The sequence below is a fragment of the Equus caballus genome, chromosome 11 (genome assembly GCF_041296265.1).
Source record: "Equus caballus isolate H_3958 breed thoroughbred chromosome 11, TB-T2T, whole genome shotgun sequence".
NCBI lineage: Eukaryota > Metazoa > Chordata > Mammalia > Perissodactyla > Equidae > Equus > Equus caballus.
Genome location: NC_091694.1, coordinates 57,439,053 through 57,580,169, shown reverse-complemented (window position 1 = coordinate 57,580,169; position 141,117 = coordinate 57,439,053). Strand labels below are relative to the sequence as shown.

Below are 141,117 nucleotides of genomic sequence, written 5' to 3'. Positions count from 1 at the left end.
CTGGCTCTTTATATTTCTTAATGATTCCAATTCTTCAAGACCTAAAACCAGTTCCCTTGGGTCCCTGGAAGCTGTAGAGACTTTTAGGATGCTTTTCTGCTAATGTATTACAACTTTGATGTTCTCTGAAGACTTCCATTGGGGCAAATTTATGTCTTGAGTTCAGGGACTCTGTCTCTATTATCTTGATACATTAGAGTGAAAGAGGATCCTTGTTCTTGAGGGCACTGAGCACTTTCACATCTGTAATGTCATTGTTCGCCCATAATAACCTCTCACATTCGTCTGGCTCTGCGGTTTTCAGAGCTCTTTGACATTCAGTCTTGTATTTTGTCTTCCTAAAACACCTCTAATGTAGACCAGGTCCCTGTGATTAACTCTTGTGACCCGTTTCCTTAGCTATGAAATGCAGGAAGTGGCTTGTCGAAGGTCACGTGACTGGTGGGTGGCTGCCCTCCCATCATCCTTAAAATAAGAAGGGCCAGTGACACTGGTTTTCCTTTTTTTTTTTTGAGGAAGATTAGCCCTGAGCTAACATCCGTTACCAAGCCTCCTCTTTTTGCTGAGGAAGACTGGCCCTGAGCTAACATCCATACACATCTTCCTCTACTTTATATGTGGGACACCTGCCACAGCATGGCTTGATAAACGGTGTGTAGGTCCACACCTGGGAGCGGAACTGATGAACCCTGGGCCACTGAAGTGGAGCAAGCAAACTTAAGCGATATGCCACCAGGTTGGCCCCCTGGTTTGCCATTTTTTAAGAAAATATGTTAATAAGTTCTGGCATGTAGTTAGCACTCAGTAAATGTTAGTTTTTGCTAACTTGTTGTCATCATTCAATATGGGGAATCTCAGAGGGATTAAGTGGCTTTCCAGTGATGTCAGGTCATCACAGAGCTGGAACTCTGATGGGGATGATTGGGCCCTTAGCCCCAACCTCGTCCCCTGAGCCACAGGGAGCAGACACATCTGATGCTTGAGGAGGGCTTTGTGAATTACAGCTGTCTTTGCTCCCTCTATCCTCGCCTTCATCTTCCTCCAGCCTCGCTCTCCACTACTTCCTCCCCTGGAATTCTATGCTGGAATCTCCAACAAGGAACAGAAAAATATTTACTGGACATGTACTGCAGGCAAAACACGGTTCTAGACACCGCAATGCAGATACAAACTGCACACCGCATTTCATTCATTTTAAGTAGCGCTTTTTTCCTTTTAAATTTCAGCATCTGTGAAATCACAGCATATCTTACAACCTGGAGTCTATTGACAGGTTCTTTTCTTTCGTGGAGGTACACAAAATAATGATACTTTTTTTTACATGGCATTGGTTTACATCTCAGGTTTGTGGAAATCCACTAACCTAAGGAGTTTACAGTGTTTCCTCAGGGTTGGGGAGAGACAGAGAGAGAGACAGAGAGAGAAAGAGGGCAAGAGCTAACGACCATAAGGATGCAACACCATGAGTGCTAATAGACTGCAGGGTGAGCAAAGGAAGGAGTATTTGGTTCTCACTGGGAGCACCAGAGCGCTTTCTCTGAGGAGGCAGAATTCCTCAACCTCTGAGGATGAGTGGAATTTTAATAGGCAGAGAAAGGGTGGAAGGGCACCTCACCCTCGGGGAACAGTATAAGTAAGTCTTGCAAAGGTGCAGCCGATTCAGAAGTGAACCACCTGGAGGGAGGAAGGGACTGCCTGCAGGGGGAGATGCTGTTCAGCACGGCTGGCTGCTAACGTCCTCAAATATTTCCCAACTAGTTGTAACCAGCAGCTGCCCCAAGTCACCCAAGTGCATCCCTGACGTTGGACTGCCTCTCCATCCACTGGGATCCCGATGACCTCCCCTTTCTAGCAACTAAAGGGGTAATGCTGGCTCAGCCCTGAGCGTCCACGTCCCTTCTGATGGCTGGTCAGCGCCAGGTCCTCCTCATGGTTCAAGGTTGTGAAACCACCCAGGCTGGAAGGAGATCTGCTCTGGGGGCTGATGAAGCAGGAAAAACCACCTGGAGCCACATCAGAGAATGACGGACAGGAGCTGCGGGCCAGGACTGAGGTCACCCAACCTTTAACATTGTGCAGCTCCGGGGCCAGCCCGGTGGCGCAGCGGTTAAGTGCACACGTTCCACTTCGGTGGCCCGGGGTTCGCCGGTTTGGATCCTGGGTGCGGACATGGTACCACTTGGCACACCACGCTGTGGTAGGCGTCCCACATATAAAAAAAAAAGTAGAGGAGGATGGGCACGGATGTTAGCTCAGGGCCAGGCTTCCTCAGTGAAAAGAGGAGGATTGGCAGCAGTTAGCACAGGGCTAATCTTCCTCAAAAAAAACAAAAACACTGTGCAGCTCCGTGTTTGAGCATGCACCCCAATAGCTGTGTGTTTTTTAATAAATGTAAACAGTTATTACTGCACTGTTATGCCAAATCTAAAACACACAAAAATGGAAGTTAAAAAGTGAGATAAAAACAAGTAGAAATTGAAGTCAAAGCATCTTCTGACCACACTGCAGTGACTCATCTCAGCCCACCGCCCCCCCCCCCCCCCCCCGCCCCCGGTGAGCGCACCCACTTGCCAGGGTGCTGTCTAGACGGTGGAGATGCTGGGGCTGGGCAGTGAATCCACCCTTCACATTGAAAAGACGCAGGAGGAACTCAAGGGAGGAAATGGCTATAAAAGACATGACCAAGAAGCAGGTCCAGAAATACCCCCAGTATTTTAAAATCTTACAACAAGGTCTTGTCCTGTAGCATTTGTAAGCTATCAGTGGGCTTATTCTTGGGTCATTTTCCTGGTCCCAAAGCAACAGTGTACGTACAATGTAGGTATAGGACTTACCAAGGGGCAGGAGCTTTGGGTGTGGTGAGAAGCAAGACGGAAGCCACAGGGAGGTGACCAGGGCTTTTGAGCTCCATGCAAAGAACAGCCAGAAGTTGGGAGCCCAATCTCCTGAGGAACGGGAGTGGAGCTCGTGGCCAGGCTGGAGCAGGGCATGTGGGCAACTGCAGGGCCTGAGCAGGACGCAGGGGCTCTTACACGGGGTCTGAGTGGACATCAGTGATGTCTCCATTCCTTCCAGAGGCTCTGTGAAGGGGACAAAGACCACAGCTGCCCAGAATGTCTGGCAACATCCTCTCTTCCCTACCTCCAAATGAGGGGCAAGTGGAGGCCGCTCTAGGAGGTGGAGAAGAGTCAGAGTGTACCAGGGTCAGCTTGAGGACACGGAGCCAGGCCCCTCATAACCCCCAACTCACACACGCCTTGGACCCAGCAGAGGAGCTGCACAACGGAGGGATGTAGTCAGCCCATGGGACAAGTGCAGGTAGCCTCTGGGTTGATCAGAATGGTCAGACTACAGATATTTACTAAGGCCCTGAGCCTGTCCATTTCAGAAAATAGTTCTCCTTCCCAGCTAGTAAGGAACAATGAGCATTTACAATATGGCAGTCACTGTGCTAACATCACCTAGTCACTCATTTACTCCTTACGCTGACTCCTGACTCGAAGGGAACGGTTCTTTTTTTATCCCCACCTGAGAGACAAAGAAGTGGAGGGACAAAGAGGGGACATGACTAGCCCGGGTCACACAGGGAAGCAGTAGCCATGGGACCCAGGGAGCCTTGATGGAGAACCTGGGCTCCTAACCTCTACGCTGCACTGCCTGAGATTGGTGGGAACACTGGCATGTACCCTATAGCCTCAAGCCCCATAACAAACTCCCCCCACCCCTCCCCAGAGGTTCATCAACACTCATGCACCTTGGACCACAGATTTCCAGGCATCTTGGAAAGACACATAGTCCAGATAAAGAAACTGACGAAGGTTTGGGGGGTTTTTTTTGCTTCATTGGACATAGCTCTAAATAGTAAAGGGAAAAAAGGTCTGAGACTATGCTCCACATCTGTCTTTATTACCACTGCTCTTCAGTGCTGAGCACCGTGAAGAGATTTTCACATCTGGAGTATATGGGGTAACTGTCCCGGTTCAGACTGATTCAGCTTGAACCAAAGAAGCCTCACTTATGGGCTGTTGAACCTACATTGTGCATCTGCTCTAACCGTTAAAGTAAACAGTACACTCTCTTAAGACAAGAATGCAGACTCCCCCTCCTACACCCTATTGGTAATGCCAGTATTAGTCCATTTCTGACAATCAGGGTCATGTTGACCTGCTAATTTGCAACTAAACACTTCTTTGAAACTTTGAAAAATGTACCCTGAGTGTGTTTAATGTATGTTCTTTGTTCTAAAAAGATATAAGATTGTACTGAAAACCTGACTTCTCCAGAACACTTTCTTCCTTTCTGGAAAAGGCCCTCCTGGGTTATAATCCTCACTCTGGCTCAAGTAAAACTCACCTTATTTCTCTTATCTATAGAACGGTTATTGGTTATTTTGCGACGACAGAACATAGGTGCATTGAACGTGTAATCTGTATATAACAGGCGGTCCAGCCTGTGCGTGACGAGGATCAAGGAGACAGCAGTCTCTCTCGCACTCTCTCGCAGCGATCAAAAGCCATTCTGGGCTCTAGTCCCTCAGGAAATCACTGCAGGCGGGATGGGGGAGGGAGATACATTCTTAACGCACAACAGTTCACCTTAAAAATCTCGTTTCTCACCCAAACGTTCTCAGGATCTCGCACATTACTGCGGCAGATCTCCAGATTGCTTTCCATCTCGCCTGCTCTCAATACCCCCGCATCAACCCCCTCAAAGCTCAACCCGCACAGCACTTCTCTTCAAGCAGCCCCTCTCTGCATATTCCCACTCCAGCGATTCTTGGCCTTGTCCCCAAACAAAGACCCTAAACCGCCTCTCCAGTCCTGCCTCTTGGCCTTTTCCACCTGCGTTCTCTGTTTCGCTGCAACACAGGGATAAGCGGCAAAGATAAGTCTCTCTCACAGGAAGACAAGGAAGAAAGGGTGCGGAAACTCACACGTTAACAAGTTTTGTCCCTGTCGAAAATGTATGAACAAAAAGCCCTTTATGGGACGCTTCACAGTACACAAGTCGGTCCCTCATTCCTGGGCTGGCCAGGGAGGGAGTGCCAGGGCCTGGTGAGGTTTCGGGATCCTGGGTCAGGTTTGATGGGGACAGGACCGAATTCAGAGGAAAGGTACTCACAGCTGGGGCTGCACACTCTGCTCTCAGGAGACTGCACTCCTTATCTTTTTCCCTGAGAAATTATCTTCTAAGATTTTGTGCTACTTGCCCAGCCCCAGGCTGAGCCTGGCTCCCTGGCTCTGGGCTTCATTCTTGTGTGTCTTGAACCCTTCCCACCCCTTCTCATCCATCCCCCTTCCCATGAACTTTGAATCCACTCCTTGCACAACTCTGCCATAATTCACCATCTTGAAAATTTCCTTCTGCTTGACTAAAACGTCAAGGGCTGCAGGCCAGCCTTGAAAATCCGCTGCTCTTTCCTCACAGCAACACGACCCTTGATTTCCACTCGCTTCATTTACTCTAAATCTCCCTCCTCCACCTATTAGATTTCACCAAGCTGCAGACTTACTAGTTAATTTGCACGGAGTCTTCTCTTGGCTTATTTTGTTTAACACAAGATTGGATGCAGAAATCTCCACCCTTCAAAGGATTCAACGTTAGAGACAACCCAGCTGGGCTCCAGACTGGAATTAAAAAAAAAGTTTAAATAGGACATAAGGAAGCATCAAAATGAGGCAGAGAGTTGTCCAGACGCTCCATAAATCTTTAGGCCCCTTCGTTGTTCATGTCTAAGGACTGAAGCGTTCTAATTTATGTTATCTTTTGCCTCAAAGACTTTGCATCAGATAAACTGAATTCTTCCACCCAGGACTCGAGAAGTGAGCTTGTTACCGGAAACCTCCAGCCCCGCCCTAAAATCGGCCTCCTTTTCGCTGAGCTTCACGCTGCTGCCAACAGATGGCGCCAGCCTGCCTGTTTTCTCTCTGCGGCCTTTTCGCCAGGAGTGGGGAGGGGAGGAGTGGGGAGGAGTGGTGATAGGGAGGGGGGAGGGGAGAGTGGGGAGGGGGGTGGGGGCAAAGGCCCTACGCAGAAGAGCTGCTGAGCCCGGGCCAGGATTTCTTCTGGCATCTGGAATGCATTAACAACAGCCCACAAATCTGAATCTCATCTCCTTAGAAGAGAGTGCAGGAGGGAGAGAGGGAGGGAGAGAGAGAGACAGAAATATCAGGGAGGAGGGCAGAGAAGACACAGAACGGGCTGTGTCAGTACCTGGAAGAATGTGCCTCTGCCCCTCGCTCGGGGAGGGAGCCCCCATCATGTCTGCTCTGAGGGGACAGGGCACACGGCCTGGAGGAAGGAAGCGGTGAGCTAGAGGGTTCCAAAGAAAGGATGGCATGACAGGATCCCCAGAGCTCTGGGCCTGCCAGTCCCTCTTTTACTGGCATCGCTGCCCCTCCTAGGTGGGGACAAAGAGGGAAGGGGTGGAGGCCTGCCACATTCCTCCTCTGCATGTGACTTTGTCAATTCACAGAATGACAAATCCTTGCTTCTGTGAGTGACTAATGGATAAGGCTAAAGGGGTCCAATTCCAGAAAATATCTGTGTTTTTCATCACCCACCCCCACCCACCCCCCAATCTGATTTAATCTTTCTTTTTTTTCTGGGCCTTCATGATGAAAACAGTTGACTGATTTCATTACTTAGTGCCTAACGGGCTGCATGAACAACTGGCAAATGGGGTGTAGACACTGCTCTGGGTGGGGAAGGAGGTCAGAGGGGGAAGCACATGGAGGGAGACCGGGGTTCAGGCTGTGCCTCAGTGGTGACGGCTCTTGGGTTTGGAAAGGAGCTTGGCCAGCCTGGTATAGCTTGGCCCACTGAGGGGTTACATGTGTTCTCAGGTGGGTGGCACCCCTGAATCTGATCATTTTATGCCTTTCCACCTAAACCACATTGTTCCCGTCTCAAGTCCACTGCAGCTGGCTCCCCACTGTGGACAACTTCATCATTCTCTTACTGCTCCCGAAGCCTGTGTTTTGGTGGGATTGTGTGGAAGAAAGGGTTCAGAGCTGTAAGGCAGGCTAAGCTGACTTTTGGTAAGGCCCTCTTTTTCGCTCTACCTTCCCCAGGGGACTCCCTGAAGAAGGGTTATCAGTAACAAGTCCTGAGGCTTTTGATTGGAGGCCTACTGCAGTGGTCCTACAAATGTGGGATTTCCCTCTTTCCCCAGTGACACACTGGATGAAATAGAAACTATTGTTAACAAGTCGCTAAAGTCAGCTCAAGATTGGGGAGGTCGGCATTGTGGATATGGAATGAAATAATCTCCAAGTGGTCAGAATGAACTCCAAGAGGAATAGAGGACAGAAGAAAAAGGAGCTAGTGATCATAGTGAGTCCCAAGTTGACATAAGTCAATGGATGGGACAGTGATAGAGAGAGACACTGGGAAAACCTGACAGAAATGTTCCAGCTGCATCCTCTACCTTCCCACTGTTATTAGAAGATGCCCAAGTCCTGGTCTAAGAAATTTAAGGGAAATATGTACTGTAGACTAAACAAGTTGTAAGCTCCTTAAGGGCAGAAAGTGTCTTCTACATTTTTCATATCTCCCACAAGGCTTAAAAATTAATAATTGCATATATCCATGAGTTTACAAGATAGTTTCACGCATGACAGTTTTTCAGCAAATTCTCATTGAAACAATGAGTGAATAAATTATAGAATGAAAAATGATTTTGCAAGTTCGAAGAAGTCAAATAATTAACAGTTCACCACAGTAATAGTCGACATTGTAGAGTCTGGATTGACAGACCTTCCACGGCTGTGTCCCCTCACTTCCCCTCTTTCTTTTCTTTCCCCTTAGCACACCTCCCCTTGGCTCACCTTTCTCTCTCTCTGATGAGGCAGAAGGAGGTGTAAGGAGCTGAGGCTTGGAGTCGCGTGATTCCAAGGCTTGAGTCCCAGCTCAGCCGCAGACGGGCTGTGATCTGACCAAGTCGCTTATATTCTTTGTACTGCGGTTTCGTTGTCCATACGATGGGGATGGAGAGAGGGCTTTCCCGGGACTGCTGTAGGGTTCAGCGGGATTACGTGGGTGATAGAGCCTTGCAGAGTGTTCTAGGGTGGACCAATGGTGTCCCATAATGCACTGCGGGACTTAACACTTTCTCCCCTTTTGGATCGTATCTGATACAAAGTGGTTAAAACAAATGGTAACCTGCTGGGTGGATAGGTGGGACAACAAAAAAACCAAAATAGAGGCCGAAAAGGCATATACTCCTTCTTTCCTGAAGCTGGGGCCATAGTCCAGGTTGGATCCCTGAACAAGATGGGGGCTCTGACCAACAGAGCTGTTCCTCAGAAGGAGAGTGAACAGCCACCAGTGCAGGAGGCTCTGTGATGGGGCTAGTGTGGCCTCTGTGACATTCTCAGGCACCCTGGCATTGGCAGAGACAGGCCTGTCTTCTGTGAAGGCAGACCCCAGAGGTGCCTGAGTCTCTCAGTGTAAATTATGACCGGTGTGTCCTCAGAGGAAGACCCGTCCATCTGCTTTGAAAGAGGACCCACCAGTTTTGAGGCGAAGACACAGAGCTACTCAGGAATTTCCTTGGGGGTTCAAGTCATCACGTTTCTAAGCTCGTTTTACTGTAGGGAAACTGAGGCACAGAGCCGAGAAGTGATTTGCCCGTCAGTCAGTTATGGCAGAAGGGACACTCAAACACATGGTCTGACACAGTCTGTGTTTTGTAGCCTTGAACAGGCCCTGATCGTGTTACAGGGGGAGCCGGAGCCAAGGTCATTCAGCCCACTGGCTTAGAGTCCAAAGCAAGGCCAGTGGTGACGGTGCCCTGGAGCCACCAACCCAGGGCTTCTATATCTAGGAAACGCAGGTGCTTTCTGGGTGGTGACCAGGACAGGGTGGACTCCTTAGAAGGCAGCCTGAAGAGCCAGCGCACTGGAAGAGCCAGAGTTCACTTCTTGCTGTTGGCCGGTCTGGAGGATCTGGCACACGGCAGGAGCTGCCACACCTCACACTCTGGGTGACACTTGGACCCTGTTGCCAAAGCAGGGAAAAGGATGAGCTTGCCCTGGGGATGCAATTGGTGTGAGCTCTGGGGGCAGCTGGGGTTTGGGCAACCCATGACCATCCCGTGGGGCCATCTTATCCTCAGCTGTCATCTGGAGCTTAATCAAGGAGAGGCACCAGCATGAAAGGGGCTCCCAGACGCAGTGGGCACCCCCTGGGTGCCCTGAATCTTCAACTCAGCACTTGCTTTCTGAATGAGCTCCAACAGCCCAACTTTGCTGGCCTGCCCTCCCTTTCTTCATCCTCTGTTTCCTTGGTGTCCACCCTCTGGCCGCAGCCCTGTCCCTGGCTGCCTCTACTCGCACTGCACCATCCACCTCATGCCAGCTCAGCCTGCTCCTCTCCTGCCCTCTCTCTGCCTTGTGGGGAAAGCCTGCAAAAACCTGGGAGTTAATCTCCAACTTTCCCTCTGGCTGGCAGTACAGCCTCTCCAGCCAGTGTTTAAGGTCAAGTCCCATCCCTGCGGCTGTATGATTTGGGGCAGGTTACTTAATCTCTCCCAGCTTTGGTTTCCTCATATGAAAAAAGGGGATAATAATAGCATCAACCTCTTTGGGTTGTTTGTTGAATTAAGTGAATTAACGCATGTAAATTGGTTAGTTAGTGCTGGACGCAGGGTAAGTGCTCAGTAATATTAGCTATTATTAACATCTTGCTGTGTCATCCGAAATCTGGCTCTGCTCGAGGAGTCTTGTTCTGTGGGAGAGAGAAGGAAGGTGATGGGGTTAGTCCGCCCCTAGTCCTTCAGACCAATTGTTTCCAAAGTGAGGAAGCATGTACCCTTCCAGGTGCTCATTACTCTTTGGGGATAAGGAAGGAGTGAGGAGGCTTTGAACTTTTGTGTGAATCTGTTATGTGTTCACAATACCACATTGCCTTTTCCTCCCAGGCACAAGCTAGTCTACGTTTCCCAGCCTCCCTTGCAGTTGGCTGGGACCACATGACTGCATTTGGACTAAGTGAATCAGGGCAGCCATGATGCCATGATGCTGCCCCTTCCAGGTCTGGTTCTCTGCCCCCCCCCCCTTACCCCCAACCCCCTCCCCCACTGTGCAATCCTCCAGGCTCTCTCTCTTTCTCCATCCACTGGTTGAATGAAGAGGACCCCAGCGCCCTGGAGAAAGGAAGAGCCATGAGGTGGAAGGATCCTGGATCCTCAAATGAATGCAAGGAGCGGAACCCCCGTAACTAGCCAACGCTGGACTCTGACATGAGCGAGAAATAAACTTTATTGTATCAGGCCACAGAAATTTGGAGGATATTTATAGTGATTAGCCTATACTGACTAAGTCAAGTTCTATTGAAGTTTATTTTTTAAAAAAATATCATCTTTTAAGATTTTCTATCTTTTAGTGTACAGGTTTCAATACATATAATATATTGATATAGTAGTACATGTCTATAATTTAATGCTCAGACTTTTCAATGGTAGGCGATCAAAACACTTGGAAACCACTGCTCCAGACTATTGGGACCAACTCTGTTTCTCATTCGGGACCAGTGCCCACCAGACCGGAGCCCCTTGTCCCCTTCCCACTTTCCAGGTCACACTGTTATGTTTTACTTCCTTGCTGTATCCTGCTGTCATACCAGGGGAGGTCAGTATTGGGAAAAAAAAAAGCTCAAAAATTTTTTTGGTTTTGTTTTAAAAAGTGGTGGTAATGGATGAAAGCAGTCTGCACTAGGAATTAGAGGACCAGAGTTTTATTCCCAATTTTATTCTCAATACCTAGCTTGATAACAAAGATCAGGGCATGTCGTCCCTGGGTCTCTGAGCCCTCATCTGCAGAATGAGGTTGCCACACTGGATAATGTTGGAAGCACTTCTCAGCTCTACCATTTGATGAGCTTTGTAGGCCGTTGTTTTATGTGAGTGTGTGCTTAATTTGGAGTAAGCTTTAAAGGATGGCTTTGAAAACGATTGGGATTGTATGCTTATGCCCCATCCCACTCGCGGAGAGAGAAGAACTTGCTTTGGCCATGGCTGCCACTTGACAGGATTAACCTGCTGCTTTCTGGGGATTTGCATCTGTATGGAAATTCCAAGGTATGACTTTGAAATTGCTTGTTTTCTTCTGTTGGAGGAATCCCCAGGCTCCTGGAACTCTGAGTTCTCCTAACCATCCTCTCTTCCCAGTTCCTGACCTTCACATTGCTTTCTGTAAAGGAAATTCTAAAGTTTCTGAAGACCCCAACGCCCAAATAATCTGTTCCAGGGAAATGTTCTAAGTGCCAGATGTTTTTTGCTCAATGTTCTCCTAGTGTGTCTGGACTGAGCACTGGTAGCTCAGACATCGAGCTTGTGACTGTGTGGAAGTTGGGGGGAAAGCCACTCAGGAACAGCTGTCCCCACGCTTGGGTTTTTAATCATCTGACATTGATGCCTCAAGGGCAGGTATTCTGCCTCTTAAACCTTGCCCCCTCTGTAGGATAGAAATCTGCGTGCGTCTTTGACCTTCTACATTCCCACTGAGTTCGGGAGTGCAGGGGGCTCACGTTTTCAGACTTTGTACTCGGCTTTGCAAGAAAGGGAACTCTGTTTATTACAATCATCAAATTAGTATAATTAACACCATAGATTCTCCATTCTGAGGTTCAATTCCACCTGAGAGTTGTGAAACACAACCTTGCCAAATCGGAGTCCTCTTAGTCACATCAGGAATTTTCTGTGTCTTTTGTTTAAATTCAAGGCTAGGGTTCTCCCACTTCCCTTGTCTTTCCAGGAAGGTGTGTGAGTCCAGGCACCCATTATCTACCAGGGGCAGAGGGCAGTGGGGAGAAGCATCAGTCCTGGGATGTTGCAGTCCACACTGGTACCCAGTGATGCATCCTTATTCCTATCGGGTTTCAAGTCACGCAGTCCCTCCGGCACGTGCTTCGGCATCCTGGCCCTCGGATCTCGGGTCCGCTGGCTCTCAGTCTCCTGCCTCCTTCCCTCAAACCGTGTGGCTACTCCCCTGATCCCAGGGGTGTGCAGGACTCTCTGAGGAAGTCAGCCACCTGGGCACCCCATGCAGGAGTCTCTACTTGACTCTCCAGGTGGCCACTTTCCCATAGGGGAATGGATATATTCTCACCTAAGAGAGGATTAGAAACTCTTTGGTATGGAGGAGAGAAAGATGAAGAAGGAAAGAGTAAAGTTTCCTTAGAAGGCCCTCTACCCCTCCCACAAGGTTAACTACAAAGCGTGGGGTGGGGGTGGGGGGATAAGAAGCCCCAGAATGGGTTTGGAAACCCAACAGCGGAGGGCACGCCCTGGGCTTGCCCTCTGGGGCCCTTGGAGGCAGCAAGCCCACTTCTGATCTCTGTTTGCTCCAAGTGGGAGTGTAGCTTTTGCCTTGGAAATTCATTCTCAACATATCAGTGAGCTACACCCCCCTTGTAAGCTACTTGAAATCCTGAAAATGGTCTTTCTTGACATAATTCTCATCAAGAAAAAAAATGAAGATGAAGTACTCCTTCCAAAACCTCAAGAAAGTACTTTTCCCCCTGAGTGTCTGTATTCTCCAGGGCGGAAAAAGAGAATCTTGAACTCGGGCTCATTTCCTCACAAGACAAGCTTAAAAGATGAACTTTCAGTGACCACAATTTGACCATCTTCACAGTTTTCATGATTTACTTCCACACTGAGTCATTATGGGAGGGAATCTGTTGGCCTAGACAACTATTCAGGCAGGGTGTATGTAGGGCGGCTGCTGCAATATCTGATTCTTTGTCATGTGGAGGCTGGGGTGCTTTACGAATATCGTGAATCAGAAAATAATCAGTTTCTTAACAACGATGTCTCTTCTTTTATAGCATGGATTTTCAAGGAAAAAACAGAACAGAAAGTCTTCAAGCTCTCCAGCCCCTTTCCCCTCCCCTGCACTCTTCTCCTCGCCTCTCTCCTCTCTATCTACCTACGTAGCTGATTCATATTCTGCACATTAGTGGTTTCTCAACCTCAGCACTATTGACATTTTGGGCCATATAACTCCTTGTTGTGGGGGGCTGTCCTTTGCACTGTAGGGTTTAGCAGCCTCCCTGGCTTCTACGTGGACATCAGGAATACTCCCCCCTCCCCCCCCACTATAATAACCAAAAATATTTCCAGATATTGCCAAATGTCCCCAGGTCAGGGGGAGGTGGCAAAAAATTGACCTCAGTTGAGAACCATTGGTTTAGACAAATTACAAATGAAAATATCTGTTGTCACATTCAGTGGTAACTGCTCTTTCAGACTGCTATTATGGTGCCCAATCGTATCATCTGATAGAGAAATTCATTGATAACTTAGAATGAAAGCACGTGGCTCTATTCTAGGCCCAACATTTGTCATTATCTTTAAGTCTTTATTTTTTCCCCAGCATCTTAGAAATAATGTGAACTGTCTTTGCTACTCAAGAGGAACCCAAAATGATGCCTCTACATTTTGGTCTCTTCTTTACCTTTAGGGACAAAATTAATTTTTTTTCTCGGAAAACGATTTTGCACTTGTTCTGCAAAAAGTGAACTGATTTACCAGAAAGCGATTTAATAAAGTTTCTTAACTGACAACCCACTGGCGATTGGAATGGATCATTATTTCAATGAAATTCAATGATAAGGTATAAATCACTCTAATTCGTACTCGCATATTTCTTTTTTTTTGTAGGAGATCAGTGACTTTGCAGATTTACTAGTCACGGTTCTTCCGGGTTCTCAGTCTATATTCCCACTGGGCTCACGCTGACAGTTCGGGGTTATCGTGTTATTCTAAGACATGGTCTGTGTTTCTCTTGTGTTACTCTGAGCACACCCTGTGTCACGGCTTCCGTCACTCCTTCATTCCACAGTGAACTGCTCCTTGGTCACTGGGTGCTTTGGGGCTCTGCCGTGAGACGACAGTAACAACAACAACAAAACAACCTCCATATCATGAGAAACAACCTGCCGAGAATGAGACGACGTTGGCTGAGATAAACCACAGCTCACCAAATGAGAGTTCGCCAAGATGCGCGACCTACTGCAGTCTGGGTAACTTGTCCCCAGACGTTAGGTTTAACAATTTAGGTTGTAACGACTACTGGGAGCATACTCTTACTTAATTTTATCTTTCAAATGTGTGAAATGTAGTGAATGGTTGTTTTCATGACATCTTCCCAGGATAACACCATTATCATTACCTTCTTCAGGTTCCTGTCAGGTGGCCTCCAGGAGGACTGTTGGTTTTCAAGGCCCATTTTAAGAAAGGCTGACCTGGTGTCAATCGTGTTAATTCAGATGACAATGACAGAGCCGAGGAAGACAGTGCTTTCTTCTTGTTACTTCAGATGCTTATGGCTCCTTCTCCAGATGAGACGGCAAGCTCCCTGCGGGCAGGGGCGGGTTTTCTGATTCCTGTGAATCTCCCCACTGCCCCCAGCACACCGCTCTGACGGGAATTGCACAAATCTCTTTGCATAAAAGGGTGAGGCTGCATATTGCTGCCTTTCCGGTCTGGATGCCTGTGCGCCGGGAGAATCACTTTCACCAGAGGGTGAAGCCCAGAGTTGAAATGCAGACAGACAGGTCCACAATGCCCAAGCCCTGGGGGTTTCAGCCTCACAAATCCATTCTTTTGACAAAGACTAGTGCTCTTAGGGCACAGGACAGCTCAGCAGGGGAAGCCGGCCCCCAGCATTGTCTCTGGCAGCCACCCAGGGGTAGGCTCTGGACCCCGTGCCTGCTCTCTGGTGCCCTGGAGGGCACAGGCTGTCCTCCCCAGTCAGCAGCTGTCCCTCTTCCAGCCTATTAGCTTCTAAGCCAGAACCAGGCTTGGTGGGGGTGGTCTGCTCCCTCCTGTGAAAAGTCTACAAGAACACACTTGTTTCCGTCCCCTCAGCCCCTGTGCTGTCTGATCACACAACCATGCCCGTTTCCCTTTGGGAGTTTGGGGGTCCGTTTGTGGGAGGCTACAGCATGGCTGTTCCTTTGAATGACCCCCACAGTGACCCCTATGGAGGGGATAGGATTGTGATCCATGGTTTTCCATCTTTGCCACAGGTAGGTCTAGGGGAAACGGGAATGTGAGAAATTGAGGTTAGCTTCATTTAAGGACCATTTTAGATGACCTCCATTTTGAAAAATCTTAAGAAGGGTATAGAGTTTTGATGAGGAGGATGGCTTAGCGGTTAGTCCTGGGGGAAGGACTTGTTGATGGGAGAACTGGGTGGCATTATTCTTATTCTATAATTACTATTATTGCTATTATTATTATGCTAGCATTTACTGCACACTTAAAATTGCCAGACACACTACGTATAGTCCCATTTATTTCTCACAATCCTACTGTCATTGCCACTTGACAGTTGAGGAAACAGACTCGAGAGGTTGAATGGCTTGCCGAAAGTCACGAGCTATTAAGCTAACATGCCAGGCACTGCTCCTGGCTGTGGGAACGAACTTTGGTAAGGTGCTGAGGTCACCGTCCTCCTACTTGGAAAATCAGCAGTGGATTAACTGCCTTCCATGACTTGTTTTGCTCTAAGACACATTCCCTTATGTCATAATCTCTGAAAGTCCCCTCACTTAGGCCACATCCTAAGAAATGTGTGAAGTGGAATCTTCTATCTGTGCTGCTTCCCTTCCCCAGCCTTCCCTAGGGCTTACTCCATCCCCTGAAGAGACTCAGTGCCTCTGTGTAATTTACTGTTACTTCTGCTCCCATCAGAAACCCTCTGGCATCTGTCACTTACTCTAAGGAGTCATGAGTGGTAACAGCTTAAAGTATTTCTTTTCCATCTAATGATGGATTGGCAGGCATCAGCTAGCAGATAGCAAATCCTTTGTAGGAGGTATAGAGGTCCTAGTATCATTCTAGTTCTAATGTCTGTTTTCCCAAATTGTTCCATCCGACTCCTCACCCCCATTAGATATATGAGGAAATTAGGCTCAGAGAGGGGCCTTGACCATGAGCGTCAGTATTTGTAGACTTGAACCAGAACTCAGGTCTCTGGATCCTCCATTGGGAAATCACATGAAGGGATGAGTAACCCGAAGCCTCTCCCACCCTGGAATGTTCAGATTCCTGGCACAGGGTGATACAAGGGGCTTGGAACATTCCAGAGGAAACAAATTCAAGATGAGCAGAGAGACAAAGACCTCTTAACACTAGGCTCCCGGTGCATGGGTGAAGGTGGCCGGAAATGTCCCAGGGGTGGTGGCTGCCCAGGTCAAAGGACACCAACAGGAAATACTGACTCCCAGGGTCCTCAAGCTGAGAGGAAGTGCTGGCTTTGCCTCCAGGCTGCACTGCTGTGAGGTCTCCCTGCTCAGAGAGAGTCGGCCCAAGGTGACTCAGACTTCCTGAGAAGCCTCTTATCTCAGCCAACACAGCATCTGTGCCTTCCCTTGCCTGCGATGTCACCTATTCATGGCCACTCCCTCCCACAGCCAGATCAATGGCCCCTCACTGCTCTGCAGGGAGGGTCATAGAATGGCCCCATGACGAAGGCTTGGTGACTGTCTCTCCAGGGTTTCTGTTTGTTTCCACTTCCCTGTCCTCCCCCCTCTGCTCAGAGGCTCCTGAAAGTCCAGGAAGAATTGACTCATGCTCCCTACAAACTTCTTGCCTGTCGGAGGAACAGAGCCATTGCTATAGTGACCATTTTTTCCATACTAAATCAGGACAAGAGGCCTGGATGCAGAGAGGGTACTGATGAGACCTGCGGACCACGTGTCTTAAATTGACCTGTGAGTGGGTTCTCTGGTTCCTGTTTGCCCACAGGGAGGCGGTGTAGGGTAGGTGTAAGTCACACTCAACTCTCTCTGATGTGAGTCACCAATGTTCTACTCAGATGGGAAATGACTGCACACCTCCTCAAAGACCTTCCGGGAAGGGGCTGGCAAAGGGGACGAAAATCTCATCTGATTTTTCTTGTTGATGGTGGTGGAGACCACGGAGCATTACAAACAAGGTGGTACTGTGTGGCCATTAGACTGTTTTAAAAGAAAGTTCTCTGTAAATATATACCCTGAGGGCTCTTCCTTTTAAGTTGATCTTTAGTCTTAGAGCTGTTAAGGATCTCTGAGACCCTTTCATTTTAGAATCGTGGGACTAGAGTCTCAGAAGAGTTAAGTGATTGGCCCAAACCCTTACAATATTAGCGGCGTTGTTCAGACTCAAGTGTAAGCTTCCCAGCTCCCAGTCCAGCGCTTTCTCCAGCAGGTCAACCCTCCTCCCACAGAGCAGGAGCTTTTATTCTCTAAACAGATCCTTTGCCGACTAATAAGTTGGTAGAAGAAGTGAGGCTCAATATGTGATGATCATAGCCAGGCCAGGTTAATTCCAGAACCCAGATCATCTGATTTAAAAACAACCCTTTTATACAAATGGCCGACAGGTACATGAAAAAGTGCTCAGCGTCACTAATCATCAGGGAAATGCAAGTCAAAACCACAGTGAGATATCACCTCACACCTGTTAGAATGGCTGTTATCAAAAAAACAAGAGATAAATGATGGCAAGGATATGGAGAAAAAGGAACTTTTGTGCATTGTTTGTGGGAATGTAAATTGGTGCAGTCCTTATGGAAAACAGTATGAAATTTCCTCAAAAGATTAAAAATAGAACTACCATATGATCCAGCAATTTCACTTCCAGGTATTTATCTGAAAGAAACAAAAACACTAACTTGAAAAGATATCTACACCCCCACGTTCACTGCAGCATTATTTACAATAGCCAACATGTGGAAACAACCCAAGTGTCCATTGACGAATGAATGGATAAAGAAAATGTGGTATATGTATACAATGGAATATTATTTAGCCATAAAAAAGAATGAAACCCTGCCATTTGTAACAACGTGGATGGACATTTTGGGCATTATGCTAAGTGAAATAAGTCAGACAGAGAAAGACAAATACTGTATGACCTCACTTACATGTGGAATCTAGAAAAACTGAACTCATAGATACAGAGAACAGATTGACTGTTGCCAGAGGCAGGGGGTGGGGCTGGGGAGACGTGTGAAGGAGGTCAAAATGTACAAACTTCCAGTTATAAGATAGATGAGTCCTGGGGATGTAATGTACAGTATGGTGACTATAGTTAACAATACTCATATTCTACATTTGACAGTTGCTAAGAGAGTAGATCTTAAAATTTCTCATCACAAGGAAAAAATTTGTAACTATGTGTTGTGACAGATGCTGACTAGACTAAGTGTGGTGATCATTTCACAATACATACAAATGTGGAATCATTGTTGTACCTGAAACTACCTCAATTTTTTTTTTTAATGGATAGTTGGTCTTCCTTAGAGTTCTTTTTCTTTTTTTTAAAGATTTTATTTTTTCCTTTTTCTCCCCAAAGCCCCGTGGTACATACTTGCATATTCTTCATTGTGGGTCCTTCTAGTTGTGGCATGTGGGACGCTGCCTCAGCGTGGTCTGATGAGCAGTGCCATGTCCGCGCCCAGGATTCGAACCAACGAAACACTGGGCCGCCTTCAGCAGAGCGCACGAACGTAACCACTCGGCCACGGGGCCAGCCCCTACATCAATGTTTTATGTCAATTAAATCTCAATAAAACTGGGGGGAAAACCAGCTTTTTAAAGAAATTCCAGAGATAAAGAAAGAGAACAACTAAGAAAGATGTTTGAGACACTCATCCCTAAGTTGCCGGTGAGCCTGAGAAGGGAGAGTTGAAAGGGCACGCACGTGGAATGCCTCTCCAGCCTGCTTCCTAGCTGCTCGCCGCCACTGCCCCTGGCAGGCACCTGGCTCTGGAGAGTCAGTCCCAGGAGCAGGAGCACTCCCCAAGCCCAGCCCCGCAGGGCCCTTGGGAAACCTGGGGAGGGGGCACCACTGTGCCCTCGAGGGGCTCGTGGTCTGGTGTTAGAGACAGATATTTACACAACTGACACAACTCAAGTAATGACTGGGACACTGAGCTTTGATCATTTAAGTAAAGCTCTGTAGAAACACAGGGGAGAGAGACGCTAATTTGGAGCAGGAGGTAGGGGAGACCTCCGGACGGGCGTTGTTGGACTGGGCTCTGAAGTAAGTGCAGCGTCTGCAGGTGGGGAAGGGGGAGGAGTCCAGCAGAGAGAGTCTGAGATGCTTGTGGACTGACAGGGGTCCTGCAGCACTAGGGCGGTGTTCCTAAGGCTTCCTCCATGGAACTCTAATCCTGGGAGATGAGCCACCGGATTTGACCAGGTTCCTGGGTCAAACATGTGAGGGCGCGTTGCCTGCTATGCGGCCTTCTTGGAGTTCCACCATGCACAAAAGTATGTTGAAAGCTCTTAGCAAAACAAAACAAAAGGAAATAACACACAACTTATTTAACTGTTTATAAGTAAAGCAAACCCCTTCTTTTTGTTTCAGAAAATTTTTACTTTCATCTTGGGGGACCAGAGCCATACAGGGCTCACTCCGGCCCAGGACAGGGAGGGGATAGGGAGCTTGCATTCCAGAAAAGCCAGGGTCTGCAAAAGAGTTGCGGATTTTATCCTGTGAGCAGTGGAGAGCAGTGGCGGGATTTTTCTTTTTTTCTTATGCAACATTTTTTCCCGACGGTATAAATAATGCACATTCATTGGAGAAAACTTGCAGGAAACAGAAAAACACCTCAGAAAAGAAATCTGAAAGTACACATAGGTGAAGCATGGAGATAAGTATTTTTTTCAGGGAACATATATTTATTTGTTGACTGCCTTCTGGGTGCCAAGCTCTCGTCTAGGTCCTGCAGATTCAGCAGTGAATGAAGCTAATGACAATTTCCACCCTCATGGGGTTGACCCTCCAGGCGGGACCCAGGCAGTGAGCAAAATGGGTCAGTATACAGTGGGCTAGATGGGGAAGAGGTCATGAAGCAAGAAGATGGGAAGGGGAGTGCCCTGCCCCCGTAGGCATGTGTGGGTGCCAGGGAAGAACTCGCAGGCAAGGTGACAAGGTGACGTTTGGATGAAGACTTGAGGGACGCACGGTAGTGAAATATGCAAATAAATGGACGAAGAGGAACAGCACGCACAAGTGACTGAGTCTGGAGTGTCATATTTGAGGAACAGCAAGAAGGCTGGGGCGGGAGGAGAGAGAAGGAGGTAAGAAGAGTAGAGATCAGAGATTAGATACATAGTGTCAGCTGCATCGGGGGCCTTGAATGACAAGGCTTCTGTCTGCATGTGATGGGCAGTCAGAGCAGGGTTTTTAAACAGCTGTGTGGAGATACAATGTACGTACCATACAATTAACCTGTTGAAACTGTATCATCAAATGGTTTTAGTATATTCAGAGATATGCAACTGTCCCAGTGTGTAATTTTGGAGAGCCCTTCCCTGTTAGCAATCACTCTCCATTCCTTGCTCCTCCCCACCCTTGGCAACCATCGATCTACTTTCCGTCTCTCTAGATTTAACTATTCTGGCCACATCATGCAAGTGGAGCATATGATACGGGATCTTTTGTGACTGGTTTTCTTTCATTTAGCATAATGTTTTCAAGGTTCATCCGTGTTGTAGCGTGTAGCCACACTTCAGTTCCTTTTTTTCCAGTCAATTCAGATTAATAACAACATTTGTACTTGTATAATTCTTTACATTTTATAATTATTTTTCTCATGATCACACTCAGAACAGGTTTTTTGGGTTAAATATTATTATCTCCATTTTATAGGTCACGAAAGTGAAGCTCAGAGTATTCAAAGGAAACTAGAAAATGGAAGAGTCTAAATTTAAGTTTTCTGATTCCTGATCTTGTTGTATTGCTCCACATACATCGTGGCCATGAGAAGAGTCTGGAAATACCTCTAATTTGATCCAGCGATTAAATGAACTCAGAATCCAAAGGCCCAATGGAAATCTATTAGTGCGTGTAATTAGTCAAGCAGCCAAGTTGCTTTCTTCTCCCTTGGGGGCTCCTCATTCTGTCCGGTTGTTTCAAATTCTGCTGATATGTCATCGTGTGCCATTTTCATATGGTGCTTTTGTTTCCTTCTCAATTATTTTGTTAGATGATTGAAACTAACAGACAAAATTAGGCATAACCAAGAGGTTGTGCTGTGAGTTTTTACCTTAAAGATTATCCCTCTCCTGTTAATGAAAAAAATCAGTTTGAAATATGTTCTTGCTGAAATGCAAAGTTGATTTAGTATGCACATGAGTTTCCATGGAGCATCATGATACTTTGGAGAGGAAAAAACCATGTAAGACCATTGTCCATTAATTTAAATACCTCACCACTCCTGCAGTGTTGTTTACTTCTTTTCCTACCACCACTTGTAGTCAGAAGGAGTGAGCTGACCTAAGCCTGCAACATCACAGTGCATTTTAGCATCAGCAAGAACCTGGCATTACGTCCTTGTAAGACACAACGTGCTGTGTTTGGGAGGAGTCAGGAAAAAGAACTGAGTTATTGCTGATCATGTTTTTTATTTAATCACATGTTAAAAGAGAACCTTGATTGCTGCCTATGAGCTTTACATCCTGGTAGAGAAGAACTGGGCAGAAGCTGGAAGTGTAACATGAAAGTCTACCAAACCTATTTGGGCTTATTTCAATGCACTTACTTGTTATTCATACTTCATTACAAAATAAACAATTCAGGACAAGCGCCAGGCAGATGAACACGTGATACTCCATCGTATGGATATGCTACATTTTCTTTTTCCATTTGTCCGTTGATGGACATCTTGGTTGTTTTCCATGGCAGTGTTTGAGCAGAGGAGTGGCGGGACCTGACTTTGATGGGACCACTCAGGCCGCAGTGGGGAGAACGGGCTGAAGGTGGGCAAGCGTGGAACCAGGGACGCTGTTGAAATGCAGTTGCTGGGTTTGGGGCCAGGGTGGGAGCAGTGGAGGTGGTAAGGAGTGATGTGTTAACCCCAGGGCTCAGTCTGTGGTTCTCTTCTCCATCTACAGTCGCTTCCTGGGGGATCTGGCTCAGTGTCATGGTGTATCTTCTAGGTACGAAGACGCCCAACTGCGTATCTCCGGACTCCCTCTAGCCCTTACTTGACATCTCTATTCATTCATTCTCTACAAGGCATCTCAAACTCGACATCTGCCAAACTGGACTCCCTCCACGCGCACTCCAAATCTGCTCTCCCTGCTTCCTTTCATATTTCGGTGGACTGCAGGTCCATCCTTCCAGTTCCTCAGCTCTAAAACCTTGAAAGTCATCTTTGATTTCTCTCTTTCGCTCACGTACCATATCCAGTCTGTCAGGAAAATCTATCAATTCCCTCTTCAGTGTCTATCTACAATGAAGCCACTATCATCTTTTGCCTGAATTACTGCAATTGTTAACTGGCCTCCTTCCTCCCATCATTCTCAACAGACTGGAGGGATCCTTTTAAAATGCAAGCCACATCACATCACTCCTCCACTTGAAACGCAGCAACAGTTCCCCATTTCACTCAAGTCCACACATTGGCCTACAGTACATTATGGGATCTGGCCTCCTGTCACTTAAGACTTCATCTGTTGCTTCTTTCCCCCTTGCTCTCTCTGCTCCAGCTGCCAGGCCTCCTTGCTGTTCCTTGAACTTTCCAGGCACTTCCCCACCTCAGGGCCTTTGCACTGGCTGTTCTCTCTCCCTGGAATGCTATTCCCCTGATAGCCACATGGCTATTGCCTCCCCTCCTTCAAATCTTTGTTTAAATGTTACTCATCAATGAAGCATGCTGTGGCCTTCTATTTAACATCATAAACAGATACTTGTCTTACCTTTCTTCACGATTTCTTCTCTCCCAGAGTTTGATAATCCCTTTAGTGTCCAATATAATTCACTTGTTATGTTTGTATTTTATTTTCTATTTCCTCTTTCAAGGATATAGGCTCTAGGGCGGCCATGATCTTCGTCTGTTTTGTTCACAGAAACTAGTACAGTGCCTGGTACTGTACATACTAGTCACTCATGAATTTTATTTTTTTATTTTGAATAAATCAATGAATTTATCATGTGGATATTTTTATAAATGCCACACAACATATTAGACATTTAATTTATTTACTCAACAAATATTGATTAAACACATGTTCAACCCAAGGCACTGGATGAAACACCGAGGTGTGACTTGCTCTTCACTGCCTCACTGCCTCTGAGAAGGGCATTTGGCTGGGATGTTTGACGCTATCAGAATCAAAAGGCTTGGCTTCAAAGGCCACTCATCAGAATTTCAGGAATTAACTCTTCAGTGGGGTAAAGACCAAGCTCCTCACCCAAACCCACAGGACCCTGATGGACTGGCTGTGTCCTGTTCTCTCTTCGTTCCAGTCACACTCCCTTCCTTGGGTTCCTGGAACTCACCACGCTCTCTCCTGTCCCAGGATTTCGCCTGCCTGCTTGGCATTTCCCCCTCGATGCCACAAAGGCTCTTCAAGGCAAACAAGTTCAAAGTCAAACTCACCAACTTCTGCTTTGCAAGAGTGTCTATTAAGAGAATGAAAAGACAAATTGCAGACTGGGTGAAAATATTTGCAAAAGATGATCTGATAAAGGATTCGCATTCAAAATATGCAAAAATCTTTAAAAACGGAACAATAAGAAAACAAACAAGCCAATTAAAAAGTGGGCAAAAGATCTGAACAGACGCTTCACCAAAGATGACCTACAGGTGGCAAATATGCAAACTGAAAGATGCTCAACATCATTTATCATCAGGGAATTGGGAGTTAAACAATGAGATACCGCTATACGCCTGTTAGAATGGCTAAAATCGAAAACACGAGCAATACCAAATGCTGGTGAGGACGTGGAGCAACAGGAACTCTCATTCATTGCTGGTGGGGATGAAAAATGGTGCAGCCACTTAGGAAGACAGTTGGGCAATTTCTCAGAAAACTAAACATACTCTTACCATGTGATCTGGGAATTGTGCTCCTTGGTATTTACCCAAATGAGCTTGAAACTTGTCACACAAAATCCTACATATTAACGTTCATAGCTGCTTTATTCATAGTTGGCAAAATTTGGAAGCAGCCAATGTAGGTGAATGGATAAACAAACTGTGATACATCCAGACAATGGAATATAATTCAGTGCTAAAAAGAAATGAGCTATCAAGTCATAAAAAGTCTGGGGGGGACTTTAAATCCATATTGTTAAGTGAAAGGAGCCAATCCAAAAAGGCTACCTACTGTATGATTCCAATTATATGACATTCCAGAAAAGGCAAAACTATGGAGACAGTAAAAAGGTCAGTGTCACCAGGAGGTGGAAGAAGCGAGGGATAGATGAATGGATGAAACACAGGGGACTTTTAGGACAGTGAAACTATTCTGTGTGGTCCTGAGATGGTGGCTACATGGCGGGAAGGGGAGTGTATGGCAACTCTCTGTACTTTCGTCTCAATTTTTCTGTGAAACTAAAACTACTGTAAAAAATAAAGTCTATTAATTAAAACAACAACAACAACAACAAAACTCACCAAATAATTTCTCCTTAAAACTTGCTCCTCCTCCAGCGAGCCCTATCTCAATCAATGGTTCCATCAAACATCCAATCACACAAGCCAGAAACCTAGGAGTTGACCTTGATACCTTCTCACACTCAATTCTGCATCTAATTAATCAGCAAGGTCTGCTGCTTTGACGTCCTAAACAATTCCAAATTCATTTTCTCCTCTTCATCTCCTCTACCGCCATCCTGGTCCGTGAACGGTCACATGGACTGCTACCATGGCCGCCTCAATGGTCTGCCTGCTTCCATCTTGACCCTCCCATTCTTTTCCACGTTGCGTCTACCACGGCTTCAAAACACAAATCTGAGTGTACCACTTCCTGCTTAGAACCTTGATGCCTTCCTGTTACTTTTAGGATGAAGACAAAGCTTCTTCGTGTGACTTGTCTTCAGTGTCTGTCCCTGCCAACTTTTCCAGGCTCATTTCCCATTGCATCCCCCTTGTGTATTTCAGGCATGCTGAGGGTTGCTCTTTTTCACTACTAGCCTTTGTACATTCTGTTCCTTCCCCTGGAACAATTTGTTCTCCTTTCTCTTCTCTGGATACTTTCTACTCAATCCTTTAAATTTCAGTTGAATTATCACTTCTTCAGAGAAGTCTTCTCTGACCTTCTCAATTAGATCAAATCTCCACATTTATGCTCCAGGCAACTTGAAATTGTATGTTTCTTTGTGATTGATTGATGTCAGCCTGTAAGCTCCACAAACTGTAAGCTAGGGTCAGCCAGAAGCTCCATCAGAGTAGAACTGAGTCTGTTTTTGCTGATCGTTCTTTCTCAAGCTTGGACACAGTGCTCCAGAAGTGTTTGTTGATGAGTGAATAAGTCAATGAATAAAACATCCCTGATGTTTTTGAATGGGCTGAATATCCACTTAAGCCGTCGCCAGTGGTCATCATCTTTGTCCTTGGATTAAAGCAAACAAAGAGACCGTGTCCTTCTCTTGGGGAGCAGGAACCTGTTTGGATGACTGAGAATTTCAGAGGGAGCTGCGTGTGTTGAGGCTGTTATTGTAAAACTCTGCTTTTTCCGAAAGCTCACCGACTCAGCCGCGAGCGCTCACTCCATCCGTGATCTCACTCAGGGAGGGGGCATTTTGGATTTAAGCACATTTGGCTGTTGAAGAATCCTGATTGCAAAATAGGGTGACTTCATGCTCTTCTTTTTTCCTCTTAGAATAAGCACAGTTCTTTTCACACTGAGGCAGCCTGGCGACGAGTTTCCTGAAGGAACAGAAAAACAGTATTTAAGGGACATTCGGTTTCAGCTCCATGAAAGGATAATTGTAATAGGGGTTTTACATGTCCATTTCCAGCGTGTCTGTCACAGAATGTCACATCACCAGGGATTAAGTTCTCCAGTATGGATTAAGTCATTTATCACCTTCCTGGGGTTCAGAGATCCACCTGCCTCTGTCTCTACTGAAGTCCCAGCCTACATAGCCCTTGGGAACCCCATAATCTTCTGTCTCCATGGGCTTTTAGAGGTAGCTGGAATTCAGTTGGCAGATCCACTTGTTCTCATTTCCATTCATTTATTCATTCAACAAACATTCAGAGCCCACAGGATAGCAGGCACTGAATTTGCCGCAGTGATTTTCCCGGCCTTCAATGACTTCCTCTTCCTCCTTCCAGAGTATAGGCTCCAAGAGGGCAGGATCTTCGTCCCTTTTGCTCACTGACTTATCTCACGCACCTAGAATATGCCTTGCACTCAATAAGTGCTTGTTGACTGAATGGATGCATGATCTCTTATGTTAAAATGTATTCTAGCTACCTTCCTATGTTTCGCCTGCCTAGCATTCGGCATGGATTTCCCTCCTTTTTAGGATTAGAACTCCAGTTTTCCACGGGGAAAAATCCTTCTCCCACTCTCAGACCTGGGGTGTGGTGGAGGCTGACCCTACCCCTAGGGCTCAAGTCGCTTAGACTTGATTCCAGCTCTCCTGCTGGAATTCCTGGGAGGAGAAGCTCTCCCCTGAGAGGACTTGAAACGGGAGGGTTGTCAGTCTGTTGCTTCTGGGGGCCACCGTGCAGTGACGGCTTGCCTGGGAGTGCAGCCCAGACTGAGGAAAGCAGAGCTTAGGGAAATCGATAAAAAATCGAGTGCTGATGACACCGCTTTTTCTGCTTCAGCTAGTGTCTATCTGTATTAGTTTCCTAGTGCTGTCGTAACAAAGTACCGTAAAGTGGGTGGTTTACAAATCCGGTCATTTTGGATTAGGGCCGACCCTAATGACCTAATTTTAACTTGACTACCTCTGTAAAGACCCTATTTGCAAATAAGGTCACATACACAGGTAGTAGGGGTTAGGAACTTCAACATCTTTTTTGAGGACACAATTCAGCCTATAGCACATCTCTCACAGCTGAGAGCCTTACACACTTAGTGTTTCAGTTCCATAGGACAAATCCCACATTTTATAGGAATCCATCAAATAAAGAGCAGAAATTTCCATTTGTTTCCATACAATTTTTTTTTGTAAGTCTGAGATTTTTATCTAAAATTCAGTCTCAAAAATCGTTTCTTGTTTCTGATATAGTCACAATTTAGTTTTTAACTTCACTAGAAGCAGTCAGCTTCTCACACCTACCCTTCCCACCCCCGTTCCACTTGTCAGATGGAATCATCAGGCATGTTTCCGTACAATTTTTGAATGTAATTGGGAGGAAGGAGGCCAGAAAGAAAACAAACAACAAACTGGATGACGGGAACAAGTCAGCACTATATATTTCCTGCGATATATTATATATAAATACACACGCACATACATACAAACACAAGCACATATGAGTATATATATGAATTCTACGTAATTCTATCAATCAATCTACACCCTTATGGTACAGAATGTTTCACAGTTCCTGTGCTTTCTTCCTCATATGTTAATCCTAGGATAAACCATATCTAACTTAACTACTATTGGGCCCCCTAAAAGGAATTCTCCTTATTTACTTAGGTGCTGTTAAAACCTTGCCTCAGGCTGCTGGTCACTGGGCAGCTTGAGATCTAAGAGAGGAGCAGAAGCTGGAGTTGGGGGCTGTCCCAGCACGGGGCGCTGATGTCACAGGTTGGCATCTCCTTTGTGACAGATGCACCGGGGGCAGAATGATGAAGGATGTCTGCACTTCTCTCTTTGGCTGGTTTTCTTAGCAAGTCCACAAAAGTATAGCAAGCATCTCTCCGTGTCAGGCACAGTTCTGGGTGCTGAGGATGGGACAGTGAACAAGAGAAAGCCTTGGATGTTAAGGAGCCTACGTTATAGCGGGGTTAGTGGAGTCTCTGTCTCATTCTGGGGAAGGCAGTCCAAAACCACGAAGAGCCCCCAGCACACGTTTCAGCGAGAATGCAAGGTCTTGCTTTCGTGTTACTCTTGGGGTGATGGCGCTGTGCTCTGAGCTCGGTGTGGGTGATGATGACCAGTCTTCCTCCTCAGGCTTCTAGAGTGTGGGTGCCAGTCCTGCCATGGCCTGCTTCGCCTCCAGTTTGTGCACCTCCTGATCGGGAGAAGTCATGGTGTCTTCCTGGCTTCTGCTTTGCCTCTAGTCGCACTGCTCTTCCTCCCACAGAAGTGGGCTCTGGGCTGGCCTTGGCTCCCTTCAGGCCAGTCCTGCGTGCTCTCCACCCAGCCGTGGATGAGGATGGCATCCTGCCCACGCCCAGGTAGCGTTTCCCGGTTTGGTTTCCTGCTGTCATTTCCGTTTGCTTGTGTTTGTCCCCACGCCACTCCCTCACCAGGCCTCCTCCGGAGTTTATGTCACCTCGACCTCTTCCCAAAGGACGCAAAGGCCAGTAATGAGTCTGAATGTGAGCTGTAACGTTTGGTGGTTGTTCTGAAAATCTTGATGGTTTAATCTATTTCCAGTGCTTTCTGGTGCCTCAAACTAGCATGTACCCTGAGAGTCTCTGTTCTTTTATATGCAGCAGCTTTTAGCTCCATTGTAAAAGAAAAAAATCTCCATCATTAAATGTAGCGCAAACATTTTGGAAATGTAACGAATGCTTCAAACGTACAGTGTTTAACGTTTTTCTTGAAAAGTCTTTTGAGCTCTCAGGCTGGGCAAAGGTTGACTCCCCTGAAGGGAGCTGGGCCAAGGAAAATAGACATGACCTCTGTTCTGTCCCAGGAAATGAGAGCTCAGAGTAGCTTCTTCCCCAGGGGTGATCAGGTTTGTGGATGGCCCTGGGAATCTCAAAGGCTCTCTCTGGGGTGGTGGTGAGGGAAGGAGGGGAGAGACTGTGGCTGCGCGGGACACCTGGGTTTGGATCTCTGTCTGGCTGCTTCACAGCTGTCGTGTTTGAGGTCAGTCCCACTGGACTCAGTTTTCTCATCTAGGGACGTTGAAAAAAATACTCATTTCATGGGATTATTTAGAGGAGGACTTTGTGGGTTTTGAGTGGGACAAGCAGGGGGCTTCAGAACCAGTGCCCCGAGCAGCTATTCTGCTGGGAGTGCTGCCTCACCCTGTTCCCAGGTGGGCTTCCTGTGGCAGCAGCTTGATCTGTAGATACCCCAAAAGGTTTATCCACTGTTGAAGGAAAACCAAATTGGAATCGATTCAAACGATCAGTGCTATGTAGGGAGTTGGGTAAACCGATCAGAGTTTAGGGACTCAGAAGTCTGGCTCTGTCACTCTCTAGTTGTGTGTCTGAGCAAGTTACTTAGCCTTTCTGGGCATCAGGTTCTTCATCTGTATAATGGGAGAAATATGAATACATATAAAGCTGGTGTTTTTACCGAGTTTGTACTTGTAAAATGTTTAGAGCAGTGCCTGGCACGTAGTAAACTTTCAATAAATGTTAGCTGTTATTATAAAGCCCCCGTTGGAAAATAGCTAATAACCTTAAGAGTGGTTTTCAGCTGGGGACAGTGGGAAGGAGAGCATATTGGAATCATGATATTTATGTTGTTTTTTAATTTGAAATTTCAAATAACATTAAAGGAAGGAATTATATATGTAGTTTTTATATTTTCATTTTTCAAAAGAAGGATTAGGTTAAAAAATGTTGCCTGCTACACGGTAAAGTTGGGCTTGCCCATTACCCTGTTTGTGATTTAGCTGTTGCTTCATATAATGGTGAGCATATTCTGTGTCAAATATGTTTTGAATGTAAATGGAACTATTTTCTATACCAAGCCTGGCTCATACACTGATAAAGGAGAAGCAGATAGCAAAACTCTTACATTTGCAGGCCCTTGGACAGTTTATCAACATTTCCAAATCCATTCTTTAATTTGATACTCAAAGCATCCTCGCAAAGTGAATAGGGCAAGGTGTTATTATGATCTTTCTTTTATAACGAAACAATTGCTCTCTTAGAGGAGGAAAGGGACCTTCCTAAGGCTTCCAGATTAGTAAAAACAGAGCCTAAAGCCTTCCTACTGTGCCACAAGGTGCTTGGCAGTGGAATACTTACTCCCTGGGGCTTTTAGGTCTTCAGTAGCCAAGGGAGAAATACGCTGGGAAGGGTTGCTGCTGTGCGGGTCAGTAGGCAGAGACATGCCTTATGGGATAAGTATGGGCATACAGCATCCTGTAATCCAGGGCCCGAAAGGAAATGGAAAAGTGTCAAGTTTGTTTTCCTATACACAAACCACCATCTGCTGGTATTTGTCCATCTTAAAGGAATTCTGCAATAAAGTAACAATCGATCAGCAGCTATTTCCTGGACACTTTCTGTATAGGACTTTGATGTATGCATAGGGTTTGTTGAAGGTCAAGAGTGCCACAGGCTACTTCAGGGTTCCTGAAATTATAAAAAGCAGGAATGAGAAAACAATTTTCTAAACTCATTGCGACATTTTTGATGCTTACGTGGAAAAAGTAATGCTTCTATGATCCACGTTATATATCATCATGGAATTGCAAATTAAACCGACAGTGAGATACCACTACAAACCTTTTAGAATGGCTAAAATCTGGAACACTGATGACACTGGAACACACCAAATGCTGGCGAGGATGTGGAGCAACAGGACTTTCATACATTGTTGGTGAGAATGCAAAATGGTAAAGCCGTGTTGGAAGACAGTTTGGTGGTTTCTTACAAAAGAGAATATACTCTGTGATCCAGCAATTGTGCTCCTTGGTATTTGCCCAAATGAACTGAAACTTACGTCCACACCAAAACTGGCACACGGATGTTTGTTAGGAGCTTTATTCATAATTGCCAAAACTTGGAAGCAACCAAGATGTCCTTCAGCAGACGAATGCGTAAATAGACTGTGATACATCTGGGCGATGGAATATCATTCAGCACTAAAAAGAAATGAGTATCAAGCCATGAAAAGACAGGGAGAAACTGTAAATGCATATCACTCAGTGAAAGAAGCTGATTTGAAAAGGCCACATACTGGATGATTCCAACTATATGATACTACGGAAAAGGCAAAACTATGGAGACAATAAAAAGATTAATGGTCACCAGGGGATTGGGGGAGGGAGATGAATAGGCAGGGCACAGAGGACTTTTAGGGCAGTGAAAATACTCTATGATATTATAATGATTAATATACGGCATTATACATTTGTCCCAAACCATAGAATATGTAACACCAAGAGTGAACCCTAATGTAAACTGTGGACTTTGGGTGATTATAATGTGTCAACATAGATTCGTTGGTAAAAATGGTACCACTCTGGTGAGTGATATTGATAATGAGGGATGCTATGTATGTGTGCGGGCAGGGAGTAAATGGGAAATCTCTGTACCGTATATATAAAGTATATCTATACCATATATAAAATAAAGTCTAAAAAAAGGTAATGCTTTTCAATATACTAAAAGTGTGATGCAATATAATTGCACTATTTTAAATTAATTATAGGTTTTCTAAAAAATAATAACTCACTAATGCACGGCAGGAGGTGTGCCAGGCACCTTGCCAGCCCTTCGTGCCTTGGATGTAGTGGTAACTAAAACACGGTTGCTACCCTTAGGAAGCCGTTCGCCTGCTGTAAACAAGCGCGGGAAGAATCCACGCTCTTACTGTGAGGTGAGTGTGAATGCTGTGTTAGGGGACCTTCAAAGGAGGAGTGATTAGCTTTGCCTGATGGGAGCAGAGAAGGCCTCACAGAGGTGAAGCTAGCCTTGAAGGATGGGTAGAGTTTTTCAAAACAGAGAAGGAGAAGAGGGCAATCCGGGTGGGGGAAACAGCGGGAACGTGCCTGATGTAGCTGGGAATGGCTAGCATTCTGGAGCGTCACACTGACCCTACTGATTGGCCCAGAGGGAAATCCTCAAAAGGTTTTGTTTAGTTCCTACGGGGCAGGATTTTGCTTTCATGTCTCGAACTCCCTATGAGGCATTTGAGTCCCTCTTCCTGCTTGTTCTGGGGGCTGTTGAAGGGTAGATGCCTATAGTTGATGGGTCAGTAAGGGTCCACAGCTGAGGTAGGCTTGACACAGCGTCCCTTCCTCTCTGCGTTCCAGGACTCTTGATTCAGAGAATGTGCTCTTTCTCCCATCTCTCCTCTCAGTCACTCCACCAGCACCCTATGTAGCTCCAGAGTTTCTTCTGGGAGCATAAACTCATGTGAATAGATGCCAGTAAAAGATGGAATTAGGTATGTAGAGCTCTTGCAAAATAAATTACGTAAAGTTTCCTAAAGATAAAAGAAATTCCTATGGGTTTGCTCGTTATTCTGGATCACTATATTGCAGCCTTCTTCCCTGAGTTGAAAGTTGAGGGTTGACTGGGTAAAATTCATCTTGAGCTCCAACATGATGACACTGTTCAAAGCTGGGAGTTTCAAGACACATCTAAGAGAAGTAACAGACAACCCAAATGATTTGGGACGTCAGAGCTGGGAAGAAAGTGCTGAGGGAGCTAGTGGAGGAAGTACATGTGTGTATCTATGGCTGAATGTCCAATCCTCTGTGTTTGCTGTTTGCCATCTTCTTAATAACTTAGTAACTCTCAAGATTTGTTAATAGATCTTCCACTCTTTCAGGTTGCTGGTCTTGGAAGGGAGAACATGAGGGAAAAAATAAACAAGAAACATGTCTAAATCTATCTATCATCTGTCTACCTAGATACAGGTCTACTTAGCCAGCTATCTAACTTATCATTATTTGTGATTAACTATCTTTCATCTATTCTCTTTCCCATCTAATCTTTGACATATATTTGGAAAGATAATTCAGTAGATATTTTTCTTGTTTTAGACAGCTTCATTGAGTTATAGTTCACAATCCATATAATTCACCAATTTAAATTATACAATTCGGTGGTTTTCAGTATATTAACAGAGTCGTGAAACCATCGCCACAGTCAATTTTTAGGACATTTTCATTGCCCCAACAAGAAACTCCTGGCCTTTAGCTGTCACCTCCTCAACCCTCCCAGCCACGGCACCCCCGCCCACCCCGGTCCTAACCAATCACCACTCTACTTTCTGTCTCTATGGATTTGTCTATTCTTGACATTTCACGTAAACGGAATATTATAATATGGAGTTTTTCTGACTGGCTTCTTTCCTTTAGCCTAATGTTTTCAAGGTTTATCCACATAGGAGCCATTTTTCTTGAGAAGAACTTGTGGGTCAGGGGAGACATCATGGAAATGAGCCCCTGTAATTGCCTCTGTGGAAGAAGGGAAGCAACCTTTTCGTGTTATGGTTGCCCAATAAAGTATTGTTGAAGTAATTTGCTTTATTTACACCAAAGTCCTGGGCACTGAATCTCTCAGTGGGCTTAGGACACAAGTCCTGTCTTCCAAAATAAAGTGCTGGTCAAGCAGGCAGATTCTGGAGCCAAACTGCCTGGGCTCAGATCCCACCTCTGCCCATCCCACCTCATTGCTTGCTGTATGACCTTGAGCAGATTATTCAACCTCTCTCAGACTCAATTTCCTCATCTGAAAAATGGGGATTAAAAAATTGTCCCTGGTTTCTAGGGTGGCTATGAGGACCAAGTGAGATAATGGATGTAAAGCTCTTGGCATATTGCCTGGCCCCTGAGAAACCCTCAATAAAGGCTGGTAGTGATTGCCATTAGTTTTTCAAAGAGCTGTGGTCTGATGGGCACATGAATGATGGTAGTGCAGTATAAGAGCATCAGAAGACGCAAGATCGAGGCCACGGGCACAACGAAGGCAACGATTGGTTCTCTGTGGGGTGGGTCGTGGGGAGGGGAGAGGTGGGGAGGCTTTTCTGCAGGATTGCAGCCTGGAGCCCAAATTCAGACCTGGTCTACACAGATGTATTTTGGGGCTGCTGTTATGTTTCTAAGACTTTCAAATTCAGCACCTATAGGCAGTCACCCCACCACGCCTTAGTGAGTGAAGCTCATTTGTTTAGGAGATTTACGTTCCCAGCCCGTTCCTCAAGAGCCTTGAGTTCTGTGCCCCACTGTGGAAGATGGCCTTTGACGCGTAACTTAGAGCTTGGTTCTGCACGAGCCAGAGAGGCAGCACAGCGGGCAGGGCGAGCATGGTGGGGAGTTCTTATCTGCCTGATTTGATCAGATGTCCATCTTTGACTTAGTCAACTGGAGGTGCCGGCCTTGCAGGCTCCACTAGGAAGGAGCGATGTGTGCTGATGTTTCACACCCTGAAAGGCAACTTGGGGACCGAGGGAGAGTTGATGGACTTCTGACCCAAAGCATTGATTTCTCCCTGATTTTCTTTTCAGTTTTCATAGGAAATCTGTGTGTGCAGGCCAAAAAGATACGTCTGAGTCCTTAGCCAGTGATTTGGGGATGGCGGAGGGAAAGAGGAGCGCATGTAGGAGAGGCAGGAGCTGGGGGTCTGGACAAGCCCCCTCATGGGTTTCGAGTGGGTTCTCACGTTGAATTGATGCAGAGGGCTGCCTGGGTTTCCCCTTCTTAGTGGCGCACATTCTGGAGTTTGCACATCTGATTCTTCTACTTATGAATTGTGTGCCGATGGGCAATTCATTTAACATCTCTGTGCCTCAGTTTGTTCATTTCTAAAATGGGGATTAAAAGAGTAGACCCTACCTGTTAGGTCCGTGTAGAGATTGTGAACATGGAGTCAGCGTGTGGAGAGTTGAGAACAGTACCCTGCACAGGGCGCCTGCACGGGCGACACCTAGAGCCAGCTTTTGAACCCCAGGGGCCTTAAGTCACTCTGTACTGAACAAAGGGAAGGGGCGTGCTCAGCCCCTGCCTTTTGTGGGTCACAAGGAGTGCCAGTGACGAGGCCAGTGAGTGCACTCAGAGTCCTTGGGAGCCCATGAGGCATCTCGGGCTGGTCAGCACCAGGGAGGCACAGAGGCTCGTGTTGCACACTTGCTCAGTCTGTCCCTCTCACAGCCCATAGGAGCCAGTGGGTGAGTCTAGATTCACATCATGCTGACTCGTGGGGAATTCGCTGCCCACAGAGGAGGCAAAAATGCACCTCCCTAAAGTGAACAAAGGCCAGGCAAGCCTGTGGGAGGAAAATAACTCGGTCTATAGATTTCCTTTGCCAGGCTGGGAGTCTTGCCATGAACAACATAGACACAGACGTGACTAGCATCGTGGCCTCTGAAGCACGGCTGTGTGCTGGCAGGTGGTGGGGCTGATGTCACTCACGAATGGTTCTTTAACTGGTTGGTCCAGGGGTCTGGCTCCGTGCTGAGCCCTGGCCCCTGTCACCTGTAGCATCAGGCCTATAAGCAGCTCAAAGAGCCACTTCGAGCTGTGGAAGGCTGTAAGGGTTGCATCTTTGGTTCTCGTGAAATGTGGGTAGGTCACCTGCCATCTCCTACACTGCACGCTTATTGCTGCCCCTGGCCTTTGCACACAAAGATGACTACAGTCTTCCCTAGACTTGCCAGGAGAGAGGACAAAAACTTCTCAGACCTCATCTCCTCCCTTGCCCATGCATGCCTACAGCATCCCCAAACAGCCAGGCCACGCAAGCTCCGTCCCTTATTTGGAGTGTCCTTCATGATGCGTGAGAAGAGGTTCGAGGCACAGCCCTGCTGAAGTTATAGAGTGAGATAGGATCAGAAGGGAGTCGGGGCCTGGACTTGAAGAGGACCTGGGGCCTGGAGAGAAGGGAGGCTGGAGAGGACAGAGGATGACTTAGAGAAGGACAGCGACAAGGAAGGGTCTGAACAAGGCTGTTGCTTGTGGGCGGTAAGGAGAGGTAGGCTCATGTTGGGGAAAGTCTGATGTGCATTTTCCTTCCACTAAGTGATAACACTGCCACAGAGAGACAGACCTCCTGCCTTCCAGGCCTGGGATTTTTCCAGTGTGTGCCTCCCTCTCAAGATTCCAGAGAACCCTGGAGACGAGGAGATAACTGGAAATTGCTGGCAATTTTGAGGAAGATGACGCGCTTGCTTTGGTTGCAGAGAGGCCAGAGGACTTCAGATTCCTGGCCGGACAGGGATTGGAGTAGTGGGGGGGGGGGGGGGGGGGGCGGGCCGAGAAAAACGGATACTGAAAGAGACTTTTCAGACGAGTTATTAGTAGGGCGTGATGACTCTGTAATATACGAGTCCAGCCTGGCTCCAGATGCTGTCCCAAGCTGACACCGGCAATTAAACCGCCAGACTGCCCAGTCTGCTGTGTGCCGAGTCCTTCTTGAATCTTGGAGATTTTTCAGAGTTGGGGTTGCATGTTAGGTTGGAAGCTGCATGTGCTCCCTGTTGCAAATGTGGACAGGTCATTGGAGTGGAGGGGAGGGGGCTGATTCCGAACAGCTTCGTAGTGACAGCAGTTCTCTCTCCAGTCCATCCGCAGAGCATCTTGTTTTAGAAGAACGCTGAAAGGAGCTTGTTAGAAAGGCACATTCTTAGGGCCCACTCCTGATCGACTGAACCAGCACTCTGGGGTGGGACCCAGCCAACTGGGTCTTAACAGACTTTCTAGGTGATTCTGGTAGTAAGGAAGTCGATCGCTGGTCTCATCCATCTCTGTTCCTGCCCAGGTGTGGGGCAGAAAAAGAGTTTGCTCAAGAGAAAGTAACTCAAGTGTCTCACCTGCTCCTCTGGGATCAGAGATGCCGAATGAGATTACGCACGTGTAGTGCCAGCACAGAGTAGCGTTCACTATGGGGGCCGGAAGGGTAGTTCCAACGTCAGGGTTTGAGGACCGCACCCTTGCAGCAGATGCGCTTGCTGAGGAGGACGAGAACAAGGGCAGAAGAGTCATGGGCGGGGAGCATGGCAGCTGCTGATGTCACAATGCCCCCATTTACCCCTGACTTCAGGCTCCTGGGCCACTTGAGGGTGGCAGAGGGGATGGCTGGCAGCAGCAAAGAGAGGACGAAGGGGGAAGTAGAGTCGAGGACACGGGGGGCACTTGCAGACAAAGAATAAGCACCGGGCAGGAGAAGCACCAAGACATCGAGGGAAGCATGGGGAATCGCGGGGACCTCTCAGGTAACAGGGCGGGATCCCGTCTCCCACTCCGGAACACCAGGTGTCCCGATGGGGAGAGTCCAGGGTGAGAGTAAAAACGCAGGGACCCCACACGGGAGGGCACACCCTTTGTTGGAGCCGGTGGCCTGTTCGGGACTCCCAGAGTCTCCGGCATTCTTCTCCTTCGGTGGTTCCCAGCTCTGGTCGCACACCCCTTGCGGCCTCTGTAAAACATGCTGATGTCCACCCCTGCCGCCCAGGGCTGATGAACTCCGTCTACACAGGGTTTGGGTGTGGGCATGTTTTTAAAAATGGTCATGTGATTCTACTGTGCAGTCAGGGTGACAGCTCGACTTAACAGGAAAACTAAACAAACGCACACAAAATATACGCACGTGTCCTTCTGGCGGTGTGGGGCGGAGCCTGGTGGAAACCTTAAGCTAGGATTGGTAAATGCCTTTACTATTAAGAACCCTTAGGGAAGAAGATTATGAAGAGTCACATGGACAATAGATTTTTTTAAAAAGGAGTAATGAGTATTCAGGTTGCTTATTTAAAAATAATTAAGAACAAGGAATAAAAGGTGTCAGTAAATAAAAACAACAATTAGTAAACTTTATGGGCAACGAAGGAGCTGTGGTGTAGACGGGGGAAGGGGGAGAGGAAACTGTCTACAGATGAGGAGGCGCTCCCCTTCTTGCTGCTGCTTGGCGGAGGCTGGGCCCAGCACCCAGGCAGCCACCCCAGGTGGTGTTTCTGGTGGCCTGAGACCCCGGAGGCCACACTCTCCACGCTGGCGGCTCTGGTTTTGCACTTGCTCGAGCTGCATCGAGTTGGTATGAGAGGAGCAGAAGGGCAAGGAAGGGTGAGAACACGGGCAGCCAGAGGTCCCGGTTCTGATGCAGACTCTGCCACTTGCCTGGGAGAGGTCACTGACTGGCCTGGGGTCAGAGAGCTGCTTCCTGCACAGTTGACCTTCTGGGGCCCGAGGTCACAGACTTCCTCCTGGACTCCTGGCAAGCACTTGTCTCCCTCCTTCTCAGCTGACATTATTTCATGGATGTCTTCCGAGTGCTTATGGCTGGGGCTTGTGCAAGGTACAAAGACGGCTTCCCCCCCAGTCATGGAACGTTCAGGCCCCATGCAACCTGGATCCACCTCTAGGCAAATCGATTCTAGCATCCTCGCTTTGCCCTCCTGGTGCTGCCACCATCAGGGGTCTTCAGGCTGAACAATGGTTGGCCCTGGGGTTCCTCCTCATCTCTAATCAAATTGAGAGCCCTTTGGCTGCCATATTGGAATGGGTTAGTTAGTGTGTGTGTGTGTGATTGTATGTTGGTGTCTGTATGTTGGTGTCTGTGTGTGTATGTATTTGTGCATTTCTCTGTTTGTGTCTATCTGCATGGCTGTATGTCTCTGTGTATGTCTCTGTATTTATCTGTGTGCGCGCATGTGCTTGTGTATGTGTTTGTGTCTGTGTGTGTGTCTCCGCGTGTGCATCTGTGTGTGTGTGTGCCTGCCCACCTGCACATCTAGAGCCCCCGCTGGCTGTGCCTTCTGCTCCTTCCTGCCCAGAGGCAGTCGTAGTTTTGAGGATGGACTCCAGGCTGCAGGGCCTTGGGGAGCGAGGAAAAGAGCCACAGCTGGTACAGGCCGCTCCCTCGGGGAATTTTGGCAAAGAAAAGGAGAAAAATAGAAATGAGGGAAGCTTCGGGTCAAGGGAGGAATTTTTTAGAGGAAGGGAGACTTGGGAATGTTTAAAAGCAGAAAGGGAGGGGGCGATGGAGACGGAACATTATGAAAATGCTGGTGAGGAGGCAGAGCGAGGCTGAAGGGGAGAGGCATGAGGAGGGTGGGACCAAGAGCAGAAAATGCATGTCCGCACAACCGCTCTCCGTCCCAGGACTTGTTGCCAAGCTGTGAAGTTGCTAATACTCCCAGCATGCGGTGTGTCACTGTCAGAAATGAGATCCCACCAGCAAAGCAGCAGACTGAAGAGGCAGCACACATTCAAGTGAGGCGGATAATGTTGTTCCTGCACGTGTGCCCTGCGTGTCCTCATTTGACTCCTGCCAGGGGCCAAGCCTCGGCCAGGAGCTGGGCTCTGCCTTTGATGAGCTCAGGATCTTTTAGGACATAGATGAATCAGCCTCTCACACCTGAAGGCTTGCCTGGCCCGTGGGTCTTCACTTCTGCCCATGATCGCTCCAGCCCCAAACTCATGCCCATCGTCATCACTATTTCCATCCCCATGCCCACCCCCATCGCCATCCCATTCCTCATCCCATGCCCACCCCCATCCCATCCACGTGCTCATCCAGTGCCCACTTTGCCAGAGAAAAGTGAGACCAAGAGAGGTCAGTAACTAACCCAAAGTTACGTGGGTGGCAGATGCCACAATCAGGACTCGGACCCAGTACCATCTGACACTAAGGCTCAAGCTCTGAACTCCCATGCCATGCTCCCACACGGTATTGGGTTCCTGGGCCTCGGACCTCTGGCTCCGTTGCAGGATTGACTCTAATGTTGCTTTGCCTGCTCCTGACTTGGTGCTCGCTGTTCAAATCTCAGCCAGCCTGTGCGTCTCAGCTCAGACTTCTCTACCAGCTGCTGGCCCCTGGCTGGCCCCTTGCCATGTTTGTTCCCCAGACCTCATGGGACTTGCCCAGTCCTGGTTCTTCTCAGGCCAGCACATCTCTGATGACAGGGCAGACCGGCCGGAAGATAGGCACAGACGAGGGTGCTAAGGAGGAGGCATTTGAGGTTGGAACGGGCCCACCTCACGTCTGCAGCCTCTGGTAAGCGGCATGGTGGGGGGGCCGTGGCAGAGAAGATGGGAGGAGAACCCCCGGCTCGCAGAGGGTGGAGTGGCGTGGAATGTGCCAAAAAGCAACGAGAAAGGAAGAAAAGCTTTGCCAAGTTGCAGTGAGTGCCTAGCTGAAACCAGACACCAGGAATGTGTAGCAGATCAGGCCTGCTGCCTGGGAAACACTTGGCCTACTTTGATTTTCAATTTTCATTGTTTATTTCTAAAATAAATGTTTATTTTACCTTTGAAATTCTTAACGTTTTTGGGAACATGGGTAAGAACGACTTTGTTCTGGTTTAGACACGTACTTTTGGCCGTAGGGAGACAGGGCCAGTTTGGTAGCGACAGCCTGAGAGTCCTGCTGATGGCCGTCTGCTTCGACAGGTGTGGGCGCCCGTGGTGCATCTCCAGGTGCTGCGTTCGTCGCCAGCCTGGCCTGGTGACCCCTTATCTCCCTGACACTCGGAGGCTCTGACCCTGCTCACCTCCGGGCCTCTTGTTTTTCCACCACATATGATCCTTTGTCCTCACCCCTCAATCAGGTCTCCTCACTGATGCTGAAGAGAGTCTCTCTCACAGCCCCGTACACCCTCATGCCCCACTCACACCCACCCTCGCACATCCATGTACACACACACACCCACACTCACACACATCCATGTACACACACACCCCTACACCTGCACTCACCCACACACATCCATGTACACACCCCCCCACACACATCCATAAACACACACACACCCACACTTACACACACATCCATGTACACACACACCCACACTCACACACATCCATCTACACACACACACACACCCCTACACCCGCACTCACCCACACACATCCATGTACAGACACACACACCCACACTCACACACACACATCCATGTACACACATACACACATACACCCGCACTCATACTCATCCATGTATACACATACATACCTACACCCACACTCACACCCACCCACACACACCCATGTACACACACACACCTACACCCCCCCCACACATCCATGTACACACACACACACACACATCCATGTACACACATACACACCTATACCCACACTCACACACATCCATGTACACACATACACACCTATACCCACACACACACCCACACACATCCATGTATACACATACACACCTACACCTGCGCTCACACACACATATCCATGTACACACACACACACCTACACCCACACACATCCATGTACACACACACACACCTACACCCGCACTCACCCACACACATCCATGTACACAATACACATCTATACCCACACACACACCGCCCACACATATCCATGTGTACACATACACACCTACACCCACACACATCCATATACACACATATACACCTATACCCACATCCATGTACACACATACACACCTACACCTGCACTCACACACACACACACACACATCCACCCATACAAAGACACACACCCCCGTACACACACACTGATAACACCCGCGTGCTCTCTAACAGCGGGTGGGTTATGAGTGACACTCAGCAACTCTTCCACGCGACCTTCCACTTTCCTCCTTTTAGCAACTTCTGCTTCGTGCTCGTCCACTCCTCTCACTCCTTTCCCCAGCCGTGCCCATCCTTATATCCACAAAACTTTTTAAAAATTTTGAAATCCATAAGTGCACAAAGACATCCAGTTTGCCTCTGTGATTTATCAGGAGTTGACACTTGGTGACAACTGCCTGGGTCAGGGGGTAGGAGCTCCCCTCTTTCCTCCCATCACTTACCTCTTCTCTAATGCTCAGAGGTAACTGCTTCCTGAAGTTGTGGTAATTATGTCCTTGCCTCACACCAAGGAGCTGTGTTCCTAAGCACTATATTTTGCCTGGTTTTTAAATTTTTTAATTATTTTAAAATTTAAAAATTTTTAATTTTTATTTATTTATTTTTTTGAGGAAGATTAGCCCTGAGCTAACATCTGCTGCCAATCCTCCTCTTTTTGCTGAGGAAGACTGGCCCTGAGCTAACATCCATGCCCATCTTCCTCTACTTTATATGTGGGACGCCTACCACAGCATGGCTTGACAAGTGGTGTGTAGGTTCACGCCCAGGATCTGAACTGGTGAACCCCGGGCTGCTGAAGCGGAACGTGCATACTTAACTGCTGCCCCACCAGTCTGGTCATATTTTGACTGTTTTTTGAACTTTATGTAAATAGACTCACACTACATTTACTCATTTGTGCCTGGCTTCTTTCACTCGATACTTTGTTTGTGAAATTCATTCATGTGGTTGCACATAGGTAGAGCATATTTATTTTCATTGCTATATAGTGTTTCGTTGAATGAACCTATCACTGTGTATTTATCCACTTTACTCTAGATGGATATTTGGGTTATTTCCAGCTTTTGGCTATTATAAGTAATGCAGTTACAAGCATTCTTTTTTGTTTTTTTTTGCAGAAGATTAGCCCTGAGCTAACCTCTGCCGCCAATCTCTTTTTGCTGAGGAAGACTGGCCCTGAGCTAACCTCCGTGCCCATCTTCCTCCACTTTATATGTGGGACTTTGATAAGTGATAGGTCTGTGCCCAGGATCAGAACACCGGGATGTGGAAGTGGAGCACAGGGACTTAACTGCTTCGCCAGTTACAAGCATTCTTGACTGTGCGTTTTCACGTTACATGGTTCTGAACCTGGGTGTGGAGTTGGTGGGTCACTGGGTGGTGTACGCTTGTCTTTAGCAGATGATGTCAAACCGTTTCAGTTTACACTCCCACTGGCAGCGTGAGGGGTGTTCTCATTGCTCTGCATCTTCTCTCCACTGGGCGTTATCAGTATAAAAAATTTCAACCATTCTTACTCATTCTTATTCTTATTCTCGTCGCGGTTTTAATGTGATTTTCCTGGAGCTTGAGTACCTTTCCACTTGTTTTTTTTGTCACTTGGATATTGTCTTTTGTGACGTGCCTGAAGTCTCTTGACCAATTTCCTATTTTCCTGTCTTTTTTTATTGATTGTAGATTTTAAAAAAAAATTTAAAATATATTCTGTATGCAAGCCCTTTTTGGTTACACGGAGTACAAAAATCTTCTCCCAATCCGAGGCTTGCCTTTCATTCACTTCATGGTATCTTTCTGTGAACAGAAATTCTTTAAGAACTCTTGTCTTACCCTGAGGGCATAAAGTTATTTCCTATGTCATCTTCTAGAAGCTTTATTGTTTTACTTCGAACATTTAGAACTATGACCCACCTGGAATTGATTTTTTGGGTATTGTGAGAGGGTAGGAGTTAAGGGTAGTTATTTTTCCATGTGGATATTCAAGTAATCTGGCAGCATTTATAGAAAATACTGTCCTTCACTCACTGCTCTGCAGAGCCATGGAGACCTGTGGGGTCTGTGCTCACTCCAGGTGGTTGGTATCAGAATGGAATGGATTGTAGTACACCCAGCTGGTGTCGGAGAGTTCAAGAATTGGTTCAGGTAGAAAACCCATACATTTGGTGTCAGAAAAAAAGACATCACAGAGATGGAGATGTCAAGGGCAACAGAAACATCAAGAAACTCAAGGACCAAAAGGAGCCTGTTAAAGTTGACACTAGGGAACACATTGGAGAGTGATTCCATAAAATGACAGGGTAAAAGCCAGAATCTGGAGAGCTGTGGAGTTAATGGGAAAGACGAGGACTATGAATGTAATAGCAAACCATAAATGGAGGCCCGGGGGTGCCAGCACTGCCTCCAGATGTGATGTGCTTCGTTTCATTTAGTCCTCACTGTAAACCTGTGAGAGAGTGTCACCATTCTGTAGAGGGAGAAATGACGCTTAGAAAAATCTAGCAACTTTCTCAAAGTCCTACATTTAGTAAATGGTTAAAATTTAAAAGCAAGGCAGTCTGATTCTAAAACCAGTGTTCTTAACTAGTATACTATGATTGTATATGTAGAAACCCAAAAGAATCTACAAATAAACTATTAGAATTACTGAGTTTAGCAAGTCTGTTAGATACACGAACAATCATGTACATTCTAAATATCAGCCATAAACATAAAATAAAATGTCTAATATGATACAGTCTACATTGCTTAAAAAACATCAAAGCTAAGAATGAATCTAACAAAAGATATGCAAGTCCTCTCTGCAGAAAATCGTATGACATTATTGAAAAAACGTGTTTAAAAATCTAAATAAATGGTGAGATGTACCATGTTCATTGTAAAAATATCAATTATCCTAAATTAAGCCATAGATTCAATGTAATCTGAACCAAAATCTCAGTGTCATAAGACTGCTCTCACTTCAGACACCATTTTCAAGTCCCAGGAGACACCTGTACCTCGACTAACTGGCTGTAAATTCAGAGGTTCCCATGACCCCTCCCTCAGGTGCAGTAATTTGCTAGAATGACTCACAACTCAGGAAAATGCTTTCTTGTGTTTACTAGTTCATTATAAAGGATACAATTCATGAACAGCCAAATGGAAGAGATGCAGGTGGCACAGAGCTTCCACGCCCTTTCCAGGCGCGCCACCTTCCCAGCACATTGACATGTTCACAAACCCGGAAGCTCCTTGAACCCCAGAATTCAGAGATTTTTATGATGCTTTCATTATAAAGCCATGATTGATGAGATCACTGGCCGTGTACTCCGTATCTAGGCCCTCTCCCCTCTGTGGAGGTTGGGAGTGGGGCTGGAAGTTCTAACCCTCTAATTACCTGGTTGATCTTCCTGGCCACTAGCCCCCATCCTGAAGCTATCTAGGGCTCCCCGAGGAGTCACCTTGTTAGTGTAAAAAAGGCAATAAGTTCCAAAAGTTTTCAGGGCTCTGTTCCAGAAATGGGCAAAGACCAAATATTTATTTTTTATTATACCACAGTCTCTTGGCAGAAGTTTTCTCTTGGTTTCCTGAGACTGCTCCCCCACTTCTCCTTCCTTCTCTCTCGTGCTTTCCACCCAGTCTTCTCTCAGGCTCCTCTTCACCTCCCATGCCTTAAATGTGGATTTTTTTTCAAGTTTCAGTTCTCATCCCTCTTCTCAACTCATCCTATGAAAATGAGAGATATGACAATCTTGGCCTCATCTTTTATCAAATCTATACATCTATAACCATGGCCATGTTGGATTCCGGGTTCATATGGACAGCTGCTCACTGGGAATAACTACCTGCTTTTTCTCTAATGGCCCAAATAAAACTAAGCACCCTTTTCCCAAACCTGCTCTTCTTCTCTGTTGCTTATCTCCACCCCAAAGTCAGAGGTCTGAGTGTTATCCTGGGCCTCTCTCTCTCCTTCATCCCCGTAGTTAGTTGTGATCATGTTCTATCCTCTTCTGTTCATTCTCACTGCCATTAACTTGTTTCAGTTTCTCATAATTTTTTCCCCAGTTGCTAACAACTTCTTTACTTATCTCCTTCCTCCAGCCTTGCTGGCCTCCAGTCCATTATTATAGCAAGGCCATAGGGATATATTAAGATATCCCCAGATGTTGTAGCAAATAACCCTCTGCATTTCAGAGACTTAACACATTAGAAGTTTATTTCTCATTCCCGTAAAATTCAATTGGGTGTTTTGTGGTCAACTGCCATGAAGTGATTGAGGGATCCAGGTTCCTTCCATCTTGTGGCTCTGCAATCTCCTGGGACCTTGGGTTCCTTTGCTTCTACCCTATGAGTGGGGGAAAAAAGAGAATGAAGGTCATGTTGGAGCTTTCACGGGCCAGGTCTACAGGTGGCCAGAACTCAGACAGAAGGCTCTACCTAGATACAAGGTGGTGGTGGGGGTGGGGGGAGGGTAATGTTGGGAAATAGAGTTTATGGCTGGGCAATTGGTTCCCCATAACAAGTTGATACTAAGAACAGGAAGTACAAATCTTTGGAGGATAGCCATAGGTCTCTGCTGCAGGGATCTTTCTGAAAGGCAAAACTGATAGTGCTGAACACCTGCTTAACATCATTCAACAGTTGCCATAGTGCCAGCAGGATGGAACTCTTCAGCACGAACGTTCCAGGCAGAGGAAGCAGGGAGCACAAAGCCCCACAGTGGGACCCTTCATGGTTTGACTTCAGTCTTAGTTTACAATCCCCCTTCTCCCTACATCTCTCCCCCTCCACCTATGTGCACCCCCTGTGCTGGCCGTCATTGCTGAAGTCCTCTGAATGCGTCATGCTCACTTTGCACTTATTTGGCCTGGCTTCCCACTGCTCGTCTTTTCAGAGACTTGCATCTGGACCTTGCTTCAGTCTCACCTTCAGCTAATCTTGGTTTTATACTTTATGTTTCAGCAATATTGGAATATATTTTACTTTTTAAAATCATATCATGCTTCTATCTGCTTTGCCCCAAGTTTTTCCTATTTTTCTTCTGTTCTTTGACCCAGTAATGCCTACTCATTATCCAGAACTAAATTCAGGTGCCCTTTCTTCCTAGAAGTCCCCTCTGCTTCCTTCTTCTCCTAGTGAGCTGGGTGGGTGACCCCCTCTCATATCATCAGCCTGTATTTCTATCAGAGCAAGTGGCAGACAGCATTGTGCTGAGCTATACTCATAGTGGTCTGGGGCAAGGAAATGGTCCAGTCTAATGATTCTCAAAGTGTGGTCCCCAGACCAGCAGCACCAGCTTCTGGGAATTTGTTAGAAATGCGGATTCTCAGGCCCCGCCCCAGACCTAGGGCGTCAGATACTCTGGGGTTGGGATGCACTAATCTGTGTTTTAATAAGCTCTCTAGGTGATTCTGGCACAAGGAAGTAGATCACTGGTCTCACCCACCTCTGTAACGGGCAGGCCTGGCCCAGAGTAACTGTTCATCGAAATGAAATGAATCCAATTCTGGCCCAGGATATCGTCTTGACTTTCCCAGGCTGAGTGAGAAATTACTCCTCATGTCCTCATGACACCTCGTGTCTCCTTTTGTCATAACCCCGTGACACTATAGTGGAGCTGCAGATGGTGGCACCTTCAAGCAGAGGGATTCTGCTGTGTTCGCCTTTCTGGGCCTGTGCCCGGGACAGAGCGGGTGCTCAGTAAGCATCTGTGCAGCTTTGGGTCCTGAATACATGTGGGAAAAGACAGACAAGTTCCTTCCTCCGATGGAACTTAAATTCAAAGAGGGCAGGCAGAAAATAAATTGTAAACAAACAAATTTAAGATAATTTCAGATAGTGATAAGTGCTATAGTGAAAATAAGGTGCTGGGATAAAGATGGACTGAGTGGCTAGTTTGGAGTAGGAAGTTAGGGAAAGCCTTTTGAGAAGGTGACATTGAGCTAAGATCTAAATGACCAGAAGCCAGCTCTGTGAAAATCTGTGGGGAAGATCATTCCAGGTAGAGGGGGAGAAAAGCTAGAGTGGTGAGTGTGGGGACAGAGAGGAGGGCCATGTGATTGGAGAGGGGAGAGAGAGGTCGGAGAGGTAGACAAAGCAGCCACGTTAGGAGTTAGGATTGTATTTCCAGGGCTATGTGGAAACCCTTGGGGAGGGATATTTAGGTTGGGGAGCAATGTGACTATTGGTACATGTTTTGGAAAGACCACTCTGGCTGCTGTGTGTATAAAACAAATTGTGTGGAGGCAAGATTGGAAGTGAGAAGGACAGTTCCGAGGCCATGAGATCATCCTGGTGGCTACAGAGGCAGCACTGGGAGCGTGGTGTTTAATCACGTGGTTCCTAGTGCCAGCTATGCACATCCGAATCCTGACTCTACAACAGATGCATGACTTTGAGTAAATCAGTGAATTTCTCTGTGCCTCAATTTTACCCTCTGTCAGAGGGGGTAACAGTAGCACTTAACTCATAGGTTTGTTGGGAAAGCTCAATGAGTTGATACATGGAAGACACTGGCACCCAGGCTATTAGTTATTATTATTATTAATAATAGTATTATTAGTAGTAGCAGCAGTAATAGTAGTTGTCATCATTATAGAATGAAGAGAAAATGATGGGTTCAACATATTTCTACAGGCTAAGTTGAGATGACTTGATGATAAATTGGATCTTAAGGATGAAGGAAAGAGAAAAAAAGACGCTTAGTTTTTTGGCAAACGGTTTGTTAGTGGTGCTGTTTAATAAAAGGGGGAAGACCAGTGAAGAAGCAGGTTTTGGGGTGCGTGTGTGTGTTTTAGGAGCTCAGTGTTGAACAGTGGGGTTCTGAAGCACCAGTAAAACATCTGAGATGTCCAGTAGGGGGTTGGATATATGAGCCTGGAATTCAAGGGAGAGCCCATGGCTGGAGACACACATGTGAGAGTCGTGGCACGGTGCGGGCTCACCCTGTGAGAGTGTGTGGATGGGGAGAAAAGGGCGCCCAGGACCGAACCCCAAGCTCTCTCACTTTCAAGGTAGAGCAGAGGAGCAGGATCTGGCAAGGAGCCTGGAACGGCAGCCGGTGAGACGATGAAACCAGGAGAAAGGAGAGTGCTGGGGCCAAGAGAAGAGGGTATTTTGAGAGTGGCCAGCTGATTCCATTGCTGCCCACAGGTCAGACAAGATAGGTAACTAAACGCCAAGTAGGTAACTGAATTTGGCAACATGGAAGTTAGTTTCTTAATGGATGAATGAAATTTTATTTCATTGGTCGGTAATTTTATCCAGAAATCAATTCAGTTAGAAAGTCTGGTTGTATACTCTCCTTGATGCCCGCCAAGAATTAGGTGAGGGGGGAGCCTGAGAGAGAACGGGGCCAAGAGCCTTCTCAGCGGGGCCTTCAAGCGGAGCTGCAAGCCACTCAGTTGGGGTGGTTGCTGCTGGTTCAAAGAAATTCCACCTGTTACTGAGTGAAGAAATGGTTCCTGCCTCTTCTTCAAAATAAAGTTTTAGAAACCATGAGTAAAGGGTGACCAAACTGAGGTGGAAAAAGTGTTTCTGCAACTGGAATCGAAGTTTTCCAATGACGCCACAGCTTGGCACAGCTGTTTTGAATCTAGGAGCATATTAACACTCACGCCATTTCTGCGACTTCCCTGAAGCAAACCATTAACCTTTCAGCTTCTCTCTGTTATCCAGTAAGGTGGGGACAGATTAGGTTGGTGGTTCGCAGGCTTCCTTGGCATAAGAAACACCTGGAGGCTTGCTGAGCTATGGGCCCCTGGGCCCCTCCCAGAGCTTCTGATGCAGTGGGCCCGGGGTTGGGAGGGGATCGCCCTTCTCACAGGCTCCCAGATCCTGCTGCTGCTGCTGCTGGTTCCAGGACCACCTGGACAAGCTCTGGTCTGGATTACACCGATGCTCCCTGAAAGCAGGGCCGGTGTCCTCCTGGCGTGCCTGGCTCAGCAGGAGACACCCAATAAATTCCCATAGAAATGACTGGGTTAAGTAAGCCTTGTGTGGAGCCCTCTGGGCTGAGGAATGGGGTGAGTGCTGTGGTGAGGGTCAGGGAGAAACAGGCCGTCACCTGATTTTGTTGCTGCCCCTACACTCCCCGGGAGCCCCACCGCAGGACTCTCCCACCTCGCAGCAGGCAGCCATCTTTGGACTCTGCATTCTTCTCCTTGAACCCTGCCTAACTTGTAGGTTTTCTTTGACGTTTTGACTGTCAGAAACATTTTCATAATTCCGTTCGGGACTGCAAGTTCGTGGGTGGAATTTAGGCAGAATTTTAGGCAGAGGAACACAGTGACACAAATGATTTAACATGTAACGTCTTCCCGGGATGCATTATGTTGCCCCTGGGTAAAGCCAGTCCTTCCTCTCCACTCCCCAGGGCCAGAGGAAACAGGGCGGGGACCTGGCTCATGGCTTTTGAGAGATGGAATTAGTTAAGTCTCGTCAGAGGGAAATGAAGGCTGGCGGCCACATCCCATCTGGTTCGAGGCCCTGCCCCCTCGCCCGGCGCACAGAGCCTTCTTTCTTCCTCGAGGAAGAGTGACTCTTTCACAGCCTGCCACGGGCAAAGGAAGTGGCAAGTCCCAGGGCATCCTGAGCCCCTTCAGTCTCTCTAGGGCACCTCACCTCCTTCGGCCTTTCCCAAGTGCAGGGGGAGCGCGGGGCCTGTGCGTGCAGAGCCGAGGCTGGGCAGCGCAGAGCAGAGATGGCTGGGTGCTCACCGCCCAGCCTGCATCATGTCTTAGCCGAAAAGGGCTCCGGAGCCCCTCCGGCCCTCCCCGGCTGCAGCCGCGTGCAGGGACCCGGAGCAAAGGCTTTTCTGAAAAGCTGCTGATCTCAACCCCGCCAGCTCCACATTCCTGGATGATGAGGGAGGGATTCCAGTGTTTACTTTGAACAATGTTTTCCTGTGTCTGAACCGACTGGGTGTTAAATTCTTCCAGATTTCTGGCTCCATGTTGCAACTCCAACGGGACAGAAACAGGTTTACGGCAGTTGGCAGGGGAGCGAAAGCGAGGTCCCGCCGGGCACCTTCTGCAGCTAGAATTTCCACCGGGTGGATGGAAAGGCTGTCGGCACGGGCTCCAGGGGCTCGGCGCCAGGAGGGGTTTGCTGTGGTCTCAACTCTGAGCTTTGAACTGTGCCTTTCGCATTTCCCACCCTAGAGGGCAAAAGTCAGTTTTTCTGTTTGGAAAGGCAGCAAGGAGTGAGATCAAGCGCGGTGCTGAAGGCCAGGCCTTGTGGTGCTTTTCCTGTTGGTATAAACCCAGAAGTTGGGCTCATAAGGAATTCATTTGGTGCAATATTGGGAAACTTGAGTGCATTCCGCTTGCTGGGGCCTGCTGTGTGAGGAGGTTTCGCAGAGATTCGAGGAGGTCAGAGCTGGATGGGAGACGAGGGAGTGGCAGACCTGAATCCTTATTTTTACGCAGGAAGAAATTGACGCACAGAGAGTTCTAGCAGCAAGAGGGCTAGAGTGCTGGGCTGGAAAGACCTGTCCCCAAAACAGCTGGTTAGCTCTCACAGAACTGTACCATTGGGGGTGTGGTAACCTGAAACAATTGCCATTGTTTATTGCTGAGGAAGATGACCACACAACCACATGGGGCCATGGAAGTCGTTCTTCTCTTTATTAAATATTGATGAGTCAGTGGCTTTGAAGATGGAGAGAACTTCAGGAAACCAATAGGATCAATTAATAGGATCAATAGGATCAAGATAAAGGTGCTCTGTCATCCACTGTGCACAATAAACAGTATCTTCATTCTTGTATCCTGGGATGGTAAGCAAGTCAGGGGAACTCCCATGGGACAGACGCTGACTTGCTCTCTTTGGAGTCTTTGGTGAAGCTCCAGCCTCTGGGCAGGTGCCTGGCAGCTTCTTGAATTGGAACAGCCCAAATCTGAGTAGGGCATGGGGCGGATGGTAACCTTGCAACCATTTTAGACCCTCTGCACTCGGACCCTGGAAACCTACTCCTGAACTCCTTTTACGGGGTGTGTGTGTATTCGTGTATGCACAAGCAGGAAAGAAAGATTAGTGGCAATCCCGCTGACTTCAGGACCTAGGTGGAGCCCACACAGTATTTATGAAGCGGCGTTGGATAAAATAGTCCCATGATAGAACTTGACATTTTGATCTGGCTGCTTTCACAAAGCCATTTTGATGCCAGGACATTTTTACTCGGTCTTAAAAAAAAAAAAAAGAAACCACTAAAATTTCAAATTTCTGTACCTCTCAAGTAATGTGCGAGGCAAGCACCCTCGCACCATCTCTGAGCCCACTTCACTCCTTGCCCCATCCCTCACTCCAATCCTAACCCCTCTGGACACGTCAGTATGTCTGCTGTGTCAAAATGGCCCTGTTCAAATAGGCTGTTGGAGGATGGCTTCATTTCTGTGACATATTATAGCCGTAAATTCTTTACTTAAATATATTCTCTTCTTCTAGTAGAGATTGTGCTGTCCCCTAGAGAAGGGGGTGTAATGGGAGGAGGAATTATGTAGTGAAATTGCTCCCACTGCTGGCAGAGTAGGAAGCTCTCCTCTATTCATTCTCATGGGTGGAACTGTTTCCTTGGAACGTCTGGTGAGTGTCTGGTATCAGATCTCTTGCTGTGTAACAAATTACCCCAAAACTTAGTTGCTTGAAACAAACACATGTTGTCTCACAGGTCCTGTGGGTCATGAATCTGAGGGTGACTTAATCGTGTGTCTCTCTCTTGAGGTCTCTCCATGAGGGTGTATTCACGGTCTGGGCTGGGGCTGTGGTCCCATCTGGAGGCTCAGCTGTGGGAGGATCCACTTCCAAGCTCACTCACAAGGTTATTGGCAAGGGTAACTTCCTCACAGGCTGTTGAACTAGGGGCCTCAGTTCCTTGCTGGCTGTTTGCTGGAGACCTCCCTTAGTTCCTTACCACATGACTTCTCCATGGGGTAGCTCATAATATGGCAGCTGGCTTCCCTCAGAGTGAATGAGAGAGCAAGAGAGAGAGACCAAGTGCTCAAGATGGGAGCCAAAGCTCACTTAATTTCAGAAGTGACATCCCATCACTTTTACCATATTCTATTTGTTAGAAATGAGTTGCTAGATGCGGCTCATACTCAAGGGAAGGGGTTCATGAGGATGTGAACACCAGGAGGTGGGATCATTGGGCCCATCCTGGAGGCTGCCTGCCACAGGCCTTATGTCCCATTGGCAGTTCTGATAGGCCAGTGGCTGTGAGGGCAGATGGAATGAGTTCCACGCTCACTCTTACTCCTCTCGCGGAGGTGGAGACCTCCATTGGCAGAGCATTCTGAAGACTTCTCAGGGACAAATAATTCTGAGTTTCTAAACTAACTGGACTTAACCTCCACTCTCTCACCCATCCCTCCCCCACTCCAAGGAAAGCAGAGGAGCCTAAGACAGCCTTTATGTGAGCCACCCCTTCTCTGTGGTCTCTGTCACTCTCTAAATAAAGTTCCATGACACAGCTGCTCTCTCTAGAGCTCATCTAGTCCTCACCTTGGGTGCCAAAGTTATTCAGCAATTTTTTTTTTTTTTTACCAAAATGAGCCCCCATTTCATTCAGAGAAGGAAATTTATACCATTAATTCAGGATTCTTGGTCTTCAACAAAAGCCAACTGTTATAAAGATCTTTATGGATCATGAAATATTTTACCTGAATCCATTGGATCATCATTACATCCCATGAGGCAGGATGAGTCTCATCCTGGATATGAGGGAAGTGAGGTTCAGAAAGATTAAGTGACTTACTCAAGATTGGACATGAACAAGTGAAGTTGGATTTCGAAATCAGGTCTCCTGACTCCAAAATCTGTGCTCCACCCTGAGTCCCCTTTAATGTTGCTTGCATACCTAAGTCTCCAAATTATTCCCAGTAGGAATCTGGCGAGACTTCTTGGCCCGATTTTACTCATTAAGTCATTCTAGACCAGGGCTGCAGTGACCTGGGAAGAGAAATAGGATTCAGCTGGGATGGGGGGTGTCAAAGCTGGAGGTTGCGCAGTAGACATAACTGGTGACCTTGGAGAGTTACAGGGTGTGTGTTTGTGTGCTTGTGTATATGCATGTGTGCACATGCTCATGTGTGTAACTATGTGGTTCATAGACTCTTTCTTATCCTGGTGAGTATGTGGTCCCACTCAGGGCTATGTGTGCATATGTGCATGTGAACACATATGTGGCTACGAGTGGACACGGATGCCTCAGACCTGCCCAGGATCAGAGATACTATCCAGGGGGTGCTCTTTTGGTAGCAGATGGTACAAGTAGTATAAGCAGGGTTGTTGGGACCTGAAAGGTGGGCGGATGGGATGGAATGGGTGAGATGTAGAGATAGCCGTGTGGCAGCATTTGTGTTGGAAGGTCCCCTGAGCCCCTCTTCTGATCTCCTACTGCTCCAGTCTCTCCCCTGCTGTTCAACTTATTGACTCATTTGTGGTGAGATTCATTTTGTGACTAATTTCTCCAGCCTGAAAATTGGACCACGTTGTTTTGGCATTGTGAAAGATGTCACAGTCCTGCATATTAAGGCGGATGATAACAGTCCAACCAACAGGCTCATGTTCCGAGGCCCTGTGCTCAATGCTTTATGTGAATTGTCTCATGACAAAAATCCTCATGACAATCCAAGGCTAGTTCCTGCCATAGTCCCTATTTACAGATGGGAGTGCGAGACTGAGGAAGCTTAAGTATCTCGTTTCTGGTTACACAGCCAAGAAGCAGCTGGCCTGTCCTGAACTCCTGCTCTTAATTCTGTGCTATACTTTACTCCAAACAATTGTGTAAGGTGCAGCTTTACCACGTTAGGAACTTTGGTTAATTCTCTCATCTTTTGCCCTCTTGAGATATTAAAATGCATAACAATGATATCACAGCCGCAAGCAGGAACGGCAAGGAGAGCGCTGGTCCTCTCTCAGCGCCGCAGGAGGGGCGTCCTCAAGGCCAGGCTTCGCTGGGAGAGGACATCCACACAACACACTCCACGAGGGGCCCGTTCCCAGATTTTAAGAGTGTTTGACGTGTCCTTCCACTGTGCCAAGGAAACACATTAAAGCCCTTGTTGTTTAGTTGGATTTCTGACCCAACAAAAACTCCTTTTGTCAGAACTTCAAGATTTCCTGGTGTGTTACTCACACATATTTTCTATGTGGATAGCGGTTACGTTTCATTGCATACTGCTTGTGTATATTTGTGCCTGGAAGGATTCATTTGAAACTAGTAACTAAATATTTCTCTCCAATTTCAAAAGACCTCTGGGGAATTGATAATTGCTATTTTCATAGGCAACAGATTGCTATATATTGGACTGTCCATTTCCCCCAAACCATCTGCATTAGTTATATTATATTATATATTTGCCAGTCTACCTTCTTCATTCTGTGTTTCTCAGCAACCTAGTGAGATGAGCTGCGTCAAGGACTTGCGAGAGCTTGTAGACAGGAGGAGTGAGGACAAGAGAAGATCAGAACGTGGTAAGTCAGTCTGGTCTTTGGGGATGATAATTAGTTCTCAGAGTGGACAAGATGTGGGCCAAGAGTTGACTGGAATTTAACGATCTTACTTCTGAGCCTTAAGAAAAACAATTTAGGGACAGAGAGAGAGGCATATGCTAGATGAGGCACAGAGGAAGGCGTGAGTAAGCCCACCAGAGGGCTGCCTGGCCTCAAAGAAGTGTCATGGGAGCAGTGCTGGAAGGAGAGGTAAAGGGACTAGGGAGTGGGCCATGGGGCTGAATTTATAATCATTCTGTGTGAGGAAAACATATGTTTGTAAAAAGGCAACTCTATCCACTAACAACAGATGGAAGATACCCCGGGCGCTGTGTCTAGTGCTGGTGGGATCTGGCCGTGTGTGGTAGGAGTGGAAGGGACAGAGCGCATGTTGGACCAGGTGGCAAGGGAAATGGAGGTTCGGAGGAAAATTGGAGTAGGACTTGAGTTGGAATTTGGTACATTTAAGCCCCATGGACTTTTCCTGTTAGACGTGGTTTCACTTGGCCTTCAATGAAGCCTGAATCCTAGACAGTTGTGGCTCCAATCGCTGGCATTGTTGCTCTTTTCTGGGCACTTTCACATGCAGTGTCTCATTCGGTCTTCAGAGTAATCCTACCAGGGAGGTATATCATTCCTATTTTATGGATGGGGAAACTTAGGGCTCAGAGAGAGAGAGGGGAAGTGATTTGCCCACTTAAAAGCAGGAAGTGACATCTAACCCAGGCCCTTCTGTGAGCCATATTTGTTTGTCATATTTATCAGTCCCACATTTGCCATTTGACCTTCTCTGGTAGTGGCTATTGTCAAGTCAACTAGTGCATGGTTTCCTTTGTGTTCCGTACAAGTATGTAGCTTTCTGATGTTTGGATTTCCAATAGTCCTTAGAGATTCTAGGGGAAAATTCCAGGGGAAGTTGCAGTAACATCCATTTATCTAGTGATTCTGACCAAAGTGCCTGGGACGGAGCAGTGAATGTGATGGATGAGATCCCTGCTCTCATGGAACTGACCTCCTAGTGGGTTAAGGGAAAATAAACAAATGAGTAAATCATAAGAAATGTCAGTCAGGGATAGTGCCAGGCAGAGAATTGAAATAGGAGATGTGACTGGTGACTTGGGCTATGTTAGGTAGTCCCCTAACTCACTGAAGAATTTATGTTTAGGCTGAATCCTGACTTATTAGAAGCAATAATCCATGTGAAAATCAGGGAAAGTGCATCCCAGGCAGAGGGAGAAGCTGGGGAAGGACCTAATGTGGGAACAAGCTTGGTGTGTTTGAAGGAGAGAAGGCAGGCCAATGTGGCTGGTGTAGTGAATGATGGGGAGAGTGGCACTAAGGCTGGAAGGGTAGGCAGGGGCTAGATTGAGGAGAGCTTTGTAGGTCAAGGGGAGGAATTTGCATTGTATCCTCAATGGAGTGGGAACCATGGGAGTGTTGGCAATGGTATGGTTTAATCTGATTTATGTTTAAAAATGATCACTCTAGGTCCTCTGTAGAGAAGGAATTGTAAGGGAACAAGAGTGGAAGCAGGGAGATGAGTTAGCAGGTATTCAGGAGTCCAGCGAATAGGTGTTGATGTCTTGGGTGAAGATGGAGACGTAGCAAAGTTCAATAGTGGCAGAGGGTGGTGGGGAGAGGATAATGGATTGGGTATTCTAAGTGAAGAAGTAAGAGGAATCAAAGATAACCCTAAGATTTTTGAATTGGGCAATTTGGTGAATGTTGATGCCTCTCTTTGAGATGGAAAAGACCAGAGACGAACATTTTAGGGAGTAAGGTCAAGATTTCTGTTTAAGCCATGAAAACTTTGAGATCCTATTAGACACTCAAGTAAAGATTAGAGATGGCAGCTGAATATACAAGTTTGGACCTTGGGGAAGGAGTCAGGCTAGAGTTAAGATTTGGCAAGTAGATGAGATGTAAAGCCACAGAACTGATGTTACCTTGGGGACATTGGGAGATAAAAAAGAGAAGGGAGCCCAGAAATCATCAATGGGGATTGAGAAGGAGAGTGGCAAGTGACAATGGGAACAAAACAGGTCTGTGTGGTGTCACGGAAGCCAAGTAGGAAAATGTTTCAAGAACATGAGAGTGTTCTGTTCTATCCATGACCATTGCATCTTGGAAGGTAAGAGGGGAGGGCCCTGGAGTGCAAGGGGAGAGGTGTTCTTTGATAAGAATAGGAACACTTCATCCATCATAGTGGGAGGGAAGTCAGCGTGCACAGCAGTAGTTGATAGGTGTGATGGTGGGGAGACAAGGGAGTTCCTGATGGATTCTCAGATTTTTCCTGAAGGAGGTTGAGACAAGGACATCAGCCAAGAGTGAGAGGGAGAAGGAGGAGATGAGGAGGTTTGAGGTAGTTGTCTGGGGAGTGGGAAACCGAAAAGACCTGGAAAGGGAGGAGAGTAGGATGGGCTAGCTATGTTGACTGACTTTGGGATAGAGGAGCAGGAGTGCGGAATGTTAAACAAAAGGATTCTGCAGCTAGACAGCCTGAGTGCAAATCCTGGTTTGTCCCTCCATGGTTGTGTGACCTTAGACAAGCTACTGGGCATTCGTATGGGCTTTAGTTTCCTTGCTTGTAGGATGGGGATAATATAGTTTCTAATGCACAAGATTTTTTGAGGATTCAATTAGTTAATATAGGTTAGGTGCTTAGACTATGCCCAGTACATAGTACATGGCATTTCACGTGAGACCAGTCAGCACAATTGTTTTTCTCTCCCATATGTTTAGTTGCTGAATTGGAGGCACCCGGAAGAGCCCAAAGGTTGGGTTTAACTAGTACTAGGACTTTGTCATGCAAATATGATAGGCCAGAAGGATAAGGAGGTTAATGTTGTTTGTGAGGGATTATAACAACGGACCATGGAATCTAAACAGGATAAAGCAGGGAGCGAGGGCATGAAGGGGTGACAGAGGGAGGCCAGAGTGGATTGAAAGAGAGGAATTGCTAGATTGAGAACTGCTTTGAGGGTGAGCTGGAAGGATAGAGGAGGGAAAAGTTAGAGTGGGGAGCTCACAGTTGAGATTGTGGCTGTTGTGTGGTTATTGGTGACAATAAGAACAATGGACTGACCACAGGGCAGGTGGTGGAGAGTGAGAGGAAGGTGAGGTTAATGGAGGTGAGTAGATCAAGGAAGACTGGGCTGGAGATTTGCATGGATCATTCATGAGATGATGAAGAAACCACTGATGATAGTAGGAGTAATGGCACAAAGGAAGCCAGCGTCTGGGAGCTAAAGTTGTCAGTGACTGAGGGGCAGAGGCCAGGCGTCAGAACCTGTCAACAACCAGGTGGGTCAGGGGTGCTATAGACTGAGGCCACGAGCTGCAAAGAAGGAGGAAGGAAAATGGTTTGAGAAAGGCACTGGGGGCAAGGGAGGACAAGTACCCCTCCAGGTCCAGAAACCTCTGGGTCATGGAGGGAGAAACAGCCCTCCCTGGAGAGGCCTGCAGGGGACGTGGTGTCGTGAAGGCCAGGAGAGAGGCCACTTCCTTTAGTGAGAGCACTCTCAGCAGAAAGTCCCAGGGATGCATGGGGGTCGGGGTATCTCCAAATTTCAGCTGCTTATCCTCAGCTTTTCAGATTTTGAATACAATTTTTTCAGTTCACTCAGGGCTTTTGATCCCTGCCAGTTTTCTCAACATAATGTGCTAAATGCTATTTACAAGAGGGTCATTTTTGCCTTCCTCTGAGAGCACGGTGGAAGGACAGATTCTCCTCCTGGGTGTTGGGAAAGGTTTCCCTGAGTGGCTGAGCTATGCTCTGGGTTTTGCAGGACATGCAGTTCCTTAGAAGTGGGGAGTGGGAAGAGAATTCAGGGTAAAGGCAGCAAGACTCGCCAAGGAGTCGAGGCACGGGAGCTCGGCGAGTGCGGGGAGCGATGGGGTGCTGGGTGTGCGTGGGTCTGTGTGTGTGTGTGTGTGTAGGAGAGAGAGTGTACAGGGAAGAGTCGTGGTGATAGGAGCCAAGATTGGGAAGCTTTTCTGGGACAAGATTTTAAGGAATGTGCATTTTACTGCATAGGCCGTAGGGAGTAAATAAGTTTTGAACAGAAAGTGTGGCACGATCAGATCTTTCTCAGTTGGTTTCTCTGCTTAGAATGTCATGCCTGGTGTAGTACATGGCACACAATAAAGATTCAGTAAATAGTTGTTGAGTGAATATATTTATAAATGATCATTCTTGCGGCTGGGGAGGATGAGCTGGAGAGAAAGAGAATAGAGGTCAGAAGACATATTTGGGGAGTGGGGCCTGAATCTGGGGTGTAAAAGGGAAGGAGGAGTTGAGTGTCTACTTTGAGAGTTGGGAAGGATGGTGATGTCATCGACCGAAACAGGGCGTGAAGACAGAGGAGATGTTCACGGAAGTATGGGGTGACAACAGATACTGTTTTGAGAAAAAGGCAAAACACTTAGTGGAACTTGTTTAATTAGCAGTTGGAAATAAGAATCTAGTCTTAGAAGACAGATGGGTCCTAGGAGCATCTTTTGGTGATTATCAAGGCGCCACTGGTACCAAAGACTTAGAGTGATAAGGCCTTAGGGAAGTGATTAATTTTGACCAAACTCAAAGGAAAATGATTAATAATTCAGGATGCCAATCTTATAATTTATAATGGGACATATGCTCATGAGTTATTTCATATATCAATTTTCAGAAGATTGCTGAGTGAATAAGAGCAAAAGGAGCCACTTTTCATCAAGTCAAATAGCTAATGATCCCCCCTTTTTATTGACTCACTTCTCAGAGAACAAATATTGATGTTCCCAAGTTCGTGGTTAGGGTTAGGGTTAGGGAGGACGCTTTCAAACTTTGGAAGGGTCTTTTTCACTCTTCCTTGCTTTCTCAGTAGAAAATATGGGATAAAATTCGACAATTTCTTGATGCTCACACGAGCATCTGTGATTTTTATCGGGAGTGGTAATGTTGGAATGGCCTCATGACAGTTGGGGGCTGGGGTGGAGAGTTGAGACTGGTGGCCTCTTCACTAAATGGCTCATGCTTTCTGTGCTTTTGTAGTGAATTGGTTTGCTTTTCATAGTTCTTTGGTTCCCTCAGCAATCATGCATGTCTTGACAGTTGGCTGGAGTATTTTACACCTCCACGTTGGAGAGGGTTGCTGGGTGGTCTTCACTTGGTGCCCGTGCCTTGAGCTCTAGGCACCGTGCTTGAAAGCTGAGAGAATAGTTTTCATTGATCCCACTGGTGCTCTTTGCTGGCACATCCAGTCTTCCCAAAGCATTTCAGGTGTAGCATGTGTTTCTGGGCAATTTCCTTGTGCGTGGATGGTCTTGGCCACAGTGAGCTGATTCTTTTTAACTTCTTCCCTGACTCTTCTGTGACTAGGCTGGCAGTGGGGACTTTTGCTGTAGTTCTCCAGCCTGAAGTCTGTCTCACTTTGGTGCCAGGAGCAGTCTCTCATAGATTCTGTTTTAGTTTCTGGCCTCATCACCAAGACCTTGGAGCTGGTAGGAACCCTAGAGACCACAGTGGCAAATACCCTGCCTGCTCTTTGTCCATGAACAGAGGGAAGCAGGGAGGACTCTGTTCACCTCTCAGCATTGAGAGGGGGATGGCTTTGGCAGTTCTGGGATCTTTGGGAGCCTGGAACCTTCAGCAGCCAGCATTTTCTGAGCACCTTGCTATACAGAGGTTTATAAAAAGCAGAAGAATGCCAATGAGTTCTTCATTTTAAAAGATGCTGCCCATCTAAAATTGGAAACGCCTTCAAATCCCCAAATGGAGGCATGATTAATCCTGGTTCATTCACTGGATGGATTACTAAGCAGCCTCTAAAATAATTACAGGAATCTTTAAGAACATGAGAAAATATAACATAAGGTTAGAGCTAAAATGGTGGATTCAAAGGATATATACATTTTGTGACCAAAACCATGTAAGAACTGGGTGAGAACATACAGATAAGAGTTGTGTGATGGTAACGGGATTATGAGATTGAAAAATAACATTTCCCAAACTTTTGATAGTATATAATTCCTATTATGAGAGCATATACAAACAAATACAGCAAAATGCAACTGGTCATCATTGATGTGACACACGCCTTGAATTGCTTTTCTAGTAAAGGTGATGATTGGTTCTAATTCCTCCTTGCAATTTGCTAGTGAATGTCAGGGCCGGCCCCTGTGGGAAGGAGTACGGGACTCTGTTTATTGGGTAGAATTGTCTTTGCACAGCATTGAAATTAGGCCCTTCATTCCATCTTCCAACTTTAACAGTGCTGAGCATCCATCTACAAAGCTTTCTTTCCTTTTCTTCATCCCCAAGTGTTGCCTCTTCCTTTTACTTAATTTCCATTTTGTAAGTTGTTTTAGAACTAAAATTATGGCTGGGTATGAATGAAGAGCATTAAGGACAAAGTCCAGTGAAACTCTTAATTTTCAGGAGGGTGCCTTATTTGGATTGTGCGTCAACTGGGGACAACTCACCCCAGACAATTGGGAGTTTTGGTTTAATCATATTTTGGCATTATCTGTGACCCAAGAGTTGGATGCAATGTGTGAGGCATGGATTTTCTCACACTCTGGCATGAACTGGGAGCACTGTGTGACACTGAGGACATGCTGTCAACAGGCTGATGGGATAATCGAATCCTACAGAAGGCAGCTACTTCCGGTCTTTACTTCTAGGCAAAGTCTCAAATGCAAGTCAACTTCTTCAGAACAAACTCTGGCCTGGATTCCTCCTGCTTTGGGCATTTTAAAAGGAGGTGGCCTGGCCGGTTGATTGAGGCCCGTCCTGGGAAATGCCTGCCTGTTTCTCCCATGTGTCCTCTAGGCTCACAATGCCCCATTGTTCCAGTGGAGCAGGACTTCCTTTTTCTGATTGATTAGACGTTGTGAGACCACATACTTTCATGATCCCATTGCTCATGAGCCAGCTGTCAGGCAGAGAGAGGGTCTCTGAGCACAAATTGCTTAAAGCCTTTCATGTTTGGTTTCCTGAATATGAAATTAGAAGGCTATTTCTTGTTGCCTGTTTCTCCATATCTTTCCTACCTGTCTAGCCTATCAACGTACAACCTACCCCAAAATGTCCACAGAAGGAAAGATTGAAAGCTCTCCTCTGATTATGTCTGTTTGGCTTGTTCTGGAAATTTCGTTTTAAAATTTGAAACAATCTATGGATAATATGGCCACATGTACTTTGTGCCTGATGGGTCTTCATATGACATCTTAAAATGGGGATTTTAATATTTATGATAGAGTATTCCTCAGATACATCTAAAATTCAGATTCATAGTTATACCTGATAAGTATACAATACCCAGTGCTTCTCCCTGTAGTGAATTTGTCAAGTGTTTATTCAGCCAACTCAACATTGTAGTTCATATGCAGACAATACTCCATCTGGAAACGGTCTATAAGATTCGCCTACTAGAAGAAGAAAGTGGACCCTGAGCAGAGAAACGCTTCACTCAGGATTTGAAAACATTGAGGGTGGCATTTAAACCATGCCCACTGCTCATCATTCCTCTTCTCCTTCAAGACTCAGCACAACCATCCTCTCTTCTTGAACCTGTTTCTTGACATCCCTCCCCACGCGGGCTGAGTGAGGAAGCTTGTGGTCTGTCTCCTCATGGGGCTCTGAGCTCCTTGAACCAGGGCTCTGCCTCATTCTGCTTTGTGTCCCCATCAGCTACTGCAGTGCCTGGTACCTGGAGACACTCAGTACCCGTCTGCAGAGTGACTGATGGCACTTGTTTTGACCTATGTACAGGGACTCCTTTGCTTTTGTTTCTGATGACTTAGATGACATGGATTATTCTTATTTGTTTTGTTATCGGAATGGGAAACAAACCCGCTTTGTGGACCCTTGACATTGAGAAGGGTAGACTCCCAAGGCAAGAGCTAAGTGTGGGGAATCCACAATGGGTTCTGGGTGAGCACAAGACCGGCACCTCTTGGAAGTGTAGTGTTTGAAGCTCAGTGTAGGTTTGTTGAATGCATGAATGAATGAATGCGTGAATTGATGTTGCATGGCCATAGATGCTTGAACTCTGTTTCCACTGTTGTGTCACTCAAAGTACACATATAATCATTAGAGAAAATATGTAGGGTACAGAAGCATTACCAAGAAGCAGCATATCCCCCTCCCCCACACTGTGAGTGGTGAATAAATACTGCCAGGTCTGTGTTAGAAGATGGGCGCTTCTGATTAGACTTCCACCTCCCCACCCTAGATGTGGCTAGAGATAGTTGCTTCTCTCTGGAAAGAGGCAGGCTTTATATTAGAACACGCTTACTACTACCAAAGCTGCCCATCTTATGCAACTTGACTTTTTAACAGAGTGCAGTAATGGGCTTGCTTCTCCTCTCCTTGGAGGGTGTGTGTTTGGGGAGGGGCAGTGATGAGGAAGAGAGGGTGGCCAGCATATTGTTGCATAGGGAGAGGGGGAAAGAATGCCTCCTCTCTCCCAAAACCAACTTGTCCCTCCCCCCCCGACTCTTCCCTGTCTTAACCATTCTAGGACTCCCCATGCTCCCCAGTATCAGTGTCACTAAAGGCACATCAAACCATTACCTTGTGTGCAGCCCCCTAGAGCCCATTAGGGAGAGGTGGGGCTATGGCAAGAGTTTCCATAGCATCCATGGGATAGGGGCAGGGTAAAGAGGTGGAGAGAGTCATGAGGAGGCAGGGCTAACGGGAAGTCTGTCGGGTGTGCACTGTATGTCCCCAGCTCTGAAATGCAGGGGGTCAGAGCATGCACTTGACCTGAAAGATTGGGGGCTCTGTGGGTCTCCGGGGTAGGCCACTCGGGATGGAGATCTGCACGCAAACCATGCACTGCACCAAATTGATGCAAGGCCGGAATGGTTCTCCAGATCTTAGAGATAAACCTTCCAAAACACTTCTGGCCTGAATGGCAGCTTCCTCTTCAGCCAAAAATAAATGAGGACCAGCCAGAGGGCAGGGTAGGGCAGGGGAGGAAACGGGAGGTTGAGGAGGATTGCATGCATCAGCTCCTGTTTGGGAAAATGTAGCTCTCCTTCTGGGGCCAGACAAGACTCTGAGGTTTGGCTCAGGGAGAAAAGTGAGAGATGAGACACAAGCAAGACAAGATGCCTGCAGATTGGAGCAGAGAAGAGAGGAAAGAGGCGGAAGAGAGGGAAACAGGCAGTCTGGACTCCAGTGGAGCGCTAGGCCCTCACATTGGCTTGTTCCACGAGCTGCCCTATACAATGAATGAATGAATGAATGAATGAATGAGTGAGCGAATGGTTTCCTGGTCAAACGAGATTAGGGGATGCTGCATTTTAATCTGCTGCAAATGAGACTCGGGGAGGCTTCATATCGATCTCCCTTTAGGAGAGTCACAGAACAAGTTAACCTATTATAGTCTCTCCAGAAGTCCTGCACTAAAGGAATTTGTTTAACGTGTCACTTTTTCCAACTTACCTGATGAGGACAGGTCTCCTGTTAATATATTAATATTGCACAACAAGACAGACTATGCAAATGGTGCCCCCTGGATTAAACAACCTATGTGGCCCTATTGGGTGACCCTTGCCATGGACTTTGTTTTTTTCCCTTTAACACCTGTTAACATCTTGAGAGATTCTTGCATTCTATGGAACACAGCTTAGGAAACACCAAATTAAGATAATGTCTTGCCCATCCCGAGTATGAAAATGACACTACTTTTACAGCGTAAGTGGGACAAAAGTCTGAGGGGTGTTGACTTATGCTAGTGCACTCACCCATCAATCCTGTCTGGAACCAACAAAATCCTTTTGCAAGATGATTTCCTCAGATAAGGATGCAGCTTGTGGTGGTGGACAGAGGGCGGGATTAGCTTTGCATGAGAATACCATCCACACACACAGTTTTCTTAGCTCAGTACTTGAAGGCACTGGTTCTCCTTTGATCTAAGGCAATTCTGGTATTGGCAGGTGGCGGTGGAAATGCTCCGTGGTCATTTTAACGTTTAAAAGCCACTGATATGCAGTACTGAATATGTGTAATGAAGAATTCTTGAATGAAAATATGTCTTAGAACTGCAAAAGGACTGAAATGATCTCCCGGACCTGTCTACTATCTCTTATAAATCCTCAGTGTTTTTTGGTTTAGGTTCTAGAAGAGCAGTTCCCAGACTTTCCTGCACATTAGAATCAAGCTTTTAATTCCAATGCCTGTGTCGCATCCCATTCCAATTAAATCAGTGTTGTGGGTGGGAGCCAGGCATTTGAATTTTTAAAAGATCCCCAGTAATTCCAATGTGCAGCAAAGCCGAGGGACCGCTGGTTTAGAAGCACTTTGGTTTCCAGACATTTTATTATAACAACCATGCCTCTGTGAGAGGAGCCGCTCAGGAATTCATCCTCATCTCGTCAGTGAGATCGCAGAGGTCCTAAGAAGTTAAGGATTATAATCAAGTTCACAAATTTGTGTCAGGTTCAGGCAAGTGTCACTCCTTTGAATTTATTTAAGCCAAACCCAGGATATCAGACTAGATTCTGGAAATGACGGGGTAAGAGATTGGATGGGGGGTGGGAGGAGCTGGGCTTGAAAACTAAGTGGATTGAACATGGGCCTTTGTGCCTGTAGGAGAAACAAGAAAACCACTTCAATGTTGTGCCTCGTGCCCCTCCCATCAATGCTGTTTCTGTCCGTAGACTGCTGGTTTGCATTTCATTTATGGGCAGATAAAATGGAACCTTTGTGCCAGAGTTGAAGGAAATTTTAAGAGCCCACAGCTTGTCTTCAGACTTAATGTCAACTATTTGTCTCTTTTTATTTTCAAACAAACAAGTCCTCCCCAGGAGTTTTGAGGCTCTCTCAAACATTCCCTCCCTTGGTTTTATAGTTTCCTAGTCCCTGCATCAACAGGTATGGGAAAAACCTACCAGTCTATAGAATTGTCCCGTCAGACGGAAGACTGCTGTAGGAGCCCACAGAGATATGGTGAGAGACTTTGAGCAAGATGGCGGATCCTACAAATGCACACTCATGTTCAAACAAAGAGTTTTCTAATAACTGGGCTTCTTTGAGACTTCAGGGTTTGTTAACTAGAAACTTAGAAGCAAGGATGAATTATCCCAAATTCCCCAAATATCACCAGCTCAAAACATTTTTCCACCATCTGACATGACTGATTAATCCTACAGTACTATGGGGAGAAGTACAAACACATTTCTAACAGCTCCACACATGTGGAAGATAGGTGAAGAACTCTCTTTCATTGGAGGTGGGCGGGCACGGGCTGGGTGACCACTAGGACGACATACTCTACTAAGGACTTGGAATGGGTGACCTGAAATTCTGACATCCTATGGTAGGTCTTAGGAGGAGAAGTAAGACGCTTCAATTCCCTTTTTTAAACAGTTATTATTACATGAAGCTGTCTCTAGGTTAGAGGACTATTTGAGCATTATTTCTTCCTAGCCTCAGAAAAATAATATTGTGAATTCTCCTAAAAATGTATTGCTATGAAAGATTGCCCCTGAGACTTGACAGGAGGGATTTGTAAGACCTGGATCTGAGTAGGTTTGACAAAAACTAGTTTTTTATTTTCTTTTTCTTAAGAGTATGAATGAATCTCTAGAATGCTATCCTTTGTTAGGTGTGTTATAATAAAATGCTGACATTACGAATAATTTACTTTATAAATATAGTGGAATTTAAGGTTGCTCCTGCCAATACACTTACTTGCATTCCACAATGATTCCTTGATTAGGAGAAAAAAGGGGTGGAAAGGTTGGAATTGCTTCTCTCAGGAGAGTGTTTCACACATGAGGAAGCCATCCCTCATCTATGTTGCAGCTGAAAGAAAGATTTAGCACCATTAGTCTAAACCAGGGCTACTCAGAGTCTGGCCCTCAAACGAGCAGCAGCACCTGGGAGTTACTTAGAAATGCAAATTTTCAGGTCCCCCAAACAGACCTACTGAATCAGAGTGGCTGGGGAGGGGGGACCCAGTGTCTGTGTTTTAACAAGCTCTCCAGATGATTCTAGTGCTCAACAAAGTTTGAGGGCACTGGCCTAGACTGATGGTTCTCAAAGTGTCGTCTCCCGACCAACAGCCCCAGCATCACCTGGGAAGGTGTTAAAACCATTGGAGACTCTTCGGTCCTGGGCATTGGCAGGTGATGGTGGAAACGCTCCATAGCACTTGTAAGTTTCAAAGGAGACAGAGATGGTAAAACTGAACATGCAAAATAATGAATTCTTGGACGAAAATTCTCAGATGTGCATTTTCCAGTCTTAGAATAAGAAAGGAACTGCAAAGGTCTCCTGGACTTGTTTCTTGCCTCTAGGAAGTTAATAATAAAACCTTACAAATCTTCAGCGTTTCCCTCCCCACCTTTGGTTTAGAAGGCTGGTTGCTGAACCAACTGCAGAGGTGGGGCCCGGCAGTTTGGGTTTTAACAAGTCTTGCAGGTGGATGCACCCTCAAGTGCAAGAACCACTAGACCTCAGCATCTCATTGCTCACACGAGTGGCCATGTAGAGCATTAAGACTTTCCCATTTCAGCCTGTGCTTGGGGCCCCTTCAGTTGACTCCTGGCAGCTGCCCCTCTCCCCACTGCCAGGCTGAGAAGTGCAGCTTGGAGGGCAGGAAATCAGGCCACTCACAGAAATATGACCACACTGGGACTCTGGTAGAGAAGATGGCACAGTTTTGAAGTGGGGACGTTTCTTTCTTCACCTTTTCCCATGGGCCAACCTCCACACAGCCCCAAGGCCTGCCCAGCACTCAGTCCTTGAAAGCTGGGAGGCCAGAAAGCAGAAGGCCTAGAGACTGACGTGACCTCCTGTGCTGGGCTCTCCAGAAGGCTCATCCTCTTCTCTGAGGGCGGGGTCATCTGAGCCTCACGCAGAGACCCTTGCTCTGGGATCCCAGGGTGGCTGCTAATCACTTTCTTCTCAGGTCTCTTTGCGGTGGCCCTGGCTAACGAGTGTATTTTCCCAAAGGTATCTGGACCTCCAATGTGAGGGGCTCTCTAAAAATGGAGAGGATTGATGCAAGAAAGAAGAAGAAAGAGGAAGGTAGGCCTTGGGGCCTTAACAATGGGAGCTCCTGCTGCAGGGCTGGCTCAAGTTGGAGGATGTAGGGTGGGAAGGCAAAGAGATGGGGCTGAGGGAGTGGCCCCTCGTGTTACCCTGGCAGAGAGGCGGGGCTTGGGGAGATAGGAGGGGGCTGCTGCTCATTTTGCTCCAGAAAGTTTTAGCCTCGCCTCTCCCGGATATCAGCCAATGTCCTAATAACCTGCAAGATCTTTGAATTTTGCATTTGCTTTGACGAGACAAGGATGAACAGTCAAGTTTGTGCTTGGAAGCTCTGAGGTGCGTTTTCTAATCCTTCCTCAGGCAGAATAATGCATGGCTCTTACAAAGAAATGGAACCTTCCACAACACGCTCTGTACTGACAGATCTGTCCCCAGATGAGCTCCAGCTATGTACATCCGTGAGGCAGCCCGGGAATAGCTGTGTAACCTGCCTCTTCTCTTGATTATTCCCATTTATGATGTTTTTCATGGAATTCAGGTTGGAGATGGCAAGATGAACCTTTTGATTTCCCTGTTTCCCAAATTCCTGCTGAAATGACCAGAGATGTAAGATTAGGGGACGTACGCACCACTTGAGAAACGGGAAGGTAGTGCGGCAGGAGAGACATTCTGAGGCGTTTCTGCGGGACAGAGTGAAGCTGCACAGGGAAGAAGGAAGGACTGATGTGCCATGATTTGGTGTCTACAAAGGAACAGGCTGCTTGGGAAACTAGTGGGGAGAATTCCTAGTAAGGTCCCTCAACCCCAAACACCCCAAACTTCTGGCCAGCAGCTCTAGTGAAAAGCTTATGGATTATTGAGCCTGTTGGACTTGAGGTCAAACCCACACTTTGCTGGTTGTGTAAGCCAGTCAGCCTTGGTCTCATCCTCTATTAAGTGGGGATAATACTCGTTATAAGGTGTAACAAGGATTAATGAAATAACGCAGGTAAGGAGACAAAGCCAAAATATTCAGTTACCAATCACTGATTACTACATGCCAGATACTGGGCTAAAAGATTTATACATATTATTTCCTTTAATCCACAAGAAAGCTCTGTGAAGCTGGTCTTATTCTAATCACCGTTTTACACACGAGGCAACTGAAGTTTACAAGAGCCCAGAGACATGCTCACAGTTCACAGCTGTTAAGGGGGTGGAGAAGAAATTCGAACTCAAGTAGTCTATGCGTGGAGCCCATGCTTTCAAGCCCTAAGCTCTACTGTTCCACGACCTTTGAATATATCACTTTATTTAATACTTACAATAGCCTTATGGTAACATTATTTTATTGGTGAAAAAAATAGAAGTTCAGAGGTTAAACAATTTGATGTTATACAAAGATCTGAAACCAAGCCTGCTTGACTTCAGGTTCCTGCTCTTTGCCTTCATGCTGTTCTTTAATCGATGTACTCTATGGAATGTCATTCTGTCTCCCAATTTTGGATTAGATTTTAATCCCACTGCATACAAGGAGTGGAAGGGCTACTATGCATGACAGAGAGAAATTTAAAATGTAGTTCCAATACCTTCCAATTCTTGGAAGGATTGAGTCGTTGTGGTATGTGAGTCTCTAAATTGCCTCTATTTCTCTTTGCTGGTAGAACTCACAGAAAACATTGGGCTTCCCCTGAATCTGCTGGAAAAACATAACCCTTGGCCAGCCTATGTCACATATGCCTCCCCAGTTGTGAAAAAACTCATTGAGAAGAGCAAAGCTAGAGAACTGGAATGCATGCAAGCTTTGGAGGAAAGCCGACGGACATTAAGGCAGAACAAGCCTTTAAGTGTCATCCAACTGAAGAGGAAAAAGTCATCCAAGTCCTCTGGCAACATGCTGTTCAAGGACACGAGGTCAGAGACCATGTTATCAGTGTGGGGCACCTGCTCTGTATCGCCCATGGGTCCCACTGTTATCCCAGAACCCACCCACGTTCATACGGATTCCAGAGACAGTCCCACCGCAAACTATAACAAAATCATCTTCGCTCGAAAACCTATGATGAGGATGCTTCCGTATGGCTCACTTCTGGTCAGCAAGGAGAAACATCCAAATGTTTAGCAAGGAGTCCCTGCAGCCATCCCCCAAGATTGTACAGCAATTAAGATCCATTTGCCACAAATTTCACTATGTTCTTTAGATTCGAACTCGCGCCTGCTTGTGCAGCGGTTGGCCAAGGTAAACCAGATTAGAATGTGGGCTGTGGGTGGGTGGGTGCACCCCCTCCGGCATCGCAGTTAGATGAGATTGGGAAGCCACAGGCTCTAGTTCCCACTGCAGCTGCTTAGGATGTAACCGTGGGTGAATTAGTCCTGGTCCAGGCAGGAGATAGAAATCACACCAGTTGTTTAACCAGAGATAATTTAATATAAAGAATTATTAACCAGGTAACTGAAAAGGCAGGAGGAGAACACAAAGGTATCAGGAGAGGAAGCACCTGAAGGAAGTAGTTACCACCCTGAGGCTGGGGGAACAAAGAGAAGGTATTGGACTTATTAAAAGTTAGATGCTTGCAGAAGGGGCATGTGGGCTGAATCTCAGATTTCCGAGGTGGGGGAGTGGGGCTGCTCCTCAGCTGGTGCTGGTGTCTTGAGCTCAGAGGGGAGTCCTTGTGGGGATGGCACCCCTGCCTCTGAGGAGCGGGAGCTATTTGGCTGAGGTTGGTCTGTGAGTGTCGGGAAAATGGAAAACTGGATTCAAATGCTTCTGGAAGGAACTGACACTGCCTGAGTGAAGAAGATTTGCTAGGGGAAACAGACAGGGATGGGAAGCCAACAGAAGGTGAACAGGAAGCAAACCAGAAGCAAGTTCCTTCTTCCTCTTGCGGTGTCACAGGCTCCCTTTAGCGCCCCCTATGGGCAAAGGTGATCAGAGAGGAAAGCACACAGGTGGTGTGCAGAATCCCGACGCCAGTATCTCAAAGTGTAGTATATAAGGATGGACTTGAAACCAAGAGAAAATTTGCTTAATAGCAAGCATGGTGGGGTTCTGAGTGATCCCACCTTACTGCTCCCCTTGGCATCTGAACCTCGTACTGAGATGTTTTTCCTTGGAGGGTTTACAAAGAGGCAACGGGGGCCCAGGTGTCCCCCACCGAGATATGGAAGATTTTCTCCCTGCACTTCTTTAAGGCTTGCCTGTGGAGTTGCGCTGGCGGGGGAGAAGATCCTGGCTGGACCCCAGCTGTTACTCGTCTGGCCACAGCTAGGATTGGTCCATCCGTGCTCTGAGCTGTTCCCAATTGGCCCCAAAGCAAGTGATGATAAATCAGTCTTGAGGCAGACAGGCTTTGTTTTCAGATGCAAGGGGGATCTGGTTCTGACCGGTAGACCCCGCTGGTCTCCCATTTGGGGTTTCTCTACGGAGCAGGTTTCCATTGGTGCCTTTTCTTTTCTTTGACCTCAGCTGAGTTTCTGTGTTTATATTTGTGAAGCAGTTAATACCCCTCCTGCTTCTCTCACTGAGATGTAGAGGATGAGATGGGCTAGTTGCTATAAATGCCACTTGGAGAAGTTGAATTCGTCCTACAAATGCATTCTCTCCAACCAAGAATCTTGCGGAAACTTCTGCGCTCAGCTCTGGCTGCTGCGAGTTGTGTGGGGACAGACCCATTCCTGTGTTCCCAGCTCTTGGCCAGAATGAATTCTTGCAAAAATATAGCGGTTTCCAGGGAATCTGAAGGACTGTATTTTGTGTCCCTGGAACATTTATAGACATGGAGGCAGGTGATAAGAATTTCCCAAAAGAATTTTTATCTCCTCTATCCTTTTATGGGAGTTTACAGCCAGAGTATATTTGGGAAGCCTCCCTGACTCTTAGAGTTTATAGGGATCTGCGATGATTTTTTTCTAATTGCTTTGAGGGCAGAGCAATTACAGTTTTGTTTTTAATTTCTAGGTGTTCAGTGGTTTTCACAAAAGTATATACTCCGTAAATTAAAATGATTGTTTTTTTAGATAGCATTGTTTAGATTAATTTAATTCTTAGCTTATTATAACAACACAAGCATAAGCCAAGGACATCATTGACACTTTGCGTTGTGATGAAAATTGCTCGTGTCTGTGACTGCAGTCCAGCTGCATTGCCTCCTGAGGCAATTTTAAGAAAGAAAAAGTCTAATTCCTTTTGAAACAAGGGACTATGTTAGAGCCCAAGCTGGGGTTCGCAAATCTGGCCACCATGGAGACATGACCAGCCATGACTGTGCGTGAAGACTGAGGGAGCTGCTGGAAAATAATTCTCCCAGGAAAGAAGCAGTTGGACAAGAATGGCTGGACCCAGTGATGGAGCCTTTGTCACTGGGGAAAGGAAGGTGATCCTGAGGAGCCTGTGGGTGTCTGTGGCTTAGATTTGCCTCCTGGTCCAGACCTTCTCTGAGCAAGGTCCTGTTTGCTAAAATCCTGGAAGGCCCTGTGGTACCAACAGAAAGTGGTGAGAGAGCTTCCTCTTGGCTTCACAACTCCCCAGCCTGCCCTGGGTGTGCACAAGAAGCAAGCAGGTCTGGGAGATCCCAGTGGATGCTTGGTAGGACCAGCTTTGTTCATAAGGACCTGAGAGACACCTCCGATGCTCCCAGAATAGGCATGGAGCCCTTCCGCAGGCCTGAAGTTCGACACCAGCAGGTGGGGCATGGAATGGAATGTGGGTCATTCCTGGTGTAACCTCATCTCCCTGTCCAAGCTGGGGGGGCCTCGGGTGTCTCGGGTTACTCTAAGAGGGACTAGCTTGCTCTGATGTTCCACAGCCCACAGCGTCTTTTTATTTATCTCCTCAGCATCTGGAATTTTCTGTTTGGCAGAAGAGTTGTTTTAATTAGTCTCCCTGCTGTAGTAGGATTATTAAACACCAGAATATGTATTTTGTTGGCCCTTCTGTGTCGCTCTGTAGCTAAGGCCCCGTTCTGACACATGTTGAGTAGCTGTTTTTGAACAAATTCTTTGGCTCCCAAGCCCAATATGGTATTTACCCATTTGCGAATTCCACAGTTAGGTTTAAACAGTTGATGTTTAACCTCGGCGACATGACTGAGCCTGCTGGTCATTTTCACTCCGCCGGGGCAGTAAGCACATCAAACAGTTCCACATCCTGCAACATGCCAGCCGTGGCCTGGGAGCACGTCTTGAAGGACATTAGGCTGCTGAACAGATAAGAGGCTGCACAGAGGTCCTCAAGGAGATAATTGCATAGCCCTGCCAGTGCAGGTGTGTGCAAGCCAGTTTGGGGGTGGCCTGGGAGCTCTCTAACCAGAATGGGAAGCCAGGGTGGGACCTGAACAATAAATCCTTCTAGAATTTTGGACTTTATTAACAGCGCATGTGACCAGCACAGCCTGACAGCAAATCTTGTTCTCCCTTTTGTTGGCTCCAGAGCCCAATGGAGGAGGCACAAATGCCTCCCAGCCCCCTTAGTCTTTCTTTTTAGGACAGGGGGAACAAAACGGGTAGCTGGAGGCTGGAATTTTGACCACTGGGCTTTGATGGGTGTCTGCAGAGGTAGCAGAGAAGTCACACGGAGCAGGAGATACAGCACAGGAATCCCAACCAGGGACCAACGATGTGTCTGTGGAGACAGAGCACTAGCAGCAGGACTCCCAGCCCCGCAGCCTCACTCAGCGTGTCAACAGAAGCGGTAGAAAGGCCGCAGAAGTGCTTTGGGAGATGTGTGCGAGCAAACGTACGCGTCTAGATGACGTGGCTCTTCTCAGCCTTGGCGGAGCTGTTCATTCCCAGAAGCCTTTTGTAGTCCCTGCTCTTCTAGAGTGACGGGGCACATCTTCAGAGCCTGCACTTTATCACTGCCAGATAAGAGAAGGTGGAAGGAGAGCCGGGGAGAGAAGTAACCAGGGCCCTGAGATTTACTGTGATGCCCCAAGGAAAGCTCGGGCCTGGGTTTACGTTTGTCAAGTAATCAGGAAATTCTTCCTCTTCCTCTCTCTCCTCCCATCTCTTACCCAGGACCCAAAGCCTCAGCCAGCTAGTTAGGTACTTGGAAATCACACGTCAATGTCCTAAACCTGTAGGGCGTGACTGGGTGGGCCTGTTCCTGGCATTGCGCATGTATGTGGGATTCCTCTGAGGCGCTGGGCCTGAGGAGACAGGCAGCCTCCGCAGGGGAGGCAGGAACACCTAAATTTTCAGTGATGTCCTCTCCTACCCCTTAGTCTGTTCCTTGATCCCCACTGTGAACCGATTTCCCTAGGGGACAGGGCAGGATTAATGGTGTCATGGAAAGGACATTAGACTTGGTGTTGAGACCCCTGTCTCTTCTCCCAGGCTCTGTATGCCGGGGCAAATGAAAAGTCCCACCCCACCGGACGCCTTTCTAGGAAGCTTATATTGCTCGGCCCAGCCGGGCTCATGGTATCAATTCACTTCCTCTCTAGATTCAACTGTTCAGCCGCCCAGAATGTTCCATTATTTTTGGGAGACAAGGGATGTGAGAAGCCACCTCTGTGGAATCGTTTCTTTGTGTCTGTCAGTCGGGAGGATCTTTGCGGAGAGCAAAATTAGTACCAGAGAGAGTTGCAGCTGGAAGGAAGCTCATCCTCAGTGCGCCAGGCTCTCTGCTCACGCTTCCGTGTGTTAGAGTTTCTCTTACTGCCCATAGGCGGTTACCGTGCTTACCTGGCTGACTAGCTAACACTGAGGTGAGTGAGCCCCTTGGGGCTGCAACCCAGGCTCTCAACTCCGAGCCCAGCCTGCTTCCCCTGACTCAGGTCTCCTCCTCCTCCTCCTCGTTTTCATCAATGGCAGTCCTGCTGGTGTATCCTCAGGTAGGGCAGATGGCCAAACAAAGATGTGCTGGCCCACAGGTTTAGCCATGGCACCTTCTGTGGTGAAGTGGTTTTATTAGAAACCCCTCCTTATGTGGCACACTTTCGTAGGGCAATTTCTCTGTGTGTTGGCGGACCAGCAGAGGTAAGATGGAGAGTCTGAGAGTGCCCTGAGATGTGGACAAGGCTGGTTGTGTTCTCTGTCGTATTCCTGGAGCCTCGTCCACAGCCTGGCACATAGTTGGTGCTCAACTATTTCTTGAGCAAACGATTTACAACAGCAAGTCCCAACCTCTGAAGCACGATGCCCTGGGAAGAGGTGACTTTTTCCATAAGGTGCAGAGGCTGGAAAAGCCGCTTGGCCAGGTTTTGCAGAAAGTTTGAGGCATTGAGTAGGCAGCTTTATCGTAAAGTTGCACGCTCATCCTGATGGTGTGATTCGAATCAGGGATTCAGTAGGTACCTTTGAGGTACCCTCCCTTATGGGACATTGGGGGACAGGAGGAAGAGGAATCACAGTATCTTAGAACTTAACGTCTAGTCCTTCTGTTCTTTTGAATGATCCATCCATGCCCAGAGGGTGAGGTTCAGGTCGATCATGTTTTTTCTCTGGCCTTCCTCAGGAGGGACATCACCGCACAGACCTAATTTGTTCTCTCATCCCATTTACAGCCATGCCGATGGGCACCTGGCAAATATGCACTGAACTCTGGCTTGTGCCCTGGCCCAGCTGTGAACATGGCAGACACGCTCAGCCTCATAGCTGGCAGTGGGGACGTGGCACAACCACGTTCTCCTACTGCAGCCGGGATGCGTGTCCCAAAGCACAGGGTTCTGTGAGAGCGGATGTGCTTTCGGCTCCTGACCTGTTCTCTCCAGGCTCATGAAAAAGGGCTTAGGGAAGGAGGCAGGGTTAGTGTCAGGACAGCTGCTCATAAAAAGGAGTGAGGTCATGGCGAAGTTTTGGCCAAGTTGAAGTTTAGTGGCCTGGTGAGTTTTTCAAACTTTGCAAAGCTGCCTTCAGTTTGCGTCTGGCCCCAGCGGCCCTGTCTGTGTCTGTAGCACCAGGGGCACTGCCTGCCGCAGGTGTGCTCCATGCTTTGGGTTAGGGCCTCTCTCTCGACCCCTTGCAGCTACACAGAGGCAGGGTCCACATTTGCGCACTGCTTGTTCTGGGACACTCCCTCCCTCCCTGCCTCTGTCCTGGAGGACTGGGCTGGGCAGCTTCAAGGAGACCTCAGGCTCCCCTTTACTGTCCCCACCAGACCTCAGGCAAGGGCCAGGTCCAAGCCTTCAGCATTGGCGCCTGGCTCACGGAGCCCCACCTCAACTGGCCCAGACCTCCAGAGTAAGAAGACCAGTTCTGGCTTTCCATTTCTTCTCTACGACAGACGGCCCCTGCTTCCCACCAGCTTTTCCAGGTTTTTGTAGGCCCCTCTGTAGACTTGGGGCAGGGAGCACATTTCAACCCAGAGAGACGGCACTGTTCTGTGCTGGAATCTCTGCTTGACATTGCTCTAGCTCCACCTCCTTCCCCCTCTGGTTATATCATACAGTTTCTCCCTCTCCATCCCTCCCTCCCCTCTCTTTCTCTCCTTCCCTGCCTTTTTCACCTTCATTGTTATTTATCTTTTTGTCCTTGCAAAATTAAATGATGCTTGTTTTAAGTGACTCAGGCTCCATGAAGTACAGATGACCCTGACCTCACAAATTTTAGGAGAAGTATGTCCCTTTAATAGTCAGATATGGAGAGTCTGAGCCTCCTTCCTGAGGACAGTGGGAAGTTCCCAGGTACAGTGCTTTCTGGGAGGCTCCGGGGAATGCTTGCATATTCCACAAAACCATCCTTGTGGCTACATGTCACCCTGGCCATCCATCTCACTTCAGAAGAAATTGCTTCAAGGTCCCAGGGCATCGCTATATGGCTTCTCCCCAACCTAGCCATTGGGTGCCCCTGAAGCTTCCCAAAGCACAGCTCTGCCCTGGTTGTCACAGTCAACAAGTCTGCCCTGAGGCTTGGGGATTGCAGAAACGTGACAGAGTAAATGACAACTGCTACCAGAAGCACCCACTTTTGGAGGCCCACATTCCTTAATCTGATTTCTCTTCCCTGGTGAGGGCCAGCTCCACCTCCAACACGGATCTCAGTGCATCTCCATTAACTCAGATTCCAGGCCCGATTCCCACTTCATGCAGGAGATACTGGAGCCACCTCCACCTTACTTTCCCCTGTCGATAGCCACCCTCTTGTCTTGATCACAGACAAAATTGCCACTGGGAATACCAACTGCCTCATCCGTAAGATGTGGTTTAGTTCTCCTGGCCTGGAAAAGACAATCATAGTATTCAACAGAACACTGTGTGTTTGGGGCTTCAGAACAGCTTGGTAGAGCAGAGGGCTTTCGTCTAGTCCTCTTTAGGGTTCTGCTGCCAGAATGTGGGGAAGTTATGCCTACTGACGTCCAAGAGAGGGTAGCTCCTTCACAGAACACACCCAATAGCAGTAGCACCACCACCACCATGACCATCAGCTTCACTACCATCTCCATCTGCAATTCCATCACTACCACCATCGCCATCACAACTACCATCTCCATCTGCAGTTCCATCACTACCACCATTACCATCACCACTACCATCTGTCTGCAACTCCATCACTACCACCGTTACCACTGAACAAATTTATGAAAGTACAGTCCTTATTTATATATTAATTGAAGAATTATTCTTTACACCAGCAAAGGCAGAGTCTCAATAAAAGACCTATTTTATAAGTCAGACAGAGGAAGACAAATACTGTACGATCTCACTAATATGTGGAAACTGAAAAAGCTGAACTCAGAGAAACAGAGTCGAGTGATTGCCAGAGGCTGGGGGTGGGGCAAATGGGGAGACGGTCAAAGGGTACAAACTTTCAGTTATAAGATTAAGTTCTGAGGAGCTAATGTACAACATGGTGACTATAGCTAATAATACTGTATTATATACTTGAAAGTTGTTGAGAGAGTACATCTTAAATGTTTTAACCACAAGAAAAGAAGTGGTAATTATGTGTCTAGGTGGAGGTGTTAACTAATGCGATGGTGGTAATCATTTTGCAATATATAAATGTATCAAGTCAGCACACTCTACCTTAAACTTATACCATGTTACATAGTAACTATATCTCAGCAAAGCTGAAAGAAAAGGCCTCTTTAACATCAGCTAACAGAACATCCAACATGGCTATCAGAGGCATCCGCATCTGGGTTACTTCCCTGCCCCTGGACACCGCAAGAACAACCCTGACATCTGCACGAATAAACAAACTCTCCAAAGTGGTCCCTCTCAGAAGAAAAGGAGGAACTGACTGAGAGACTAGAGCTGACCTTCCAGAATGCAGAAACCATCAGGGTCCTTAAACTGAAGTCCACGGACCCTCAAGGGATCCACAGATAGAATTCAGGAGTCCGTGAACTTGGATGGTAAAAAAATCACATCTTTATTTTCACTAACCTCTCCCTGAATTTCAGCCTTTCTTCAGTGAGCTGTTTGCAGTAGGTATCACAGATGTTTTCGCACCATGTGGTAGTGTGGCTATCTCGAAACATCGCGTGTGCTCGTTGCTGCTCTGGAATTATGGCGGTCGTTTGACTTGCTGTTGTGGTTTGTTATTTGACACACTAATAAAACCTGCAGTGCACTTAGCACACATCTATTTTAAAAATACTTAGATTATTTATTTCCGAAGTAATTTGTTTCCTTTTGTAGTCCTACATATTTTATGTAAAAGATGTCGAAGACCCCTGACATAGGTCAGTGTTTGTGACGTCGACACCTGTCAGATCTGGGCATTGAGCATGTAAGGTGCATAGCAGAAGCCTCTCCCTGACGTCTACCCCAGCAAAGGACCAGTGTTCACAGTGCCGTGTATCCTTTCAGACTCTTTGTTTCAATGCAAATACAGATATGCCTAATGTGTGTGTATACATAATACATGCATATCATAATACACAGTTATTTTTATTTTATTTTTGTGAGGAAGATTGGCCCTGAGCTAACATCTGTGCCAATCCTCCTCTATTTTATATGTGGGATGCCACCACAGCATGACTTGATGAGTGGTGCTAGGTCCGTGCCCAGGATCCGAACCTGTAAACCCTGGGCCGCTGAAGTGGAGCACACGAACTTAAGCACTGCCCCACTGGGCTGGCCTCAATACATGGTCAGTTTTAATGGGACCACTATACGTATTCTGCAGCCTGCTTTTTTTCACTAGACATCTCTCCCTGTTGATGCACATAAATTGCCTCCATCCTTTTGGGTGCTGTGAGGTGCCAGAGTTCATTTATCCATTCCTCCCCTGAGGGGTATCCAGGTTGGTTCCGATTTTTCCCTATTACTGCTATTGCTGTGGTGGATCTTGGTGTCTTTCCTGAGGGGTCTCCTCCTCTCATCTTCTATGCCCACTTCCTGAGTGTCTTAGCCACTCTCTAGGGCCTGATCCAGAGGAAATTAAGGGTGGTGGGCTATGATGTTTGGATGCCCCATATTTGAGCTTCTTTTCCTGCAGGCTCTTGGGAAGCCTATGTGCCTATTGGTGGGAGAGTTCTGGCCTCCAAAGTGCTCACAGGGATGATCAGAGGTCCTGGGGCTCAAGCGACCTCAAACGGGACAATCATGAAGCAAAGCAGGGGTAGTGACTCTCGCACCCTGCTTTTTATGCTCTCTAGGTGCCTGCACACATTGTAGGGTTCCTTGTACAGTTGCACATGCTGAGAACTGCACCACTCCAGAGTGATGGGCGTAGGGATGCAATTTCACATAGACTATAAGAGAAATGAAATTCCCTAGAGTAGTGTAAATGACAGCCCTGGCCTTATAGGTAGAAAAGGCTAAATAAATGTTTCCTTTTTTTAGAAAAGAAATCTTTGTTTTTACAAAGGTGGGATCTTACAAAATATATCTTTTAGGCTTTTCTCACTTGGCAATACATCACAAATATCCTTGAAGTCAATGGGTAGAGATTTGAGTCACTCTTTTAAATGGCTTTAAACGGCTGGGTGACACTGAATAGCAATCTGTGCTTCCTGATTCAATTTGACTATTTAATTTCCACAAAGTCTCAGAGCTCTAGAGATCCTTTCTCCCCGACCTGCCCGTCTTGGCTGCGTGTCGTGATGCCTTCTATTTGTACGGAAGTGTATATCTCAGAGTGTTCACCTACCTTCCTTAATGCCTGACCACTTGGAGACGGGGAAGCCCCGAGTTAAGAGCCTCTCGTAAGCTCACATGAGCAGAGAGCTTGCGCCTGACTGCCGTGCCTCAGCTCTGCTCACCACATAGCGGCTTCACCACACAGGCATCAGTGGCCCCGGCCCATTCCGCGGTGCCTGCTCTGGATCCTCCAGAGGCGACAGCTCACGCTCCTCCAGCGAAGGCCTGGTGCAGCCATCCAGCTCAGGACACATGGGCCCGGCAAACTGCCGAGGAATTCTGACCCGATTAGAACCAGAACTCACACTCACCAGTTTTGCCAACTTCCCGGAAGCTATCACTCAGCCAGGAGCTCAGCTGGCACATTGGGTTTGGGAACATCCTCATAGGGGACACTTGTCGTAAGAGCTCTGCTATGAGTGTGGGGGACTGGCAGGGGGCCATGCGAGGTGGGGCTCTGGGGTTCCTGAGACATCTCTTCACTGGCCTGCAGCTGGACAAAGACTTCCCTGCTGATTGGGACTGGTAGCTGAGAATACGGACGCTCATGTTGTCAGTCACCTGCTGAAAAATTGTTTTAATAAACACATGAATCTACAATGACTGCTGGGTGCACGGCACCAACTACAGCTGTGCAGTTGCCCCCCTGTGCGACCGTACAGGGTGGCCCTGGAAGAAAGCCACGCTTGATTGACACTTGACGCGTAAGCGGGATTTAGCCTGGCAAGCAGGTGCGTGGGCGTGCGTGGGCATCTGTGTGTGTGTGTGTGCAGCTGATGGGGGGCGTTTCACTTAAAAAAACCACAGAAGGTGTTGACGTGGATTTGTGTGTTTAAAAATATGTCCACAAATTCCTTGATACTCCTCCCTTCAAGAACTTGATTTCCCTCCTCGAGTGTGGGGCAGGACTCAAGGACCCACTTCTGATGAGGAGAAGATGGCAGAAACAATAGTATGTCCCCCCCGGGGCCCACTCTCTGCGCCTCAGGTCACCTTCTGTGGGGAGATGAGCCACCACGTCGTGTGAACAGCCCTGTGAGAGGCCCTTGCAGCCTCCTGCCAGTGGCCACACGAGTGAGCTTGACAGCAGACCTCTGGTCCCTTCAGGTGCGGGGCCCCTGGCCACACCCTGGAATCACATGGGAGGCCCTGAGCCAGAGTGCCTAGCTAAGCCGCTCCAAATGCCTCACCACGGAAACTCTGTGGGAGAAAAAGTGTCGGCTGCTAACTTTTGGGACAATTTGTTATGCAGCAACAGTACCGGGTCCGGGTGGGAAGGGGCTCTGCTCACTCCGGACTTTAAAGGAAGGTCAGGGCGGCCTAGCAGAAGCAGTGGCTTCCACACTTGACTTCTTAAGAACTGCCTTGTGCATGTGCTAAAAACGCGGATTCCTGGCATCCGTGTTCAGAGAGCATGATTTAGCGGGTCTGGTTGGGGCCTGGAGACGAGCATCTCAGACAATCCTGATGTGGGGCCAGAGGGGCATGCTGGGAGAAGCCCGGTGTGGGGGGGCTGTGGGCCAAGAGACCCAGGTTGAGGCTGGGGAGGGAGGGAGGTTTGTTTGTCAAAAACCAAATCAAAGAACAAATATTTTTCTTAAGAACTGTGGATGGCCGCTGTAAAGATTAGGCAGGGCAAGAGCTGAATCCATAAACGGAGGTAACACCCGTCGGGCTGTCGTGTCTCACCCACCTGGCTTATCGACAAGCTGATGTGGAACCTTAAACATGGGGAGATGAGGCAGAGGCGGATTTAAGACCTGCCTTTGAGGTGCTCACAAATAATTTTAAAAAGTGTATACAGGAACTCGCATGCTCAAGTGAGAGCTGTCGCCTTCAAAGTCATCAACGTGAAAGGCTGCGTCCTCATTCCAACAAAGCTGGGACTACTCAGAATCTTTTGGGCTCCATTTTTGGTAATCATTTTCTGAGTCAGTTCATGAGCTATCCCTAAAAGCAGTTGCCTTAAAACCATAGAAGGATCGAGTGAGTGGAATGGTTATTCAAGATCATTTGACAGAGCTCCTGTAATCTCACCCAATCATTTTGAAGATGAGGAAACAGAGGGTCAGAGAGGACCAGGGATTTGGTTGAGTATTTGAATTCAATACCTCCAAGTGTTCCAGGTCCACTGCTGACATGTGTCATGGACAAGGGTAGAGGGCCTGGTGGGCTGAGTGCTAAGCACCTCCTGGTAGACTGGATGGGGGCAGGTGGAATTCCTTCGGGAGGGCTCCTGAAAGAGGTGAGCATTCTAGAGCTGGGCTTGAAGAAGGAGAGTGGCATGCATGGGTGTGGAGGAGAGAGTGAGGCGTCCTAGGTAAGTCCAAAAGTATACTGCTGTCTATAATTCCTTTTCTTAAAAAAAATTGGTAAACACAGACTTTTCCAAAGAGATTATTTTTAAACATCTTTTTTCTACCGGGGAATACTAGGCAGATGGTGTTTGCACCCATGCCCTGGTTCTAGGGCGTTCTCGGTTTCTCGTGGGCTCCAGGAGAGGCAGGAGAGATGCGCATTTTGTGCAACTCCCTGAGCTCACCTCTCAGCCCACCCCGTTCCTTCTGTTCGTCCATCTTCCTGTGAATTAAAGAGCCGCGGCCATTGTAAAAAGTTGGGTGAAAAAAACTTGAGGGGCAAACCATCGTAATTTTTAAAAGGTAGAATGTGCTCTGTAGCAGGTAGCCCACGTCCCCTCCCATGCCTGCACGTGCCGATGGCGTCCCACCCCAGGCACCAGCACCTCTTCACCTGGGAGCTTCCTCTTGAACCCCGGAGAGGCCAGGGAGTTGAGGTCCCTGGAACCCCCCTCAGCAATGGTGAGCAGGAGGTGGAGGGTAACAGCCAGCCTCCTGGCTCCTGGATTGGGTGGATAACTCTGAGGCAGGTTTCCTGCTGTCTCCCAGAGTTCCCAGGAGGACAGAGCCCCGGTTGCACTGGCCTCATTCCTTCTCTGTCTCACTTGTCCACTCCTCTACCAGTGTCTCCTGGGGTCACCTCCCAAGTTGACTCCTTCTCAAATCGTCATCTCAGAGTCTGCTTTGAGGGGACCCAACCTGAAACGTCACCCGGGCAATCCCTCGATTATCCAGCGATCCAGGAATAAAGGGGTTCCTTTCTGGAAGAAGTTCTTTACTTTGCGTTTCACACATGGCAAAAGGCCTCTTTAAAAAACTGAAGAAAGCTATCTATGCACGGCATAACAAAGAAACAAAGCAGCCCACGGAACGAACATAATATAAAGTCATTCCCTCCTCCCCCCCCCACCCCCACCCCCCCGGCCTGCCTGCCATCATGCCTCTCCTTGGGGGTGACTGCCGTTAACGGGTTGGTGTGCATCCTTTTGGAGATTTTCTCTGTTATGTTCTTAAAACCTGAGGTCAGATTCTGTCACGTCTTGGTAAAGAGCTAGAGTCCCTCAAACAGCCCACAAGCTGCTCTGTGCCCGCTCTCCTCCCACGCTCTCCTTTGCTCCCACTGCTGCAGACTGCCTGGCCTGCGCGCTCTGCCTCCATCATGCCACCAGGCTCCTTCTCAAGGCTGTTGCACCTGCGGCCCCTTCCTCATCTATGTGCACAGCGCTCTCCCTCGCACCTCCAAGCCTCTGCTCAAATACCCGCTTCTCAGGGAGGTTCCCTGAGAACCTTGTTTAAAGCTGCAGCCCTTCTGCACGCCTCACGGGTCTCTTCTCCATGTCACTTCCCCCCGTGCGGCCCACCACGCTCTACTTACGGCTCACTGTTGTTCTCCCGTTAGCCCACGAGCTCGCGAAGGCTGAGGCTTCTTCTGTTCACTTTTTGTCTCTTTTGCTCACTGCTGTGTCCCGGTGCTTAGAACAGCTCTTGGCACGCCACAGCTGCTCTGTAAGCCTTTGTTGAATGAATGCACATGTGTGCACGCATGCGCACACATGTCATATGACACACATGTTGCCCTGCCTCTTGCTTTTTCCACTTAGTGTCTTGGGAGATTGCTTCTCTTAGAACGTAGAGAATCGCCGTATCCTCTTAAACAACTGCAGAGTGTACCGTTGTGTGACTGTTCGCGCCATGTTTAGCTGTTGAGCCAGTCTTCTCCTGGCGAGCATTTAGATGGTTTCCAGCTTCAGCCACTGCAAACAGGGCTGCAGAGCGTCCTGTGTCTTTGCTCGTGTGAGGGGCCGTCTGCAAGATGAGCTCCTGGAAGTGCAGTTGCTCCACACGTGCACTCTAACACAGGCAGATACTACCAGCTGCCCCCAGAAAAGCTCACGCCTGTCTGCGCTCCCCACAGAGGTGCTGACAGTGCCTGCCCCTGTGTCTTAATCAGCACCGGGTATTAACACACTTTTAGATCTTTGTCAACCTGATTGGTAATAAAGTTTACAGATTTCAATTTTCTTTTTCCTTTACATTTTACACACCATTTCTATTTCTCTCTCTGTGAACTACGTGTTCGTATGTTTTACTTATTAAAAAACCTTGAGATCTTGGCCTTTTACCTGTGATTCACAAGTCCTGTTTTTATATTAAGACCTTTATTAGTCCTTTGTTCATAACTCGTCCTTCAAATATTTTCCCCACCTTTTCATTTGTATTTTGACATCATTTTAGTATTTTTGGTATGGATGAAATTTTAAGTATTTTTAGAGTCAATCTCATCAATATTTTTATTTACGGCTTCTGAGTTTTGTCTTAATTAAGGAGGCTTTCTCCCATCCAAAGATTATATTAAAAAGATTACCACATGTTCCTTTCTGGTGCTTTTACGAAAGCTTTTCCCTTTTTTAAATATACGTTTTTTACCTGTAGTTTATTTTAGTATAAAGACATGAAGGAGGATTCAGTTTAACTTTGTCTCCTATGGTTAGCCAATTTTTTGAAACAATATTTATTAAATAATCCACCTTCCTCTCAATGACTGGAAATTTGCCTTTCTTATACATTGAATTGTTCTACGTTTTCCAGCCTCTTTTGGGACTCTCTATTTCGGCTCATTGATTTGTCCATTTCTGTGCTGGAGTCAAACTGTTTTCCATAATGTAGCTTTAAAATCTCTTTTACTAAAGGCCCCAGAGGGCCTTTCTGAAATTTTTTTCTGATTGCCACTGAGACTTTCGGCAAGAATGAAAGCAATTTTTAGGAAGTAAAGTTGCCCTCTTTCCCCTTAGGTGACTGGAATGGTGTGTGGAACGGAGGCTCTTTCATCCTGTTAACTGACAAGCCCCATTTTCCTGCTGAAAGGTCAAACTTCATAACAAGGTGACAGTAAAAGAGAAGCTAATTGTATTCCTTCACTTTCCCCCAAATTATAGCCCCACCTGCAGCCTGCCATACTGAACTTGTGCTGTGGCTGGGTTACCTCTAGCAGGTATGATAGGAAGGGTCAAAACTTGAATTTACCAGTTAATGTAGCAGTCTCAAGGTATACTCATTCCACTTAAAAGAATAATAGCCAGTAGAAGGAAAATGAAAATCAGAAAAAAAATCCCACCCTTGGAATATGACTGGTGCAAGGATTCCATCCAGTCTTCAAGGAAAACAGAAAGCGTGAAGCGTGGGGCGAAGGTTGGGGGCTGACACGGCCAGAGCCACTGTAGGAACAGCTATCCTCTGGCCCTCGCTGACCGCCCCAGGGCTGCCCGAAGTCCCTGGACACGGATTCAGTGGGAGCTTGGTATGAAGTTAATGTTTTGAGTGGGTGAAGCGTAGGAAGCAAAAGCAGATATTTAGACATTTTTTTCTTCCCTGCTTCTTTTTCACAGAATATTCCTGGCTTCCACAGGAACAGGTCCCCATTGTGCACCCCTGCTCTGGGCAGCTTGCCAAGGATGCCCGTCTCTGGCCTAATGAGAGACCATCTTTGAGAATGTCCGAGAAGCCAAGAGAGCAGAACTCGGTTCCTCAGAGAAACAGCCACAAAAAAGCCCCAGACTCCCCCAGCCAAGCCCGACCTCGACCTGGGGTGAGTGGGCACAAGTCATCGGCTGGACGCCTTCTGCTTCCCCCCTGCCCCCACAAGCATCTATTGCCACAGAGCCACTCAAACCTCAGGAACAGGAAATAAAGGTGCCCAGAGCTTGACGCTTCCAAGCCAAGATGAGCCCACCTCATCTTCACACACATGCCAGTGAACACCATTTAGAACTGGCCACCCTCTCATCCCTTTCTCGAAAACCACGTTGGTGTGTGTCTGAAATGGAGAAGGGCAGGTGAGAAGGAGAGCGTTCAGACTGGAGTGAAGGAGCTGTGAGTACTGGTTAGGTGAGAAGGCAGGTGACCTCTTTCACCCTCCTTCAGGCCAGGGCAACCTCAGAGCCCTCCCCGGCACTTCAGCGTCCTGTTCAACTGAGAGGTGTCTTTCAGGACCTGTCCCATGGGTGGGGCAAAATGGGCCAACACACCTTGAGTGGTCTGGCCCATTGGATGTCTCATGGGTGCTGGTGCTGAAGCCATCCCTGCCCCAGCATTATTGTCCCAGGGCTCTAGCTGACCATCTAGTTGGTTCTAGTTGGCCATCTGAGGTCACTCCTGCCTTGTTCTCTCAGTCATTTGTTGTTAGTACGGTGGAGTTGATTCTGACTCCCAGCGACCCTGTGTGCAGGAGCATGGAGCCCTGTCCGGTCTGTCTGTGCCATCCTCTCAGCTTCCGGTGCTCTATCAGACAACATTCCACTGCTATTCACAGGGCTTTCATGGCCAACATTTTCAGAAGTGGGTGGCCAGGTCCTTCTTCCTACTCTGTCATGGTCTGGAAGCTCTGCTGAAACCTGTCCACCATGGGTGACTCTGCTGCTATTTGAAATACCAGCGGCATAGCTTTCAGCATCACAGCAACGTGCAGCTACCACAGTATGACAACGACAGATGGGTGATGTGGTTCCCTGACCAGGAAATGAACCCGGGACCGTGGTGGTGAGAGGGTCAGATCTTAACCTATAGACCACCAGGGCTGGCTTCTCTCAGTCTTTATTGCTCTTTTCAGTTCAGTTCTCTTCTCTGTTGTAAAAGGTCTCCATATATAGCACTTCTCTCTTCCCAGAGTTCTCCACTTTGTCGTTATATTAGTGACTGTTCTCCAGAGAAACAGAACCAGTAGGATATGTACAGATATCTATGAGATTTATTACAGCAATTGTCTCATGCAGTTATGGAGGCTAACAGGACCCAAGAGCTGTCCTCTGCAAGCTGAAGAATCGAGAAAGCCACTGGTACAGTTCAGTCTGAGTCTGAAGGTCTGAGAATCAGGGGCTGAGGGTATAAGTCCTGGTCTGAGTCTGAAAGCTCGAGAATCAGGAGCACTGATGTCCAAGGGTAGGAAAAGATGGATGTCTTTTCCTACCCAGCTCAAGAAGAGAGAGAGTTTTCCCTTCCTCCACCTTTTTCTTCTATTCAACCCCTCAGCAGATTGGATGATGCCCCCTGCACTGGAGAGGTGATCTTTACTCATTCTACCTATTCAAACGCTAATCTCTTCCAGAGACACCCTCACCTACACACCCAGAAGGAATGGTTTACCAGCTCTCTGGGCCTCCCTTAGTCCAGTGAAGTTGACACATAACATTAACCATCACAGTCATCCTCAGGGAGGTCTGGTAAATTGGGGGTTGGGGTCAAAAGGTGAATGGGTAGCACTGTCTTCCCCTATAGACCAATGGACAGTGCACAACGTTCTCCGCTCTAACCACGCACATGCTCACCAGGTCAGGCTCCTGCTGTCCACCGTCCGATGGACAGCTGCTTCAACAACTGCTGAAAAGACGAAATGAGATAACGTCTGCGGTAATTATGCCAATAATGGTTGTGTTTGTTTATCGAGTGCTTACTATGGTGCCAGGCACTGCTCTCAGTCACTTCGTGTGTATTGGTTCATTCAATCCTCACAAAACCTGTAAGGTAGGGATTTTCATTGTTCCTACTTTTATAGATAAATCACAGTGAAGTGCTAGGATTCAGTGAGCCTAAAAAGGCACCTAGCTCATTGAAAAATCTTAGTGAATGTGGTGGCTGCAACAGACACTTCCACTGGCTCATAAAAGCCAACTGCATGTATGTCTTTCCAGCTCTGCATACAGTTGGCAGCTTGCCAACTCCGTGACATTATGTTGGCAACTTGAAATTGATCATGGTGAGAAAATTTACACCACAAAAATTGACAAACACTACAGATTAGGGTTTTTTCCCCCCTTTTTTTCCTGAAGAGCCCACTTCACCACCATGACTACTAACATTCTACTCCTATTGGCATAGAAACAATCTTAGAATTAGCCCCTCCTAAAACCAATACACCAAAAAAGGAGACCCTCCAAAATTTCTTAAATGGAGGAAACCTCTTCACCAGACTGACAATAAAATACAATCAGGGAAGAGTTTTACTCCAGTGGGCTTCAACTGTGGGAGCAGGAGAAACCTTACCTATGACCTATGGCTTGTGACCAGGGACAAATGGTTTGGAGAAACTCCTGGTACAGGTTCGAGAACCACAGATAATTTGTCATCACTGGGTAAGTTTGGTCTCGTTGTGCCCCACCATAGCCTTTTTCTGGATAGGTCCTGGAAAGGAAAGATGCTGTCCAGCAGACCATCGAGGGGAGCTGTAAAAAGAGAGGGTCACTCCAGGAGAGGCTGGGGGAGGAGGGGCAGCTGGGCACAGTGGACTCAGCACGGGGAATGTGGAGCTCCTTGGGTCCTGGTTCCAGTTCTGTGTCCGCCTCCCTGCAGGAACTCAGGAAAGTCACGTGGCATGTCCATTCTTTTCTGTAAAACGAGAGGATTTGATCTAGAAGGAGCTCCAGAAGCCATCTAGTCCCTCACTGCCACATACAAACGCTTTGTTGACAGAATATTCTGAAGATTATAAATCATTGCACCAAATCAACTGCCACGATTTTCATGATAACTTTTCTTCTTATTTAAGCATAAAACCAAGACATGTGTTGTAAGGAAGGAGAGCTGAATTGGTATTTGGACGTAATGGCTAACAAGTGGAGACAGAAGAAATGGATTGTGTGCATATCTTGTTTATCAAGCCACCAAGTGTTTCCTGAGGACCCAGAGTTACCGGCTCTGCGCTGCCTCCGTCCTTGCCCTCCTCCTGTTTGTTTGCAGTGATTTGTAATCATTTCCCTGCCCCCCTGGTAGATTATGAAGGCAGGCCTCACACTGTGTTTATTTCTTCATTGAAACCTGCTATGTACTTTAAAGGAGACCAGAGGTAGATGAAACAAAATTCTTCTGTCAAGGGCTTGCTGGGAGGAGAATGACAGAGGAAACCAGTGGAAAGTAGCAGAGGCAGAATAGGATAGGGTGCTCGCTAGTAAGGGGTAGCCTCAAAGTGCCATAGATGTTGCGAAAAGGAGGGCTCAGTGGGGCCAGGGGTTTGAAAGGTGCACTCACTCAGGCCGACTGGGGATGGAGGGTGGCAGGGTTGTGGATAACATGACTTTACAGAGAGAGAAGCTCAGTACAGACACGGCCGCTATGCTCACACGAAGTGTAAGTTTAGATGCACTTGTGATAGTGAAAGGGGACCCATGGGCCAGGGCAGAAGTAAAAAGATGTGAGATTAGAACTCTCCAAAGCTAGGTGAGCAGCCGTCTGAATAAAGCACACGCACCTACAGGCTGAGGTGAGCGACGGGCGAGGCAGTGCAGAGCCTGGCAAAGCTTAGGTTCCCGCAGGCCCCGCGGCTGAGCAGGGGAGCAAACTGGGGAGGGCACCGTGTGCTTTGCCCTAACCCTCTGGGCTGGGCTGGCTGCCTTGAGAGGCACATGCCGTGCCCTGAGGAACTGCGTGCTTTCAGAGTGACCGCTGGCAGCTGGCCGCTCGGTTGCACCACTCGAGATGCAACCCGAGGCCCCGGAATCCCTGTGCTTGGGGCCTCGGACATGCCAAACAAGCCAGACACACAGCGAGTGTCATTCCTCAGCCTTCACACTCCTCAAAGCGGGAAGCAGCTTCTCCAAACTAAGCACCTCTCAATGGGTGCCCAGGGAGTTCAAGCTCCTGCCCAGGCGTGGTGAGTACCCTGTCCTGAGGGTAATCAAAAAGTGCCATTCTGTGGCTGCATCCAAGAGGGGCTCCAGCATCAGACTAGTGCCGGTTAATGGATATGAAAGTGGCTTCCAACACTGAAATTCTATCCTTCTGTGGAAGTGCACATGTGATGGCCAGAGGTATTTATAGACCAAGAGTCCATAAAGAAAGTCCCGTAATGGAACACACAGGAATTCGCCAGGTGCTCTAGAAAGCCTTCCAGCGCTTCCAGACGGGCCCCTGCCTCACCTTGGGGCTCCTTGGACTAGAGTAGTGCACCCTTCAGATAGCACTGTCCCCAGGGCCCTGGGTCATCTGTGCACGACTCCCTCCTCCCAACCACGCTGGAAGCCCCTTAGGGGCAAGGACCACTGCTTTCTCCTCTAGGCACCCCCAGCACTGAGCACAGTGCTTCCCGTATAGGAGGCGCTCCCCCAAGGATTGGGGAGCAGAATTAAAGCTGGCCATAGAGCAGGCAGCCACTTGATGTCTCTCCTTCCAGCCGCTCTGTTTACTGCGCCCCACGCCCAAAAATGAGGACTTTAAATCAGGAAAATGGCCCCAGCAACCGGCTTCCTCAGGAAGCGCAGCCTCTGGAGCAGGAACCCGCAGCTTAAGGAGAGATCCGCAGCCCTGGGAGCTTCCTTTCCCGTAAGGTGATTGCCCACGGAGGCAGAGAGACCTGTAGAACGTTTCAGCTCTCATGGCCTCTTTGGGGAAGGAGAGCCGGTGCCCTCAGCTGACAATTTTGAAATGCTAATTGGGTACATATAGGCCTGGTCAAGAGCACCCCCGCCAAAGGCCGGTCTGCCTCTGCATGTTCCCTGGTCGTGATGGCTGGAGTGTCTTCCCCGGAGACGGCTCCCCTCAGGTTGGCGTTCATTCTCCACTGTGTTGAAGATGATGTTTCTCATTAGGAATGAATTATAGACACACGTGTAGACTTCATGTAGCAGGTAGGATCCTGCAAGGAGATCGTAGATAAGCTGAATAGTTATATATTGAATGATTTTACATCCATGGAGAACTCATGAGCTCAACCAGTGGCATATAAATATAAACTATATATAAAGATAAACTACATCTTTATATAAACTATATAAAATAACTGTATAATTTATTTTCTATAACATATAATTAATCAATATATTTAAATAAATATATGTAATAAATAAATAACATATGTTTATTTACTTTTTGTAATCACGGAGACTTTTCTTCCAATGAAACCACTTGGGCGAGCCCCATGTATCAAGCAGGTGAAGGTGGGTGTCTGCTTGGAGCCGGGTGGAGGCTGGGGCCCTGGAGCAGGCTGGCTCCCTCTCGCTCCGTCTCCCTAGAGAAAGCCACAGGAGCCTGGGCGTGAAACCTTAGCATGCCCTGGGACCCCAGTAGGAAAACCACTAGTCCTAAGAAGCCCTACAATTATGAATTCTCTAAGACATGATTCAAAACATTTTTCAAATGTAATTGCTATTCTCACGAGCTGCATTCCCCCTCAGCGTTCCATGCCAAGAATTTGGGTTCTAATGCAAACCTTTCGCACCACCTAGGAAACCAGAAGAGCTGGGGGCTCCTCTGTGCCCCTCTAAGCAGCAGCTCCCTCCCAGTGACCCACCCCTTCTCTCAATTCTTCTCAGGCCAAAGCTCTCTGTGCCCCTTTGACCAGTGGTCCACCCTGACCCCAGCCTTTACCCAAGTGACTCTGCGTGGCCTGAATGTGCACTTGCTCCCCAGTCTCTCCAGCTGCAGACCCTCCCTGGCATCTCAAGCAGAGGACCCAGGCTTTGAGGAGGCCACCCATCCCTGTGAGGGCCCAGGGAGCCCCCTAAGAAATGAGGCCGAGGCCCGAGTGTGTCCCAGGGCAATGGACGGGCAGGAGCAGGGAGCTGTGCGTCCAGCTCACTCAAGGTCTCTGGGGAAGAAGCTGTAATCAGTGGGAGTCAAAACAGGGAGGGGATTAGAGGCTAGCTGTGGGATTTTCCTCTCCCCCAATCCCCACTGAATCCACCGGAGAAACGGAAGCCTAGGAGAAAAGGTGGAGCCCTGGCTGACAACAGGGAAGGGTGAGGTCACCAAGCCAGAGTTCTGAGGAATTTCTGCACGACGCTGTGAGGACGAGAAGGGCCAGACTGCTTGCGGATGAGCACATGCGAGGGAAAAGGAGAGGGACCCCTGGGAGTGGCCTCCAGGGTGGGGGCTGCGGGGACCAAGGATGAGCCTGTTGAACTGTGTCCCCCCGCCCTAAATTTGTATGTTGAAGTCCTACACCCTCCGAATGTAACCTTATTGGGAAATAGGGTCTTTACAGAGGTAATCAAGTCCAAATAAAGTCATCAGGGTGACCCTGATCCAATAACACTAGTGGCCTTGTGAAAAGGGGAAATTTGGACACAGAGGCCCCCACACAGGGAGAAGCCGACGTGAAGATGAAGATGGCCATTCGCAAGCCGAGGAGAGGGGCACGGAGCCGATCCTGCCCTCCCAGCCCTCAGAAGGAACCAGCTTTGATGACACCTTGATTTTGGGCTTCTAGCCTCCAGAAATGAGACTCAGTTTCTACTGATAAAGCTACCCAGTTCGTGATACTCTCTTACAGCAGTCCTTGGAAACTCATCCAGTGGGGGGCCCTGGACCGGCACTCAAGGTGCCAGCCACGTGAATGATTGAGGGTGGTGGAACCACTGGGGCAGGCGCCTGGGCCCGGCTGACTCCAGCTACCCCGTACTGCTCAGCAAAGATGGAGCCTGGCCGTTTCCTGGTGCTTCCCAGGGGCCCCAACTCTTCTTCTCAGCTGATCAGATTCCTACTCTAGCAAGACAGAATGATTCCTGATCTGACAAACGACACATCCCAGACAGACACGAACTTGAGCTTAAGACCTTGAAGAGCAATGCAACACTTTACTGAAGGTTTTCTTGAGGGAGAAGCAAAATGTGTGTTATGTTGCCCAGTTTCCTGTGATTCATGCTGTCTGCCCCCCTCCACTTGCTCTCTCCCCTTCAAAGGCCAGCACGCACGACATAAGAGCTGTGAGATCTCTTCTCTCTCTTCTCCCACTTACTTTTCTTTCCAAAAAAATCCCAGCTGCACTGGTTCTTCCCGCTTCCCCCTCCCTGCTCTGTTCAAGCTCCTTCAACTTCCTTCCCCATTTTGGCTATTTCCCCTCTTTTTGGTGGCTAATGCTCTTTCTTATGTTGGTGGGTTTAGCTTCTCTAAGCTTCTTCCTACTCTTTTCTTCAGCCTTTGACCCAAACTGAACAGCAAAGGTAGGGCCAGAGAAGATTTCTTCCTCGTCTTCCGGGAGGAGTTTGCAAAGATATCATTTAATTGCAAAAATATCATTTAATATATATATTATCAATAGCATTGATGATAGAATAATTGCTAAAGTTACTTCATACCAAATTGTTTGTGCTACTGCTCAGAGTGCACCAATTAAGGAAAATTTTGAATCTGAAGCTCATCCTGATCAGGGAATAGAATAAACAGCTAAGCTTGATACAGCTAATATTAATAAGACACCTAAATTTGTGTGGATTAGTGGATATGGTAAAGGTAATGAAATTCATATTCTTAAGGTTAGCGGAAGGGCTAAGATTGGCGCAATAATAGACTTTGATAACATTAAGGCTCTTAAACGCTCTTTGATAAATAATTTTTTATATATATACATATATATATATATATACACACATATGTAATTTTAGTTTGAGTCACGAGGAAAGATACAAGATTTGCCTTTCTCTTTGTCTAGGCCTAAATGTCTGTGCAGAGATGCCCATAATCTCAGCCAGAACTCTGAACTCCCCAAACCACACACACGCATAAACCTCTTTAAACAGCTACCACATCCATTGTCATCTCCTCTCAATGGCACTGTTTGCTTTAAAAAATTTTCATTTTTTGATTTCACATGTAATGTTTACTCTAGAAAAAACATAAAGAGAAGCTAAACGAAAAGAAAATTAATTCTACCACTCAGAGATCACTGTGAACATTTTTGTATATATCCTTTCAGATTTGTTTCATTGAAATACACACACGAATATCTATCTTCTACATCTATTTGTCTATCTATAAATAAATATTTATAAAAGTGGGATCGAACATATTCTATTTGCGTATTTACAAAAATGACATTGAATACATACTATTTTGTAAACCCTCTCATCTTTCCATATCAACACACTTATTTGCACCATCATTTTCAGGGGCCACTTTGGTCATTGTGGAAAGGTCACAGGCAAGTCATTTTCCTGATGACGAGGCGGAAGGAGGATAGGAGAAGGAATGGAGTCAGTAACATTGCCACACTCTGACACACAAGCACGCATGCGCATGAAATAATTGTTGATGGATTGAACAAAACATTAGAGAAAGATTTCTGAAAGAGAACAGCTGACTTATTTGGGACTAATTACAATGACTTTAATAGAGGGATTTTAGGATCATGGGAGCGTTGTCCTTAACTAAATCGAAACATAATATTCTCCAGCAACTCTGCTAACTCAGGCTTGTAGACTCATTTTAATTTTGAGTTTGAAAGTCCTACATCCAACAGCTGCCAAAACTCACTAACGAGGGCCTCCGTGAGTCCAAAGGGCCTCGTGAGGGGTGTTGGAGTGAAACCTTCAGGCTCTGGATGCAGGATGTTCAGTAAATCTGGACAAGCTTGAAGAACCACCCACACTGTAGGGAACTTTTTAGACCAAACTTTCTGGGATTTATGCATCACCGCATAAAAATTTCCCATGACTTAGATGACCAACAGGGAAAACAATACTGTTTTTCATAAACAGTTGAATCTCTTGGCTCAGGGAGCAGTGCTTGAGAGACACCACAAATGCAGCAGAATCACATAGATGTTCACGTCCCTGTCAAGGCCAGAAGCAGAACCGCCAAAGCTGCCGCGTGGCGCAGGTTCTGTGTGATGGCTGTGAGAAAGGTTAAGAGCAGGCTGGTACAGGCACTGTGTCTCTTAATAGATGCTCTCGTGGCTGAAAATTTTTGCTGAGATGTCTGGCATTTTTTATGCACATTCCAGACAGTCCAGGGGCTTCTGGCCAGCCTATGTGAATTTAAGGGGAAAGAAATAATTATCTTCTGGAATGGCCCCATCACGGAGATTGGACCCGGTTATCTTGTTCTCTCTGATGATTGGATAAGGGAGACACTCCAGCCTGGCAGCTCCCTCCTCCCCAGTGTCTCAGAGTGACTCAGGGGAAGCACACTGGAGTCATCTCCTTTGGGTGGCTGATTTCTTGGGGAGCAGATAGATTCCCTGCCCTGCTCCACTCAGTGGCTCCTTTCCTACCCTTCCTGTCATTTAGGAAACTCAGGGCGCAATTGGGGTGGCCCGTGGAGTCCTACCCCCCTGAGTTTGTACAGGAAAAACTTTGTAACGTTGGTCATATGGTGTTGAGAAATTTGTCCCCCAGTGCCCATCCCACCTCACACGTTAGAGTAGACCTGATTTGCAGATACTGGATCCATCCTTGCCTTCCCAGCCCCTTTGAGCTCTAGGCATTGATACTTCCACTTAGACTTTCAGCTCCCTGACCCCCGCAGGTATTAATATTTTTGATCAAGTCTGCGTCTGTAATAACAGGTTTAGTCCTACCTTTGGGTGGCATAAGAGATCCATCTGGATCCAGGACATGATTGAGGTGAGGCCTGGGCACTGGCGCCCCAGCCTGGCCCACGCCTTTCCCAACACCCAGCAGGCTTGTCAGGGACACACCTTGCTTCTGCTTCGCTTACAGGTTAATCACCCAGAAACTGGATGTCTGATTCATACTAACGGGCTCAATAGCTTGCTGATTCTACCTCCGTGAACAGGGTGAAATGTAGAAGAGAGTCATTGATCTTTAGGTCAAAAAGTCCTGAATTTTTATTATTTTTTTTGTGAGGAAGATTGGCCCTGAGCTAACATCTGTGCCAGTCTTCCTCTATTTTGTATATGGGTCATTGCCACAGCATGGCTTGATGAGTGGTGTAGGTCTGCGCCCAAGATCCAAATCCGTGAACCTCAGGCTGCTGAAGCAGAGCGCATGGAACTTAACCACTATGCCACCAGGCCAGCTACCTGAATTTTCAGTTTTTTTAAATTGTGGTAAGATACACATAATATAAAATTTACTATCTTAACTATTTTTAAGTGTCAGTTCAGTGGCATTAAGTACATTCGTATTGCTGTGCAACCATCACTACCATTCATCCACAGAACTCTTTTCATTTTCCTAAACTGAAACTCTGTCCCCAGTAGACAATAACTCCCCACTCCCCCCTCCCCCAAGCCCCGGCAACCGCAATTCTGACTTCTGTCTCTACAGATTTGACTATTCTAAAGACCTCATATAAGTGGAATCATGCAGTATCCGTCTTTTGTGACTGGCTTATTTCACTTAGCACAATGTCCTCGGGGCTTATCCCTGTGCAGCATGTATCAGAATCTCCTTCTTTTTTAGGATGAATAATATTCCATTGTATGTATATACCATGTTTTGCTTATCCATTCATCCATGGATGGACACTGGGCTTGCTTCCATCTTTTGGTTCTTGCAAACAATACTGCTATGAACACTGGTGTACAAATATGGTCCTGATTTTTTTAATTAAATATTTTTACTTTGAGATAATTGTAGATTCACATACAGTTGTAAGAAACAATGCAGTTTTGTGTGTGTGTTTAGTTCTATGCAATTTTATCACTCGTTTAGATTCACATATCCACTACCAAAATCAAGATACAGAGCATTTCCAACACCTCAAGGATCCCTTGTGTTAACAAGGCCCTGATGTTCAGTCCTAGACTTTATGCTGCATTTCTAAAGCGTGAGAAGCAAGCACATCACTCAGCCCTCATCTGAAGATGTCCTGCTCCGGGTTTCCCAGCTGCCAGCACAGAAGGAGCAGCTGAGAGACCTGGGTCTACGTGATGGTGCCTCACCTGAAGTTTAAGCCACAGCCTCCAGGGTGGTGAGTGGGACAAGGGATGCGGGTGGTGACTCCTGGTGTCAGCACCTTTAGCCAGTGCTCCCGTTGGTGGTCACCAACCACCATGCTTATTCCATCAACCACCATGCTTAGTCCATCAACCACCATGCTTATGCTATCGATCACCATGCTGCTAGTCACATCCCAACAAGCATCATTGGAATTAAATCCTAAGAAATGGCCTTTCAAATAAAACGCTTCCACTAGAACAATGCTCTTCAAGAGGAATGAAATGTGACCTGCATATGTAATTTAAAAAGAAACGTGAAATTAATTTTAATTAATACATTGTATTTAATTCAATATATGCAAAATATCATCATTTCAACATGGACTCAATGTAAACATTTTCAATGAGGTATTTTACATTCTTTTTTTTCATACTAAGTGTTTCATACCTGATGCATATTTTCACTTCAGCGCATCTCAATTTGGACTAGCCACATTTCAAGGGCTCAATAGCCAAGTGCACTGGTCAGCCCAGCTCCAGAAGCAAACTCTGTCCTGCTGAACTCTGTGACCATGCAGGAAGCTTGCAGAGTCCATTGATCTGAGCATCTACCGTGATTGGTGCTCAGGTAGGCCATGCCTTGGGCCAGCTGGTGATTGGAATATATCAGCCTTGCTCTTAAGGTTTTGTTACTTTGAGAGCCTGTTGTTTATTGGCAGCCCTCATTGGTCCACCTTTTTCGTGGTCCCAATATCAGAACTTGTCTAGAGGGCCAGAAAAGAAGGACTTGGTCCTGAGATGCACATTGACACCTTTGGACAAGATGGAGGCAAAGTCAGCTGGCAGTAGCTTTTCAAAGAATTGAAATGCAATTCCATACTGCTGGAAAGGAGAACTCTGGAACTGGGTACAATTCCAGATGGAACTCTGGAAGTTGGTGTAGTTCCCGGGACCCAAGGGGCTTGGGGATTCCGCATCAGTCATCTGGGCTGACCTCACATGGGCTCCGGTGGGAGGGGCAGTCCTCTATCTCTTCAGGCACCTCTGTGCCTGCATTCTTCCCAGGACTCGGCACCGCCACCACATCCAGCCTCAGGAGATAGCTGGAATACCAGCGCCCACGGGCGTCCTTTGTCAGCTGAAAGCTCCCTGGGAATGGGTGGCTGCATGAAAAGTCCTCTGTGTGTTGTAGGCTGGGACAATGTACCACAGCCTACACTTTCATTATGGGGATATTTCTCTATATGCTTAATGCTCCCAAGAGAAGTGCAGATTTTCTGCAAAATGTGTGGCTTGGTGGGCTTGCACATTGATTGCCTTCCTTGGAGAGGTTACTATTCAGAGTCTGACCTCCCTCCCTATGCAGGTGCATAACACATAGTGCATTTTGAGCTCTTGGAGGTGTGTACAGACGGAGTCTGTATATTTTGCATATACTGGATGAAATATATTATTAAGATTAATTTCATCTGTTTCTTTTTGCCTTGTTAAATACGGCTACTTGAAAGTTTAAAGCCACATCTGTGGCTTGCATTATATTTCTATTGGGCAGTGCTTCTCCAGTGGGTACTGGACATTATGAACCACTGGGTTGGGGGTCATGACACCCACATTCCAAGGTGATCTCTGGCACTAACGAACTGGAAAACTTTGAGCAAATCCCTTCTCTGGGCCTCAGTTTCCTCATCTGTAAAATAAGAGAATTGAACTGGATAATATCCAAGCCACCAACAATTTTCAACTTCTCTGCTACCGAAACAGCACGGGTAAACGAGAAAGAAATGATGGTTTGGCCCAACCAGTCTTCATTCCTGCAGAAAGACAGGGCTCATGCTCAATCATCCCAATAAAACGTTGATCCGCAGAGTATTGGTAAACGGACCTAGCATTGTGAGCGCTCTTATTTATTCATTAGCCACTTCCCAACTGAATTCCCTAAGGACTCTTCTCTCTCTGGAAAACGGAGCTCCTGATCTCATCACAGTCCTACCTAGAAGGTACGTCGGGCTACAGGCCTGAGAAATCCTACTCCGGCCACCCTGCAAATGCAGGGCCCTGCTTCTCAGAAATCAATTTCAAGGCAAGGGAGCAAAGGCTTTAACTGTCTCTTCCAGGAACACTTGTATAGAAATCTTTTAAGAGCTGAGGGGAGTGACTGCATCTGGGCTCTTGCCTTCTTTATTCATGCAAACTTTGAAATAAATATTTAAGATGAGCGAATAGAAGAGCCAAAATTACTCACCGCATTTTCCTTTGTATCAGAGAAGACTGCAACTGGTAGCTCTCTTTTGCCTTCCTCTGTGCTGATCCCTTTCCCACCAGCTGGTCACCATTCCTTTCCTTCTTGTCACTTCCCTGTTTTACGAACCTTGGCCAGTTTTCTCTTTCCTTGGGAACAAAGTCTAGTTGGCATTCCAGTGTTCCCTCTCTCTGTCCCCCTTCTCCTGCCAGCTTCCCCAACCCCCGCCGGCTGGCGCCCACTATCCCAGGTGACTTGCCTTCCCCAGTCAGCCCAGCTCTGAGCCCTGGCTCCTGGGTCCCCTCTGCTTGGAGGGCAGCTCCTGCAGTCCCCGCTGACTTTGTCTTCTCAGCTTCTATCATGCCAGATTCCTCCACAGTAGCTCACAGAGCAATAGCTACTCTTTACTGTGGGCTTATGCTCTGATTCCTGCTGTCCCCACTTTATCTTACATCATCCTTCCAACAACCATACCTGGTGGGGACTGTCACCCAGGGAATGGCAGATCACGGGTGTCGGAACCCATCCAGTCCACTCTGGAGCCCACAGGTGTGAGTCCTATGCTGACTTCCTTGCTCGTGAGGACTGACTTCTCTTTCTTCTTCATTCCTGAAGCAGGCTTGACTTCTCTCTGTCACAGCACGTGCATGAGTTTGCTTGGTGGCTGTCACAAAGTACCACAGACTGTTGTGGGGGGAGGGGGTCTTAAACAAAAGAAATTTGTTGTCTCACAGTTCTGGAGGCTAGAAATCTGAGATCAAGGTGTCGGCAAGGCCTCTCCTTGGCTGCTGGATGGCCGTCTTCTTCCTGGGTCCTCCTGTGGTCTTCCCTCTGTGTGTGTGTGTCTTAATCTCCTCTTTTCATAAGGACACTAGTCCTACAAGATGAGGGCCCACCCATATGACCTCATTTTGGCTTAATCCACTCTTTAAAGGCCTTGTCTTCAAATATAGTCACATACTGAGGTGCTGGGGTTTAGGAGTTCAACATGTGAATTTTGGGGACAGGACTCAGCCCACAGCAGCACCGATCACTGTCAACTTGAGACTGTCCTGACTTAGGTGAGCGCCTGTTTCCCCTCGAGGCTAACAGAGGCTGTGTCTGATTCAGCCCTGTGTCCTTCTCGTGCCAAAGCCAGCTCAGCACTCTTAAGGAGGCTCTCCCACTTGTGAGCAAGTCTGGATCTTAAGGGCCAAGATAGCCAGGTGGTCATCTGTTGTGGCGGGTGGATGAGTGGTGTCTTTTTGCTTACCTGAATGTTTCATTTGCATAATGAAACAGAGAATACAGTCACCAGCTCTGCCTCCAGCTAGAAAGGGATCTCAGGAGGCCCGGGGACCCTGTGGGCTTTGAGTGAGGTCCTGGGGTTAGGGAAAGGGTGGGCTGGGGGCTGAGCTCCAGGCGGAGGAGACAGAGTGGTGCGCCCACCTCTCAGAAGTGAAGGGGGCTTGGTGGGTTTGCAGGCTGCTATGATGCCTGGGATGTTCTTGTGTGTCAGTACAGGGCAGTGAGGGGGCCAGAGAGTGACCAGAGAAGCCACCAACTACAGCTGGGGCTAGGTTTGGGATGCTATAGATGTTGGCCAGAGGAGCTGGGTTTTCTTGGCTCCTTCTTGCACGTGAGGTCCAATTACAGGGTTCAGATGAGGAGCTGGGCAGCCAACTGGCAGTGGGAGGTGCTGAGAAAGGGCCGATGAGCTCGGGTCTGCCCAGCCCCTTCCTCAGGTGCCTGGAGTTTCTGGGAACGGGAATCTTCAGGCTTATTGTTGCTTTTTTAAAATAAGAATAATTTAGCAAATCCTGCTGAACTGTCCCCAGGCTTCCCTGTCTTGGTAAACATCACCATACAGATGCCCCAGCCAGAGACATGACCACCACCCAGATTCCTGACCCTCATTCTCTTGAATGAATCCGTCTCCAGGTCCCAGAGATTCTACCTCTGGAAGGCCTCAGGAGTCCAGATCCTTTGCCTTACCACGTGCAGGCCACCGTCCTCTGGCTGGGACCGCTGCTGGGATGTGGGCTTCCTCCAAGGCCTAGACCCCTCCCCCGCCACTCATTTTGTGCTCAGCGATCAAAGACATCTTTCCAAAACGTGAATCATTCCCCTGCTTGGAAATTTCCAGTGGCTCTTGGTTGTCCAGGTTAAGTCCAAACTCTTTATGTGACCTCCACGCCTGTTCAAGCCCAGGGCCCCTCTTATCTCCCACCGTTCCGCCACAGTCCTCCAGTTGTCAGCCACATGGAAAATTGTTAGAGATCTGCGCTCACCGTGGACCTCTTCCTGCCTCCGTTGCTGCTTGCATCTCACTCATCCTTCCCATCAGATGCACCTTTCAGGGTAGTCATCCTTGATCCCTAGTCTGGGATTGCGTACTACTCTCTACCACCCCTTGCATAGCACCTCACGGAGGGTGTCCATTTACCTGGTTGCATTTTCCACAGATTCTAAGCTCCTTTAGGAAAGGGCCATGTCTACCTGCTTCCCTTATACTCTCAGTGCCTAACACAGAGTTTATACAGAGAAGACACTCAATACACACTTCTCAGTTGAGCGAAGAGGTCTTGCATTCCTGTATGAGACCACTTTCACTTGGTTTCTGCTTTAGCAGGCCTGCCTTTTAGGATGCTGCCCTCTTTCTGACAGACTCAGGACGTCACTAAAATTGGGACCTCTCACTGTGATGTTATGATTTATAATAAGAAATATATATTTGGTCTTTGTCTTTTTCTGGCACAGAACTCCAAAGGCCGTTGGCACTTCCTAAGTGTGATAAAGGTTTCTTCTATTATGTTGATGAGGCGACTTTCGGATGCACCTAAGGCTGGGGGCTGGTTTTCAATGGAGCCAACCACATGATTAGAGGATTGGAACTTTCAGTATGACCTTGGGGAGTGAAGAGGGGCTGGAAGTTGAATTCCCAAAGGCCAATGATCTAATCAATCATGCCTATGTAATAAAGCCCCCTCAAAACCTCAAAAGGACAGGGTTCAGAGAGCTTCCACACTGGGGAACCAGAACACTTCCCAGTGCCACTCTGCCAGGCCCCAACTCCACGAAGACGAAAGCTCCCTTATTTGGGACTTCACCCTGCGTATCTCTTCATCTGGCAGTTGATTCATATCCTTTAGTATCCTTTGTAATAAGCCAGTAATCTAGTGAGTAAATGAGTTTCCTGAGTTCTGTGAGCTGCTCTAGCATGTTAATCAAATCCAAGGTGGGGGGTCGTGGGAACCTCTGATTTACAGTCGGTGGGTCAGAAGCACAGTTGACAACCTGGACTTGCAACTGGCATCTGAAGTGGAGGGTCGTCTTGTGGGAATGAGCCCTTAACCTGTGGAATCTGATGCTATCTCCAAGTAGATAGTGTCAGGATTGAGTTGAATTGTAGGACACCCAGCTGGTATCTGCGCATTGCTTGGTGGTGGGGAAACCACCACCCCCCTGCCCCGATATGAATCGGCATTGGGTGCAGAACCCAAATACTGACGAACCTTATTAAAGTTGGGATCTGCAGTTCTGGTTATTTGAATTGAGACCCAAACTCTCCACCAGTATAAATAACTCCAACACTACAGGTAGGAAGGAAGGAATAATCCACCAGCCTGGATTGGTTCTTCCTTGTCTTCTCCAGGGCGCCTAGCTAGTTAGAGTGAATATAGGATGTGAGTGTGTGGGATGGAGGGAATCTAGGATGGGGGTGGAGCTTGGCAATCATCCTGTTGTTCAGAAATGGCTCCCGTACCAGAGTGGTATCTGATAGGGCAGACCCAGGCCATGAGGTTCTTTTATTGTATGTCTGCTATAACCTGAGGGATCTTCTGTTTCCCCTCTGGGAAATGAATTAACATGCAGGCTGAGGGCAGCATTTGCCTTGTTGACACTGTGTCTGTATCTCCCAACAGGGTCCCTCAGACCCAATGGTAAATCCATGACATGACAGAGGACACAGCTCAACTGACCCTATAACATGCACATTGGCAAACAGTGAAGGTGCACGATGCCCTCCCCAGGGCTTCAGCCAACATGACCACCCAGAATAAGAAGATAGAGGAGTGTTCAGTGATTCACAGGGCACAGGGACAGCTCGCCCATGACCAGCTCCACAGCCTGAGGTCAACAAAGGCTACCAGGTCATCAGTTAAAAGCCATTTTTGTGTCTGTGTAGAGAGATGCATTACATAGTGGCAGCCACAGTGGCCAGGGTCTGTGACATAGCTGGGGAGGCCAGAAACATTCAGGGCAGAAAGAACTTAACAACAACACGCAAATGCTCGTGTGGGGCTTCTAGGTAAAGAAGGTAGGTTGGACACATGCTCATGAAACGCCATCAATTTACAGATGAGGAGTTGAAAAGAAAAAGGCAGAAAGACTGTAAGGATCAAGAAAATGAGGGAGAAGTTGTTGCGTCAACACTTTGGAAGGTATAAAGCATATGGACAAATAGTAACTGATTTAGCAGATGTGGGAAGCTCCTTGCCAACCCTGAGTGAGGACAGATGAAAAGCAGTCCGATGTGTAGGCTAGAACTCCAAAGCCTCAGGGATGGCAGCACGACGTGCCTGTAAGATCGGAGGTCAAAAAGAGAGTACTTTTTGAAAAGTTGTTGAGGAAGGACTTAGATGCTCCCTCCCCATCCCCATTTCCTCCTCCACTCTGCACAGCCACGTGACCATCTGGCCCACACATTGATAGAAGAGGTTCCCTCTGGAGATGTTTAAACTGAAGGTCTCTGGACTGGAGGGCACTGGGCACAATGAGCCAACACTCAAACGGCCATTTTAGAAGGCTCCCTAAAGACAGTGAGCTGGGTCCTGCAGGTGGTGGCCCTGAATCGATGAGGAAAGAGGCCGTTTTATGACGGGAGGGATGACTCATGACAAAGCACAGAGCAGGAAAGGGCTGATTATTAAGGAGGTGGGCTTGGGTGGAGCGAGTAGAAGACGGTACCGGGTGGCCAGGAACGAGAAACGAGGGGAAGTGGGCTCCGAGGGCCCTGATGATGCCAAACTGGGGGCTCAGATTCAGGAAGAAAGATGCTTGGTTGGTTGGTGAGCAAGAACAGGAAATGATGGAAACAGGATTTCAGAAACACTTTTCTGCGACTGTCTAGGTTGGGCTCTGGAAAAGCTGGTGACGGGAACGCAGGAAAAGCTTTTGACTATAACCAAGAGGTAGGAGAGGGCAGAGCTAGGACAGGGGTGTCACGGAAGCAGGAAAAAAAATCAAACCCAAAAGGCCAGTGCTTGCCTCTGCCTGTAACTCTGCTCATTGCGCTCCTAGGCACTGCTGCTGTTCATAAATGCCAACGCTTTTGTCTGGTAAGAACACTAGATTTATAAGAGCAAAGTCTCAGTTCTTTGAATTATTTGAAGGAATATCAGCCAAAAACATGAACTTGACAGAACTTGGATGGAAAAAACATGCTGTTTTAAGAGATTTCTTGATCTATTATCAGATTTTGGCCACCCACGGGGCACTGGATGTACCGTTCACGCACAGACCATTCAGAAAGGCAGCAGAGCCATGGCCACTACTCATGAGGCCTGAAGCCTCGCCAGTCCCCTCCGCCCTACGCCTTCTCACCCATCCTTCCTTCTGGGCCCAGCTCTCTCCTCCCTCATACTCACCCTGATAACATTGGAAGTTTCCTGTGTTTGGGTGTGTTGTTTGGTCCAGACATGGATCTGTCGTTTATTTTTCTTCTGCTGACCTTTTTTTTTTTAATTGGATAAAATATTTACAATGTAAAATTTACCATTTTAACCTTCTTTTTATTTTTTTTGAGGAAGAATAGCCGTGAACTAACATCCACTGCCATCCTTCCCTCTTTGCTGAGGAAGATTGGCCCTGAGCTAACATCTGTGCCCATCTTCCTCTATTTTACATGTGGGATGCCTGCCGCAGCATGGCTTGCTAAGTGGTGTGTAGGTCTGTGCTGGGGATCTGAACTGGTGAACCCCAGGCTGCCAAAGGGGAGCATGTGAACTTAACTGCTGTGTCCCCTGGTCGGTCCCCATTTTAACCGTTTTTCAGTGCACGGTTCAGTGGTATTAAGCTCCTTCACATTGTTGTGTAACTTTCTGTCATTTTAAACACCATCTCGCGCCCACCTTCTTCAGGAACAGCATGCTGTCTCTTGTCCCCTGCTGAAGAATCCTCATTTTACTTGCAGTCTTGGATTCAGGAGAGCTTTAGAAGTCGTGTTGTTCCAACATCCAACCAAACATGCCCCTCTCTGCAGCCTCCTGACATCTGGTCTTGAGACCTCTGCGCAAACTTGTCGCTGAGATGGGAAGGTCACCACTCAGTGAGGCAGTGGTGGATAAAGGCCCCTCATGGGCCACTCTTATGCTGCTAAGGCCCACTAGCCTCTCTGTACTGTTGCTCAGCCTACTTGAGCAGATTCTGGAAGGCTCTTCCTTGTTCTACAGGAGAGTTTGTCAAATATCCAGTCAAGCAGTGTCAAAAACCCCATGCTCTGTAGTCAGACAGTTTTGAGTTCGAATCTAAAATCTATCGATGTGCCCCAGGGTAAATCAGTTACGTCCTCTGAGCCTCAGTTCCTCTTCTGTAAAATGAGGATCCTACCCTCAAGTTGTTGTGAGGCTAAGGAGTAACAGACAGGAAGCACCCTACATCCTTCATGGAACGTAAGAGGCTCTGGCAATCATCTTTGTTTAAAGACAGAAAAGACCCTTCTGGCAGCACATCACCAGTATCCCTCATTGTCCTTCACGTGACAAGCTTTCTATCTATCTGTAACGGATCCCCTCCACTGTCACTAGATGTGCATTCAATTGAGAGCCTATGGTTATCCATTCTCATTTCAAAACTGTTCTGCACTTAAGCCTGACTAAATGACCCAGGGAGCTGGTAAATTGGAGGCAAAAGCCATCCACCAATCAAATGTTTATAACATTGTGTATTTGCACAGAACTAGAAGGATTTGAGTATTGTTTATATAACAGTCTACAATTATTTGTGTAACAGCTTATGATTATATAACAGCTGACGAACTTGAGATGGAATCCAGACATGTCTGTGGAAGTGAGATGGGGTGGACCCTACAAGTGTGTTTTCTCAAGAGGCTGAAGGGCATCCTGGGACAGTGCCCATCCTAAGGCATGAAGAGCCAGATATGATAAGGCTTTTCCAATCATTGCAAGGAAGGGGTGATTCTGTGTGGGCGTCACTCAAATCCATCCCCAGTACAGGACGTGGACATATACTTGGGTTCAAAAAAAGAGAGGATCTGAAAGTAAAATGGAGCTGTGCTACTAAGAAGGCTCACAGACAGGGGGTCAGAATAAGGAGGTTGGCCAAGAACCAGGGAACTGTGGATTATTGTGGTAAATGTTGCCCCATCTTTACCCTCTGGTAGTGAGGACAGGAGAAATTCAAATGAATTCAACACAGAATACTGCCCTATGGGTGATCAAAGTTCAGTAGATCATATAATAAAAGAACATATGTGGCCATTAGAGGGTAGGAATTGCCATATGCTAGGAGGCAGGGTCAAATAAACTACCTAGGAGTGCAGGAAGTGGAAAGCTGGCTTGTGGAGGAGGTGAGTGGGAGAGATCGTTGGGTGGAACAGGTAGCACTGAACAGTGGAGCAGCTGACATCGATAGCTGTCCAATGTCTACTCTCCACACCTTCTACAATTACAGAACTTCCAGTTTTTAATTGGGAATATGGTCACCCATAATAGACACATTTCCCAGCCTCTCCTGCGGCTAGATGTGATCTTGTGACTAAGTTCAAAGAGACGTCAGCTGAACTGTCATCTTTCTAGGAATATTCCTAGAAGACAGCTGGCATGTATCCTTTGCCTTCTCTTTCTTTGTTCCTTCCTGCACCCTGATTCGTGGAATATTGATATCATGAATGGAGCTCTAGGTTCCATCTTGGACCACTTGGATGACGAAGCAATGAGTTGATGGAGCAAACTTCTATATGAGGAGAAATAAATTCTGATCTTGTGTAAGCCTGTTATTTTTGGGTCTCTGTTGTTCCTAACTAATCCTAACTGATACAGATGGGTAAGATTTAGATAAACGGAAATGGACGTCAGGAAGGAATAATCCAGGCAGAGTGATGGCACGAAGCCAATCAATTGAGGGGTGTGTAAGGAAGAAGTGGAAGAACTCTGAGGGGTCTGTTGGCCAATTAAGGCCAGTGAAGTTGGGGAAGAAGAGATAAGATTGGAAAAAATCACCGTGTCCAGGTCCGGCAAGACTTTGAATGGTGAGTGAAGGAATCTGGACTCTATTCTGTGTGCAATGGGGAGCCACTGAATATTTTTGAGTGAGGAAGTATCCGAGGTAAGATCCTCAGATATTGCCCCCGGCCCCTGACATTTTCCAGGAAATTCATTCTGAGAGAAGTTTTATTAGGAAAGGGAGACTAAGGAGACATATTGGGACCTTGAGCACAGGAAGAAGAGGTGAAGGGGAGGTCACTTGGAAGAAGGTAGGGCACAGTATGGGGCATTGTGGGCATCTGAAGATGAACTATCTACTGGATAAACAATGGGATCCTGTTATCAGCTTCTTTTATGTAATCAGCCTTCCTGCTTGGTGTCCATGAGGCATAAATACCCACTCACTACTTCAGAAATTTTGAGACACTAACCATAAGCACCGAATCTTCATCAGATGAGAGAAATGATTTGCTGCTTGTCGTCAAGAAGTAGCAGAGTGAGAAGATCTAATTGGCTCTTCCAGGCAGAACCCGTGGGGTCACTCTTGCAGAAGGATGTTAACAGGGGTCCGCCTACCATGGAGCAAGTGATATTTACCAAACTCAGAAGTGCTTGATGTGCCAATGAAATGAGGTTATAATGGGAGACCTACCTCTGGGTATTCATATTGTCTTCCAAAGAATTTTCTGTTCTAATGTCAAGGCACCTTGGGGTCTATTGGCAGAGTGTTTTGTGAACATGAACTCAGAGCAAGGAGAATTAGTCTTAGAGATTGCCTGGCATTGGCTGGGGGATATATTGTCCCACAGGCTACACCAGTGTGAGGTTTGCTTGCATTGTCAAGTGTGTCTCCTTCCTGCTTCCTTCCACCTTACAGAGCTGGATAAATACAGACACTTTCTAGACTATATTTGGACCACGGCAGCATTACTTGGCCAGAGCATAGTTCTCAATGCTTAGAATGAGTCACAATCACTTCTCTGGGCTGTAGCTTCCTCCTCTATAAAATAAGGGCCCACCCGCATCACGATAAGGTAAGCTCCAGCCCCAACACTCCAGGATGCTGTGAACACATCTGATTACCTTGGGGGCATCAGGGTAAAGATCATGCTTCCAAGTTCTAAATCCAAGGGAGTTCCCAAGGGCAATCAAAGGACTGAGTCAGGAACTGGAGTCAAAGAGTTAAGCCACTCATTCTTGCCGGAACTTGAGGACACAGCAGCCGGGAGATTTCCTTGTCAGCAGTTGCCTGACAGTTTCCCGGGAGTGACAACAGAATTTCAGCCACAGCAGCTCCATACACCCCTTTTCAACTTCACTCTGGGTAATCAGACCAGTCTGCTGAATTTGGAGAGCCCCACTGGTTCCTGATCAGGCTCCTTCACTCTTATCATGCTTTGACTGGAACTTTCTATAAATGGATAGATAGAAGAGGCTGAAAGAAGCCTAAGACACTGTTAACCTAGACCCCTCAGCATATCTTCACAAAGAAGGATATGAATGTCCAACATGTGTTAGTATGCAAATGTATTCCTTCTGTTCTTTGGGGCCTAAGAGGGACTCAGCTTGCCCTCATATTCTCTTTTCTCACGCAAGTAGTACAACTATTTCCTCTAGCTGCTGGGGCATGTTAGAGGAGACTGTGAAGAGATTGGCCTGGTTGGCTCATGGGCCTGGCTCAGGTAACGCTCTTTGTTGCCCAAACCTCTATGCACAATCTGCAAGGCCAGTGGTTGCTCCTATGGCACATGTTTCCCCTCCACTCCCGCACTCCTCAGCTTGTCTCTGTCCAACAACAGTAGGCCAGTTCCCCATGCTCCTCCAGCTCACCAATGTAATATATTTCTCATGCCTTCTTCTCATGGGCTGGTGTTCAAGCCAGCTAGGGCCTCCTCTGGTATTCAAAGGGTGCTGACCACCGTGTGTTGGGCCATCTGCCGGAAGGGAAGTAAGGGCCCAGTCCCCAGGCTTCAGAGGTGCTCATGTGATGGAGATAGTACATTGTCTACTGTGTGTTCTCTTTTAAAAATGAGACCTACTGGAAACTAGAGATGTGCATGGCATGGGCAACAAAGACAGGTGTCAAGGAAGGTGGACATCAACATAGGTTAGTATAAAGTTCTGAGGGACAGAGGTAGGATTGGGCAGTGTAAAACCAAGGGCCAGCATCTCCCCTAGGCTCAGCCTCTGCTGAGTTGCCTGTGCCTGAGGAGAATACTCCCTCTACCCATAATCTCTTTGTTCAGGTGAGATAATATCAAAGAAATGTAGAAATAATGGAGTGTTTTCCATCTCAAGTTTATTAACCATGAACTCAGTCACATAGTAAAACTATCACCCCCACATTCCATGGGCACTGAGTCCTGTTGTTTCTAAGGTCTTAACATCTCTCAAATCTATTCCTCTCCAATCCCAACCCATTTACCCCCTCACTGAGAGTGTTGCAATGGCTGCCTACTCCTGGCCTCACCCTGTGTATCCTCTATACTCCAGCCAGAGAGAGCTTTCTAAAATAGGACATGGTCATGGGGACACCCACTGCACAAATCCCTTCCATATCTCACCAGTGCTTACAGGTGGTCGTCCAAACTGGGTACAGTGCCTTCTGGGCCCTGCTTGGCCTAGCTCCTGTCCATGGGTCCAGCCTCACCTTGGAACACCTGCCTTGGCACGGTCTGCCTCATTCATCATGAGGCCAGGCTCTCTAGGATATTTCTCACTTGACTCACATTTGCATTAAATACTTGCTCCCCACCCCTCTTCTCCTGCTTGTGCTTTGACGGTCTCCCAACCACCATTGTCCCCGTGAAATTTCACCCAGCTGTCTTGTAAAAACTTAAGTGCTCCTTCCTCAGGCCGTCACTGTCTGGCATACTCCTCTGTTAGAGCGACTGCCAAATTGTTCTTTGTTTGTTCACACCTCAGGGAGAAACCCAACCTGTCATCGCATTTCTATCTTCATATTCCCAGCATCTCGTGTGAGTTCAGCATGGAGTGGGTGCCCACCAAATAATTTTTGAAATTAATTCATACAAAAAATTTATTTTAATTAAATGAAATTTATACAGAAAAAAGGCGAGTAGTAAATGAAGAGGTGGAAATGTTGGCCATGCCTCTGATAGAAGGGCAGACGGAGGGCTCAACACTGGGTAGAAATTAGACGGAGAGAAAATAGAGGAAAACAGTGTTTGGATATTTTAAATAAATGTTGGCTTGGATATGCAAGGAATAATGGTAAAGTGAGCATTGGTTTTTTTCTCCATTCCTGGAGTTTGGGGTCTGAGGGGTCAGAAACGTAACACTGCATTTTGCCTAAACAAAGCCTCAGTTTTGTCAACTGGGAGTGAGGGGGCAGGTTCCTGGTGAGGAGGAGGGGAGCCGACAATGGCTTTTTTCCATCCATGTTTCTGGTCCCTAGCTAGTTGAGTTTGCGTGAGGAAAGCCCTGGGGCAGACATCATGAGTCATCTGTAAGGAGAGTTACCCCGGAGGCAAAGATTATAGGGCATTTCAACTTCACACGGCTTTTGAATTTTATCTTAGAAATTCATTTTTTCAAATAGTTAAAAATATTCAACAGGTACCTGCTGTGTGCTAGGCAGGAAGGTACTAGGCATCTGGAGACTGCTGAAAAGTGGTCCCCACTCTTACTGAATTCACAGTCTGGCAGAGAAACGTGGATATAGACATGATCCCAACAGAATGCAATAAGCTACTGAAGTGTTTATTACTTAAGGGAACTGAGGGAGAAGGCTGGCTACTCAGTTTAGATGGGGATCAGATGTATCCAACAGAAACCCTCAAAACAACCGGGGCCTACACAAGATAGACTTTTATTTCTCTTACACGTAAAAAATGTCCAGAAGTAGGCAGTTCAGGGCTGGTATGATGGCTCTCTGGCATCAGGAACCCGGGCTTCTGTCTTCTGCTCCCCCATCTGCTGCGTGTGGCTTCCTCATCCTCCAGTCCACGATGACTGATGGAGCCTCAGCCAAGGCAGCCGAATTCCAGGCAGGAAGGACCCGCCTCTCCCATCTCCGGCAGCTCTTGGAAGCAGCCGTCCTTCCAGGAAGCCCCACACAGCATTCCTGTCATGTCTCCGTGGCCAGAACTTAGTTTTCCAGCCATACCCGACTGTGAGCATGGCTGGAAATAGCCTTTTTTCTTTTCAGTCAGCGATGTTCCCAAGTAAAAGTTGGGGTTCTATTAACCAGGAGGGAAGGGGAAATGGAGGTGAATGTGGCCAACCAGTAGTTTTTGTCACACGAAGCCCATCTGAGGGGTTCTGGGAAGTCTGTCTGGATCATGAAGTTAGCATTGTGAGGATTCTCTGTGCCTCCCTCATAAGGAAAGGGGTGCACGTCCTGCAAGTGTCAAGACTGGGCTTTGGAGGAGCTGGGCTGTGGGAGAGATGGAGATGTACAGCTGGGGATTGGCAAACTGGTTTTGGTGGTTGAATTCTGATGCATACCGCTTCTCCCCTCTGAGACAGAGAGAAACACACAAAAACACCCCAGGTACTCCCGACTCCGAAGGCAGAGCTCCCTGGTAAAATGGTTGGGCGAATGCAGCTTTGATCTGGAGGCCACGTTGACTCCTGCTTCCTGGAATCTAGTGTGGTCCCTGCAGAGCAGACAAGACTGGGCTTCCTCACCCAGCCCGGGATGCAGAGGATCGGGAACTGCAAGAGCCCATGCATGGACATGCTCCACCTGTCACGCAGTGACCCTACACCCTTGTCAAACTTGATGCAACGAATTTTTCAGACTCTCATCAATAAGATTATCAACCCTTCCTCCCTTAGAACTATCTAGTTCTAAACTTGAACGTTTCAATAATTTCTTGACCTCTGGGCTGAGACTGCAGTGTGGGGACAAAGGGAAAAATATTCTTTTCTATTCCCAGCACCTAACTGAATAAGAGGGTGGATGGCACGAGCTGTAGTAGAAATGGCATCGGGCCAGCCAGGATCTTATGCGGATCATTGAACCGCTCTGCACCTCAGCCTCCTTCTCCATGACAGGTGATAGTTGCTTCTGCTCTCCCTGCTTTGAGTTTCTCGGGATCATCTTACTATTATTTCCAGGGTTTTTTGTTGCTGTTCAAATCCCTAGGAAAAAGAATCTTACAGGAAGATATAGGAACATGAAGAAAAGTCATGCAGTGTATATTTAACAAATAAAGAAGCACAAACAACTGTAAAAAAGTGAAAACCCCAAGAATTAGGGTAGGAGAGACTAGAAATAACAGGGTAACGTGAGGTAGATTGGTGTGTCAGGGAAAACGTCAAGGCGAGTTATGCTGTTGCATAATAGCTTTATGGAGGTTTAATTGACCTACAGTAAACAATTTTTAAGTTTTTATATATACATATTTATATACATATGTATCCGAGGAAAAATCCCCACAATCAAGATAATAACATAGTCATCACCCACTAAAACTTCCTTGTCCCGTGTTTTTCATCCCTCCTTCTCACTCCTGCCTGCCCCTCCTCTCTCCCCAGGGGACTACTCATCTGCTTTTTGCCACTATAGATTTGTTTGCGTTACCTAGAATTGTATACAAAGGGAATCATATAGTACAATCTGTAGTCTTTTTTTTCATCTGGCATAATTATTTTCAGCCAGCCCTGGTGGCCTAGTGGTTAAGATCTGGTGCTTTCACCACCGCAGCCCGGGTTCGTTTCTCGGCCAGGGAACCACACCACCTTTCTGCTGGCTGTCATACTGTGGTGGCTGTGTGTTGCTGAAAGCTATGCCACCGGTATTTCAAATACCAGCAGGGTCACCCATGGTGGACAGGTTTCAGCAGAGCTTCCAGACTAAGACAGAGTAGGAAGAAGGACCGGCCACCCACTTCCAAAAAAAATGGCGTTAAAACCCTGTGAATAGCAGCAGAGCGTTGTCTGATAGAGTGTAGGAAGGTGAGAGAATGGGGCAAAAAGACCGGGCAGGGTTCTGCTCTGCTGTCACTAGGAGCTGGAATCGATTCGATGGCACTAACAACAAAAAATTATTTTAAGATGCATCCACATTGTTGCGTATAGTAATAGGGTCATTCCTTTTTATTGCTGAATAGTATTTGATTGCGTGTATGTACCAGATTTTGCTGATCAGTTCATCTGTTGATGGACATTTGGGTTGTTTTCAATTTTTGGAGAAATAAAACTATTATAAACACTTAGGTATAAGTTTTTGTGTAGACGTACGCTTTCATTGCTCTGGGATAAATATCTAGATGTGGAATGGCTGGGTCATATGGCAAATGTATGTTTCATTTTTAAAAAATTAAACACAATTTTGAGAAAATCGTAGATTCATGTGCAGTTGTAAGAAGTAATATCCTTACTCAGTTTCCCCCAATGATGACGTTTTGCAAAATCGCAGTACAATATCCTAACCAGGATACTGTCATTGGTATAATCCACTGAGCTTGTTCAAATTTCCCCAGTTTGATTTTTACTTATTTGAGCATGTTTGTGTATATTTAGTTCTAAGCAATTTCATGAGATGTGTATGTTCATGTACCCACCACTCCAGACAAGACACAAAATAGTTCCATCACTACAATAGTCCCTTGTGCTGTCCACTTACATCCATACTCACTTCCCTTCTCCTCACTTGACTCCTGTCCTTAGCCCCTGGCAGCCACTAATCTCTTCCCCATATCTATACTGTGTTACTTCAAGAATGTTATATAATTGGAATCATATAGCATGTAATCTTTGGGGATTGACTTTTTCACTCAGCATAGTCCCTTGGGATTCATCTAAGTCATGCCTTCTTTTTTATTGCTGAGTAGTATTCCACGGTAGTGATGTACCACAGTTTGCTTAACCACTCACCTGTTGAGGGACATTTTGGTTGTTTCCAGTTTTTGTCTATTATGAATTAAGCTGTTATGAACATCTGTGTTCAGGTTTTTGTGTAAATGTAAGTTTTCATTTTTGAGGGATAAGTGCCCAAGAGTGCAGTTACTGGGTTGTGTGGCAGTCATATGCTTAGTTTTATAAGAACTGCTGTACACGTAATCTGGTTTCTCAACATTCTTGCCAGCTCTGGGTGTTGACATTAATTTTTTATTTTAGCTATTCTGAGAGGCGTGTGTTGATATCTCACTGTGGTTTTAACTTGAATTTCTCTAATGGTTAATGATTTTGAGCATTGGTCCATTTGCTTATTTGCCATCTGTAGATCCTCTTTGGTGAAATGTCTGTTCATGTCTTTTGCCCATTTTCTCATTGGATTATTTTCTTAATTTTGAGTTTTGAGAGTTTTTTAAAATGTATATTCTAGATAGTGGTCCTTTGTCAGATATGTGATTTGTAAGTATTTTCTCCCAATCTCTAGCTTGTCTTTTCATCTGCTTAACAACCATTTAACCTTTTAAGAAACTACAAAACTGTTTTCCAAAGTGGTTGTACCATTTAACATTCCTAGCAGCAGTGTCTGAGAGCTCTGATTCCCCCACATCCTTCCCAGCGCTTGGCGCAGGCCGTCTTCTTAACTGTAGACATTGTAGTGGATGTGCAGTGACATCTCATCACAGCTTTAATTTGCATTTCACTAATGGCTCCTGATGCTGAACATCTTGTCATGTGTTTATTTGCTATCTGTATATCTTCTTTGGTCAAATGTTTGTCCAAATATTTTGCCTATTTTTATCAGATGGTTTGTCTTCTTATTGTTGCGTTGTAAGCGTCCTTTATATATCTTGATATAAATTAGTTGTTAGACATATGTTTTGCAAATATTTTCTCCTAATCTGTGGCTAAGCAAGCTATGTTTTAAGAAACATCTTTTCCCTATGAGAACTGGATTTCATTTTATTTCTCAGGAGAAAAATACAATATTCTATTCCTTTGACTGGAATTAAGACTAAGGAGAATAAACTGTTCAATTAGTGTAGCAAATAATGGAAAACATTTCCTTCCATGTTTCTGAAATGGTAGGGAAAGGAAGCAAGGAAAAGCCAAAGATTGAGAAATGTTTTTTAAACATTTGCCAATTTCATTTAAAATGAGACACCACTGTTTTATTTTTCATTACTTTTTTTGCTATTTAATCACTGAGTAATTGCTGTTATTCTGATTTGACTTTAATTATGAGTAAGATTTAGCATCTTTTAAGCATAGTGACCATTCGTGTTTCTTTTTCTCTGAAATGCCTGTTCATCTCCATTCACCATTTCTCTATGGGATTGTTTGTCTTTTGTTGTTGTTGATTTGTATGATCTATTTATTAATTAATATTTGCTTATGACTGGCAAATATATACATATTTTTTGCCAGTTTGTTATTTTGTTTTGTTGGTGTCTTTTTTCATAGAGGAGTTCTTAATTTTATAAGTAGAATTGTGAAGGGTGAGTGATGGAGATAAAGATTCCAGATATCTGACAGGGACCTCACTTTTCCTTTGGGACTTGTGGGCTAGTGGGGTGAGAAGACGGTTCTGATATTAGGGGAAAGATCAAGAACCATCTGGACTTGTTAAGAAAAGATTCATGGAAAGAGAGCTGGCCTGTGAGTTAAGGAGCCCTGGGTTGTAATCCCCACACTGCTATCGCTCAGCGACTTGACACTGGGCAGGCAGCAGTTCCCCCAGGACTCTGCTTTGACGGTATTCACATAAAAGATCTAGTCCAGATGACTTCTAGAGTCTCTTCCAGTGTCAACATTATTTGCAACTGGACTGTATGACCCTCACCTCGACATGTATCTGCTGATGGGTTTCCTCAGACAGACAGAATCAGGTTATCCATGACACTCAAGTCAGCCTCGAAACTTGGGAAGTGTCACCCCATTTTCAACTTTCTCTTCAGTCAGCTCTTCTACATGTTTTCTTTTAATGGTCTTTGCTCAAAACATGCCGCTTGTGAGGAAGGGACAGGAAATTGCACAAAACCCCTCAGATCGACCTCAGTGTCCGGGCTTGGCAAAGTGGCAGAAAGGCAAGAGCATTGCTTTTGGCCCTGATCCCAGCTCTGTCCCTCACCAGCTGCACGACCTTGGATGGGCCCCTGAAACTCACTGGGTGTCCATTTCCTCTTCTGTAGAACTTCCTTATCTGCCTTTCCCCTGGATTATTGTGAGGATCAATACCAAAACAAATACATACTTTTCCACCTATTATAGTAATAAGAGCCCAATGAATATAAATACCCTATGCTTAATAAGCTCCTTTCATCTAATAGATGCTTAATGAATATTTCTTGATTAAAGAAATATATAATGTAGGAGTGGGACATGAACATTCTCATTTATTGTTCACGGGGTTTTTAAATGGTACAGTATTTCTGGAGGTCCATCTAGCACTATTTATCAATAGCCTTAAAATGTGAAAGCTTTTTAATCCAGTAATTCCAGTTCTAGGAACATTTTCTGCCTACGAAAATAACCAGACAAAGGATATATAAGAATATTTGGTGCCACAATATTTATAACTGTGAAAAAACTGACAGCATTCCAAATACACAATAGTGGGGGATTGGTTGAACTAAGCAGAGTTCCGCCACAGTGAATACATGCAGCCACTGCGAATGCAGGGCTAGAAGCACGGCATCTGGTTCAGAGAACAGGCCTAGGTGCCTGGGTGCCTGCCACGAAGCCTGGCTCTGCCGCTTGCTGGTTCTGTGAACGTTGGCAAGTTTACTTAAGCTCTCAAAACATTAACTTTCCCATTTGTAAAGTGGTTGTAATGATGCCAGTCTCAATGGGTGAGGAAAAGTCCGACAAGTGCTTCAGACAGCTGCTGGCAGGCGGCCAGGGCCCCCAAATGGCAGGAGGGATCAATTCACTTGGAAAAAATGAAGACGTCAAATGAAACAATGCAAGCTAGAAAACCATACGATCACATTTTTGTGAAAAACAAATACACAGCTAGGTAGATATGCATAGAAAAAGTGTGGAAGGATATATGCAAACATGTTGATAGGGGTTATCTCAGAGGGGACATTGTGGATGGCTTTTAGTCTCTTCTTTTTGTTTGTTTACATTTGCTGTTTTCTCCTATGTAACATGATCATTTCTGCAATAAAAACACATTCAAATTATGTATATGGCATAATTTCTAGGGCATCTGGGGAAGGATTTTTGCACTGTTTGGTATAGTTTGATGATTTTCCATGGAGACAGGTTACCTGACAGGCAGCTTTATGTAGCCTGATCAAAGTTTATCTGATAAGAATCATTAGCCTCATCTCTGGATGAGCCTAATTATTTTCCCATGAAGGGACTTTGGATAATAATTCCTTGGGTAGGGTTAGGAATGCCGCATTGGAGTCCCCAGTTAGTGTGCCCTGGGAGGTCAATAATGGCAACAACATTAATGAACGTTTATTGAGCTAGGCACCATGCAGGCACTGTCCCACTCATAACAACCCTGTAATGCGGAAGTATTATTACTTTTATCGTGTGGATTAAGAAATGGAGGCATAGCAAGGTTAAAAAAATGCCCAACCCCTCATGGCTACCAATGCTATAACCAGGACCCACTATATTCAAATGTATTGCCTTCCATGTGGGGGGTTTTGACCAACGACACGCCTTGACGCTGCCCAAGGACATTTACAGGCAACCAGCTTTGGCTGCCAATGGGATCTTGCGCATGTTTCTTCAACAGTAAAATGGCAATATTAACAGTGCTCCTTGTGAGGAATCCATGAGCCAGGGTGTTAAAGGCATGTGTCAGAGTGCCCAGATGAAAGAAGTTTAGGTGCAACATGTTTGGGCACCGTTTCCCACGGAGCTCCACTGCAGAACCCTTGCCAGCAAGGCTTCTGGGGCCTGCCGCCAATAAACCAGAGCCCATGTGGCAGGTTCGCTTATTTGCTGTCCCTACGCTATCATTCTCTAGAGGCTCTGATGATGTCACTTCCAACAAAAAACATGCTAGCTCTGGTGGTCTATGGCCATTCCTCCACATTCTCGTGCTGAAGCAGACTCCCACCACCGTCTTCGTGCCGTTCCTCATGCTACCTTGCCCTCTTCCTTCTTCAGGGACAGCTCAGCTGTTAATTAAGATGATGATAATCATTATTTTGGTACTTTCAATAATCCTGTTTTCTGAATTCAGATATACTTAAAATTAACAGAATGAATTTTTATTAACTACACTTGAAATTACTAAGAATCATGTTATTTGTGTTTTTCCTTATCTCCTCTTTCTCAACTGCTGCCTCGTCATACATTTCTTAGGTACAGTTATTTTTCTTATGATGAGGTAAGTATTGTTAACTACAGTCACCAAGCACCACACAGTTACAAATTTTTTTTGCCATACATTTCAGTTTGGAAATTTAACCTCAAAAAGAAGTTTGTTTACTCTCCAAGAAAGTAGAATTGTGATGTGGATGAGCTGTCATCTGATGGTAGTCCCTTGGCTACAGGATCCAGATTGCAAGGCAGGTGTGTCATTCAAAATTTATCTAGAGATTAAGCTGCTGCCTAGGGCACGGTGAATCATACCTTTTGGCTCTGGACCAAATGAGTATTGCCCCACGTTGTGTAAACCTCAGCCTCATTCCCATTTCTTACCCTTCTCGTGGGCAGAATATTAAGCTTCAGAAAAAGACAATCATACATCAAAATCCAGTGGAAATAAGTTGTTACAAAAATGAAAGAGTAGTATTCTCAGAAAAGTCTAGAAACTCACAGGTATGTGGATTTATTATCCTAATGAATACCATAACGCTAAATTCAATTTTCTTTTTGGTCAGTTGGAAAAGGGTGGAATTCCTTCTCCTTCTTCAAGTATGGAATTCCAGAACGGGGTCCTCTCAGCTTGGGGTTACTCGCTTTTCTCTACTTCCCTCAAAGAAGGTGAGGCGGGGGGAGGATGAGGAAGATTAGTTCTCATTTAGCAGCACTTACTACATGCTAGGCAGTGTTCTGAGAACTTTGTGTGTTTTAACTCTTATAATTCTCACACCAGCTCCATGTGGTAAGTACTTTGATTAGGCCTATTTCACAGGTGATAAATCTAAGACCTAAAGGAGAATTTGCCCACTAAGTATGTGGTGAAGCCAGAATTTGAAGGTGTAATCCTAAAACCTGACTCTTGCCCTGTATATTATCCTTTCTCCTCATTTGCAACCCTACTTTTAAAATTCCAATTGACTCTCATTATTTGTGGGTTCTGTATTTCTGGATCCTCATTATTTGGGAATTTGTCTGCTTGCTAAGATTTATTTGTAACCCCCAAATCAGTGCTCACTGCTATCCTGGTCCTTCTCAGACACGCGCATGTACAAAGCAGCAAAAAACGTGAGGCATCTGATGTGAGAACAGGTCACTCCTGCCTTCTTGTTTCAAATCTCTATGCTATAAACAAGTGTCCTTTTTGCAGAATATTTAGTGTCACATTTTTCACATTTTTGCGGCTTTTGTTGGTGATTTTGCTGTTTAAAAATGGCCCCCAGTGTAGTGCTGAAATGCTGCCTGGGTTCCAAAAGGAAGAAAGCTGTGATGTGCCTCCTTTTGTATCGTATGCCTGTGCTTTGTCGGGGGCGAGTTACAGTGCTGCTGGCCGAGAATTCAATATTAGCGAATCAACAGTATATCTTAAATAAAGTGTCTCTAAACAGAAACACACATAAAATAAGATACTATGTTGCTTGGTTGGTGAAAATGTTGTGACCACAGGCTTGCAGGAGCCTGCCTCTATTATTCCTAGGAGCACGGGTTCGGTATTCACTAATTCAGGGTTCTCGGTGACTTTATAGAACACACCTACCGCGAATAACAAGAATCATCTGTACTTATAGTGGTTATCTGTATATCCATCAAAATACGCAAATTTCCACAGTATTAAAATATTTCTTTACAGTGAAGACTGCAGCAGAATGGGAAAGGGGCTCCTCGATTGGCACTAACTTGCAGCCCTCTCCCTGGCAACGTTGTGTGTTGTATAAGGATGTCGTGAGCTTCTGCGACACAGTGACCAACGAAGGACAGCTATTATGAAGATGATGATAATAACAGACTGAATCACTTCAAGTGGGTTGGGACAGATCAGCGAAGTGATTTCTAGCGTAGGCGTTAAACCCACACCCTGTTCCCACCCTTCCACTAATAAAAAGTTCAAACTTCATAAAAATTAAATTATATTCCGAAGTCCAGTGGAAATGAATCATTAGAGGTGAAACTCTCAACATGTCCTGTATGAGACAAGAAGGTGAATTCACCATCTAGTAAGGGCCCAACTATGTCTTCCTATTTTTTGTTATTATTATTTTTCAAAGGGTTTGCTCTACTGTTTCTAGTCTGACTACTCAGAGTTGGTTGAATTGGATTAAGATTACCACGCATCGTTTGACGATTTAGATTTGCTCATTTTTATGGCAGTTGGCTGGAGTCTGGCCTTGAGATAAACCATGGTTAGTTTTCTTTTTTTTTTTTCGAGGAAGATTAGCTCTGAGCTAACTACTGCCAACCCTCCTCTTTTTGCTAAGGAAGACTGGCCCTGAGCTCACATCCGTGCCCATCTTCCTCTACTTTATATGTAGGACGCCTACCACAGCATGGCGTTTGCCAAGCTGTGCTATGTCCACACCCAGGATCTGAACCGGCGAACCCCGGGCTGCCGAAAAGCGGAACGTGCGAGCTTAACAGTTGCGCCACCTGGCCGGCCTCTATGGTTAGTTTTCACGAAGAAATAAAGCTTCAGAATTATGTATTTCTAGAGCTATAAGAAAACTTGGATGTGAGTTCATTTTCTCTTCTTTTTTGTGCAATGAAGAAATTAAGGCCCTCCCAGTTGGTAAATGAGGCAGTCTCGGGTCAGACCCCATGGTTTACGTTCAGGGCTCTTGTTAGCATACTCTCTCCCTAGAGTCGATCAACAAGTCCTATCTTCTTGGAAAAAAGGAAAGCTAGAATGTCCTAGCCAGGGAGAGACCTGAAACACGAGGCTTTCCTCTGTCCGTCTTCTCTGCTCTTCCCAGTGGTGGTCAACACTTAAGAGACTGGAGCTCATGGGCTGGCCCCGTGGCCGAGTGGTTAAGTTCGCGCGCTCCGCTGCAGGCATCCCAGTGTTTCGTTGGTTCGAATCCTGGGCGCGGACATGGCACTGCTCATCAAACCACGCTGAGGCAGCGTCCCACATACCACAACTAGAGGAACCCACAACGAGAAATATACAACTATGTACTGGGGGGCTTTGGGGAGAAAAAGGAAAAAATAAAATCTTAAAAAAAAAAAAAAAGAGACTGGAGCTCAGTTCATGTTCGAGCTGTCAGAAAGTGCACCATTAATCTGGCCAACCACCTTCTAAATGTGTATGATTAGCTCAAAATGAGATGAAAAATGTCAGCATCAGTGTTAACCCTTCTAAGCCAGAGAAAGCCTTCAAAGCATTTCCTCCTGACCTTGAGTAGGCGCTTCCTCTGTGGCCCTTGACATAACTGAAATAAGTCCATTTACTGCCTTCTAAGTGCTAGATGCTGTTCTAAGTACTCCACCTTTTCCATCATTTGATGCCCCTGAAGTTCTATGAGAGAGGCGCTGTCGTTACGCCTGCTGTGGAGTTGAGGGAAGCCACACACAGAGATGTGCTTGTCTTATAGCTGATGAGCGGATGTGGCACGATTCGGACCCAGGCGGTCTCACCACTATGCCGACGTCTGCTCTCTGGAGCAAGGGCTGCTGGGTGGTAGATCTGGCATCCAAAGAATGCAGGTGGACAGATCTGGATTAAAATTTCAGCTCTGCCAGCTGACCTGCATCCAGCTCCTTAACCTCTTGGATCTTCAGTTTTTCAGTTCTAAAATGGGGATAATAACACCTACCTAGTGAGCAAGTTTTACTATGTATGTCTATAATTAGAAAGACGTAACACAGTTTTAAGATTATTTAGCTGTGAATCAACATGGCCAAACACATATTTCTGTGTGTACATGAAGGAACCGGGAGTGGGCATGGGGGTGAGCGAAGAGGAAAGATGTCTTTCTATGGCTGTATCTGTATGCTATTAACAAAATAACCCGCCTAACTTTCTAGAGACCACGTCCTTAGTAAGCAATAAGTCCTCGACCACAAAATCAACTCTTTTGAAAGTGGCACCTTTTCTTGAGGAGGTATTTGCTTTCCTCCTCCTTCCATAGACGACGGTCCATGAATTCCTGGAATAGTTTTGCCGTAAAAGCCAAGATCCGGGACATCTATAATCGACTCTCTGGACTATGTCTGTGTTCACTCCCACTGGCTGGCATTTTTTATGGGAGTTCGGACAAAGGCCATTTTGTGGCTACTCCCTCTGCCCCCTGCCCAGAACTGGCTCTAATGGAATGTACTAATTGCTGCTGAACAAAAGGACGCCTTATGTCCCTCTCTACCCCATGGCTGTGCATTGATTCTTTATGGCTCTGGTATCAAAACTGCCAGTGTTTCCTCTCGACCGGCTTCTCACAGCGGCAGAACACAGCGCCCGGGTCTCCCGGCACTCCCAGTGAGGTGCCTGCGAGGCTGAGGTACTCCAGAAGTGACAGGCTCCATTTACCTAGCAGCCTGTGGCGAAAAGCACCTTCCTCTGGTCATGAGGGTCTTCTTTGTCTGTTTGGGCATGTGCAGCTGTGAGTGACGCTTCGAGGCCAGCCTAAGTGTGGAGAGCCATTCCTTACCATTCAAAGGTATTAAATCCACCAGCCTGGTCTTGAGCTAAGAAGAAACATGGCCCTACCTGGAGAGGCTTTTAAAGAGAAGAGCAAATGAAGGGCATAGCAAGGGGTGGGCTGAACCCCCATATGAAAGTCTCTTGAAATATTAAGTCTATAACAACACTGAAAAATAAGATTGCATACTATTGGTGAATAAGGACGGAGGGGAGTTTTTGAAGGTGGGGGCAAAACAGAACAGCGGAAAAGCCAAACCATGGGGCATTCCAGTGAAAAGCTGCCGTGCAGATATAGTGGTGTGAGGAAGTCTTCAGGTGAAAACAAAGGCACAGGTAGGACTCCTGAGCTTGCTTGAGGGGCGTTCATTGGAGAGCTGCCTTGGAAGGCTGGCTAGGCCAGGCAGCTCCTTCCCTAACTCCTACTTCAAGAAACAACGACTTTTGCACGCTCACTGGGATAGTGAGAGTGAGGACTTCGGCTGAGAGGGAAGGAAATGTCTCCATGGGCTGCTGAACCCAAAGAGGGAATAGAGACCTGTCCACACCCAGAAAGCTCCTTCTCACAGCCTCCAAGAGCAAGGTATAGTGAAAATAAGCCCCATCCTCGGACAGACAAAGGGAAGTACAAGAACCACGGAACATTCTAGAAAAGCAAACATCATGAGAGAGAACCGCCAAGCTTAACAAAAGGAAAACATCATCCTCCTAGGAAAGAGTGAAAACAGAAAAATACTTTAAAATAAAGATAATTAAAATCTTATGATGGGTTAATTGGGGGATTACCGCAAAATAAGAATAGCTGATGTAGAAAAAGAACCAAGTAGAAATTTTATAAATTTAAAATAAGATAATTTTAAAAACTTCAATATATAGAATGCATAACTAAATGTGAAAAATAAATCCACGAGCCAAATGGTCAAGCCAAGAAATTCTCCTTGATTTTTAAAAAGTTAAGATTAATTTTTTAAAAGATTGCAGTAAAATACACATAAAATTCACCATCTTAACCATTTTTAAGTGTACAGTTCAGTGACATTAAGTGCATTCACATTGTTGTGCAACCGTCACCACCATCCATTTCCAGAACTTTTCGTCTTCCCAATCTGAAATTCTGTTCCTATTAAACCCTGAGTCCCACTCCCTTCCCTCAGCCCCTGGAAACCACCCTTCCACTTTTCGTCTCTATGAATCTGATGACTCTAGGAACCTCATATAAGTGGAATCATAGTATTTGTCCTTTTGTGACTGGCTTATTTCACTTAGATAATGTCTTCAAGTTTCATCCATGTGGTAGCATGTGTCAGAATTTACTTCTTATCTAAGGATGAATATATTACAATGTTACGAATATACCATATTCTTCTTACCCATTCATCCATCAATGGACACTCAGGTTGCATCCACCTTTTAGCTATTGTGAATAATGCTGTTATGTTCTGGATTTTTATACTGTAGAAGGGACAGATGAAAAAATAAGACAAAAGATGAGAGATGTGAAGATCCAGAAACTTCGAACACCACATTTCAAGAAGGTTTGAGAAGGGATGGAAAACCCAAATAAACCAATAACCCTAGAGAAATTGAAAAGGCAGTCAAATATACAACCCTTGAAAGGATATAAGACTCATATCTGGGGCCAGCCCAGTGGTGCAGCAGGTAAGTGTGCACATTCCGCTTTGGCGGCCTGGGGTCTGCCAGTTCACATCCTAGGTGCGGACATGGCACCACTCGTCAAGCCATGCTGTCTGTGGCAGGCGTCCCACATATAAAGTAGAGGAAGATGGGCACGGATGTGAGCTCAGGGCCAGTCTTCCTCAGCAAAAAGAGGAGGATTGGCAGCAGATGTTAGCTCAGGGCTGATCTTCCTCCAAAAAAAAAACAAGACCCATATCTGTTTTTGGATAAATTCTACCAAGAAATATACTACACTCACTCTCCCAGAGCATAGAAAAGACGTAAACCTTCCCAATGCATGCTATGAACTCAACTTTGAAACTTAACAAAAATGGAGAAGAAGAAAAGACCTGGTAAAACATGGCAAAGTATATGTATCTTTTGTCTCTCCCCACCTCCCCATGCAAGACCACCCTAAACCATATAGGAGGCCAGGAGGTCCGAGGCCATGAGGGCTAAGACGGCAAGACAGGAGCCATCAGTGGACAAGAGACTTAAACAAATTTGTGGAAGATGGAAAACAGGTAGGAGAGAGGAACTGACTACATTCTACTGTTATGTAAGCAGAGAAACAAGCTATTTAATCCCATAAAACCCCTTGAAGGTTCTGGACACGAAAGCGTCAGGTACCACAGAAAGTTGGAGGCCAAAAATAGGCACCGGGGCCACCGTCTCCATGCAGAGTGGTTGGTCTTCTGGGTGCCTCCCTCACTGCACACAGAAAGTTGCAGGCTTATGTTCCGGGCAGATTAAATACAAGGAGCCCTGGTCCTGGACATTTAAGGTACAGCGGGGGTAAGAGGGTGAGGGATAAAAACGGGTATGAAATGAAAGTCTGCGTCCCCTGCCCCCTCCCTTGCTCTGCTCACAGAGTACCAGCAGCTACGCACAGGGGTGAGGATTTGGGGAGTCTCTGCGGAAAAAAATAGCTCCATGCACTGAAGTCTGGAGGTGCTCCAATGTGGAGGCCACTTGTTGACAAGCCTTGTTTCTGTACTTAGAGCTTCCAGTCGCTCTTCTTAGTGCCTCGCTCTGGAACATAAAAGGGCGGTAAAGGATACCAGACATTTGAAGCAAGTGCCCAAAACGTACATAAGAAGAGAGGAAAGAAATCATGCAGGGCAGAGGAGAAAACTTTAAAACACTGTATAACTAATGTCTCCAAAGAGGTCCAAGAGGACATTGCAGCCACACGAGAACATCGTCCTCAGGAAAAAAAAGAAACCAGATAACAATAAAAGACTCTTGAAAATTAAAAATATCGTTAAAAGAAATGCAACAGGAAGGCTGGGAAATATAGCCGGGGAAATCTTTCATAACGTAAAAATGAAGTGATAAAGTAAAGGAAAATAGGAGAGAAATGATAAGAACATTAGAGGATTGTTTCAGGAGAAACAAAATCCATTGAATATCAGTCTCAGAGGAAACAGAGAAACATTACCGAAAAATAGTGCAAGATTTTCTAGAACTGAAGGACATGACAATCCATATAGTAAGGGCCAGCCAAGTGTCTGCACCATGACAAATAAAACAAACAACAACAGTGGCATAAGTCTATCTTTACGAAATTTCACAAGAGGGATTAAGAAACGACCCTGAAAGTTAAAAGAGGGAAAACAGGTCACATACAAAAAGGATTAGAAATCAAAGTGGTATCACCGAACCCTGGAAAGTAATGAACAAAATTCTGAGAGAAAATTATTTTCAACCTAGAATTTAATCCTGAGACAAATTATTATTCTAAGTGTGAGGCAAGAATAAAGCCATTTTCAGATACTTAGGGAATCACAAATTTTACAGCCCATGATTCTGCATAGGAAGCTATAGGGATTTATTTCACAAAAATGAAAGAGAAAACCAGAAACGAAAAAGGCAGGGGAGCCAGGAAACAGAACATTTAATAGAGAAAAACAAGGTAAATGGAAGTGTCAGGACTTTGGCTGTGTGGAGTGACGCTCACATGTGCTCTGTGAAAGCACATTGAATTAGGCTGGGAAATGGTCCCCCCGGGGTCAGAGCGCCTGAGTTCTGGTCCAGATTCTTCCAACGGTGTGACTTTGGACAAGTCACTGAAAGTCCTTGGCTTCGCTTTGGATTCCCTGTTTGTAAAGAAATGAGATTGAACCATACAATTTTTGAGTTTCCTTAGATTTCCAATACTGTTTGCTTTGTGGAACAAGAGGAAGAGGTCAGCGATTAATTCTTTCCAGAAAACTAAGTGCAAGCGTATAAACTTTTCACTTCCTGTCGAAGAAAACATTGATACCAGAATAAGGCAGAAAGAAAAATAAAGCCACTTGACATCCTTTCTAGTTCTAAAAGTCTGCTATTCCTTCCTTTGTGTGAGCAACCATCAAAGTTCAATTCGGGGTGGTCTATTTATGTGCGGCTATTGTGAAACAGAACTAAGTCAAGTAAAAATGCACTAATGGTCATCTTTCTTAAGGTCTTGAAATGGCTGTCTTGTGCTTGTCTGAGTCCTCGCTGGTGAACCTAGGAGAGGCTGAGGCATCTACCAAACATACTACTCATTGCATATTGTGGGTCGTTGAGTCAATTCCAACTCCTAGCCACCCTGTGTGCGGCAGCGTGGAACCCTGTCTGGTCTTTTGGCGCCATCCTCTCAGCTTCCAGCACTATATCAGACAATGCTCCGCTGCTATTCATAGAGTTTTCATGGCCAACATTTTCAGAAGTGGGTGGTCAGGTCCTTCTTCCTACTCTGTCTTAGTCTGGAAGCTCCGCTGAAACCTGTCCACCATAGGGGAGGCTGCTGGTATTTGAAATCCCAGTGGCAGAGCTTTCAGCATCACAGCAACACACAACCGCCACAGTATGACAAACCGACAGACAGGTGGGTGGTGTGGTTCCCTGACCAAGAGGTGAACCCTCGGTGGTGGCAGTGAGAGCACTGAGTCTTAACCACTAGCCCACCAGGGCTGGCTTTTGTTAAATATTAGCTAACACTTAAATCCAAAAACATGTTCTTAAATATTATGGTTATTTTTGGTCAAACAAACATCTCAATGGAAAAACAGGTGAAGCCCCCTTTAACCCAATATACCCAAGCTCTGTGCCTGTGATATTTCAGAACACGTGCTGGTCCCTGCTGACTGGTGTTTCCACTAATCCCGAGTAAGAAAGAGTCCCACAGTCAACTGATGCCATCTGCTTTGGGTTCTAGACAAGGTTGTCTGAAGCAAGTTCAAGTTTCTTAAGGTAATCAAGAAAATTTCATAGATGTGGGAAATTTTGCAGTATGTATGCAACAAAGTAATTTGGGGCATGGATTAAAACCAAGAGTGAGCAATTCTTGCTTTCAGGCTTCTGTTGTTTGGAATACCGTGTGGATTTTTGACATATACTTTAATGTTATTTCAGAGTAATATATAAAATCATATAATTGCCTAAGTACTTTATAATATTTCTCTAGTTCTCTTTATTTACCTGTATGTGCACACACATTTAAAAAGTTCTATTGAGGTGAAATTCACGTAACACAAAATTAACCTTTTTGTACCACTCAGTGGTATTTACTGCCACACAATGTTGTGTGACCATGACGTACATCTATCTAGTTCCAAATGACTTTCATCACTCCCAACGGAGACCTTGTACCATTGGGTAGTTTTTTACCATCAAGTTTACTAGTTTTTTACCAGTCCCCTCTGCTCTCAGCCATTGGAACCACCAATCTTCTTTCTGTCTCTGCGGGTTTGCCTACTGTGGATATTTCATACAAATGGCATCATACAAATATGTGATGTTTTGTGTCTGGCTTTTTTTTCTTAGCACAATGTTTTTGAGATTCATGCACGTTGTAGCATGTGTCATAATTCGTTCCTTTTTATGGCCAAATAACATTCCATTGTATGCATATACCACAATTTGTTTATCCATTCACCCTTTCACAAACATTTGGGTTGTTTTCACCTTTGGGTTATTGTGAATGGTGCTTCTATGAACATGCGTGTACATGCATTTGTTTGAGTACCTGTCTTCAATTCTTTTAGGTATGTGCCTAGGAGCAGAATTATAGTTAACTGGATCATATAGTAATTAACATTTTGAGGAACCATCACACTGTTTTTCAGAGTGGCTGCACCATTTTACATTCCCACCAGCAACGCACAACTTCTCCACATCTTCACCAACACTTGTTATTATTATTATTTTTTAATTATAGTCATGTTAGTAGGTGTGAAGTGGTACCTCATCGTGGTTTTGATTTGCATTTCCCTGAAGGATGATGATGTTGAGTATCTTCTACTGTGCTTCTTGGCCATTTGTATGTCTTCTTTGGAGAACTGTCTATTCAAGTTCTTTGCCCATTTTTAAATTAGGTTGTCTGTTTTTTTATTCTTGAGTTGTAAGAGTTCTTTATATATTCTGGATAGTTCATCCTTAGCAGATATATGATTTGCAAATATTTTCTCCCATTTTGTAAATTGTCTTTTCTCTTTCTTGATAATGTCCTTTGATGCATGAATGTTTTTAATTTTGATAAAAATCCAATTTTTTCTTTTGTTGCTTGTGCTTTGCTGTCATATCTAAGAATCCATTGCCAAATCTAAAGTTATGAAGAAATTACCACTATGTTTTCTTCTAAGAATTTTATGGTTTTAGCTCTTTTATATTTTGGTCATTGGGCCATTTTGGTTAATTTTTGTCTATGGTATGAGGTAGGAGTACAGCTTCATTCTTTTGCTTGTGGATACCCAGTTGTTTCGGGACCATTTGTTGATGAGACTGTTCTTTTCCCATTGAATGATCTTAGAACCCTTGTTGAAAATCAATTGACCACAGATATGTAGGTTTATTACTGGACTCTCAATTCTAGTCCATTGATCCCTATGTTTTTCTTTATGCCACTTGATTTCTGTTGCTTTGTAGTGAATTTTGAAATCAAGAAATGTGAGTCTTCTAACTTTCTTCTGCGTTTTCAAGATTGTTTTGGCTATTAAGTCTCCTTGCAATTCCATGTAAATCTGAGGACAGGCTTTTCCATTTCTGCCAAAAAGGTCACGGGAATTTAGATAGGGATTGCACTGAATCTGTAGATTACTCTGGGTAGTATTGCCATCTTAACAATATTGTCTTCCAATCCATGAAAATGGGTTGTGTTTCTATTTATTTAAGTCTTATTTAATTTCTTTCAGCAATGCTATGATGTTTTCAGTGTACAAGTCATCTGCCACCTTGGTTAAATTTATTCCTAGATATTATATCCTATTGTATGCTATCGTAAGTGGAATTTTTTTCTTCTCTCTTTTTTTTTTTTAAGAGGAAGATTAGCCCAGAGCTAACATCTGCTGCCAATCCTCCTCTTTTTGCTGAGGAAGACTGGCCCTGAGCTCACATCCGTGCCCATCTTCCTCTACTTTATATGTGGGACGCCTACCATGGCTTGCCAAGTGGTACCATGTCCGCACCTAGGATCCAAACCGGTGAACCCCAGGCTGCCGAAGCAGAACGTGCGCACTTAACTGCTGCACCACTGGGCCGGCCCCAGAATTTTTTTCTTAATTTTCCTTTCAGATTGTTCACTGATGGTGTGTAAAGACACAACTGACTCTTGTGTGTTCATCTTGTACTCGGCAACTTTGCTGAATGTATTTGCTCTAAGAAGTTGTCTTTGGATTCTTTGGGATTTTCTATATATAGGATCACATCACTTGTAAATAGAGATAGTTTCACTTCTTTTCTCCCTATTTTATGTCTTTTATTTCTTTTTATTGCCTAATTGCTCTGGTTAGAACTTCCAGTATCATGTTGAGTGGCAATGGTGGGAGCAGGCATCCACGTCTTGTTGCTGATACTAGAGGAAAACTTGCACCACCGGGTACGATGTTAGCTATGGGGTTTTCATAAATGCCTTTTATCCTGTTGAGGAAGTTACCTTCTATTTCTAGTTTTCTGGGTACGTTTATCCATAAAGGGAGTTGTCCTTTGCCAAATGCTTTTCATGCACCGATTGAGATGGTAGTGTGGTTTTTTCCTTTACTCGATTAATGTGATGTCTTACACTGATTGCTGTTTTAAAGCTGAACCACCTTGAATTTCTGGGATGAATCCCTCTTTCACTGTGTGTGACACTTTTAATATGCTGTTGGGCTTGGCTGGTTAGTATTTTGTTGAGACTTTTGCATCTGTATTCGTAAGGGATATTGGTCTATAGTTTTCTTGTGATGTGCACACACATTTTATGCTATGGGTGTTTGTGCACCCATATACTCACACATTTGTGATTTACTAAAAATCCAAGCTGCTCCAGATTGTTGAAAAAGAATGTTTGTCCAAATAAGTATATTATTATAAGACACCCAGGAAGGATGGCAACCAGGAATACGACCCAGTTTCCCTTGCCATTTGTTCTCAGTTAAGATTCTCAAGAAAGATTCTGGTTGGCACAATTTGCATCAAGTATCCACCCCTCGTCTAATGAGCTATATCCAAAGTAGCAGTACCGTGTTGTCAAGTGCTTCTCAAACTTCAGTGTGTGTACAGCTCACCTAGATGCCTTAAACTTCCGACTCTACAGATCGGTCATAAAGGCGGAATCTAAGGTTCTGCATTTCTTATAAGCTCCCAGGGGATGCTGTTGCTGCTGGTCCATGGACCACACTTTGAGCAGCAAGGATGTGGCCATGGCTTAGGCTGAGATTAAGTCATTCTTGAAGGCAGAGAGGGGGAATTGTTCTAAAAATCAGGGCCCAGGCAGGTATACCAAGTGGTGTCTACAACAGATAGGGGATCTCTGTACTGTTATGTGTAGTAATATCATTATTTCTAAATATTCTGATGCTTTGATTATTGAATTACCTGTGAACAAAGCTCTCTAATCATGAAGGCAGCCATGTTAACATAAAACTTCTTCAGAAGTTGTGCAAGGAATATGAATGTGTGTGTGTGCCTGTGTAAGAAGAGCAAAGATTTTGTAATGTGGGGTACTTGTCACACTGCACACAATCTAAGCCATCAGCCCGTACAATTTCTGCTTGGTTGTACCCAGTTGAAAGGAAACAGGGCCAGGCCTCAGCAAGGCTGTGCAGCTGACAGTTTTCCTCCAGCGTGTCCTGCTTCCGCTTTTGGTGGCCTATTCTGGAAAATGAAAGCCCCTCCTGCCTACTACTTCCTGCTCCCTTTCTCAACATTGCGACTGATCTCCTACGAGTCAGTTGCATTAATTCCAGTATCCACTTTTTGGCTTCCAACCTTCCACTAAGGGTTTCCAACTTTGTGGTACAGTCCTGCTCATTTCAGGTACACGGTTGCATCTTGGGCCCATGATCTTGTCTCCCTGTCAAGTCAGAGAAGGATCTTACAGTGATAGGCTGTATATCTGCCCTTACAGATAAGGGGTCGACTCATGGTGACACTGGGTGGAGGGCAGCTTTGTCTGCAGGTGCTGGGCACCCTGAGCATGGATGGGGGAGGGACACACAGCCTTGCACTTAGAATCTGGAGCGAACTCTGTCCTGGCATGTCCCTGGACGCTTCCACATCCTTTCTCTGCTCCCTCCCCCTAGTTCCTGCCTAAGCACAGGTGGGGGCCACCCTGCCTCCACCTCATTCCAGAGTAATCTTTTCTTCCATCCCAGAGGTAGTTCGTGTTTCCCAGGAACTGCTCTTCTTCTCACTATTGTTGGGATAATATTTTTGTCACCTCTCTTATCCCAAGGTTATGCCCTGATAGAAGCCCCACAAGCTTTTATTTCTACCAATATTATTTCTACCTTTTGCGAAAAGATATTGACCAAAGAGAACAAATCTCGAATGTGTCTTCTTCATGAACAGATGACTCTAGGGCCATCTGTGTGGGACAGGACAGTGATCAGCAGCCCCAAGGTGGAAAGCTGGAGAGTAGACAGTTTCCTCGGGAGGCGGGGACAGAGGGAGCCAGATCACTGCATCTGGGCACACTAGAGGCCCCGTCTTCAAAATTTTGGGCTCAGGTAACCTTAAGGGATTGTTTAAAAGTTTGTACTCTCTTGCACTTTTAAAATTTGACACTTTAAATTAATTATTATAAGTTTAAGCAATAGCAAAAGAATAATTTTCCAGGTACTACAAATATTGATATTTAAAATTAAAGCCATTACATCGTTCTTTTTGATATATCCAGCTAAATGTCATAATGAATAATACCCACCATCATTCATTTAAAAATAAATGAACAAGCTTTCCTTAACAGTAAGAAATTTTACATCTTTCTTCAAACTCATTTCCTATTCTACTTCCCCTACAGAATTTTATTTTCGTGTAATGTATATTTAGGCTTGAAAATCTTCCATTGATCCCTCTGTCATATTTCTCTGCTACAAAAATATGTATATAAATGAAATAAACACACTTTAAAATTCTTTGTAACTCCATTAAATAAGGCCCCAAGTGTAAAATATTTTAAACTTTTAATTATCAGTACACAATTGATATAAACAACATAAATTTACTTTATTATTAAAAGCCCAAAACAAAATTTTATTGGAAATGCACCTTTCCATGATAGACAGGATGTTATTTACTTATTTTTCTATTAATGCACATATCACTGCTACACTGAGCTGGGTTTCAGGATCAGTTCTGTGCTAACGTCTCCTTTTTATAGATGTTGGTGTTGAGAAACCTCATTCATACAGATTAGATGGAACTGCAGGGAGTGGCCTCATATCAATGTTATTTAATTTAAAAGGTAACTCCTTCTGCCAAAAATAACAAGACCCTCTATCGCCCAAAATTATTTGATGAATGGACAACTGTTTAGGTCTCCCTTCAATTTTCTAGGAAACGAGCTGGAAACCGCTTGATTGGTAAAAGCATTCATTAACTAGTTATTAGAGTGATACCCTTTCTGAACCCATTACCAAGTCGTTGAATTGTCCTTTTATTTGGTAACTCCGAATGTCTTACACCTGATGGCAACGTACAATCATAAGCAAGAAGACGAGTCTTCGTGAAAGGGACAGGGAGCCAGGAGGACTCCTCGATCCTGCTCCTCTCCTGGCAGATCAGCTGTGGGAATGAATATGTCCTGAAGTTGAAGACTGGAAATTGATGCTCACATGTCCCTTGCAAAGTGTTCTAGTATCTCCAGTAGGCTAGTCCAATGGTCCGGTAATCTCCGCTGGGCTGGGGAGAGGAGCTGTGTTGCATCTTGGATGACGCCCCAGCCCAGCTGAGACTCCTTCCTGCTCTTCTCCCTGCTCTGCATTTCCTCAGAACAGCCCTCAGAGCCACAGTGGGCTCCTTCACAGTCTTTTCATGGCTGCCTTAGATACTCCAAAGAAAGAGTTCTGTACTAGATAAATTATTTAAACTTCCTGGGCGTGTGTGTCAGGAATCGAGCAATATGTTTCCATTATTACTTCTAAGCTATGTGCTTGGAAGGGCATATGGACTCCAGGGATATAGAACCAGGGGAAGAAAGATCAGCTCTAGGACTCACAATAAACCCTGATCTAAATTAGGCCTTGGACCAATCTACCTTAAGCTGAGAGGAGAGAGAAGAAAACGTTTTTTAAAAAGTCTAGTTATTTAAAAATAGTTGACACCTTTCAAGAAGCCCTTGGTTATTTTCTGTAAGAACTGATGAGCTCATCCAATGTGGCAGCTAACTTGCAGCCACATATAATTAAGTTCTGCCTTGCCATGGTTCTGCTGCAAGATAATGCAATGCTTCTCTTCCCACTATGCTGCCGTGGGAGGCGGAGGCCAGGAGAAAATAGCTCCGTGTGTGGCTGTGTAGGTTCACAAACCTTCCCCCAGTTACCCCTCCCTCGTTCCATAGGAACAACAATATGCTCTACAGAGGGACAGGGAGACATCATTTCACCTGTGTTCTTTTTTAATTTGCGTAACAACCTGTGAAAGTGGTATTATTATCTCAAATTTATAGAAAAGGAACTCAGTCTCAGAGAGGTTAAATGACTTGGTCATTGTCTTGCCTTAGTAGGGGGTAAAACCAAGATTATCAGTCCAGGTCTGTCTCATGACTGAGCCTATGCTCTTTCCAACATGCCATGGGGCCACTTTGATAGAAAACATCTCCCGTTGCCCTTCTCCTGGCTGGAACACGCAGCTCCTGGTTGGGATGTGTACTCTGGGTGGAGGTGTGGGGAGCTGCTACAGGAGATGACTGTGTTCTTCAGAAATGCCCAGCAGATGTGTGTCTAGAACAGCGCTTTCCAACCTGTTCCACATCGTGGCACAGAGAGAGACGGAAAACATGTATTCGGCAGTTTGGATTATACAGAGGAAGCTGTCCAAGGCTGGAGGCAGAGGGCTCAATCTCGACCCGGCTGCTGAAGGCAGCGTACCTGTAACCTGTTCAAAGCATGGGTGCTGGGCGCACTGACGCACAGTGTGCAGGTGCAAGCCAGCCACGGTCAGAGTGGGGCCTCTGCAGAGCTGCATCCCTTCATGGGACAAACAATAGAAGATCTCTTTTTGAATTCATGGTGATGACACCCTCACTCCTTGGAGCACTGGTGACTTCGAATGGTGGGGTGAAAGAAAGTGGAATGACACCATGTTTGTGGGCGCTATGAGTAACACCTCGTGTCCCTGGAGTGGAGGGATGGCACCAGATTGCCTATGAATCAGAACATTACTCACTGTATTTCTCCTTCTCTTTTAACTGCACGACAATCCAAAGGTTGTACTGAATGAGATAAAAGAAATAATACAGTGTGGAGTTTATGACTCTCACTTTGGACTCTAGTAAATAATTTCCAGGGAAGTAGAGAATATATAGAGGTATGTATACATACACATGTATGTACGTATGTATTTGTGTTTATACATGTAGATATGCATGTATATACATATAGGTATACGTGTGTGTGTGTATATATGTAGATATAGAGAGAATATATAGGTAGATAGTCTTAGCAGATATGTAAGCAGGCTTTGGGGATTTACGTAAATGAGAAGACAGAGTATCTTGAAGGATAATGAAATTTGCTTTTTTCTTTCTATTTTCAGTCTTGGCTCTTCCTTGGGGAAGCCTCAAGGCAGTAAGGGATGGAACTTTTGTAGCTAGGGTCTGATCAAGCAGAGGGGAGATGGAGATGTCTAGGTCGGCTGAGTTTCGAGATAGTCACCCACCCTGCTCAATTTGGCTGAAGTGCTGTTTGTAGAACAAGACTAGAAATAAAGCTCCAATGAACACTCACGCCAGGCCTCCTGAGTAAGGGAGACATCAAAGGATGTTGGCGGAGGTCTTCCAAGATACTTGGTGATGGTGGGCAAATCAATCAAATTTGTTGGCCTCAGTTTCCTCATCTAATAAAGGGGGCTGGACTGGGGAGCTATTAAGATCCTTCTAGATTTCACTTTCTGCAATTCAACTAACTTCAATTCAGTTATGCAAAACCTCTTTCCAAAAACCGTGTGTGCTTCATGTGACAGATGAGGGAGAAACAGGAAAGGCTTAAAGATTCCTCCTGGATACTTAAAAAAAAAAAATTAGGGGCCAGCCCAGTGGCATAGTGGTCAAGTTTGCACGCTCTGCTTTGGTGGCTCAGGGTTTGCAGGTTCGGATCCCGTTGCAGGTCTAGCACCGCTCATCAAGCCATGCTATGGCAGCGTCCCACATACAAAATAGAGGAAGATGGGCACACATGTTAGCTCACTGACAATCTTCCTCAAGCAAAAAGAGGAAGATTGGCAACAGATGTTACCTCAGGGCCAATCTTCCTCACACACACACACAATTAAACAATTTAGACATACAAGTAACTATTCTAAAAATCTCGCTCACAAACAAGATCTCACTCACAAGCAAAAAATTCGCACCTTGTTTACAATGTAGGTTATTGAAGTATAGAAATATCCATCTAAAAAACAGAAGTCAGGATACAAGCTGTCTTCTTTGCCTTTGAAAATCCTCAAGATTAATGTGAAGTTAAGGGCATCTGAACAAAATGCAAGATCTGGTATTACTGCTCAAATTCAAGCAAACTCCTCCTTTGTACTGAAGTTTTTCTGGATTTCCAGGGCCCACCCTAGGCTTAGGAATCAGATTCTCTTGGGACAAGACCCTGAAGTCTGCATTTTCAAAGCTTTCTGGGCAATTCTGATGTGTCAGGCTCTGCACTTGGGAATGTTCTCAGCAGGGCAAGGATGTCTACGCATTGTGACTCTGATGAGCTAATTATTGGCCCAAGAGGAGCACTTAGTATTTTTATGAGCATTCTAAACAAGTGTGGGGTGGGGGAGTGGGAGATGACGTGGATTCCAGGCAAGCATGGATTCCACTGGTTTGCATTCGTGAGCTGGGCTAGGTTGGAAGCTCCTTTTTTAAGCTAGTTATCCAGCAAACCTGGAGCAAGGCCCAGAGAACGTGACTTAGTTTCCATTCTAGTCTGGTCTTTTCATCACTGAACAAAAGTCATCCAAAAGCTCAAAAGTCACCTCTAAGCCAAAGGGCTTGACATTTGCGGTTTATGTAGTCTCCTCCACACTCCTGGTTTATGTCCTTCTCACTCTTTCTTTCTACTCTCTGTCTCCTCATCCTGGCTGATGTAAGTGAGAAAGGGACATGGAAGATGGAAGGGAATTCAGCTGCTTTTTCACCTCAAGCAAGATCACTGGTCTGCCTCCTTTCAGCTTTTTAATATCTCAAATAGATTTCCTCCCATCTTCGTTATTCAACTTATTTGAATACTAATTTGGAATCATGTTGCTTCAATTGGAATCATTTTTGTCTCCTTGATAATTTTCAGGACCCTTTCACTGAAGCATTTGGCAATGAGTGGCCAGAAAATTGGGGCCACGAATGAGGAGACCCCTAGCTTCTGTTTTAAGCTCTTTGAGAAACAGAGCCATCCAATTACCTTGAGTAATGAGGATTATAGGAAAGTGCGGAAGACGGCATGAGTGGAGCCATATTAGAATAAAGCTGGAACAGCCATTTCAGAGGAATTGCCTTCACATCTTGTTTTCTTTATCTTCCAAACTGGACCAAACCACCAACATTCCAAGAAGTCAGTAAGGACAAGAATATCCTGTTTGTCAGGACTGATGAAATTGGACTTCGCTGATGACCGAATAGCTAACCAATCAATGAAACACAAGTTTAGCTTTTTGCCTGATGACCGAATCTCAAGCCAATCTATGAAGTACGAACCCAGCCTTACCTCTTCTAGCACCAACGAACTCTTCCTTAATACAACTTACCTCATCCTCCCTTTTTACCATAAAAACCCTAGCCCCTTTCCTGTATTTGGAACATGTTTTGGGTTTCTGCCTGAATCTGTGTCTCCTGAATTGCAATTCTAATTGCCCAAATAAATATCTGATGTCTGAACTGTAGTGAAGTTTTCCTTGGTCAACAAAAGAGACAAGCAGAAATAAGAAATCTCATGGAAATGGGAATATATTTGGAAACTGGAAAGCCATTGAGGATGCAACAGGTCTCCAACAACAGGATTATCTTGCAGCTCTGTGGTGGTCCAAGTCTATGAATCTCAGCTACAGTTTTGTAACATCAAATAAGATGACTCATCTACTCTCTGTGTGACTCAGGATCAAACTTCAAGATCAAGATCAAAGATCAAGATCAAAGATCAAGATCAAGATCAAACTGAGAGAGAGGATCTGCCTAGATTGGTTTTGGTGATAGCCTACCTCAGTCTGTTGTCCACCTCTGTCTGCTGGTCAGCCTACAGATGGGCTGCCTTTGAGCTAGGTGCCCACCTGTGGTCCAATCAGCTGTGGCCAGGGAGTGCTGGATGGAGGTGATGAGCAGATCACATGAAACATGGCCACTATCTTAGGTTGGGTTCCTTAGAAGTCGCCCCTGAGGATTAGAGTGAAAGTGACTTATCAGAAAATGCTCCCCTGGAAAAACTGGTAGAGAAACGAGGACGGGTATCTAGGAGGGAAGTCAGGAGGAGCAGAGTATAGTATCAAGCAAAGTTCTCAGGAAGGTAACTTTTGTTCAGCCCCACAGGGGGAGCTCAGGAGATAGGGTAGGTCACACTTCAGAGTTGTCCCAAGCCAGGGCAAGGGAACTGGGGTCTTTACACCCTTGAACTCACTCTTTGGTTGAGGGTTGACCTGAGGCACACATTCCTGGGCACTTCCGGCTTTTCTTGTGCAGTCATATCCTTCCTCAAGGAGAAGTAGAGTCCACTATTGGGAGTGAAAGGACACTGGGAGCCTGTGCTCAAGGAATGCTCAAAAGATCTGAGGGGACGCAGACTGGAGCACTAACAGCGTCTGCTACAGCTCCTAAAGAGTTAGCTAGACAGGCTTTCCTCACCAGGGGGCTGTGGTCATAGCTGACACCATGAGCCAAATAGGTTCTCCCTTATGTTGCCCGACTATGATGACAACAACAGTGTGGGAAACTTTGTCTCAGTTGTAGAAGGTGCAGTGAGCTATCTATTACCTTTGTCTCTTCAGAAACGGCCAACTGAGCTAACATAAATCAGAGAAAGGCCAACGCAAAGCAGACTAAAGTTAGCATCAGTAAAACTCTGGCTATTTACAGTCTATTAACAAGAGAGAAACTATTTTCAACCATGTCAACAAAAATAAGCTAACTCTCCTATTAAATCACTGAGCAAGATCATTTCAAATATCTTATACAAATACAGCACATCTACCTATGCCCAACTCCATTTTTGTTTTGACAAACTCCCATCAGGTTAAAGAGCTACAAGATTGTCTGTCTAACGAGTCAACCAGCCTTTCTGGGTGCTTCTCCCTCTTTAGAACTCCTGGAGCCCGGCTCCTTTCTAATGGCTCTCACTACGCTGGAGTTTACACCAGAGGGATTTTGCCCACGTCCCAGTGGATGATAACCTATTTAAGGATAAGAACAGGGGTCCACTTACAATGATGTAAACATTTAGCAGTGGCTTTCTGGGGAAAATGTATGTATATATACACACATAACTTTATTATACATCTTCATGTCATAAAGGATGTATAGCATCAGTTTATAAATAGTAATAAAACATACCATACTGTGTATTGTAAATTCCATGTGGCCAATTGATTTTCTCTGAATGCTTTTAGTGATTTTTGCTAGACTCTTATGTCTCTGGACAATTTATAGCTGCGATTGGTGAACAAGGGGAGTTCCGATCTGAATGTTGGTTGATATTTTCACTTACGTTAACAAGTAAGACAAAAATGAAGATCTGTGTTGGAACTTCATTCAATGACATGAGTGATTTCTTTGCTGAGTCACATAATTGTTTCCCAATAATAGAAGAGTATAACTTCAATTTTTTGTGCTTGTCACAATTCAATGGCTGTAGACAGGAGACACTTTTAAGTTTAATCTGCGCTATAGCATTTTCTCCATCACTGTCTCTAGTCTAGACAATCAATAAAACAGTAAATCAAGCCTTGATTTGTAGCTTTTGATGAATTCCATGATGTAAATACTCCCATCCTGATCAATTCCCATTTACCAGTGTGATGTCACTGAACCTGCGATCAGCAAGGAGGGCCAGGCCTGGGGGCGCAGCCATCAAGTTCACATGTGCCTCTTTGGCGGCCTGGGGTTTGCCGGTTCGGATCCCGGGTGTGGACATGGCACCGCTTGGCACGCCATGCTGTGGTAGGAGTCCCACATATAAAGTAGAGGAAGATGGGCACGGATGTTAGCTCAGGGCCAGTCTTCCTTAGCAAAATGAGGAGGATTGGCAGCAGATGTTAGCTCAGGGCTGATCTTCCTCACAAAAAAAAAAAAAAAAAAAAACGATCAGCAAGGAAGGCCATCGTTATGTAGTATTTCTACTGTAAAGATGAAATAGATGAAAATAAACTCAAGAGGATTAAAACAGTAGAATGTTGTAAAAGAATTAGAAAGTGATGAGTTTTTAGTATTTATTACCATTGTTTTAATATAATTTATTTAAATATATATTTATATAATTTAGTTTTTAATGATGACTGTGTTTAACAGCTGGCTTGCAAAATTTCTGCAAATTTAACAATGGGCTCTTGGGAGCCAGTAGAAACCAGTTCCAGCACGCCACTGCTAGTCACCTGTCATAACTCCTTGCCTTGCATGCTGAGGGCTAAAAGATGTTCAGTGATCCCATGAGTGATCTGAGTCCAGTAAATTAGAGACGCTGACTCTCTGACTCTATTTGACATGTGCTGTCTCCTTGACAAAATTCTAACAACCTTCCGGGGGTAGCTGAGTTCAGAAGCTAGTTTTTCTTAACTAATAGAGGTCCTATTGGCTTATCTGGACAAAATATGTTGTATCTCGGATAAAAACCAGCCTGCTCAGACCCATTAGTCTCTCTGCTTGTAGCAGTTACATTTCTTTAATAATACATAGTCTCTACCGAATCTTAGGGAGGATATTGCAAAATGGCCTCAGAACCTAAAATGTCAAATATTTAAGTAGCCTTGATATATTCCCCTGTGTTTTTTATACATAGTGCGAAGTATAATCAAAACCCTAATATTTGCCATTTTATGACTCTTAACAACACTAAACCAAAAAAATTTTCACCCTGTGAGTATCTTATCTGTGTCTTTGTTTGTCTCTTCCTTTAGATTATCAGGATCTCCCCACAGCATTTAATATGAGTAATTTTTGATGTTGATGATGATTAATTAAGAACATTGAATTGTCAATAGACACCAGGACTTTCTACACAGAACTTTAAATTCCAGGGAAGTCTCAGATCATATAAGAAAAGCCTTGAGGCCATGGAGAACAATTTATTGTCCGGCTATCTCAGCTGCTGAGGTGGCTGCTGATTAATTACTCCATAGTCCAGCTCACCTGATAACTCCAATCTGGATGGCTTTTTCCTTCAGTTTTACTTCTTCTGGAGAGAAAGAGAAGCAGTCCACTGCCCACCTCTGTAGAAGTAGGTGCCATTCTCCTTAGATGGGCTAAGTACTCCTAGCTCTTCCGGGACCACTCACAAGTGAGTATCTGAATTTGAATTGATTTTCTGGAAAGCACTGCAACAAAGTATCCGATTAATTTTCTTCCCTTCAGTCCAGTGAAGCACCATCGTCTCCATTTTATGGAGATAGCCAACTGACCTGGGGTGATTAGGGATTTGCCCAATATCATGTCACCAGTAAGCGC

General features: G+C 46.1%; 1 protein-coding gene and 4 long non-coding RNA genes across 10 annotated transcripts; 1 reads left to right on the top strand and 4 right to left on the bottom strand.

Annotated features, from left to right (window-relative positions):
* Positions 1–22,970: 22,970 nt before the first annotated feature.
* LOC138916325 (uncharacterized) lies at positions 22,971–27,460 on the bottom strand. Its single transcript, XR_011423504.1, has 3 exons — positions 27,394–27,460; positions 24,408–25,661; positions 22,971–23,410 (listed from the first exon to the last, which is right to left on the bottom strand). It is a non-coding gene; the product is annotated as an uncharacterized lncRNA (long non-coding RNA).
* Positions 27,461–31,321: 3,861 nt separating this feature from the next.
* On the top strand, positions 31,322–85,419 carry CDRT4 (CMT1A duplicated region transcript 4). 6 transcript variants are annotated; one of them, XM_070228215.1, is made up of 7 exons: positions 36,580–36,775; positions 67,305–67,379; positions 68,984–69,558; positions 77,903–78,061; positions 79,385–80,079; positions 84,498–84,588; positions 85,092–85,419. In XM_070228215.1, exons 1-3 carry the CDS (start codon positions 36,751–36,753, stop codon positions 69,439–69,441), a joined length of 558 nt encoding a protein of 185 aa, XP_070084316.1. In that variant the 5' UTR covers positions 36,580–36,750; the 3' UTR covers positions 69,442–69,558; positions 77,903–78,061; positions 79,385–80,079; positions 84,498–84,588; positions 85,092–85,419. The 6 variants fall into 6 exon arrangements, with proteins under 6 accessions (XP_023509303.2, XP_070084316.1, XP_001503469.3 ...); XM_070228214.1 differs by lacking the exons at positions 77,903–78,061; positions 79,385–80,079 and adding exons at positions 54,256–54,337; positions 71,516–72,002 and having other exon boundaries at positions 36,591–36,775; XM_023653535.2 differs by lacking the exon at positions 36,580–36,775 and adding exons at positions 31,322–31,435; positions 54,256–54,337 and having other exon boundaries at positions 68,984–80,079.
* On the bottom strand, positions 35,840–36,545 carry LOC138916327 (uncharacterized). Its single transcript, XR_011423506.1, has 2 exons — positions 36,374–36,545; positions 35,840–36,166 (listed from the first exon to the last, which is right to left on the bottom strand). It is a non-coding gene; the product is annotated as an uncharacterized lncRNA (long non-coding RNA).
* Positions 45,050–83,868, bottom strand: LOC138916324 (uncharacterized). Its single transcript, XR_011423503.1, has 3 exons — positions 83,081–83,868; positions 66,039–66,152; positions 45,050–45,206 (listed from the first exon to the last, which is right to left on the bottom strand). It is a non-coding gene; the product is annotated as an uncharacterized lncRNA (long non-coding RNA).
* Positions 85,420–86,269: 850 nt separating the features above from the next.
* Positions 86,270–99,379, bottom strand: LOC138916326 (uncharacterized). Its single transcript, XR_011423505.1, has 4 exons — positions 99,024–99,379; positions 98,553–98,698; positions 90,556–90,697; positions 86,270–90,325 (listed from the first exon to the last, which is right to left on the bottom strand). It is a non-coding gene; the product is annotated as an uncharacterized lncRNA (long non-coding RNA).
* Between the last annotated feature and the right edge of the window lie 41,738 nt (positions 99,380–141,117).

Bases quoted from the DNA above. Each gene is read 5' to 3' on its own strand.
- CDRT4 (XM_023653535.2), top strand. From the start codon at position 54,268: ATGAGCTGCGTCAAGGACTTGCGAGAGCTTGTAGACAGGAGGAGTGAG. The intron at 54,338-67,304 runs GTAAGTCAGTCT...ATTTTCCCAAAG, and splicing joins CAAGAGAAGATCAGAACGTG to GTATCTGGACCTCCAATGTG. The intron at 67,380-68,983 runs GTAGGCCTTGGG...CTTTGCTGGTAG, and splicing joins AAAGAAGAAGAAAGAGGAAG to AACTCACAGAAAACATTGGG.